At 42.6% G+C, this 102,704-nt stretch overlaps 1 protein-coding gene and 1 long non-coding RNA gene across 5 annotated transcripts; one reads left to right on the top strand and one right to left on the bottom strand.

Annotated features, from left to right (window-relative positions):
* Window positions 1-17,845: 17,845 nt before the first annotated feature.
* On the bottom strand, window positions 17,846-27,544 carry LOC130607969 (uncharacterized). 2 transcript variants are annotated; one of them, XR_008974404.1, is made up of 4 exons: window positions 27,171-27,544; window positions 25,950-26,231; window positions 24,763-24,817; window positions 17,846-17,957 (listed from the first exon to the last, which is right to left on the bottom strand). It is a non-coding gene; the product is annotated as an uncharacterized LOC130607969 (long non-coding RNA). The 2 variants fall into 2 exon arrangements; XR_008974403.1 differs by lacking the exon at window positions 25,950-26,231.
* Window positions 27,545-31,705: 4,161 nt separating this feature from the next.
* On the top strand, window positions 31,706-94,643 carry PRICKLE1 (prickle planar cell polarity protein 1). Of its 3 annotated transcripts, none has more exons than XM_057425506.1 (8): window positions 31,706-31,752; window positions 86,437-86,616; window positions 88,866-88,979; window positions 89,806-89,943; window positions 90,297-90,500; window positions 91,049-91,235; window positions 91,369-92,232; window positions 93,414-94,643. In XM_057425506.1, exons 2-8 carry the CDS (start codon window positions 86,485-86,487, stop codon window positions 94,268-94,270), a joined length of 2,496 nt encoding a protein of 831 aa, XP_057281489.1. In that variant the 5' UTR covers window positions 31,706-31,752; window positions 86,437-86,484; the 3' UTR covers window positions 94,271-94,643. The 3 variants fall into 3 exon arrangements, with proteins under 3 accessions (XP_057281489.1, XP_057281490.1, XP_057281488.1); XM_057425507.1 differs by lacking the exon at window positions 31,706-31,752 and adding an exon at window positions 80,602-80,739; XM_057425505.1 differs by lacking the exon at window positions 31,706-31,752 and adding an exon at window positions 81,019-81,175.
* Window positions 94,644-102,704: the final 8,061 nt, after the last annotated feature.

Consider the following 102,704-nt stretch of genomic DNA (forward strand, 5'->3'; position numbering starts at 1 on the left):
TTTCTTACAAGCTTAGTTTCATACAGCAGAACTTCAGCATCTCTTTTTGTTACAGTATTTTGTCTTCCACCATTGTGAACATGTCACTATATGTGTTACAGCTGCAGGTGTTGACCTGTTTAATAATAACCACTTAAAATACATATTCTGCAAGATCATTTTCTAATGGCTACAAATGCGTTACAGAAATATGGCTATAAAATGCCAGCCAGGGAAGGTCAGGGCAGCGTCTGCCACAGCTGTACCTTCCTCTTTCCTGCAGAGTCATGTACAGTGCCCATTTTTTCCACTATGCAGTTGAGCAGGTAATGAACATCATCAGTGGCACTGGAGCCTCCTGTTCTGATACAAGTGAGTTTCACTCTTTTCCCCTCGAGCACTCAAAATGTTTTAACCATGACTGAATAACTGAAATGCCCAAAATATTTTAATGACTAAAGAAAACATATTTCTATTGTTCCTCTAATCACATAGGGACCAATCTCTATCCTACATCACTTAGGAAGGATTTTGCTATGCACTTCACTAATTCTTGGTGTGAAAGATACAGAACATACTGTCATGCGTGTTTTGTGGGCACCTTTATAGCAAGAGTCAAATTCAATGACATTTACATGCTGATTGGTAAATGGTTCTATTCCAAGGAAAAAGAAACCAATTACTAAGATACAGCCACATTTCTTATGGTTTGCTGATTTTCTGCCTTCTGGTATACCTAAATCCTCTAAATATGAGCTACTGAATCAGCATTTTGTATGCTCAGATGTGATTAGAGCTATTCAGAGGACAAGGATTCCATTTTTCTGTAGATTTCGAGGTTTCAGAATTTGTTTTCACTATTCAGAGGAATGCAAACAACCCCCTCAAACATTTTTGCAAATGGAAATTGTTATGAAACGTCTGTTTCGGGATATAAAACTTGATCTTTTCAGCTCAAGTTCTTTCTCCTCTGGCCATAAGTGACAAGGGAACCCCAGACCAAAACTTTCTCAAGAAATGTTTGTCAAAACTGATATGTTGATACAACATTTTGGCTTTGATGAAGTGACATATTTCATTTCACTGAAAATATTCTGACCAGCTCCAGATGTGACTGACTTATTTAAGCTAAGAAAATGATTCATTGTGAGAGTCTGAATAACCCAATAAAATAATAGAGTAATGCAATGTTCTTCAATTCATCAGCATTGGATCTGAACTCTTGTCTTTATGTATGGGATAAATTCAAAAAATATAAACAAAGCCATACAACAGAAAGGATGTTTATGTCCATCCAATATAATCCCCTGGATAATATTAGCCAACCCCTTTAGAATCCTCAAGTCATAGGAAAGTAAGGTCTGAATCCAACTTTCTCCTCTGCTGAAGAACTTATATACATAGAACACATCAGAGAGAATTTTATGTAAAATGTTCCTAAAGTTTTCTAACAGAAGAGAGTCTAAAACTTTCCCAGATAGCAGTTCCTGTACTATCACGATATGCTGATCATTGTTTTCCTACTACGTAACCTACGCTTCGGATGAAACCTCAGATAATTACTTTAAGTCAAACTTTACAACTGATCCTTGCCCTCAGTTGTACCAGTTCCAGGTATATTTCAAATATAATCAAACTTTTCAAGGTCCCCACTTGTTATTCCTTTTTCTTAACTAAATAAGTCATTTCTTGAAGTGTTTCCCAGCTACCTGTGTTTTGTAAACATGTTTTTTTGAAGAGAAAAGCAAACGAATTTATTGTATGTAATGATTCCTGAATCATAGTCATATTTCCTGATTGGTTATGTCAATACTTATGTAACCATTTATTCTAATTTTTGGGTTGCATTTTCTACATCAGGTTCAACTACTACACCACCCTCAGTAAGGGCCCTCAACCTTTATTTCAGTCAGAGGAAGGCAGTCAAGTCCTCCACCAGTTTACCTCCTCCGACTGACGTGTCTGCTGTTAAGTGGAGCTCTGGCCACCAGCATGCGTCATGAAAGCCATAACACAGCCACCAGATGCAGAAAAGGTGGGGTGGCTAACTCTTGTGAACTTCACACTTATCAGGGATTGGAAATCCCTGCCTGAACTAGGGCTTTGAGTATCGGCTCTGGAATTTCCCAAGCCATCTGACAAAGTGCAGGCATCACATGAATAGCTCCTGCCAAGCCATAGCAGTGATCCACACGCTGTTTCCTTCCTAGTGTATCGATAAGTCTGGTGTGTTATCAGCCCAGGTCAGAATTAAACCACAGAGATGGTTTTGTCATGAACAGAAAAGTGAGGGCAAATAATTATTTGTTTTGTTTTCAAAACCAGCAAAGACCAAGACTTGCTGCACTGCTTTTATCTCAAAATCTATAAACAGAAAATGCTGCTGGGCCTTAACACGTCTTTACTGCAGAAGATAACTTTTGTAATTAATTATTTGGGATGCTTGCCTGATTAATATAATTGCAGTATCTCCTTGATCCAGAATTGATGCAATTTGGGTGGGGTTCGAGCACCAGTAGAAAATAAAGCCTGATTCCTAGTCATTTGTCTTGGGAACAGGCTGTCCAAGCCCACATAGATCAGAAAATCTGATTCTTACTGTTTTTCTTCAAGGGGACTCCTGGGGCCAATGGTAACATATGAGGTTTCATATCAGGTCATTAAATTGCCATGCTTTGTCCTTTGATTTAATTAAAATCTTCTTAGTTATTCAGACTTCTGTGCTGCAAGCTGAAATGTAAATGAATGATAAGATGAATGGTTTAATATAACAACCGCAATTCTATATTTCTTCTTACCTGAGAAGATAAAATTTGATAATGTATTATTTCTGACTGCATATAGTCATAAGTTCCCAGTTGTCAGAATAACTGCTTGCTTTAGAAAACTAGAAAACATAATTTATAGTTTCCTTAACACAAATATTCCCTAAAGAAATTATATTCTCTTTTTCTATCCACCAAATGTTGTTTGAAATGTTATGAAGTTTAAGGGACTGAACAACATCATACAGGTAATTTTGATGTTTTTGTGTTTCCCCTAAATAAACACAAAATCAGACTTATATTGTCCAAATTTTATATCCTCCTTCCTTACTTCTTTGGTGAACAGGAAGACACTTAGTCCCATGGCTATAAGCTACTTTTTAATATACCACTAATGATTTATTATAGATGTCTCTCAGGAAGAAGAAAAAGATCTTTCTGCATTATTCCTCTGCTGACTTCAGCAATATAATCAGACATTTTATTTTATTTCCACTGATACCACTAAGTTCTAAAATCTAAGAAAAACATGTGTATTCCTTGATACCACTGGAAACTAACATTCAACACAGATGTGTGCATTCTGCACATTTGCATTCTCCGTATGTATTCTGTTTTTAAAATCTCTGCTTAGTGTAGATGGAAACTTACTCAATTACTCTCAGAGTATTTTGCTCTTCTAGACATAACATCTGCAATTCAATTAAATTTTTCATCTATTTTCTTTCTATCATTCCAGGATATAAACCTTGATTCTGTTAATCCAGTGTTGATGCTCATTTCATTGTGAAAAGGGCATTTTGCAATTCTTTAAAACAATGCAGTACTACAGAAGTAAAAAGAAAACAAGAGTATTTTGGAAATATAGTATTTTAGGAAAAGCTACTATGGGATTAGATCAGTGATTTCTTCATAATCACAGCTTTTCCCTGGCAGACAATTAGAGACGATCATATATGCTGGGTTTCTCTGAGGGCACTGAAATGCTTAGTTTCTGTTCCAGTTTAGAGTAAGAAAAAAATTAACACTTCTGTAGCTTACAGTTCCATGAACAGCCTCTGTTTTTCCTCTGCTTTTTAGACCATTTGGTAATAATTTCTACAAGAACAAGTCATAGCTTTCAAGCAGTGGATTTGCAGAACGAGATCTCATATGAATTGTTGTGGAGTAGCCCAACTACTAGATGACCTGCAGAAATAGCCAGTATTTCTACAGATAGGCTAAGAAATGTCTACTTACACCACATAAATGCTCTTTCAGGTTATTCTACATTGCACTGGCTTTTATAAGACCTTGTCGTTATGGTATCTGAGAACAGACAGACATGAATTAAGGGACAGCATTGGTATCTACTGCATTTTCTTTCATTCTCTTTCAGTCCTCATCAGGATAGCACTGCACACAGCAGAGGACATTTTTCTTTCCAGGTCTGTTCACTTAATGTGTGTCCAGTGCCTGTATGAGTCCAGTGAGTCTGGAAAGTCAATGCACCATCTCCAGGGAGGTCCAAACGCCCCAGGAGAAGATACTTGTCTGTTGGACCGGGAGAAGCATGGCTGCTGCTCGCAGTCCTCCCTTGGGACATCCCTTGCAGGTGTCAGCCCCAGGCTGGTGGGAGCAAGGCAGCAAGAGCAGGGAAGAGCAAGAGAAAAGGCAACAGCCCCAGGAGCTCTCTCCTGGCAAAGGTTTCCCAACACTTCCCCGGTCACCAGCTCTGTGCTGCTGCCCACTGCCTTCCCTGGGAACCCTCTCCTGGTCCCTTCTTTTGAGGTGTCTCAACGAGTGGCTATAAAACCTGGGATCTGCCTTATATCAAGAAGATTGTTTTGGAACTCACTATCTGTACAGCTGCCCAGACCCAGACTCCCTCTCCAAACTAGGAGGAGTGGTTTAGACTTGAGTTCTGCACCCCAAAACTGTGTGTGCCCTTTGTCTGGAGTATGTGCTCACTTCCTTGCCTTATCTCTTTTCTTCTTGTTTCCATCATGCTTTTAGCTTGCTAGACCAATGCACTTTACACTCAGTCTGCAAAGGACAAATTATTCAAACCAAACAGTACACAGAGGAGACAGCTTGTGACAATAGCATCAAGTGTCAATACCAAGGGATTATTATTTTATAATAGAAGCTAGAACAAATTATTTTCTGTGAAAGAAAGTCTACTTTCTCGAATGCATAAAGTTTATGTAATAGTCAGAAACTGGCCAGTTCAGCAGATTTTATACACATAAATGTTATATGTAATATTTTATGTATAAATGTTCCAAGTTTACTCCAGTGTAAAGCTTTCCTTTAAAGAGTATTTCTCACCCCATAATTCACTTTTATGATTTTCTTAGGGCTTTAAGTGTAAAAGCTCAATCTGGTTTTGTTTTATTCCTAAAAAAAAAAAGAAGGAAAAGAGGCAGAGAGCAAGTTAATTTTTACATTGAATCTGCCAAAGGCACGTTGTCAGATCTGAAGTTAAACATGTCACTTCTGCAAACACATGCGCACACACACACGTGCACACCCAGACACACAAACAGCTTTTTAAGGCTTAATGACAATAGAAATAGCTTCACGTGAGTGGAAGAAGGGAGGCCCCGGCTGGAGCCGATGACTGCAGCAGGCTGTGCTCATTCTTGGGCTCCTCTCCAACCCTCCCTCAGGCCCTCCTGTTTCACATCTAGTGTAAAGATGTTTCTCTCCCCCAGACAGTTTCTCACAAATCTGAAACTTGGGCTTTCTGCCAGACGCTGGGTCTTAGGCTGAGTCCCTCGCCTGACCGCGAACCCTTCCATGTCTCGTCCCTTCTTTCTGCTCCCAGAGAGCTGAAACAGACAGCAACAGGCACGTTCTTCGTTTGTTCTTCCTCTTCTGCCCTGTACACACACTGGAGAGTGTTGACTCCTGTGCAGCCAAACCATGTGTGCGCTTTCTCAGGTACGTTATTACAACCCCAAAAGAGAGGAGCTGGTGAGTCTAACTGAGGAGATTACACATGCTTGGGCTGTAATGTTATTGGACTATAAGACAGATTTTGAGCTGTCCCTGGATCCATCAAAGCCAAGGACAAGGCTGCTGCTTTAGAGCTCTAAGAATGACTAACAGGGGTGTCTGCTTCTTCAATCCCCTTCTTTCTTCGATAGCTGCCTACCTTTCAGACATACTATGCAACCAATCCTTTTTTGCCCCCAAATTGTCTATTTTAGATAGAAATTACTTCCAGTATTTTCCAGTATCTAACCTATACCTGATCCCAGAATTGCAAAATCAAAGCCATACATGGGTTGCATTAGCGGAACTGCCTCTGCTAGGATCTCAAGTCCTAATACATTTTTCCCCCACGTACACTGAGCTGTACTTGGGAGCTGCAAGTATTCTTCTTGCATTCCATTTCATATTTAAAAATGCTTTAGCTCATGTACAGGCTTACCATTAGGATGACATATGAGTGTTTAAATCCCCTGCTCAGCCACACAGGGGTTACAGCACAAATAATGGCAGCATCCACTCCACTGCCACTACCTCCAGAGTCACTACCATCTTATTGCTGTGATAATTTCTTGGTGACAAATACAGCAACACTTTGGGATCAGCCAGTAATGTGGTCCCAAGGTTCATGGCACAGCGCAAATACAGAGCAATTTACAGGATTCCTGCTGCTCTTGAGCAGCTTGCAGTTTCCTATGTGAATATTCCTCAGTTATTTTACCATTTTTCTTGACAAGCACATTTATAGAGGTGGATCTAGTTGTGTAAAAGTCAGTTTTCTAGGAAAATAGAGAATTTTTCGTTAAAAGGAGATCTGCCCAACTCAACAGGGACAGCTGAGTTCAGCAGTCATTCAGACTGGTTATCAGAAATGGGAAATTAGCATTGGTCTCATGGGATTGCAGAGGATTCCTCAAATCACTTAGACCCACAATTATGCACACTGCTTATATGTTGGTTCACTTTTCAAGTGCAAAAAAATAGTGCTCCATAAAGCAAAAGCCAGGTGCAGCTCTGGGGATAGTTTATTCCAGGAACTGCTGCTTACTGTGATAGGTTTGGTTCCCAGCAAGCCACGTAGTACATGATCACATGTAAGCATACAGCTGACACCCTCAGTATCACCTTATAAGAACACGAGTCTGAAACACTGCCTTCACATTTCAGACTCCTTACACTGAAAGAGCATAGTAAAAATATATATTTGTGTATATGCACATGCATACACACATATGCATACACATCTCATGGTCACAGAGATGCCGTTGGTGCCTCTATGCACTTAGCAGAGCAACTGCCCCAGTAGCGTGTGACAGAGATCAGTCCACACTGTTTAGGCACTGTTCGGTACCTCCTTGCACTATTCTTGCTGTTCTACAAAAAAAAAAGACCTTTCCTTGGAACACTTCAGTTCCCATTCAGTGATTGCTGTACATCTGCTAAATGAGGTGTGTGATCGTGTAAAAAGAAACACACAAAGGGCACAGTAAAGGAAGTGAGATAACATTGCACAAGGATCTTAATTTTGGCATTTCATAGCTTATAAGTTACTTCAGTGTAAATTTTGTGTTTTATTTTATTGTGAGAATTCCCATCCCTATTGTAAAGATATTTCTCAGCTACAGCTCACAAAGTTTGATTTGAAGTGCTCCAAAATGGGAGCACACCTTCCTTACACCTTTAATTGCTTCTGGATCCAAACCAGAATGATCAGATAGTTTAATGTGTCACCATAACAACTTCTGAGCACTTTAGTTTAAGCAATTTTTCTCTATTCTTTTGTTCAAAGAACCAGTAGCTGAGTCATAGATTTCATACTCTTATTCTGAAACAGATTTAATCAGACCAAAATGACCATTTTAGTCTGTTTATCCTTGGTCCACAATAGACCACAAGCCAAAGGTTTCCTTGGTCCCCAGGGGTAAGCCCACTAAAGAAAATATTTTGAATGCATTATTGCTATTGTGTGATCAGCAGAAATGAACACTTCTGACAAAATCTTGGTGGCTTTTGAATTAGTTACCATTTTTAAAGGTTTCATTTCCATTCCTAGCAAATCTTGAAACAACACAAATAAATACACCTAAGGAACAGATTTCATATATCCATACTTACAGGGGGATTTGTTTTTTCTAGTGAATACACCCACATAGATTTTCAGATGAGGTTTAAAATCTTGGTTCCTTTACAAACAGTTCCCTTACTGGAAAATGTTTGATAAAAAACCTTTACCTAAATAACCTCATTGTATCTGAAGTCAGACAGGTTTCATCTCTGAAGACTTTAAACCAAGCAGGTTTCTTAGTTTTAGAAGTATTAAAATAATATCTTTGGTAACCAGGATTTATTCATATAAACAATATAAAATCAAACCCCCATCACAAATTCTCTAGAGGGCCCTCTTTTCATTACTCATATGGGTTTGCAGACAGCAGACACACTAAGACACACGTGGAGACCAAGCTTCTACTTTCTCTTACAATTCAGGTTCCAAACTACACAGATAATGTTGAAACACTGTGAAGAAATAAACCTCAAAGATGAATGATGCAATATAATTTGGAAGAGGCTTCCAGTTTTGTCAGATACAAACATCAGGATTAATGTAATGAAGGAGGCTGTTCTGCCATTGTCTATGAATAGCTGTATACACATCAGAAGGCTGGGATGCAAGACAAAATGTTGGCCAATATCAAACAAAAGTGAATGTGTATCATGCCCTTGTTTATCATGCCACTCCTTTTGAGTGGCTGCATAACATGAATAAATTTTAGTTTTCATGTTAGTGATGTCTCTGGTGATATAAAAAGCCAGCATAACATCCTGAGTGCTGGAATCTTAAACCATTGCTTATGCTTTTGAAAGCTCATTTACATTAGCCCAAGTATCAGGTGTGGTTATGAGTGAGTGAACTTCTTAAAGACATTATCTAGCACATTGTGAATGGGTAAGATGTACATGAGCTCAACACAAATCCTCCTTTGGTCTCTACACATGAGACCACAGTTGAACACCTGTAGAAGAGATTACGTACAGATGTCTTCAAAGATTCAAACAAAGAAGAGCATTAAGGAAAACAAGGTGCTGGGAATTCAGGAAACTATATTTGGATCACTACAGTTGCCAGAGCACTACAAAAGTCAGACTAATTTGTCATCTAGAAAGCCACAAAATCTAGATCTGTCAAATAAATGTGAACCTCCACCAGCCCCTATCCTCTTTCATGGCTGCAAATAGCATTTGACTAAGTAGCTGAGATGATAAATTAAAGTAATTAAATAGCTTGTAAGAACATAGCAGTGTTCTATCCCAAAACTGACTATGAAATTATTGACACACATAGGGATTATTCACTGCCATCTTTCAGGGGTAACAAACAAACTTTAAAACAGCACACAGCCACATATATACTCACAAGCATTTTCTCAGGCAGACCAATTTGTTTGGTTTTGAAACAGCAACTGGATCTCTAGAATACATTATACTCTTTTGAGGCTAGACCTAGGCCCACTTTCCATCCCAAAGTTACCTTATATCCACACTGCTCAGATATAGATCCCTAGTTTGTGCAAGTAACAGTCACTTTGAGGTGATTATGTTCTGACTCATTGAGAAGAATTCTCACAAGTTATTATTCTGAAACATTTATTGATTTAGGCAATTCATTAGAAATATTTCATCTCAAATATGGTTGCCTTGTTAAAGTCATTGAAAATATAGTACAAGCTTTTCTGGCTGAGCCAGAGATTAAATCACCAGAAACATATTGAAGTATGCTCTGCACGCCTTTGGAAATGGTAATATCTCCATGGATTTAATAGATTCTTATCTTCTTTAGAATTAGAAAGGATGAACAAATGCAGAGGAAAAGTCAACCAATTTTAAAAACTGATCCTCCAGATACTCTTCTCTGACAATGTAGCTACAAATTTCTGCTCTGCATCTGATTCCCTATTCATAAAATAGTTGCTCATATTGCACAGGACGTTATGAGGCTGTCCACACTGAACAGTGTGAGTGACTTCAGTAGTACAGTAACAGGGTCATCCAAACTCCAAAAATAAAAATAAAAATAAAAATAAAACAAAATAAAATAAATTAAAAAAAAAAAAAAGATGGAATCAGTGAACTCCATTCTTCTTCAGGAAACCCTTCTGAGGATGTCAGGCAAAGACTTTCCATGGGGCACATCAGTAAATATCTCAAATGCGACTGTAGGAGACTCATCATATGGTCTCAGTTTTTACTGATTTATGCTAGTAACTGCAACAGGACCAGGCTGAAATGCCTGCGCGTGGTTGTCCATTCTGTCTAGCTGTTAACAGATCTCTGTCCACTGCAGCTTACACTCTTCTCTCCCGGATGAGAGTCCTTATGAAGCATTCTTCTTAATTGGCAATGTAGGAGGAACCACTCTGTTCTGAGGGGAAAAACACCCTGGTTTGAGCTGTGCCATATTGTTTGCCCTCCAGCTGACAAGGGCCACTACTCAATACAGAGTCCACAGGCCACTTTATTCACTAGAATGGCCATAAATCACAATCACAGACCTAACACTTTCTTTATCTGCTGAAAGGAAAATTCAGCATCTTGGCTTTTGTTGTTGATGTTTCTGGTGCTGTTAGAATGTGGGGAAGCACAAGGCATAATTGGGAAATTTTTCCTATGATGTCCTATTCCCATAACCTTCTTTGCATTGTCTTTAAACCCCAGGCATGCATTTCTCTTCATTATGGAAAATGTATGCTTAATTTAAGGCTCAAAACAGAAATGCTGCTTACAGTAATGCTTTCTTGATTCCTATTAACTTATGAACTCTTGGTGGGTTGCCCAGCACTCAGAGCAGCTTTTCTGCTATTTTCCAAGCTACATCAAAGTGTTTGTCTCAAGAGCCTGAGGTTGTTTTTTCTTTAATTTTCAGTGAGAGAAAGCCTCAAGAATCATTTTCTAATGTTAGGCATGTGTGCTGTAACTGCATTTCTCTCCTTATGCTAAGCTTAGCAGTTCCTCATAGCACAGAGGGGAAACAGTACTCCCACAGTGGACACAAGTGATGTGCAGATTATGTAGCATATTACTCTTTCTAGCAACCTTGGGAAGAGGTCCTCCGCCATGCAGTGTGAATCTATACCCAAATCTGCTTCTGCTTCAGTGACTCAGGGTATCACACAAAGACCATGGTAGACTCCAGGTAAGCTTCAAGACACTGCAGCAGATATGACAAGAGCTTTTTCTAAGGCCCAGTTAGAATTCTAAGGCCCAGTCAGAATTAAACTTAGCTAGAGGTATTACAGATAACAGGAAGGGATTCTACAGGTACATAGCAAATAAAAAACAGAGTAGGGAGAATGTAGGCCCCCTCAGGAAGCTCTCAGGAGAACTGGCTACACAGAATTTGGAGAAGGCTGAGATTCTGAATGACTTCTTTGCTTCCGTCTTCACTGGCAAAGGCTCTGAACAAACCACCCAAGTCTTGGAAGGCAGATGCAGGGACTGTGAGAATGAAGACCTTGGGCCCACTGTAGGAGAGGAACTGGTTCGAGACCATCTTAAAAATCTGAATGTACACGAGCCCATGGGACCTGATGAGATCCATCCACGGGTCCTGAAGGAGCTGGTGAATGAAGTTGCTAAGCCACTGGCCATCATATTTGAAAAATCATGGCAGTCAGGTGAAGTTCCCGATAACTGGAAAAAGGGAAATATAACCCCCATTTTCAAGAAGGGGAAAATGGATGACCCGGGGAATTACAGACCAGTCAGTCTCACCTCTGTGCCTGGCAAAATCTTGGAGCAGATTCTCCTGGAAGGCATGCTAAGGCACACGAAAATCAACAAGGTGCTTGGTGACAGCCAGCATGGCTTCACTAAGGGCAAATCCTGCCTGACCAATTTGGTGGCCTTCTATGATGGGGCAACAGAACTGATGGACAGGGGTAGAGCAGTTGATGTCATCTACCTGGACTTGTGCAAAGCGTTCGACACTGTCCCACAGGACATCCTTGTCTCTAAATTGGAGAGACATCAATTTGATGGATGGACCACTCGGTGGGTAAAGAACTGGCTGGATGGCCGCACACAAAGAGTTGTGGTCAATGGCTCAATGTCCGGCTGGACACCAGTAACAAGTGGTGTCCCTCAGGGATGGGTGTTGGGACCAGTCTTGTTCAACACCTTTGTCGCTGACATGGACTGTGGGATTGAATGCGCCCTCAGCAAGTTTGCCAATGACACCAAGCTGTGTGGTTCGGTTGATACGCTGGAGGGAAGGAATGCCATCCAGAGGGACCTCGACACACTTGTGAGGTGGGCTGATGCCAACCTCATGAAGTTTAACCATGCCAAGTGCAAGGTCCTACACCTGGGTGGGAGCAATCCCAGGCACAGCTACAGGTTGGGCAGAGAAGAGATTCAGAGCAGCCCTGTGGAGAAGGACTTGGGGGTGTTGGTTGATGAGAAAATGAACATGAGCCGGCTTCAGTGTGCGCTTGCAGCCCAGAAAGCCAACCGTATCCTGGGCTGCAGCAAAAGGAGCGTGACCAGCAGGTTGAAGGAGGTGATGCTGCCCCTCTGCTCTGCTCTCCTGAGACCTCACCTGGAGTATTGTGTGCAGTTCTGGTGTCCTCAACATAAAAAGGACATGGAACTCTTGGAACAAGCCCAGAGAAGGGCCACGAGGATGATCAGGGGACTGGCGCACCTCCCGTATGAAGACAGGCTGAGGAAGTTGGGGCTGTTCAGCCTGGAGAAAAGAAGGCTGCATGGAGACCTCATAGCAGCCTTCCGGTATCTGAAGGGGGCTATAGGGATGCTGGGGATGGACTATTCATTAGGGACTGTAGTGACAGGACAAGGGGTAATGGGTTCAAACTTAAACAGGGGAAGTTTAGATTGGATATAAAAAGGAAATTCTTTCCTGTTAGGGTGGTGAGGCACTGGAATGGGTTGCCCAGGGAGGTTGTGAATGCTCCATCCCTGGCAGGGTTCAAGACCAGGTTGGATGAGGCCTTGGGTGATATGGTTTAGTGTGAGGTGTCCCTGCCCATGGCAGGGGGGTTGGAACTTGATGATCTTAAGGTCCTTTCCAACCCTAATTATTCTATGATTCTATGATTTTATTCTATGATTCTTGCAATAGCCTCTATCATTCCCACATACAGTAGAATTACATCCATGAGAAGTATGTGTAAATCCAAAGTTTGCTCTCTAGCTGGCAGCATTCACATCTGAAGATGAATCATGAAGAATATGGATTACTCAGGGGTGCCCACTTGGAACAGTGATGGACCTTCCTTTTCCTATGAAGCTAATATGTACAACCAGCCCTTTCACCCGCTGCACTACATGAAGCCACAGCTGTAGTGTAAACACATTGCTGATGAGATCTGGAAGGGTTAGAGATATACATGGAGATATACAGAACTGCATAGGGCAAAATTCACTTGATAACAGTCACTGTCCTGTAGGGAGGCTCATAAGCTTCCCCTGGTGCCTGAAGAAGTGGCTGCAGTGTCACTCAGTCAGGGATGCATGAGCACTGGAAAGCCCTTCTGCCCAGATGCAGATGAAGGAGGACCATGCACAACAAGACTGTCTGTACTCAGATTCAGATCCTGCTCACACCCAGAGCTAACAGTTGGCACAGACTTTGCCACTGTATTTTACCTCACCAGTTTCAGGAAAACTCAAGCAGGTTTTAATTCTTTCCACTATTTATCCTTGTCCTGGCTGGGAGCAAAGATTTTTTTTGTTAGCCTTTTCAGATGCATTCCATGGCTACTGATACAGTGAAAACTTCAACCAGCAGCACATAATAATGATGGCAGTTCTGAACATTTATTCCTTCAGCAGGATACTGCAAATCAAACACAGTGAACCAGCAGCTCTCCTTTCGGCAAACAAATGTCCTGCCTTCACTTTCCAAGGGATCAGAGCTTCTCAGCCACCAGCCTCTGCTTCTTACAGAAGAAGACTACTTACGTCTGTAAGCCCTAGAGATCTCTGACTGGAAGTGGTCCTTAAGAGCAACCTGGGATGGACCTAAGTCCTCAATGTGATTGCTTTGTGTTGATACGTAAGATAAAGAATTCACAGTGAAGTCATCAGCTCTCATTAAGGGCAGATTTGTGCAAGCAATAAGCACTACGGACATGGATCTGCAAACATTAGCAGGGCTTGCTCTCTAATGCATGCCATAGAACAGACACAGACACGCTGGACAGGAGCTTGGAGAGAACCATTTTATCATTTGTTGCTTGTTTTTTCCTGTGGAGCAATGGAATTTGGGGATTAATCAGTTTGTGCTGCAGTGTGGGTGATGAGAAGACGCCAGCTCCCATGGAACAAGGTGAGATCCAGACAGAACATGCAGCGTCCTATGCCTAGGGAAGCCACATGCCACTGCCCTGTGCTACCCCAGAGAGCTGCACAAGAAGGTGCCATCCCATGAGCCTTCCTCATGTAGCTGGGGATGTGCCGAGGGCAGGAGGACATGAGGTTAGCTGTTCCTGATCTCGCCCTGGGCTGAGCCTCAGTGCAGTGCTCCACAAGTTACACAACACCGGATCAGTCCTCTCAGCACTGACATTACCCAGATTGAGTGAACTTTGAGTCTCAGGCTGGGCTTTGCAGCTTACAGTCAGCTCTTTTAGTATGTGCTGGCTGATGTTATGCTATGTGTAGTGTATTGTAATCCACTATATATCCCCTTTTGCATTGCAGCTTCAAAGAAACACACTTATTTGAGTCACTCACCTGGAGCTACAGACAACCTGAAGTGACCCCAAAGGCAGAAGCAGGTAACAAAGACAAGACCTAATCCTGAAGCACATTAATGCCGAGTTTTGTTGGGAATGTTGTCTGAGCTAGGATGAGAGGATCTGGCCACAATGAGTTCATGGAAGCACAACTCCCTCAGAAAATGTAACCTACTGAACTCTTCCCAATTAGTAATCAGGCTCCTTTCATTCTTCCGAATTTCAAACACCAGCAAGAGAGGGAGGGAGAAATACACACCGATGCTTTACATCAATTAATTCCAACATAATGTCAGAATTTATCTATTATTAAACCTGCTATATAATTATAGCAAAATCTCTTGCATTGGTTTGGTAGATATCTTAAATAATGTCTTTTTCCCTACATTTCTTTCACAATTTCATCTGTCATTAAATAGTTATTTATTTTTTTTTTAATCTCACAGTTCTTTGGTACTGATGAGATGTCTTTCCTCGCTAACATTGCTCTAACATCAGCAGTAAGACATGACCACACTGTGCTCCCTTTACTCTCAATTGCCAATAGTTTTGTGAACTTCTGCTGACTTCACTGCAACCCCTTGTGTGAGCATCTCTTCACCAGTGGAACATGTTCATGATCTGGCATGTAGTGTTTTGTTGGTCACTGCCACACTGACACTTCTGATTTCAGAGAACTTTTGGGAAGATAATGGCTTATTGCTTATTCTGTCATTGATTTAAATCTTGTCAGTCTTGTAAATAAGCACAGGTGAAAGAAAAATATTTCTATTAGCCCCATTTTATTGATGAGAAAAGGTGGACAAAGGGATGATATACCACTCTAAGCCTTGCTTCATAGGTATTTTAAGAATAAGACAGAAAGTGACTGCAGCACTCAGTACTGTGGCTCACAGGCCACAAGGCAGATTGTCAAGAGACTACTGTCTGCAGCTCCTGGGTTCATGCCTTCTGAGGCCAGGATGAAATCCAGACCTAAGTTGTTCCTATCTATTATTTGTGTATTTATAGGGTGTCAGTCACTGAAGTACTGAAAGGCCAGACTAGCCCGAGGCCACAGACTCAGCATCCAAAAGGAGTCCAGACCTCAGGAATTCCACCGTCCCATTCCCATGCTCCGTCCCCTCCTCTGTGCGACACGAAAATAAAACTAAAGATCAGGCCACCATTATCCCTAGGACTTTTTGACTTGATATAATAGATACAAGTACGCCATCCCTGCTGCCAGTAAGTATTCACCCATTTTTTCCACATTTCTACAGGAATTTCATGATGCAAAAGAGCAGTGCTGCAGTCATATAAATCAGGAGACTTATTTCAGAATTGCCCTGATAAGTCAATTGCATTCCCCTTGCTTGGAGTGGACAAGAAGGAGTAAAAGAAACACTGGTGACAGAAAATATATGTTCACATTCAGCCACATCTCAAACTTGCTCAGCAAGTCTTGTTCACTGTCTTCATTCATTCTCACACTCTTTTTTCGCCCAGTTCAAGACAATTAAAAATGCATCTTGGGAAAAGCATGAGGCAGTGGAAGAAGAGAACACCTGGAATTTTTTTGGTACTCTCTTGTTGCCCTAAGTTATTATCTTTTTCTGGTAATAAAAATCATGTTATGAGCAGTGAAGGTGACCTTTTATACAAGTCCTGCAAACTAAAGGGACTTGGGAATCTCAAATCAAAACGTGCTGAGGAATCTACAACAGTTAACTTCTTTATTCTTCCCTTACCTAATCCACAGTTAGAAATTAAGAGAACAGGGCTCACTAAATGAAACATATTTAACTATATCTGGATTAGTTATCGATGTTCCCTTTACCATTAACAGAAAGAAATAGGCATCTCAGCTAATGAAGGCCAGGTAAATCTTACTCTCATGCTTCCTTCTCTCCAGTAGTTAAGTAGAGAGTTTGTTGGCTACCATAAACATAGCTATCTAAAGTCCTGTGAGACAAATCCTAACCTGAGTAACCACAGTTTAATCAGTTTTTATCCTTGTTGTTTCTGGATTATGAAGTTTAACACAAGTAATGATGTGTAAACCCTTTATTTCATTTGCTTGAAATAAATACCATAGTTTATAATTACCCTGTTTTCCCTGAATGGCTCCACCCTAAGTGCCCAACTGAGTAGGTATCGCTCAGCCACGCTTTCCCTTTGATGAGTAAGAAATGAGGGCCAAAGACCTGAAGAGCTTCTCTGCCCTCCTGTCTTTTAACTTCTCTCCATATTCTTCTCTCTCACCTAAGCTCTCATCACCATCCACAGCTTTTAGCAGCTGGTGGCCATGATAAAACAGGTCAGCTGCTGAAATTCTTCAGATAACTTTTGACAGCCAATTTGGATCAACAGCCTATAGGAATAGTGCATTTCTGAAAGCCACACTCAGTTTATACCCCAGTGCAAATGGCTAATGTTCAAATATGTCAAACAGCTCAGGATTAACTGCACTGGAAAGTATGAATTTAATTTCCTCTGTTTAAGAATTAGAAGAGAAGCTTGTTTTTAAACTTCACAGTTGCAGAATACTAATTTCATTTTAGGGTTGTTTTCTGTGGAGTGGTTGGTACCACATACAGCACTAATTGTTGTAGTACAACAACATGCTTAAGCACACATATAGGTTTAAGCAAGTAAGTAGCCCTAATGAAGTAATGAATATTTCACTATACTTCAGTAGGCAAGACCTGAAAGTCTGAAAAATCAATTCTACTTTTCCCTATGAAAAAGCAATAGGAAACATTAATTTTTTTAAACCTATTCACACAGTAACTACTGGCTTGACTTTGGACTGTGGTATTGTCTTGCACAATTTTCTTTCCAAGGTACTGTTTAGTTTCCTCCAGACCAGGAAGAAAGAGAGCAAGTGAGAAAGATTGACACAGGGTTGTGTTTGAGGCCAGATTACCCAGAGGCAGAAACTGGTGGGCAGCCTTCCTTGGGACCCTGTTCCAGTGACATAGTATGTCTTTTCATTAGAGAAAAACTGCTTTCAAAGGCATCATAGCAGCTCCTGAAGGACGCTCTGACTTTCAAAATGGGACAGAGAGTTACTGTTTAACACTGAAATACTATTTATTAGATAAACATTACATTTAAATAGCAAGAAAACACATGAGACCGTTGCAAAAGTTAATGTATTTTCTTTGCTGCAGCTTTGTCTTTCATGTTATTTTTCTTGAAGAAAGAGCTTGGTACAGGAGCAAAGGTTCAAAAAGCACCAGTAACATAAACTGCAATCTACTTGCTCAGTAATACTGTGTATTCTCCACACTGTTCCATCACTGATTTCGTATTTGCTCCTGAATGATTGTTTTCTTTTCCACAACTCATGGATCTTCTCATTGGTGCAGGAAGAAAGCAAAAACTTGTGTGTGACATCAGTGTGCTGCCGCAGCAATGCGTGTCATCTTACATACAACCTTTCAGGCTAAATTCTGCTCTTAATTATGCTTGATTCATGCTGTTGGCTTGCGTTCTTCTGCAGAAATTTAAGAGAGAAGAGAGATCTATTGCAAGACTATTATGGGTACAGCTCTGCTCCCATGTTAATCTTACTTCGCTGGTTACAACCAAGTTGCTCCTGATTTATATGAGTTTACCAGAGATCAGGTTCAAGCATGAAAATTATCAGGAAGCAATAGGCCTTTATGCAAAATAAAAATATTTTTCCTCATTAATCAGGAAAGGCCATGGAAAAAGTAAAGAAGTGACTTTACATTTCACTGATATGTGGGAACATTTGCCGAAGTACTAAATCCCCCTTTAAAGAAAAATAACATGTGCTAAAGCTTTAAAAGGAGTCCAAACAGAGGATTAATTGAGGAGATTGATTTCAGTTCTCCCCACCCTGGTTTAATAGGCTTTTTCCCTGGGTTTTGGGGAGTTTGGTCTTTCAAACCACTTGTTCTTAACAGCAGTAAGGAAGAAATCTGGGAATCGATTTATCGTGAGGATTTTCCATTGTACTCAATGGACATTCTGTACTGCCTTTTTTTTTTTTACATACTTTCTAGCTAATACGAATCTGTTAAAGTTTATACTTAGCATCTACCAGTATCATGTATCTTACTTAGACGTCAAACACAAAAGACCTGGAGCCTGTATTAAAACAAAAAGAAAGAAGAAAAGAACATTTCATGCCAATATTTTATTGCAACATATAGCTCTTATTTTCAGGTTGCTTGGGTCCATAAACTTGCTGATACACTACCGTGCTATAGAAGTGCCATGCATGAGCTGAAAGTCATAGACTTAGATTGAATCTGAGAACTGAAAAATCTCCCATAACAAATGTAGCATTTGACCAAAGACTAAGTCCTGGTTTGGTTTTGGGTCATAAAGGTGCAAGTCCCTCATCAATCAAGTTCTTTTTGAACTGATCTAATTCCAGGACATTAACTCTTAAGAGCCGCAGGAGCCAAAACAGAGAGGAAATTACTCCTTTTAACAGAGGATGCTCTTGTAACTGCAGCACCGTGACCCACCAACAAAGACAGCTCTGTCCCACACTGCAGGAGCAGGAGTTCAGGGCAGCTCTGCTCAGGGAGCTTCATCTACTCCTGGTCATACCACAGGTGGGGGACAAGCAGTTGGAGGCAGCTATTTCTCCACGTTGCTCTAACCTCCTGCTATTTAAAGCTCTGGCACAGAGCAGTCTGATCCAGCTTTACTGCAGCTCTGCTAGCGGATTTGGTCCTGCGCTGCATATGCCGGTGTAACTCGGACCAGAGTCAGACGCGCCAGGACAGATCCTTGGCTGCGTTTGCAGACCACACACCTAGCCTTACATCAGCTAGGAACAGCGAGAGCTGGTAAAAAACCAGAAGCGGAATACTCCTGGCTTTTTAACAGCGTAGTTTTTAATTGTGAAAATGTTCTTCCAGGTTTACTTAAGCCACAAGAGATCAGAACAGCAGGCAGGGGACCAGCTCCCCAAAAGAGTGTTCAAGGCCAGGCTGGACGGGGCTTTGAGCAACACGGTCTAGTGAAAGGTAACCTTGCCTGTGGCAGGGGGTTGGAACTGGATGAGCTTTAAGGTCCCTTCCAACCCAAACCATTCTGTGATTCTCTGATCCTATGAAGACTATCCCAGGCACACCCCTTTCTCTCTAGGAACAGATATGCCCATACTATGGCCAGAAACTGCTGACTCCCTGATGCAAAGCACATGATCTGGCCCCTATACCACATTTTCTGTCAAAGCTGTACCTAGAATTTATGAAACTCTGGTGATTTTTTTTTTTCCTTCTGTTCTGTTTTAGATCAGGCTGAGAATTCATCTGAGCATTCAGAGATTTTTAATATCATCCTTTTCTAGCTAAACAGGCATAATGTTTCATTATTTTCCCACATTGCAGGCTTTCCAAAATGTATTGCTTTTATAAGTCTGAATGTAAGAAGAGGGAAAGAAAATGGGTAATTATATGTCCTATCCTTTCTTATCAAAGCTGTGTATTGGAAAAGAGGGAGAAATTGAGAAAAATTGAGAATAAAATTTATTGCAGATATTATGTCTCAGCTGAATGTCTTCCAACAGAGCTTCCTCTCCCAAACCTTGTGATTTCAAGGACTGTGTATGGTACATCTCATACGCAAGGATTTACTTGGGTTTCTTTTGCAATGCCAAAAAACAACATTTCCAGTCTAACTCAAATAGCAGGGTAAAAAGTGTGTTCAGTGATATCTCCCAGAACTACAGCTGCATTATAATTGTACAGAGAATTTAAAATGCCTGGCCTGCCTATAGAAACCAGCCGGTAAGAAGAGAAAAAAAGAGAAAAAATAAAAGAAGACAAAACCCTATTCCTACAGGAACCTGAAGGAAAACACAATTAGTGGATGTTCCCACTTACTCTCCAAAACCTGTAGCATGTGCTCCTTTCCCCAGGACATATATTAATGATCTCAAAGGGTTGTTTGCCTGTCACATTACACCCTGGAGCTTTGAATCAATATTTGCCTACTCCCGTCAACCTCAAGCTCTTAAAAGTCATGACTCCTACCCCAGGCCAGTATGTGATGAGCTCCTAAATCCTTACACACTTTTCCCAGCTTTTTCATTTTTCATTAGAAAGTTTAAATCATATTTTTAGATCACATTTCCCCTTGCCAGCTATCCACACAGTATGTACAGTGCTGCCAGGTCTAAAATAGTGAGAACATTGAGAAATACTTTTAGAAGTTCTTTACAAGACCTCTACCTTGGAGTCCTACATGTGGTCAGGTCACAGTGGCTTTGTTTGGGTGTTACTTCTCCCTCACATCAATTCAGTGGCTTCAGCCCCACATCTACAACTTAACTTTGCAAGGAGCTCAGCCTAGAGAGCAAAAGCATGCACACACTCTCCAGCTATAGATCAGTTCATCCCTCAGCCTCACATCTGTTTCTTGACCTAGCATCACCCCTGCTCCTTCTGCAGCACTGGAGGCTCCATGTCTGATGGGGTCAGTCCAGGGAGGGTTCACTCTCTCCCCTCCTCCTTGTCCTGAAGGGGGCTCCTGCAGATGCCTTCTGATACAGATGAGAAGAGCAGATATGGGGCAGCAAGGACCACAGTCCTTCTGAACTTCTGGGTCTTTTCCTCATCCCCTCTTCTTCCCTCCTGTGGGATTAACATGGGGCTCTCCCTTCTCTACCTTCCTACATAAAATGTCATCAGCTCATGCACAAGAGGGAAGGAGCCCTGTGGGCTGCTCCCAGCAGCCTCACTGGATTCCCCATAGCTGCTTGGGACATGGCAGAGGCAGCTAGCCAGGACTGCAAAGCATGCAAGGGCTGCGACATCTTATGCCACTGGGACCTCGGTGTCTCTTTGACATGCTCTAAGTACCAAGAAGTCTTAAAATGGGGCGACAATGTTTCTTCTCACTGGTCCTGGGCAGCGCCTGTCAGGCTGGACATACTCAATCACCCTAGCAGGAGACGTGTTGTGTCTAGAGCTGCTTTCCAGTGACTTCTTTTATCTCTTCAACTAGAAATTCCGTGGCACTCCCTTTAATAAAACATCCACTTTATCACTGTTTCTCATTATTTCCAGTGACCAAGCTGTAGTTAAACATGCAGCTATCAATTACAGTTACAGTTCACTACTCAAGTAGTAAAATCAACTAATCAGTCTTTCACACTCGAGACAAGCTTGAAGTTTGGCCTTGATTTCTGAGACAGATTATCGTAGTTCTAAGTTGTAATTATACTATTCAGTTATAACCGGCTACTGGAGTTCCCCAGAACCAGTGAGAAAACGAGGAAATCTAAATGAAAACAATGCATTTTTAGGCACAGAGAATGGATCAAGTTCCTGGAATGAAAACTGCGCAGGATGACACGAGTGTTATGAGTTAAGGCATACCCAGTGGTTTATATGAAAGATCATGTACCGCATAGAAATTCAGTTTTGAGGTGAATGTGTGGTTTGGGTTTGAACTTTACATGGGATAGACTTGCACACTTTCCAATGCACTCAGCTCCTATACGTCTATTTTGTGGTAATCTACTGATTTTCTGATACTAAAGCCTTGCATAGGTAAAAAAGAGGAAGAATGGTTACTTGTTTATAAATCCTACCTAGTCAGCATTATGAAGCACAATTAATACTTCCACAGACTGTGTTTAAAATGAGGTCCAGCCTACTGAGTAAGGCTAAAGAAAGAATAGCAGGGGATAAGTGTTGCTGCATCCCAAATTGCGATGGCCTGTCCTATATTTTAGTATCTGGGAGATTATGAAGAACATCCAGGCAGCAGAGGTCCCCGTAAGATTCAGAGAAACAATGTGGAAGACCTACATGAAATCAGGATGAAACACTCAGGAGAGTTAGGAAACCTAAGAATCTAGAGACAGCTGCCTCAAATATGCTAGGGAGAGAATGGAGAAACAGGTTGTCTATGGAATAGTAACAGTTGAGAAGTTTGCTACTGCTGAGTGGAGTAGCAACAGAACAAGATAAGGTGATGGTGAGAAACCCAGCAGGCTCTGGGTGATTGTCAGATCCAAACTAATGTACCAACTGCACCCATTACTTCATATACATTTTGTACATACTCACATATTACCCTGCACCTCAAATTTCACTTTTGTTTGTCAAACACACACAAAAAGGAGCATGTTTCTCTTCCACCCCATTTCTGTAAACAGTAAATCAGACTTCAGAGAGCTCATAATTTTTGCTCATAGGAGTCAGACTAATAAAACCCATTCTGGATACAGTGCTGCATCCTTCCTTTTTGGATGCTCTTGTCCTGGAATGGAATCTGTTAAACGAGAGCCCTGGTCCCAGTGGGCACCTCCTGACAGTGATACACGCAGCAGCAGAGGTTCTAAGTGAGCAGGTGGTGTGGGAATGAATGGTATGTTGGGGAGGGAACCTAATAGAAAAATGTCATAGAACAAGGTAAAAATGAGAGCCCACCTCACTTCTAATCAGCTCCCAGATAGATGCCTAAGTGATTTAACGAGGACCGCCTGAAACCTCATCTGGATTTAAACACTTAAACTGTCCTTTTGGCTCTCAGTGGCCCACTTTTCATGATTTTAAAGATGTCCTGCAGTGATTATCCATTATTTACTTAATACCTTCTTGTTTAAAGCACTTGGCTAAGTGACAGGTCTAGGATGAAGGAATTTCTCTGAGTAGAGCAACAACGGAATAAGGGAGAGCAAAACTGTTCGCTGCTGCTGTCAAAGCTGTATCATCATCACAGCAAACAGAGAGAGACTTGTGATGCTGAGAGCAAAGCTAGGGGGCAAGGGCAGCCCCCAGCCAAAGGTAATCCTTTATTCCACGTCTCAAACTTCAGGATGCTCATACAGCAGGAATTAACAGTCACTACTAAAATAAGAAACAGTGCTGGGAAGGCAGATAATCCCAGATCTCCAGTTGGGTTTACTTATACCTCTATTTCCTTGCTTGTCCTCAATCCCACTCTCTCTTAACCTTCCCTGGTCAGATGAATGGTTACTTTCCTGCCCTGCACCCTGCGCCCTTTCTCCAGCATAGTTTTCAGGCTATTCCTCTGCAATATAAGGGATAATGAATTTTAGCCCTTAAGCTGTGGATGGAAGAGAAACAAGGCAGCCAAGCCTCAGGTTAGTGTTCTGGTGACCAGTATTGAAGATGGAAATCACATTCTCCACAATCAGCTATGTGGATCTGGGCCTTAACTTCTTCCAATTGGCATGCACCCCTTTGATTTTCTAAGCTGAGGCTGCCTTTTAGGAAGTACCAATGCAGACACAAATTTTCTGAAGAGACTGCTCTCCTCACCCTGTATTGTGTGCTATGTCTTTGACCAAGTCTTAACTTCAAAACTATATAGAATAGAAAATGAAATGAAAGACATTTCTTCCCTCTTTCCCCCCGTTAAAATCAGTTTTCATTTTGTGTGTGTGTGTTTAGCTACATTTGATAAACCACAAACTAGGGGTCAGTGAAATATCGCCATGGTTTGACATAGATTTGACAAGTACTAACCAATCCTGACAAATTTCCCACCAGTTACATTCTAAGATACAGTTTTGCTGCTGGATGAAAGAACAGGACTTTGTGGGTGAGCAGATTTCTCAGATCAGCACAATGAGAAGAATGAAAAGGATCCCAACTAACACATGCACAGAAAACACTGGATTTTAAGTACAAAAGAAATGTGCCAAAAGATTGTACAAAAAGTTGCGATTCTGCAATTCTTGTACCCAATTTTAAGTGCAATGACTCATGTGCTTTCCTTTGATGCGACTAAACAATGTACAGAATAAAACCATGCTGTATTGCAGAGAATCTCAAACCAATCTGAAGAGTACAGGCAGTCCTGAGAAATTGTCTTCCCAAATAGCTTAAACTGGCCAGATAATTCAGTGTGAGTTTACCAAATCTGGCTTCGCTGACTCCAGTGTTTTAACTTTCTGGATTTTCCATTATATCAAGCTTAACTACATTAAATGAAAACAAAGAAATATAAGGCATATTTAGCTGAGGTGACTTGACATATTTTCACATGTCAACCTTGACAGATAGGCAGTGCCTGAGAAGATGACACTTCCAAAGGAACGATGCCTTTTTACATCCAGTACCTCAGCTTACTTAATTGTTGACACTTCACAGAGGCAATTAATATACCATGAACCATACAGGATGGAGAATGAAAAACTACAACATTTGGCAACAGTCCTTTCTAACTAGACCTAGAAGAGGCTTAGTGCTAAAGGGAGCTGTCAGGGCTGTGGCAAATTATATAGTGACACTCAATGGAAGAGAAGAAACCTGAAAAATAGATCAGTATTTACTTACCAACTGTTCAGGTTCAGCTTCGGTGAAGTTACTCGATACCTGAATCTGGTAAATACTTGGGGAGGAAAACAATAAGCATTCAAATTCTGTCAACATTTCTGATTTTCAGAAATGCGGCCCACTCATCATCCTCCTCTGCTTCTGTTGGGTTTCTGGCTCTTTACTATCTCAAAAAAAAAACAACAAAACATCCTTTAGTTTATTTATTCATAACTTTTATGTTTCCATGAACTCCCATGTTCCCATGTTTTACGACTCAAATGTTTTCTGAAAATGTCTTTCAAAGTCATTTCGAACTGCTAAAGGAAGCAGAATTTTAAATTTGTCTGTGTGAACTAGCAGCATAGTGCCTTTACCCACTAAGATGCAGAAACAATATCATGCAGCCTCATACGTGGGAATACAAATAATTTGAATAATAAACATCAAATACTGAAAATATGATATGCATTTAAAACAAGGAAAGCAAATCTATTGCATGCTTTCAATACTACGAATGTGAGTGGGCTTTACTTTGGTTTGTGTCTCATTTTTTCATATTTATCTTCCAAAATTACTTTCAACAAATGTTGAAAATCGTTCATTTGTTGATACTCAATATAAAGACACAGTAAAATGTGTTTCATCTAGCAGAGAGAGAAAATACTTCTGATGACATTATCGTTTCTGTCGCACTTTAGAGGTCTATCTAAAATTCTATTTAAGTCTGATTGAATTCTGTTCCCCCTTTTCATTGTCAAAGTAATGGCTATTTAGGCAATGGAATACATTTTTCCATGTGTATGTTACCTGCAAGTTTTGCCTTTATGGCTTCTGAACTGATTGTCATAATGCATATTATTGAGGCAAAAAGACCTAGGAAACTGTGAGACAACTCATATTTAAATCATAGTCTTAATGATACCTGAAAGCATATTCCCAGTATATGAATTTTAAATCTACCTAAATATTTGTACTCTATTATCGCACCCATCCTATCAGCATCAAAACAATGTCATGCAAAGTTATTATTTGAAGCTAATAGCTGCATTCAGTTATATAGCTTGCATAGAGAATACTTCTAGAGAATAGTTCACCCCAAATGATAAGAAATATACTAATTTTATAAATCCTTCTGAAATATTTTTTTAATATGAAAACCAAACAAAATTTACTACATTAGTGACCTTCTTCAGGTGGAAGTTTACTTCTTCAGGTGGAAGACTATTTCATTCCTTTCACTCTTAGTGTGGTAGTCAAAAAATACTATTTCAAGACAGCATCTGCACATGTTGGGGACTGCTGTCAAGGTCAGACCTTACTTTCACCTGAGTCCAATTGACTGAGAAATTGTTTCATTAACAGTAGTTTTGATGAAGACCTAATGCTGATGTTTTTAGTGTTTCCTAGAGATACTTTTCCTAGGCATGTTACGTGGCTGAAGACAAAAGGAGAATTCCCATTGGTTCAAATGTCCAGAAGGCCAGGTCCTGTATTCGTGGAAATAATAAATATATTAATAAAGTCAAAACTCCATAAGATTTGCAAAACCAAATCATTACAGCAATGTAAATTTATCCATGTTCATTTTGAATCTAAATTCTGGGTGGCACAAACAAATTAGGCTAAAGATAAACCTAGCATGGGAATTAAATGTTTAATTTGTTTTTAAGAATGTGTTTTGCTTTTTGCAACTGGTGCATCGGTCACATAATAATGGAGGAGACTGAAATCTATAATCATAATAGCATCCTTGCATTAGACAGAAGTAATGCATGGGGAAAAATAGAAAATATTTCAGGCAGCAAATGTCATCTGCGTCCCCATACATGAATAGGCTCTAGCAGATTACACTTTTGTACAATCATTACTCAGTGCCTCAATCAGGCTACTCACATTTTAATTTCAATTTGATTTAATTGCAAGAATTGTAATTTCAAAAGAAATTATCAGTACAGAACCGAATAGTGTTTTATCTTAATTACAGCTTATTCTTCATGTCATCTATTCTTCTCTGAGGATGATGAATAATTGATTACATGATTTGCCACAATTATTTGATGAATAATCAATGGTATTCAATCAATTTGTTTAGCGATTGTACTTTGCAATTTACATTTAAGTAAAAGATTAAGATCTTCTGCACAGTTAAATAACGAACTATGTTTAAATAATGTTAAAACCGTAACACAGTGAAACAAAAGCTAATCAAGTTAGGGTTGTGATTTACACTTGTGCCACTATAGAGAAGGAAAAGGACAAATGGTATGGTGTATTATCCTTAACTTCTAACACCCTGGACTCTCAAAGTGTAATTTTTAAGTAAATTGGATTTAATAAGAACAAAAGATTCTTAAAAATTATCATGGATATTTACCCAAAATAATATTTATTGCCTTCATCAAGGTTTTTTTCTGTGCAGTACTTACAAATCTGGGTTGATCTTATGAAACGGCTAATCATCAAGTGTCTCGGTGGATGTGGGATCAGACATATGCTCTCAAAGCTGTTTCATCTCTCAAAGTGAGGACAACAGAAGGATGTTCAATCTCAGTATCTCCTGTCGAAACAGAAACACCTCCAGGCAATGAAATGGACACACTCCTGGGGAAAGCACTGTGAAAAATCCATAGTAGCATCATAAGCATACAGGTAGGAGTCTAATGCCTGCTGGGACTGGGAAATAGGTATGCAAAGGACCACTGGGTTTCTGAGTATTCGTTTGGAACTAGAGAAATGTTGGAGTTTTGCCACTGTTTCTAGAATACAACTAGATTTATCTGCGACCACTTGGAATGCAGAGTACAATCATCCATGGCAGGAAAATGTGGGGATGTTTTCCAAGAGCTGCTCCAAATGTCACTGAAGCTAGCAGGACTGACTCCAGCTCCAGTGGGAGGGAGTACAAGGCACAGCAGTGGATCTCAGAAACAGGACTGGGATTACTTACATGCATTGTAAACTAAATTAAACGTTGTTCTTTTCATCTCAGTCAAGTTGCTGATTTTATCCTAGTCCATAGGAGATAACTAGGCTAGAAGAACCCAATGGAGAAGTCTGTGTTCAAAAGCAGGGTGTGAATCCTACATATAAGGATAACATTTTAGCCCAGGTACAGAGGACAGAGGGAGCTAAACAGCTAGAGAAAATGCCTAGGAATTAAATCCATAAGAAACCTTTTTCAGGAGGCCATGCAAAGATTCAGCTAACTTTTAAACACAGATTAGGAAGGACCATATAGCTGAAAAGTTATGGAGCCTATGGATAAGGCCAAAACAAATCAAACAGGCAAAAATTAGCAGGTGAGCTCCCCAGAAGCAGCTGCTCTGTGCTTCACACCACAGAGAAAAGCTAAACCAAAATAGGACAGTACAAACTGACCTTGCAAAAACTTAAATCTTGCCCCTAATCTAACACAAATTTTGTTTTAAATACTCAGTAAAACCACCAGGCACCTGTGAGGTGGCCAATGTCAGTATAAAGACCGCTGTGGTTCATTCCAACTCTCCATCTCCTTTTTCTATTCCCCAATATTTAAACTGCTTTACTACTTAGACAGCATAGTCTGGCCTGTGTCTTCTGTATTAGCTGAATCCAACAGCTCTAGATCATAGGACCAGGGTTGGAAGTATCTCTAGGGTCCATCTGGTCCAGCCATCTCTTCCAAGCCAGGTTAGCCTCAAAGCTGTATCAGTGTTAGATCACATTTTTGCTGCCTAGCTGAGGAGCTATTTTTGTTCACGTCCCTGCATTGCAGTCACATCTCTGTGTGTAAGATTTTTAATATGAAAACATAGGATACTTTAAAGATAATAAGAAATAAAATATTTCCTGGGAGAGATAGGATTGGAAAAGAAGATCTGATGGATTGCTCTCGGCATTTTCTTCCAGGGTAACTGTGTGAATTTGCACGGTTGCTTTTCCCCCTTCTTCAAAATCACACAAAAACTTTTGATACTTCACATTTTTAAATTGCAAGTGTCTGCAACATAGGCCAAAAATTGCATTCCTCACATGAAATTCATAACTGTCAGCACTACTTTATAGAGAAAAATCCTAGAGTATATTTTAGATACATTTTTCATAAAATAGGTAACAGTCCCATGAAAGTTGCAGTTTTTGCTATGTTACAGTAACAAAGCTGGGACTCCAGCCCTTTTTAAACTTGCTTGTCAGTTGTTACTATGCTTTTTCTTGCATAAATATTTTGGAATATTTAATGGAAGTTTAAGATACATAAATAGATATTGTAATTCTGGGCCTTTTTAATGTGGAAGTTTTCCTTATACTCTCTCAGCCCACTCCAGTGGCAGAGTAGACCCTACCCTCCAGTTATCCAGATTTCAGGTGGATGAAAAGTGCATGCAACTAAAAACTGCGAGCAGTCCCCGAGGGTTGAATGCAACCAACCCACAGGAGAACTGAGTAGCTCCCACAGAAAGTGCAAAATAAATCAGGGAGAATATTATAGATCCTTCCCCAGAACCTGCATTTGTAGATTGTGATTTGTTACCTTATTTACTAGTGTTTGCAGGGTTACAGCTGTATTTGTTCTCTGGCACAAATAAAGTCCCCTAGGTTCAAAAAGAAAACTGTTTGTGCTGTTTCATCAGGACTATAGTTGGTAACTTGGACAGGCTTTATTTCTGTCCATGTTGTGAAAACCAGATCTGGTTATAACACTATTAAAGCAGTTATGCTGGATTTGCATTGCAGACATGGCTGTAGAATGGGTAAATTACATTACTGTAGCAAACTTCCCAGGCTGCCCATATGGTTAAGTAGAAACTAAGAGTTTATAGCTTAATTAGAGGCATTTGTAAGTGAGGATCAGATAAACAGATACACAACTTAAAAGAGTGCATTGGCCATAAATTTTTTCATTCCAGATTCAGATCTGCTAATATATGACTGTAATCACCTTTGACAAGGTTATTTACAAGCCAAGCAATCTTATTTCCTATGCCTTTGGAACCTGAAGTGGGAAGAAATAAATGATGAAAATCATGCAATGCTGCCAGCACAGTCTAAACATATTTAGATCTTGTTGATAAGTGCTAGCTACACCAAGGCTTGCATAGGTGGCAAGGGGGAAGACAGGGTGAGGGACAAACAGCTTTGTAGCAGCAGCAGTACAAGCAGCTCTTTTGACATCTTTGTTGTCTTCTTCTTCACTTTCCCTTTAGAATGGGTTCATTTTTTCACACTTCTGCTTCACTCTTCATGTTTTTTCTTGAATTACAGGAGAAATCCAAAATCATTCTGATGGAAAGAGTGACAAAGGCTGCCTCTTCTGAGGCTTCACCTGTCTGTACAAGTGGTTTTGCTTTCTCTCTGCAAACTTCCACACAGATGTAATCTGGAAGCGCCTATTTTCAGGCTTGGTTAAGATTTAAAAGGAGTCGTTCAGCGGTGTGACAGTGATACTACATCCAGGATGCAAGGAAACGGCAGAGCAGAGCACCCAGGGTTAGAATTGCAGCTGAAGCTTCTAAGGTGATAAGTAGGTTTAACACTCTTGCCTGTAATAAAGCTGTAGCCTAGGGTTGTAGCCTGAAGTTGTTTCCTGTGTGTTACATTTTTATTTTTTCGGATACAGAAAGCTGATTTTGACCAGATTGGACTCCAGATAACAAACTTAGGCTGCTAACACAGGAAAACCAAATGTGCTTCAAAGCACGAAGGGAAAATTGCCATTTCCTAACCTCAGACAATTCCTATTTAGAGAGTCAAGAGAGACACTGCTAAACTACAGACCAAATTTCATCTTTATATTAAGCTTTCTCAGTTCCAAACACATTTGTTTCACCAAGTAGGGAGTTTCAAATCGCTGAGAAGTCTCTCTGGTAACATTATCTCACCTTCTGATTTGCATCTATAGAAAAAAAACCAGCATTGAGTTAAATGTCTCCATTGTTACTCATCCTTCCCTTGGATTTTTTCACAGAGGATTAAAACACTATGAGACCACTAGAAAACCAGGAGCTCAGCTCACATTGCTTAAGGCGTGTGAGGTGTGAGCAACTGAAACAAGGGCTGCCAACTCCAACAGCTTGAACAGACACCAAAAAAAAAAGAGTGCCCAAAAGCGAAGGGATTTAAATGCATACTTGGCTACTTCACCATCCTCAGAATGCCCACCACATCCTTTAATGCCTACCAAGTGCGTTTTGCCATGTTTTTTACATTAACACTGTAACTGGGGCTGCTTGGCTTTGCGACATGCCCACCGTTGCCAGCCCTCCCAGAGAGCTCCGCACAGCCAGGAGGGCAAAGGCTGATGGCAAGGGCTAAGGTCTAATGGTGACGACGACCCTGCTCCCCGTTCTCTTTAGCAGCGCCCCGGGTGCGATAGATGGGGAAGTGCAGCCCGCCACCAACACCGTGGCCCGCATAGCCGGCCGGAGCGGGCTCCATCGCCCACCTTCGCACGGACTAGCAAGGCAAGTCTTTAATTAACTTCCCCTCCCCTGCTCCCTCGGGGAGGAGAAGCCAGCGACAGCCCCCATTGCTCATCCGAGCGGAGTAAAAGGAGGGGTCCCTGCCTGCCCCAAGCTGGGGGTCAATGGCATTGCCACAAGTCACCCCGCGCCCACCAGCACCACCGCACATCCCCACGGGCGCGGCCTGGCCGGGCCCCGCCCCGACGGGTTTTCAGGGCGGCCGGCCGGCCCCGGCCCGACGGCGATTGGCGGGCGCTGCGGGCGGCAGCCAATGGGCGCGGCGGGACGCGCATGTCGCCGTCCGGGCGCGGGGCGGTGGAGCCCCATTAGGGCGGGGAGCGGGCGCGGGGCTCGGCCACTCGCGGCGGGGCGGCGCAGCGCGAGGCCGCGCAGGAGGCTCCGGGCTGACCGTGCCCTCCGCGGCGCTGCCCGGGATGAGCGTCTCTCGCCGGCGCTGACTCCGTGGGGCCGAGCTGCGCACCCGCCTCCGCCGCTGTGGATGTGACGGACCCTGCCGCCTCCGCCGCCCCGGAGTGCATCGCTGTGGTTCGGACGCGCTGCGGGGAGGGTAAGTGGCGGCTCCCCAGGATGGGGGACACTGGCGGTCAGGCTGCAGCGGCGCTGCGGGAGCTCGGCGGGGTTTGACTGGGCGACGTCCGCAGCCGGGACCGGAGCCTTTCCTGCGGCATCCCGCTCTACGGCGGGGGTCCTGCGCCCCTGCCGCGGTTGCATCGCCGGCGCGGCTCTTTACCCAGCGTGGGCATTCCTCAGCGCCGTCCTGCGCGGAGTTGTTGGACGGGGGCTGTGGGCTCGGGGACGGGGAGGTCCTGCCGATCCCCGCGGCGGCTGTCGGGGGCGGATGGGGGGTGCAGCGCCGGCTCAGTGAGGCGGGCTGGTGCCGCCGGTCTGAGCGAGGTTCCAGATGCGGGAGCTCAGCTGTTGCCTGTCACTGGGGTGACAACTGGCCTCCCTCTGGCAGCCTTCGCTTTCTCCACTGTCCCCGTCGGAGTGTCCGCGCCTGGGCGCCGAGCCGGCGGAAGGGTGCGGGGAACGGGACGACCTCGGTCCTTCATCGCAGCGGTATCTTTTGGGCTCAGCGCTGTGAGCGCGTTGTGTTACTGGGGGGTGAGCATCGCTCGTGTCCTTCTCCCCCCCCCCCATCGGCTGAGAGGCAGCCGGACCCATCCCGAGTTTGTCTTTCTCCTGCCTCAGTGAAGAGAGCTCTGGAAGGGCGGCGGGCACTCCCTGAGCCCCTTCTCCCAGGGAATGTGTTTCCATCGAGGGGTTTCAAACTCCAGCCGCCACCATCTATCATCCGGGCCAGGTCCTGGGCGCCTTCGCTATGGTGCGAGCCGCGGGCGGCCGGGTCTGGCCCTGGACAGGGATCTGTCATTGCACCCCAGCGGGAGAACTGGGGAAAGCAAAATAAAGTACCCGCCGGTACTGGCGCTTCGAAATGCCATCCAGCCAGGAAACGCAGCGGGGGGTGTTTTACAGGCTCTCTGAGAAATGTTTATACAGAGGATTTGGAGGTTAACAATGCATATTCCATACAGGCTAAAACCTAAAAGGTGGCAAAAGTAAATGGTTGGAGAAGGCTTTCTGTTTCGGTTGTTTAGCTGGTGACTGAGGTCAAAAATGCATATTTTGCAAGGCAGAGTGGCTGCTGAGATTTTCTAGCAGGATGTGGTTTCACTGCTTTAGCTCAAGTTATTAATATTTCTAGGAGGGGTTGTCGTTATTTCTCTTATTTCTTTACAGCACAGGCATAGCACAGTGGCCAGGTTTCCATCCCAGAGTGTCAACTGGTCAGAGCAGCCTTGGGAAGGGAAGGAAGGGGAGAGGTGAGGAGGACAGCACTTAGTCTGCAGTGACAGATTCTTTCGTTTCTGACTGCAGAGCCCCGGATGAGCTGGGCTGGTGCAGTTCTGCCAAGAACACAGTTAATTGTGTCCTGTAAACCAAGGTCCACAGAGCTGCTCTCTTTCTATATAACAAAAGGTTTTGTAATGAGTAAGCCCAGATCAGTCATATAAAAATTTTAAGATCAACTAGGCAAGGTGTGTGTGCGGGGACCTTACAGGGTTAATAGCTAAACTATTAAGATTGGAGTCAGATGTGGGTAAAAGCAACAGGAGGGTCTGGTTTTTCCTAATATCCTGTAGTATGATAACTCTGAAGAAGGTAATTGTTCAAAAAAATCTGTTTCAATTTAAGATTTATTAAGCAAGAAGAACCTTGTGTAAACATCAGAATCCTTTTCTTGTTTGCAAAGGCAAGAAATGGCTAGAAATGTCATCTGAACTTAAAGACTACAAACTATATGTGGATTTTTGTGCATATGTGCAAGAATGTTATTAATCTCATTTTCAACTATGTGTTGGGGAACCGGGGTGTTTAACTCAGGCTTTTGGCAAAATGGCTTCTGTGGGGTTTTTTTTTTTTCTTTTCCCTAGCAAATTAGTTCTTTCTAACATTTAGGAAGATATTTAGAATACAGGAGAAGGAGATGGCAAGTGTCTCGCAAAGAGGGAGAAATGGAGGGGGTGGAAAGCCAGGTTTTACTTATATGTACAGTAAGTAGGGAATGTAAATTTGTATGTAAGGGAGAGATCTGAAGAATGACTTGGCACGTTAATGACCTGGCTTTTCAGAACTTCAAGAGTTTGGTCTGTCTCCCCCTATGGTTACAAGAAGAGATTAAATGCATTTGGCATATTTAATTAATTAGCTTATGAAAATCGGATGGCTTTTACTTCGTCATTGTTTTCCTGTGAAACTTTCCTATGCTAATGAATGTCTACATTTTACAGAGTAATTTAAATGGCTTTGGTTTGTGTGATGTCTTTGCAGGTTGCTTTAACCCTTTCTAGTGCTGCAGCTTCTGTACCCCAGCCTAAAAATCCTTTCCCTCTGTAGTATGGATCTTGCATAATATATTGTCAGTGGCTGTCATACAGCTTCTAAGAGTGTGGACTGAGAGTTGCACTGAAATGTAAAGCTTTTGTTTGCTTGGATGCTGTGTCTTGTGCATTCCAGAGTTAATTGTATGGGCAGTGGTGAAGTCCATTTAAAACAAACAAACAAATGAGCTGGGTTTTGTTTCTGTTTTCTACCACTGCCTTTTCCTAAAGTAAAGAGCTCTCTGTTTTGGGGGTATAAAAAATGCTTTAGCATATTACTTTTTATTTATTTATTTTAGTAATTAAAAATCATCATTTGTGTTTCTGGGAAAATTGTTATATGATTTAATATTGCATTAAGAATACTTGATTAGGAGATGGGTGCATAATAACCAAGTGGTTTCTGCCGATGTTCCATTTACCCCCTTTTATTAAAGCTTAAGCTTCAGCTTGGCCAGCACTGTTTTCTGCTTAGGCTGTTTAAACGGAGGTAAACTTGAGGTTAGCTCTAGTCATTAATATATCCTTGGTGTATGCCATGCATGCTTGGGTCCTGCTCCTGGAAATGTTTACAGAAATGAGTAGCTTTTACTTGTGTGCTTAAATTGTTTGGATTAGGAGTTGTATGATGGGAAGAACCAGCTTGGGAAGGATACAGCAGCAATCGCTCATCTTTCCCCCTTCCCACCTTATGGCTGAAGACTGATGGGAAGAAACATGTTTTGCAAGTAGTAGCACAACAAAGTCATGGCATTTCTGGTAGGAATTCCCAGACTGACTTATCAGATCACAATTTGCCAAAATCACGAGTTTTTTATAGAAACAGCTCTTTGGCTGCTGATTCATTGTCAAAGGATATTTCCAGTGACTGAAGGAAACTTCACAAGTGGTCTGCTGCAACTCTTCCTTTGTGTTTTGCTTGTTTGTATTGTGTGCTAAATACATTATACTTCTTTTGCAAAGCTACATGAATAAATGACTTCTCGGAACAAACTGACAGTACTTTTCAAGTATGTTCTTGTGTAAAGAGGGTGTTTTTTCTTAATGTAGAAAATGAGTGAAGTGCTCAGATACAAGAGGTATGAGCCAATACAAACATTTTTTAGTATTTTTAAAATATCTGTAAATGAGAGCTTTTTTGCTCATTTACCTTTTCTTGGAACTCTGCCTGGAAGGCTGACTCCTTAAAAGTTCTTAAATTGAACTGTAAGATTGGTGAGTTGCTTTTCCAAATCATTTTGAACCCATCAGAGTGTTTTGCTAGTTAATAAAACTGGGGTAGGCAGTCTCTTAGGCAGACCTTTCATTTCCAGGGTATCAACAAAAGCTGTAACTGTTGTTTCAGTTGTTCTGTACCAAAGTCATCTATTCCTGTCTAGGGTTTGTGTTTGAGATGTTGATTTATAGCACCTGATAGCTCTTGCTGTTCTGCCTTGTGTGCTTCTCTCCTTCATTTTCCTTCTTATCCCTCTTTCCTCAAGCCACTTGTTCCCTTGCTCTCTAGCTCTACTGAGTTGGCAATAAAGTGATAAGAATATTACAGAGTTTGCTTGTAGGTTTATATCTGTAACAGTTTTATTCAGTTGCCCCTCTTTTATCTAAGCACAGATCCCACAGCTTGCAATTAGTCTTTGACTTCAGTAACAATTCTGGTTTTTTGAAATGCTTCCAGTTACACACAATATTGGCTTTGTGGAGCAGCTGCATGCCAAAAAAGCATTTCCAACTACCATCCACATATTGAAATATGATTGCTTTACTTTTATTTTAAATAATATTTGTTTTCTGTGATGTTTTTATAACCACCTTTTTGAGCTTGTTGCTTTCTACTCTTGCATCGGGTAGCCCCAGTCTTAGTGTGACATGATTCCAGAACTAGGCTTCTCTGATGGCAACATGCCAAATTCCTGTTTCATGTTTGTGTTAATGTGGTGTATACAGAAACTGACTTCTCGGTGGATTTGATCACTGATTTGTATAATTGCAATAAGCATGATCAAAAGTCTGCATGTCAGTATCAAAATGCTTATTAATGAAATTCACAGAGTATTTTTTTTAAGCAGGGGGATGTTAGTCCCTTAAATTTTCTTAAAGGGAGTCTTCATTGTCCAAGCATCTTTATTTCTGAAAGTGTTAGTGTTTTAAAAAAGAAACGAAGAACACAGATGCAGCTATGAGTATAGCAACATAGGCTTCAGATGGCGCTGCGTGGTAGGACTCTTGGAGCTCTCCTACAGAACAAGAGGATGCGTCTTCTCTCACCAGTCTTAAAAAAGATTGAAATGGAAACCTGTGCAATTGAGTCTTTAAGCATATCTAGACAGGTGCTGTTATGCCACTCCTCAAAGCACACATTCCCATGCTTCTCGTTGGAGCTATGCAAACCAACTCTGAGACAAGCGCTGTAATTGTTCAGCTTTACCTGTTTTACCCTCCCCTAATCTCTTCATTAACAGGGTACTCCTGTGGCAGAGGTGGTTCTGCCTTGGCAAGAGGCTCTGTTGGGGCACCCAGGCACTCTTGCTCAACCTGTCCAATGCAGGGCCGAGTCGGACACTGCCCTCACCCACGGCCCATGTCTGTAGCAGCACAAAAGCACAATAACCATGGCACAAATTGAAAGCCACCTTGCGCTTTGAAGCATGGATCAACTTGTCTAGCTGCAGTAAAAGCTGACTTGTTTTCAAGCATGCTAAAAATTAGTGCATGATTAGTGAAGATGTTTTATTAAAGATCTCTTTTTGTAATCAAGTGTTGAAGTTAATCACCCAGAAGTTCAAAAGCATTTAGGTAAAGAAAATTGCATGTGTTTGTGTGCATACTGTAGGAATAATATATTTTTATTTTTTCAGTCTCCTTGCAGGAATTGCTATTTTTGTAGGAAAGTAAAAGCTTCACATGCTGAGATGACTACTCAAAGTGTGAATATTTATATACTTTAAAATGAATTTCATGAAAGCATTGAAGAATGTCTGAACCTAGCATATTTGCATCCATATATACAGACTGCTAAATTAATTATGCTAGGTTTAGAACCTCACTGGTGAATTGCAGATGTCTTTTGTAAAAGTATCCATGTGGCTCTGGGAGCTTTGAACTGTTTTCTTATGCTTTGCTCATCAGAAAGATCATATGGATAACTTCATTGTGAGAGGGTTTTTCAGTCTTGTTTGCAAAGCATGGTGGATCTGTGTGATAAATACTGAGTTCCCATTCATCCCAGGACTGAAATGAGTTTGCTCTGAGCATATGGAATATGGGAATAAGATACACAGAGGATATGTTTATATTTAAGAAAATTAATGGTATAGTATAAAGCGAGTGCAAAGGAACTTGCAAGCCTAAACAGCTTGGCAGGCCGGTAGCCAATGAGTGTCTTACAGTACTACCAAACATGTAGAAAGCAAACCAGGCTCTCATCTCTACTGAGGTACCAGGAAAAATATACAGCTTCCAGCCTGGTAAGGATGTTGTTACCCAGGATGCAGCTTCGTTCTGTCCTCTCAGCAGGTCATCTGAGGTTTGGATTTCAACAGATACCTACTAGGAGGTACCGCTGATATTCAGGACAGATGTAAGCTGTCTGAAAAGGAAGGAAGTGGTTGTGTTAAGACAGCTCTTCTCTGCAGCCATATCTCAGAGTGCAGGTTCCCTTTTCCAGGGCACTGGCCTGCCCTTAGGAGGCTCTGGAGAAGGAAGCCATGTACTGGGGAGAGGCTGGAGAGGGCATCTGCGTTGTAGGAGGAAGCCCAAGGTGTTGCTGTTGTGCTCAAGCTGCCAGAAAAGCTGTGGACACCGCTGAGTATCTTGATGAGCTGGATGGTTGATTTGACTGTTTGTGAATCCAGTAAGTGTCAAGCTTTACCCCCTGACCTTTCACACAGACAATCTGCTTGGGCAATCTTTGCAGGGTATTTTGGGGGGTGTGAAGCTGTAGTTCAGTGGTCCAGGCTAATAGCCTATTTTTTTGTCAATATATGATTTTCCAGTTACATAAAACTTCAGATTTCATGCAGGAACAGCTATTATGGTTTTAAGAGTAGCTGTTAACATATTGAATTTGAGCAGTGCAGGTATTTGAACTGAAGTGACCACACTGACAAGCAGGCATCTGTTTCATTGCTGCAGATGTATTGCTTTTCAGATTCCATTGCAAAATCTCCCCTGATGCTCAGACCTTTATCGTCTAGTTCTGGATCTGCCACATCTTGGGCTGTAATTTTGGTAGGTTGGTTCTTAATGTCTCCCTGTCTGTCTCATATTGTACAGTAGCTGTTTGTAAGCCTTTATGACCTATTAGTTGATGCATTATTAGCCTGGAGCTGGTGCTGTAAAGGGGTAGATACAATGAAGACTGTGACTGTGGTATAGTAGCACAAAGCTATGCTTGCTGACCTTATTTTAGAAATTGAGGTGATACCAGGCTCCTGTTCATTTGAGGCCTTTTTATTTTTGCTTTGATGTGTAAGTCAGTGTTGAGCATCTAAGTGCTAACTCCGAAACACTAAAAGTTGGGTATTCAAGGGCATATGTGTTTGTTCTTTCCACCTTCCCATGGCCTCTGGAAGGAGACTAACGCTTTGAAAGAACAGGTATCACGAAAACCAGCAGGTGTATCTTGAATTATGCAACATCATTTTCTGCAGGTAGAAGTCGCCCTCCTTTGTGCAGTTCTGTGCATTTATCTTCTTCCTGCTTTGTCTTGTACTGAATCAGCCAATATTTAATGCACTTGTGAGAAGAGACTCCAGACTTGTTTTTAACAGAAAACTGCTGCATGTCTTCCTGCTGGAGTGCAGGGGGGGGGGACTGAAAAACTAGTATGTGAGCTGGGATGCTAGTTGTGCACATGAATGAAAGGTGGGGGAGAGGAGGGAGGGGGAAGGCATTTCCAAACATTTAGTTACAGTAATATTCTGTCAGTGGTCTCTGAATGAATATGAATTACTTCAGTTTTGCATTGCTAAGGTATATAGACCTGATAAAACAAGTAAGTCTGATTCCCTCTGTAAAATACTTGAGCTATTTCCCTTTCACTGTTACTTAGCTGTGCTGGCACAGCTTGAGCAGGGGTGTAGAGATGGTTTGAAAACACTGGGGGTTTGGGGTTTTGTTGCTTTTTGTTTTAAGTGAGCTTCTCAAATCAGTACAGACCCATACAATGACTGTGTTAGTGCTCACTGGTGTGGTGAAAGAGGAGCTTCTTAATCATGTGCTGCTGCCCAGCACACCATAAAGCTGTAGCTTCTGTCATGTCATAGGTCCAAACCATGAAGTGGTTTTGTCATCTATAAATCATCTAGTACTTTGTGTGACTTAAGTTCCAGTCACAAGTGTTGCACTCTCTAACTACTGTAAAATTAGTTGTCCAGATGATCCTGAAGGGGTTTGGAAATCATCTGTTTGAGCTTGGGTGTGAGTAATGGTAACGCACCATTTCTCATGATGCAAATAGGTCAGACCTCTCCCCACTTCCCAGTTTCTCGGAATTGCAAAGAAAATGGCCTGCTATTCATTTTATAGAATAACTGTAGGTAAATATAAATCAGTTACCTCTGATAGAAAGAAAATGCAATATTTATTTCTAAAATTTTATTTTAAAGCCAGTTTAATGTCTGGGCTTCTGACTTCTTAATACCAATCCCAAGTCTTCAAAAAAAAGCCCTTGGATAAGCTGCAAGTTCCCCACCACCACCCCCAGCTAGAGCCTCTTTGCCTGCCTTTGCTTGTATACTCTATCGGTTTCACAGTTCATATACTTGTGTTTTTTTTAAATCTCCCCCAGCACTCTGGTGAGAAACATGTCTGCTGTTTCCTTTCAAACACACAAGGCTTGATTCTCCTCTCACAATGGCATAAATTGTGAAGAACTCCACATGAAATCAATGGAAGTAAAGACATGTAAAATGGGGTGAGAGAAGAGCCCAGCCTCTGGTTTCTATTTTTAAGTGAGTCTGGTTAACCTAAAAATGTTCAGTGTGCCACTGTGACTTTAGTTTGTAGATATTGGTTGCTATGCTTGTTTCTCTTCATACATAATTTTTCATTTTCATATATAATACATTACAGCTAGTACCCCTAATCATGGTGCATGTTTCTTTGATTTAATACTTCAGTAGTACTATATCAGTTTTGGTAGTTAATAAGCAATATGCATGGTAAAGTACTTGCTTTACTAGGGTCAGATCCAAAAAGTCTGGGGTGTAGCTGTATTCCTGTGCAAGTTCTGCAGGAAAGAAGGCTGGATTGGCTCTATCCATACAACTTAAACTTTCTTTGTGGTTTTTGGTTGCTTTAGTAGTTCTAATCTGTGAATCTTGTTCCTCATTATCCAGGTTCAAGATACTAATTCTACACAAACAAAACTTTCTTGTTGACTGCTGTTTTTCCTGTGCTTGTAAAGTGTTTGGCTCCGTTCTTGTGTTTTGTACGTACTCAAGAAGTTATTTCAACTTCAATTTTTCTCTTAACAGTGAGGTACTTGGCAATAAACCTGGAATATCCACACACAATTTCTGCCATTGCCTAAGTTTTGGTGGCTGCTCACACTTGTTTATTTTTTTGGCAATGGAATATGGTCCTTAATTACCATCAGTAGTCAAATAACTGAATGAGATTATACAGCAGCTCTGTAAAAACTTTTCATGCTAGCTATGATCTGTACATGTGTGGATATCTTTGAAAACAGTCGCCTCATTCATTAACCAGTGCAACAGACTCCAGCTTTACCACTATTTAGCTTTTTAAATTAATGCAGCATTCTCTACCTAACTGAAACGTTGCTTTGACTGCTTCTTTCTTTAGTTTTAAAAAATAACATGAAATAGTTGACTCTGGCGATGTATTTTAACTTGGAGTAGATCTATTGGCTCATTTGAATTCTTGTTTTCTGCTTGAGCAGCAAATAGCAGGTGTCCATAAAAGAGTCTCTCTTTAAACTTGAAGAATGTGGTAGGTTTAGTATGTCACTTAAAATCTATCTCTAACTTGATTATGATGAGAGTGAAAACCCTGTGGAGTTTAGCCCCTTTTGCTGTTCAGTCCTTGAGCTTTCGCCTTCAACTTGAATCCCCCACCCTACAAAAAAGCCAAGAAGCTGCTTGCTAATATGTAGTAACCTTATGTATCGGAGAAGTATCAGAGACAAAAGATGCCAGAGACATTTGTGCTGCACAGGGTTTTAGTGTTGCAGACCTCCCTCTTCAGTGTGGCTTCACAGCCACAGAGGTGGTGCACAACTGGCTTTAAACCTCTTGACTATGGCTATTAATTCTACTAGTGAGTTCTGCTTTGCCTGTGCTAAGTTTTGCATTACTTACTGTGGGAAAAATGAAGCATTTTAGATAGTTAATCTGTCATAGTGAGTTGATTGTAGCTTTAACTATGTCTTTTTGGAAGTATAGCTGTCAAACAGTGAGGTAGCGTGATGATGGAGACTAAATCAAGGTGTGGTGTTCACTGCTGCTATGAGCTGCTGTGATCATGTGCAGTTGTGCTTGCCTATAACTGGTATGAGAAATGGTGGGGGCAGAGAAGGGTGGACGATAGGGATACATATGCTAGTCAATCAAATATGCATTTCCTAGCTTTATTATGGTAGAGCTGTCTTTGTTGTGGAGTAGGGAACTAGCAGCCTTCTGAATGCAAAAGTGTGCAGGCGGTCTTCCTGGTGGCAGGCTTTACTCATTTTAAATCTGATGGGTATGAAACTCATTCTGTCATACCATTTTTTTGGAGCATTCTTCAGCTTTTCTGAGAGGTATTATTGTGTAGGCTGCAGTATGTATCTGCAAGAGAAAGTACTTTTGGTAGTATTTTCAAAGCATAACGTCTGGTGTGCAAAAGTCATCTTTGGGTACAAGAGAGACAAAAGGCTGCTGTGGCTAGAGTGTAAGAATTTGGGAAAATGACTCTCTAATGCAAACTGATGTGTACAGCAAGCTTGGAGAAAGACTGAAGTCTTTGCCAAGCAATACAACTTTCATGGACAAAGCAGCTTCCATTGAAAAAGATGTGGGAATTAAAAGAGCATGCTTTGGCTCTTTATTAGTTGGTGGTTGACAACTAGTCAGTCAATATTGTATAATGAAGCTGGTGACTGAAGTTTCTGAAGAAACTTCAGCTTTCTGCTTCTTGTGATACTGCTGCTGTTAAGACTTGATCTCAGCAAATGGACGTGTTATTTGGAAATCTAGAGCTTGTACGTGTTTATAGATAGTTTTGAGTAGTTCTTACCACAAAATATAGAGCTGATGGTACAACACTTCTGCAAGACATGAATCTGTTTTGGAAACAGCAGTAAACCCAAGGGAAATATTAGGAAGTAGTCCTTAGCCATTTGCTTGCAGTCTTGATTTGTATGTAGGTATCCTGAAAACTATGACTACTGAATATGTCACTATATGCCTATTCCAGGCATTGTCAAATGCTTTCTGACAAGAGGCCTCTGATAGATGCTTGGCACCCGTGTCTTCTGTGTCAGTATGTAAAAATGAACGGGATCAGGAGTGTGAATAGATTACACTTGAGTAAAGCTTCTGTTAGTTACAGGTCCAGGTCACGATGTACACTGTAAAAAGTGTTTAAAACTCTTAAGAATATGCATGTGTTAAGGACAAGAGGGGAAGGGCAAATAAATGTTTTAACTAATGCCAACAGGCTGTAAGCTTTTATCTGGCTTTGCATCCTGTTTAAGGAAGGTAAAAATGATTAAAAGTTGGTACACTGTTGAAGGGTACATAGAAAAGATACACCTCTTGACATCTTTCCAAAATTACTACTTAAAGGCAGTTCTGTTGATGTGTAACAGCTTTCTGCTAGCCTCAGTTTTCTTTCCGGTGGAACAGTTCCAGCCCTCACCTACAAATTAGTTTGTTCTGTGCTATTTTAATGGAATAAAGCTCAGGACACACTGCAAAACAATTATCCCTAAATTTCTGACCGAAGTACACACATAGCTTGGTATAGCTATGAACTTGGCCCTCAAGAACAGGTCAGAAGACGTGAGCTTGCATGCACACACACTGTGCCTGTAACACAATAGATGAGCATTGAGGATACTTCCATAAGAAAGTCTGAGATCCACAGCTCCAAAACTGAAGCGTTTCTGTAGCTGGGTCAGCACCGAAAGGTGTGTTGCCAGCATGGAGGGCAGAGCATTCTTGCCTGAGAAAGCACAGGTGGGTCTCAAGTCAGTGCTGTGTAAGCTGTCTGCAGGAGAAATGCTTGGGAACAGTCACCTTGAAACTGCATGGGTAAAAAATCTGCAAGATTAATGACAGATCTGGCCATTTTCACTTGAACAGTGAAATATGGGGCTTGTTCAGCCTGGAGAAGAGAAGGCTGCATGGAGACCTCATAGCAGCCTTCCAGTATCTGAAGGGGGCCTATAGGGATGCTGGGGATGGACTATTCATTAGGGACTGTAGTGACAGGACAAGGGGTAATGGGTTCAAACTTAAACAGGGGAAGTTCAGGTTGGATATAAGGAAGCTCTTTACTGTGAGGGTGGTGAGGCACTGGAATGGGTTGCCCCAGGGAAGCTGTGAATGCGCCATCCCTGGTGGTGTTCAAGGCCAGGTTGGACAGAGCCTTGGGTGATATAGTTAAGTGTGAGGTGTCCCTGCCCATGGCAGGTGGTTGGAACTAGATGATCTTAAGGTCCTTTCCAACCCTAACTATTCTATGACTGCTAACTGCACTTCAGGTTTTGCAGAGAAAACCGGGCTGGTGTCATAGTGCCTGCCTGGGCTCCCCTGCCGAGGGTGGCTCCAGCGGCGGGATGGGAAGTGCCACGGGGAGGGCAGCAGCCAGGTCTGGTCAGACAAACACTGCGCCCGGGCTCCAAGAGAGCAGATGTACTTGCTTGGCTTGTGGCGTACGGAAAACCCGTTGCCTGTGGTGGTAGGGCTCTGGCTGTTAGACTTTCCAGTAGGAGCTTTATGGCCCTGGTGGGAAGACTCGCATCTCCTCACCTGGGAGAGGTGCGGTGGAGCTGCAGCCGCGGGGCTGGTGTGACTTGTGACGGGGGATTAGTTTATACCCGAACGGGAGGGAGGTCGATGAGCAGCTCGCCTTCCTGCTCACCTCAGCGCGGGGAGCGGCGCTACCTCGCCGCCCCACGGCTCGGGGCACCGGCGGCCGCGTCCCGCTAGGTGGCGCCCGTGGGCTGGCGCTGGGCGCGCTCCAGCAGCGGCTCTGCAGGGAGCCGTGGGGCCGCCGCTGCTGCGGGAGCTGGCGTGGGAGCAGTGCGGGGCGCGAGGAAGGGAGCTCGGCTGTGCTTTCGGCGGTGAGCTTTGCGGCGCTCGGAGCGCGTCCGCCTCGTATCGCTCAGGGCTCATGTAAGACTTGTTTGCTGTGACACCGGGAGCGAAATCAGAAGTGTGCTTTTTCACTTCCCTCGAGTTGGGATAATTTGGGAGTGAAATAAATAGATGTGGAGGACAGGCGGCAACCTGCCAATGCAAAAAGCAGAGTCTGGTTTTTCCATTCCTCTGTTTGCTTTCTCTATTGATTTCCCCTGTCCAAAAATCATACTGAAACCCAAAGGAAAAGGGAACAAGCTTGAAGGTCCCAACCCGTATGTTCAGCTCAAAGATAGGTGTAGGTGTACATCTTTTGGGGTGACATCTCACTTTATTTTCTTCTGCTGGGAGAAGATGAACGTGGCTGCCCCATCCCTGGCAGTGTTCAAGGCCAGGTTGGATGGGCCTTTGAGCAACCTGTGCTAGTGGAAGGTGTCCAGGGAGTGTAACTGGATGAGCTTTAAGGTCCCTTCCAACCCAGCCCATTCTGTGACTTTGTGGATGGAGCTTGAGGACATGAAGAGAAAAGAAGCCTTCAGCCTCAGGCTGCCCCAGCTGACTGGAGGGGTACATCAGGAGCCTGGCGGGCTGTGGTGCTCCAGGCCCAGAGGGCAAGCCTTTCCTCACCAGGCTTTCAATCCCCAGAAGACTCTCTGACAGGACAAGGATGTGTGTTGCCTGTTGTGAGGTGGAGGCTCCATTAGGGTATGAGTGGTGCCAGTGTGTAGATGTAGGCAGAAGCCTGACAACAACCACTCCACAAATGCAGGAGACTAGAGGAAAACAAAGCACTTTGATGTCTTTCCGTAGGCCCCTGGTAAGCTGCCCAAACTAGTTTAACCAGGCATAGAGACAGCAAAGGGAGGAGGAAATGGGCTCTGCTGAATAGTTAAAGGGATGCTTCCTTATCACCCTCATTCCTGGGGAGCTTTTGTGCTGTAGTGAGCCCGTCCTGAAGGTGTGGGAGTGAGATAGGCTTGCCTTAGACTGCAGGAGAAACATGTTTAGTTAATAACTGTGTGGCAGAGGTAGACATTGGGGGTCAGTAACTGTTTGGCCTGTCTTTTGAAGGAAGGATGGGCAGGTGCAAAATTCAGGCCTGCAGTGTAATCCTGCTTGGCATGCAGGTAGCAGCTGCCACAGGTTCCCTCAAATGGCCTTGGAAGGAGTAGGGGCATCTCGAGAGGCTACTGAGACTTCAGGTGGTTTATACCTTCCAATACAGTGTCCGTCTCTTTCTGCGGATGCAGGTGATCATCAAGTAAGGGACAAACAAGAAAAAGGGTGACAGCCTGCGCAGCCTGCGGTGGGAAGATTTGTGGATCAGAGCCATCGAGCGCTGAACTCTGAGCTGTGTGCATAGTGAGCTCCTCCACCTGGACTGAACTAATCTAACTGCAGAAGAATTGCACTCGGGTGAAATGCTAAGTACTCAGAAAATCTCCTGCATACAAGAAACGGGGAGAAATTGCTGGCATTGCAGAGCTCGGGCATCCAGCCAACTTGACCAAAATAATGTTTAAAAATAAAACTGTGGTTTTCTCAGAATTTTAGGCATATGGTTTGAGAGGTTTTAGCTAAATCCTTGTGAGCATTATCTTGTTAATGTGAAAAGTGTTACTAGCTTTGTAGACTTTCTGATGGGGCTGTGAGACAGCGGTGCTGAAGTGAATCACCTGAATGGCAGGCATTGAAGCTGTTCTCAAATAGCCCAGAAGGCTTTTTTTATCTTCTACAAATACTGGATAGTGCTACACTAAACAAGACCTGTCTCCTCTTGTACCCGTCTTCCAACAAGAGAAAGAAAACATTCTTTCAGGGGGGTTTTTTGTTCTTTGAATTCAATCTTGGGAAAGGAAACCCTCAGTGGTAAATAATTAGGTTAGGAACTAGCAGGATGGGCTTAAATGAAAGTGCCTCCTTCAGCGATTCCTCTCCCTTCTTAATGGTACAATGGACTTTCTCAATGCTGTTTCCTGGTATTCATCCAAGTTCTCCAGCCCCGAGTACCTGTAAACAATTAACATTCTCTCACATGGCACACAAACCCTTGGTCAGTGTTTAACAGGGTATTTGTGTGTGGCAACAGTTTAATGTCCTTGAGGAATCCTATCCTCCTTTTGCCTTTCTCTTCCACATCCTTTCCTCGCAGCTATTTGTTGCTGATGTATTAAATTTATATTCAGACTCTAAGTACAGCTATTTCTAAGTGGTCTTGTCTGTTGTAAGTAGCTGTAATTGCGCAAAACTATCAGGTTCTGATTGCACATCTCTAGTAGTCCCTATCGTTCGCACCTGCTTTTCAGTTTGTTATAGCAATAAGCTGCTGATGGGAACATCCAGTTCCACTCTTTCGCATTGGTAAAAATGAAGCAATTTGTGGGCCTCCTGTAAGGTTTATTTTCTTGCTGTCATCCTGTTCTGCGTTTGAACAGAGTACACTGCTAGTTGCCTGTTGACTGGGCAAAAGCATAATACAGGGATGTGGAAGCAAGAGCTACTATGAAATGTAAATTTCCTGGTATGTAGCTTGACCATTGGGTAATAGAGTTGGACCTGTGGTGCTGAGCATCTTAAAGGTGTTAAAATGGATTGAAACTTAACATGGAATGAGAGACCCTGAAAAGCGTGTTTCTGAATCTCAGACCTTACTGGTGTGGAATATGTGGAGATGAGCACAGTGTGGGAAGTACTTATTAGCCAGTGGCAAAGGGTAAGTAAGTAAAGAGTAAACCACCACTACCCTCAGCTGAAAAGTAAAAATGGTTAACTCCTATGCACTTCTAGAAAACAGGAGGTCTCTTAGGCTTTTCTTTGCATGAAAGCTCAAATACTAGTTTTATCATGCAATCATGAGGCATCAAAATTACCATATAGAAGAGCTCAGTGCTGGAGTACTGAGGGACCAAAGCCCCAAATTTCTGAATATTATTCTGTTAACATTTGGTTTTCATCAGAGGATGCATGGCTTCATTCACCTGAATTGCAAGGTCTTGGGTTTTTTTTTTAAATCTTTTAGATGTGAGGAAGTAATAAAAACACAGTTGCATCAGAGATGCCAGTGCTTTGAACATCAACAGCAGTTGCAGCACTTCAGGATTCAGTGTATAATGAAAAACTGTGTAATGCCTGTGATTATCTTGGTCTTGAGTGACCTGGTCAGGTAACTGACTTCAGGGATCAAAGTTGCCTATATTTTACACCAAAAGAGTGTGGATAACAAATAGAAATAATTCTGCCCAGTAATGAGTATGTCTGACAAATAGACAAGAGACCTTCAGAACAAGGGAGGAATGGAACTGGCCTTAAACAGTTGGGTTGTTCTTGCAATAACTAAAGTTTCTTAACAAATACGCTTTGCAATTAAAAGTACAGATACTTTTTTTTTTTTGGAACTTAAAATGCATAATGTCTTACTGTAATGTTTTGTCTGACTGACCATTTCTTGTAATTACAAAGCTAGAAGTAGATTGGATTGATAAGGCATAAGCCCGAAACTGCTTCGTGTACATGATCTGTAGTGTTTTTTAAATTCTTATCACATTCTAATCATGTCTCGCAGTGTGACATATACCTTCAGGGGATGACAGACTGTGGTCATGTCATTTTTGGTTTTAAGTCTTTTAATGTAAATTCTAGGAAGTTTATATAGATTAGATAATGATTCTTTCACCTCTGAGTGGGTAGTGTGCTGTCTGTACCCTGATGTGTAAAGAGTGTGATACAGGAATACCAAAAATTGACAGTACAGGCAGCAGTCCACAGCAGACATGCTGTAGTTCAGTGTTTGTGCCATGGCAAGAGTAAGCTTTGGCAGGATTCTTAGCTCAAGGAAAACTTAGTGATGTAAATAAAATCATTCTCATCTCCATGTTGCTTCAGTCTTTAAAAGTCTCTTTAAAGGGTAGACAGCTCTTCACCTTCATTGAAGCTTGTACTAAATGTCAAGCATGTTTCTTGAAATAAGACAAAATGCATTGAAAAACAAGGACAGGGTAGTTTTGTTTCTTCTGGAAACTCAAAGTCACTGGAGGGCTGATGCTACATGGATGACTGCTGGTGATTGCTGTCTTCACACAACCTCTTTGCTTCATAAAACCATTTTTTTAACAAAAACTTAAAATATTCCCTGTTCTTTTGTGTAGAATGTCTAGCTCTGGTGCCACTGGCTGCCTTTTTTAATGGGACTGAATTCATAATGGATCTAGTTTGTGAGCTGCTTCTGTAAAGCCACCATGTGGTGCATCAGGGCAGCATCTGGACAAAATGCTTCAAGTAGTATGGAGTACTGCTGGGCCTCATAAAACACAACAAAGATCTAAACCACTGAGAAAGGCCATCTTCTGTATCATGTCCAACTCTGAAGAAGTTCTTAACTCCTCTAAGCTGGTGTTTCACGAAGGCAACTCTTGGGCAAATCCATCTTGCATAAAAATAATCAGACTTAACTTTGGACTATTCCTGGCAAAGTCTTTGGAAACTTCTCCCTTAAGAACAAATCCATCTTTAATCAAACATCTGTTCCCCAACAAAGGCAAAAAAAAAGTCACTTAAAAAAATAAGTTGTTTTTCTTGAAGTGTTCGTGCTCAATTTTTAGTCTGTGTTTAAGCTTCATCTGTTCATCTAACTTGCTTTTGGCTTGTTCTGTAAAATGTTACTGTACTTACTGCTATGGAATACGTTAAATTACCATTATAGAGTGACATCTGGCAAGTATTGGTTACTTTGGCAGATTTACACAAGATTGTGTTTATTCCACCAAAAGTACATTTTCCATCTGTACTTTTTTTTAAGAAAGCATCCATTAAAGAATTGAGGAATTCCAGGTGTGGATGTTCCTTCCTTCCCCCTTTCCCCCCACTCCCTCATCCTTTTTTCTTATCAGTCTGTCAGGTTGACATTCAGAAAATTAAATGTAAGTAACTAGTTTTATTTCCATCTAAAATACTGCATATTTTTTTTCATGCTGCTGGCTAATTTTGTCCAGACTCTAGGGTCTGCTCTTCTCCCACTCAAGGACTTGAGTCCTTGATGATGACAGTGGTAATGACAGAAGGAAAATGGTACTCATGGGAACACAGTAAAGATGTGGGAGGTAAGGACTGACCAACTCTGTCTTTCCAGATTCTCAGTCTTCACACCTATGGATCATTAGAAAACTGAGGTTTGGACCCTTAGACTTATTTTACCATTCACACCTGCCTGATACAACTCCTGTATGAGACCTAGCATGGCTACTGGCTGTGTTCCCCACAGGTGAAAGTACAAATGCTTTTGTAGAACTGTTGGAAACAACCTCAGTTTCTAACTGTAGAACAGTTGGAAACAACTAATACTGTAGAACTGTTGGAAACAACTAATACAAGCAGATAATTCCTATCTACAGTAAATTTATTTTTGTGCCTTCTTCCTCCCCTACCCCATGTGCAAATGCAAAAGAAGAGAAAGATTCAGGGTGTCATTCTGAATGTGAAAGCAGAATCATTTGGGGTAGATACAACAATAATTTTGAGAACTGCCAAGGGAAAAGCATGCTCACAGAGGGCCTGGTTCCACTGGCTTAGAGTTCTATTTAGATAAGTGCTGCTGCGGTCTGTCTTTCCCTTGCAGTGGTATTACTGCTTGTCTGACCTCATGGTGAACTTGTTCAAAGAATCAAATCAACAGGAAATTTCACTTTTTTTTAATCTGTCTTTCATTTGGCAAAGTTAACTTTCTGCTTGTTCAAATTCCCACAGAGTTCTACCATGCAATTAGCTGAGTGACAGGGCTGGCATAAGGAGGCTGCATGTGGTCAGCACAGAGGAAGAATCATAACTTAGAGTTGATTTGGTTAGAGTTGGAAGTGACTTTAAAGATCATCTAGCTCCAACCTCCCTGCCATGGACAGGGACACTTTCCTCTAGACCAGGCTACTGAGAGCCCTGTCCAACCATTCCAGGGATGGGGCAACCACAGCTTCTCTGGGCAACCTGTGACAGTGCTTCACCACCCTCTGATAGTAAAGAATTTCTTCCTAATGTCTAATCTAAATCTACTCTCTTACAGTTTAAAGCCATTCTCCCTTGTCCTGGTGCTACAGGCCCTTGTAAGAAGTCCCTTTCCAGCTTTCTTGTAGGCCCCCTTAGTATTGGAAGACTGTTAAGGTCTCCCCAGAGCATTCTCTTCTCCAGGCTGAACAAGCCAAACTCTCTCAGCCTGTCTTTGTAGGACAGCTGCTCCAGCTCTCTGATCATTAGCAGAGTCCTTGCAATGTCCCTGACATAGATGGATTTGAGTTGCGTCTTAAGAGTCCTTGTTTTCCAGTTCTTGTTCCTCTTGCTTTGTCTTGTTCTGCAGGTACGCTTTACTTCTGTTTCTGCTCTTTTTACTTGGCTCACTTCTGTGAATCTCCTAGTGGTGAAATGGTCCTCAGAGATAAGCTAGTCTGGGATGCTACATGTGGCTAGTGCTCTTGGTGGTGCAAAGATTACTAACCCTAACCCTAACCCTTTGCCTGCCTTGTCTGCATCAGCATGGCTGTCATCCTGGCTTCATGCCAAAACTTGCTGCCCCTCCCCAGTGGAGGGGATGAAGTGTGGGGTGGGTTGGGTAGGTCTCTGCCACCTCAGGGGAGGTTTCAGCCTACACCATGGTTAAAGATGGGTCTAAACCCAAATGGCATGTAAAGAGTACATACCCTGGGAAAAAAGCCGAATACTGAGATCTTTTAGATTTTGGATGAGGGAAGTAATTACTAAAGCTGAAGTCTCCTACATGACAGACCTTTTTTTTAGCATTCTTCCTGTAGATAAAATCTGAGAACTTTTGTCCCTAGTGCCTTTGTTTAATGTGTGAGAGGCAGGGAGACGAAGTTAATTCCAGTCTGAAATTTCTGGTTATTTTATTTTTTTTTCGGGGGTGGGGTGGTTTGGTGTGTTTTGGTTTTTTGGGGTTGGGACAGTGGCAAGGGATTTAGGAATGCTTCACAGTAGTCACCAGCCTCTAAAAATTGCTGGCACTTGCTAGATCTTGAATGCTAAAATTAGTTTCTCTTCAGTGTGATTGTGGTCTATGCTTTTGTAAACATCTTCTGTGTGTTCTGTCCTTAGTTTGATTGCTTGATGGGTATTGGGCCCGCAGATGCAAACTCAGGTCTGGTGTTTATAAACAGCTTTTTATGTACATCAGGTGTGCAAAAGCAGAAAAACAAGGCTTAAAGAAAGCTTAATGTATTCATACCATGTGTTCACCATTCTGCATCTGAGAGCTCGTAGGGAAGTGTGTTGCCAAATTGTGTGTTGCTTCCTTGTTCAGCTTTACCAAGTACTGGGGGTTTGTACTGACAGAGATGAGTTCTTTGAGGAAGAGGAGTGTTACAGAGTATTAAACTTAGCTGACTGTTATTTAAAGGATGATGCTCTAACATGAATTTGTATTTGTATAGATACCTGCGTAAAACATTTTGTTCAACTTTGTGATCTAGTGGTTAGAAACAAAACAAATCAAGCAGTAAGTTCAGCGTGTATTTAAATACTGTGAACATGATTTCTAAAATACTGGTGTATTGTTTCAGAGAGCAGACCTGTTGACTGCAGTGTGTATTATGAGTCCCAAAAACTGCTGATAGCAAACTTCATGAATTTTTGAACTAAACAGAGATTAAACCTGATCCACACAAGTTGTGGCTATGTAGTACTTGCCAGAAATTATTTCATTATATCCTAGGGAGGGGAGATCCCCACTGCAGCTGTGTAATAAGTAGGCCACACCATGCTTTAGCAAAGAAGCCAAGAATATAATAGGTGTAGAAATCAGTTCATTTGAGGTGATACCTATAGTTAAGTGATGATGAGCTGATATGGGAACTCTGCATTGCCAGAGATCTGTGCAGTTCTTGCTGTGTTTAAATTTTCCTGTGTATTTTCTTAAATATAAATCTTAAGAAGAAAAACCCAGGCACCAGATTTATTCATGCAATTAAAAAATGCAAAGCAGGCCATGTATCTTCCCATGTCCAGTTGAACTGTCACATGATCTCTTCTAGTGTTACACTGTGCAGAAAGTCTGATGTTAAAACAGCAATAATTAATTACGCAAATAGAGTAGGTAAGGACTGGAAAATAAAGTTGTCAGATTCTCCAGCTGCACTAAAAGCAAAGTCCAACACTAGTTGCTGAGGTTTCTACATCGCTTGGCTAGTAATGCATTATCTTGCTGTATTCTTGACTTTGAGCAGCTATTGTGCTAAAGTGTGGGTCCCGGCTGTCCAAGTCGTTCCCACTTTCTGTGTGCAGGAATGGCTGGAGCTCTGAGAGAACAGATTGTCTGGCTCTTTTTTTCTTCTTTTTTTTTTTTTAGCCAACCTTGTTTCCAATCTGGTCTGAATGCAATCAGTTATCTGTAGATAGCAAGCAGTGACTGGCTATGAATAATGTCTGTGTTACTTAAAAGTGACATCTGTGACTTGCCAGACTGCCTACGTGAAATGCTTCCAATGATAGAGCTGTTGCTCATGCACCCGTGTAGGAGGGGATGGCAGCCTTAGTGTAGGACCAGAGTGCTTGGCTTCACTTTGCTGACCTTGGTGGAGCACTGCTCTTGTCTGAGATCCCTAAATCCTGGTATATGTGATCCTCTTTGAAACAGCATCCAGGCTGGTGCAGGACCACAAGCAGCTCCTGTTGCTAATGGCTGTGCCTGCTCTTGCCATCATACAAATGGTGGTATGCAGGAAAACCAAGGCTCTGGAAAGCCTGTGTTTTGACACTTCTTCAGAACATTTCCTTTGCTGAAAGATTTTATGTATCAAGGTCAATTCATGAGGATTTCACAGAGAAAGTTGGATTTTTTGCTTCAAGGGTCAAAACTATCAATTTTTTTAAAGTGATAATATGGAGAGTAGATCACCCCAGTGGTGGCTGAAGAGTCTATTTTAAGAGACTTCTGAGCCTCATCTGCCTCTAAGAAGGGAACAGAAAGTTATTTGCTCAGCTGTAATTAAAGGATCTAAAGGCTTCTAGTCTTTCTGAGGTAAGGGCTTATGTAGTGCAATATAAAATAAAGCCTGATTCAAAGAGCTGCAGTTGTTTAGTGCTTGCACTCACAATCTGGAGAAGATACTGATGACGGATTGTACTCACTGCCATAGCAAGTTTTTTATTCCCCTATATTTCATTATGCTGCTGGGCTTCAGACTAGTGGTTGTGATATCTTGCCCTGCCTGCACTAATGTGAGTGTAGTGTTTGCACTGTTTACGTTTACAGGTGGGTTAATGTTTGCAGCCATTCAGAAGAGATGGAAATACTCCTTTTTTTTAGGAGGGAGAAAAACTAACAAAGACTGTTAAATGAACAAAATCCATTTATCTGTAACCTTTCCCATCTGTTAGCTGTCCTGAGTGTTGGTTTAACAAGGAATCTTAGAGATATGGTCAAGTACAGAAGGCAGCTTGTTGGCCATGCTCCCGTCTTTCTTCCAGGTCAATAGAAATATGAAAATGACCTTTGTGTATGGGTTGTGTAGAGAATTAGTTTTAGAAAGTGTTCTAATAGTGACTTCTGTCTAAGAAGCAATAATTACAGCTCTGAAAACCCACTGGAGCAAAAGGCTGAATACTGTCTAAGGATTTTATTTCTGAGCTTTTCTTAAAAAGCAAATCCACAGCATGAGGTATTCAGGAAGTTAAATAGGGTTAAACTCATTGTGTTAACTTAATCATATAGTCTGAACAAGATCCCTGAAACAGAGCTATTACTTGTTTTTATCAATTGTTGATGGAAAGTCAAGGTAACTGAGTTTAATTATCCCTGTGTTATGCCTAGAGGAAATCAAGCAGGTTGTGGGGTGGGATGACTCATAGTACTGACTAGGTTTGCATGCAATTTGTTTCCTGGACTATGGATGTTCTTCTGGGACTTCTGTTAAGGACAAATTGATAAAGTTTTACTGCTGTGTCAGTGCTTCTCAAGCCAGCAGGGTAGGTATATAGCTTGGGGTTTTTACTCCAGAGTTGCTGTTATCACCATGTCAATACCTCCCCAAAACCTAGTAGCAAGCAGGATTGGTTGTTCTCCATCATCCATGTAGTTACTAACTAGTTGATTTGAGGAGCTGTAGTATGCAGATATTAAGACCATCCTTTGAAACTGGCCCTTGCATGTGCGCAAAGGATTTCTCTTGCAATTGGTGGATAGCTTGTTCAGACATTCAGGTGTATATTCACAGAAGTTCTGTTTACTGTCTAGCCAGGAGATGGCTCTGTCTAGCCATTCCCAAAGGACAATCACATACCTGAAGCTGGACATAATTGGTATTCCTTGGGAGAAGTGTGTTTAAAACTGGTATTTTTAATGCATGTGTTCTGTGAGTTTCAGGCTACCTGTAGGAAGAAACTTGAACAGGAAGGCATTCTGAACAGAATTACAGTAAGAAAAATGGATGCATATGGACATGCTTGCTGTAATTGAAGACCTGTTTGTGGAAGGCCAAGATAAAGGCCTTACAGTAACCAGAGCCTGGCTACAGAAGTAGGGTAAGCACTCACAGGGTAGTCTTGCTGCTAGAAACAACAGATTTCGAGCTGCAGCATAAGCAGCTGCATAGCACGATTTCTTATTTCTCTACAAGTCTTGTTGCACCTAGTAGCTACTTCCACTGATCATAAAATAAAATACTAAACGGTGTATGCTGAGTGGTCTCATGTTGTTAAACCACTGATAACTTCAGTCCATGTCACTCACCTGGAGAAAGGAGGTCTACTGCTCCACTCTGTGGTACTTACTGGTCCAGTACAGGACTAGGGGACCCAAGAGGCAGGAGTAAACACAAGCTAATTTACCAGATTCAAGCAGCAAGAAGAATACTTGGGAAGAACCATCATCAAAGAGGAGTTGTTGACCACTGTTTGTTTGATATGCTGCAAAAAATGAAGAGAACATATGTTGAGTCTTACGTGCTGCAGAGTGAACTGTGATGTTAAGGAAGTGTTGGATGTACATAGATTTTATAGTTGAAGGACTCAGCTGAAAGAACAGATACAATCTGACCATGCAATACTAGTAATTTTGAAGTATTAATACAGATGCTGACGATCACAGTTCTTACTCCACCAGTGCTCTTGTGTCATCTAAATGTGTGCAAGTGACTCCTTGCTGCTTAGGTCAGGTAGAAGGTCTCATCTACTATTATAGCTTCTTAGGTCAAAGCAAGCTAGACTTTTTCTGATAAGCAGTAGGTTATTAACTGATACTTTTTTCAAAAGTCAAATTAAAGCCAGGTGATTGGCTAGTGTAAAACTTCTGACTGTTCTTGTCTTGTCTTCTCTGTTGCATTGCAGATGACTTGCTTAAAATTTAGACCCACAATAGATAGATCTGTAGAGTTTTTCCCAAATATGGGTCTCTTTCGGTAGAAGATTTCTGTCTAGTTGTACTCCTTACTGGTAACAAATGTTGTTAAGATTTTGCATGGGACTGAAAAAGGAGGAAATTACAACCGAAGTCTTTGTCAGAATTCTTAAGTTCTAGACACTATAGTTCTCTGTATGGTGAATTTTTTGTCAGTATTTAATGCTGAGAGATCAGCCTTCAATTTGTAAATTAAAGCCTGTACATTTATACTCAGGCAGTTTTTACTGAAAAGAGAAAAAGAAAGTATAATCATTTGAAGTTGTGATAAATATGGCAATGTGATGGGTAGCATCTGTTCTCCAGGGATGGGACTCAATTTAGGATTTCTGGAAGTTGCTTGGTTTCTGTTTTTCTTTATTTGTTGCTTCCTTTATAGACAAGATGGTTTGCATTTTTCTTGACACAGATGCCTATGTGTTCTTGAGATAAGAACTTCAAATTATTCGATACTTCTGGGAAACCCTGGCTAGTAAATGAGAGTCAGTTTGGAATTATTATTGTCCCAATTCTGAAAAGCTGGACTTCACAATGAGGTTTCATTATGGTTAGGGTCTTGGGTTTTTTTTTCCTATTGGGAGACATGTAAATTTAGTTGCTTTTTTCCCCCCAGGCGTTTCATGGAACGGGGTAGCTTTTGGGCACGCAAGGCTGACTTGTTTGGGTGCCTTTTTTTTTTTTCTCTACCTGCCCTGAGACTTGTTATTTAACTATTTATATAATAACACTCAAGTATTTCTGGCCTCCCATAAAATCTGTATGGCTGAACAGTCTTTTATGTTTTGCAATGTGACAAAGTTTGAAGATCTAATCAGTAGAGGGAGCTCTGTAGAAGACCAGTGTTTCCTTCCTTTGGTGGTCGAAGTTCTATGAGGCAGGACAAGGCTACTTGAAAAGCTTTTGAGAACTGGCTGACTTGCCATAAAATACCACTGGTGTAAACTAATCTAAATGCTTTAGGGAAGTGCATTCCTATACAAATAGGTATAACTGCAGTTATCCTTTTTAGATGTTCATGAAATCATAGGCTGATCATAGGAAAGTTAATTTTGAGACGTAGATCCAAACTTGGACTATACGTTTTTTGAGCAACAAGTTGCAAATGAAAGTGAAAAGTACCCATTTTAAAATCCCTTTGATATCTGTAAGATTCCTCAATAAGAGGCAAATCCTCGACTTAAATTTTCAGAGCTGATTTACAACTGAACAAACACCCACTTAGAAAAGTAATTGTACTTGATTTCCCCCCACCCTCTTTAATCCTTGTACTTTTTATAGCTCTGAAATAGGATGGTTTAGCAGCTGCCTCATGAGCAGCCGAGATCCTTATTACATTCATCTTAGAGAAGGGTGGGATGGGCAGGTAGGGAAAGAACATCTACAGTTATATAAAGATAAGTTATTCTAAACGTATGGCACATCTAAGCACAAGAAGGTCTAGAAAGCAGAATTAAGATTGGGTTTTTTTGGTGAATCTTTGGTTTATTTCTTCTGAGTCATCTAACTCTGAGACTCAATAAGTGTGGCTTATAGTGCAGCACAGTGATATGAAAGGTTTGCATTAGTAAGCTCTTCAGTTGAGATGCACAACAGCTGGGTGCTGAACATGTGATTTTGCCAAGGTTAAAATAAGACATTTAAGAAAGAAGCCTTTCCTCGTAACTTGTGCATGCATATAATTAGTAGGTTTAAACTTTTCCATCTGCATGATTGTTCTTTTGCATTACATAAGTCTTCAAGAACAGGTTTAATTACCTAATTAAGGCCGTGGTTATTATTTCCTGTGGAACATTGTAATTACAAATAAAATCTGAGGTGAAGTATCTAATGTTGAAGGAGAAGGTTTGTTCTGAGATTTTGCAGCTATTTATGCTGGTGTAACTTCGTAAATGTTTCCATATGAAACCCTGAGGAGCAGGAACTCTTATTTACGTATATCCACCCACAGGAACAATTCCTCTAAAGGTAGCCTGCAGAAGACATTTTCGAAGTTGCTCTCAAGCCACCTTTGCTTCATACCTCGCAGCAGGAGGCCTAAAAACAGTTGCACTCAAGTGGTATATATTTTTTAAATAACGGTTTCTTGCCTTAAGTACAAAAGGTGTTGGGTTAGAAACCTAGATCTTGATGGACTGGTGGTCAGGTTCTCCAAAGCATGTGTGTTTGAAGGTTTACCAAGGTATGGGACAAGAAAAGGAATTCCTTCAAAATTTACATCACTGAAGTACTAAAAGTTATTAGTTAGTTCTTTAATGATTAACTAAAATGATGTTCTCCTTTTAATACACTGTTTTTCCTCATGGTGAGAAGACATTTAATATATACTTATACTTTCTTCAAGTCTTAGATTCTCAGAAAAGAGATTGATCTTTCAAATGAAGTGCTGAAATGTGGAAGCAGTTTGGCTGAATTGCTTTTCTGATTCTTCAGAATTTAGACTTTTCAAGAGAGAAGAATCTTACCATTTTATGTGGGAAGATGCTCTTTTCTCCATCCTTCAAATCTGAAGAAAATCCAAGTCAAAAACCTTTCTTTTCCCAGCTGTTTTGTCAACAGCAACAACAAAAAGCAGATAATCCTGTTTATGACAATGATACATGAGCTAATGCTTACACAATCATCTGAGCTTTCTATTAGACAAGACCTGAAGCTTTAGTATGAAAATGATTTGAAAATAAGAAAAGGTTACTCAGAAAAGGACACTATAAATGCAAAGTCTGCAGACTGCTTTTGTGACATGGAGGAAGCCACGTTCTTCTTTGTGCAGTAAAGAAAGTGAAACACATGGACCAAGTGGCTTGGCAGAAGCAGAATGTTTAATTGTTGGAAAGGATTAAAGTTTAGGAATTTTGGTTTAGTGGCTTGCACACACCCTTCTGACTATGTACTTATTAATTTTTTTAATAAGGATGTGGTTTGAGATGCAGGATTTCTTGAGGGGGTTTTTGGAGATGTAGGGGAAGTAGTCTTGCTTGACAATTTATTTCATATGTGCTTAATGCTGTGCGCTGGAAATGCAGCACAAACAAAGCTCAAAAGATGAGCTCCAGAAATCTCTTCCCTTGCTAGGGAGAGGATTATCCATGTTTTATTTGCCCTGGTGAAGTAAAATGTGGTCACAGATACGTGCTTGCATTCAGTCTTTCCAGTGACTGGAAGAGTTGTGGTGGAAACAAAACAGATCTTTGTGCCACTTGCCAGAATGAGTGCGAGTCTGCTCACTCAGTTAAGCCTGTTTTGTGGTTGGCAGTGAGAGAGGTTAACCTTTTTCTTCTTTGTGGGTGAAGCATTATGAAATGTAAGTTCTGTAGATGGTTTTTGGTCCAAGTGGAAGAGGATTTGCTTCTTCTTAACTAGCCCATGTCTGGCTCGCAGGTCCAGAGTACAGTGAACCTGGTGGCTGGTGGAAGACCTGTGTCACCTGGCTAGCAGGCTAGTGCTTTAAGAAAAGCAGCCGTGGCTTTACACAAACTATAGCTGTCTGTGTTCTAGCCATAAAATAAAGAAAAAAAAAAACAACCCAGCAATTTAAGGTTTGTTAAGCTTGGCAGGGATTTCAAGTTAACTTAATTCAGGTTGAACTCATCTTGTACCCACACAAATAATTAAGAAAGTTATCAGAAGCCTAAAACAAATTTTACTGCAGACAAAATGAATTATTCCACCATAAAATAGATGGAGGTACTTCTCAGAATGAACTACTTTGCATCTTTCAGCTGTCAGCGTGCTCTTTTAAATTGTGTTATTACTTAACTTGTCTCAGCCTGTCTATTGTGGTGTCCTTAAGTACTCTGGAATCAGCTTGCCAGTGTACAGTCTTGCCTCTGTAAGTGTATACCTACATATACATGCATTTAGTGTATAACTTGTATGCATAGCAAAAGCATGAAGCTGAGCCTGTTTGTAAATCTCAGTCTGTGTACTCTGCTTCCCTGTTGTCCTAGCGCAAGATCTTTCCCTGTGCTTCTGAGTCCTGTCCTGAGAATAGTAACTGAACTGTTGAGATTACTTCATTTTACATCTTTTCAAATGAAGGAGAGGGAATATGTCTGGATCAGTATTGCAGTGAAGTTGTAAAAACTTGAGATGGCCTTGGAGAGTGAAATCCTAAGGCCTGTAGTGTCACTTTGAATAGTACATCTGATGATGGGGCAGGTCCTTCTTTTGCCATGCAGGCTGCCAGGGGTATTGTTGCCATCACAGAATAGTCAAGAGCTGATCCCCCATTAGATCTTAAGCAGAAAGAAATCTGATGCAAAACCTGGTGGTGGTGCTGTGCATCCCTAATTCTTGGGTAGAGGCGTGAGTAGAAGGTGCTGGTTGTGTGTGAAGCAGAGTATGTTCTCCACTGAGCAGCCCATCCTTTCTTACCACGGTGTATCACAGCTTTCTGGCTTGCTGTTCTGAAAGCTCTGCCTTTTGAGGGAAGGTGGCTCTGCCCAGGATTGTGTCCACTGCAAGGGCAACCTCTGGAAGTTCAGATGCTGTTACAAAGCCAGGCCCTGGAATCTCCCAGCACTGCTGCAGCCTGGGGACCAGGGTCTTCCAGAACAGCACAGCAGAGTGCAGGGAGCAGAAGTGGGAGGACACTTGGTGTTCCTCTGTCTCCTGCCTTCTGTGCTCAAAAAGAAAGCACTTCAAGTGGGCAAAACAAAGAAAATGTGGTTGAATTGCCTCAATATTAACTTTCTAATATGAAAGAAAGAGGAAGGAAATGGAAAGCAGTCTCAAACAGCCTCCAGTGTATGATCAGACCTCTCTTCCCAGTACTTTTCACTCCTATACATAGTTCCAGTAACTTACGTGTCTTAATGGAAGTTGTCTTCTTTTGCCCTTCCCTTCCCTGCTCTGTGCAGCAGTGCCTTGTGTTTTGGCCTAGGGCTACAGGCCTCCCTAAGAAGCTTTACTCCCAATTTCTGAAGTCCTGGCTCAATCTGCTGCGTTGGTGTTGGCTTTTCCCCAACACTGCCAGTGCTGACTGTGTTGATTATTTATCCCATTGGAAATAATTAAAATATAGCTTCAGCATAAGTTTTAAGCTGTTCGTTAGATCAGTGCTGTTTGCATCTAAAGCCACCATAGCCTCACCTGTATTCAAAGGTTTAACTGGAAGCAACAATTCTTCCTGTATTTTGTCAAGAACTGAAGTCCTATTTAAATTGACCTTTGGCCAGCTTTGGAGTTCCAACATTTTGTTTTTAATTTGGTAACTTTTTTCTTTGGTGAGCATGTGTTTCCAGATCCACGCTGTCCGCACTGGGTCTTCAGTTCACCTGAATCCTCCCTTCTGCTCCTGGCTATCCCAGCTGCTTGTTAGGATGGGGGATGGGGAAAGAGGTTGGTTAAATCTCTTCCATCCTTTAGCTGGCAGGAAGACGGTGATTCATCCTGTCAACTTTTTGACTGAACATTTCTAGACCCCAGATGTGTGTTCCCAGATTGGCTGCGCTTGGAAGCAGAAGCTGTTGGGGAATGCAGTAGAGACATCCAAGTTTAGCGTCACAAGAGCTATGTAAATGAAGCAATATCATTGCTGGCCCAGACTGAACATCCAGCTGCACTGCTTCATTGTGGTTTTATGCGTTTGAGTCTCCACTAGCTTATGAATCTCTCTTTCTGGTATGTTGCTTAGTGTAGGCACGCATGTCTTTTGCAGATGCATGCGCTCAGGGGTCCAGTCTGAGACGGTTGTAACTCTTTGTGCCTTACCATTTCAAGTACTGGTTCTTGAGCTGGGTGAGGAGCCTAGCCGCCATATGGCAAAAGGCATGTTGCCCGACGTCTTATTCCCTTCACCTGACTCCATTTAGAGTCATATGTAAGCTGTGGACGTTCCAAACTTCTGCATGGACTGGCCTGGTGTTCCACTTTGAAGCACTCTCCAGGAAACAAGTGGGCAGCTGTGAACCTTAAACTGCAGAAGAGGACATAAAGCTTTCTTCTTACTAACACCATGGAATGAACTCTCCAGCAAGACTTTTCTTAGGGAGACATGCTTAGGAGGTGATGAGCAATGTGAGAAAACCCAAATGTGTAATAATGGAGTAACTTAAGATAATGACATTAATGAGATCAGCTCTTCTAGATAAGTAGAAACTATTTTAGAAAACCTAATCCATCCGTTTCTGATAAACCTTTACATACCAAGTCTTGCTTTGTCCTGTTTCCAGTGTTATCCTGGCTTGCTTATATGTTATACTATAAAGTTAGGCACGTGGTGTTTTTAATAAACACTTACTGCTGTATCTTGGTCCCGTAAAGAGACGTTTCAAGATAAGTTGAACATTGCGAAATCTTTCTATGTTTTGTTTCTTTTTCCTCAAGTAAAGTTACAAGTGACAGGTTGTACTGAAGATAAAGCAGTGTTATCATCTAGATATTAGCTGATGAAATCTTAAGTAAGCTTTTTGTGATAGAGCTGTTTCGTCAGTCAGGTCCCCACTTATGTATGCATTGGAAGAGTGGCATAAATTAACTGTTCTCCCTAAGTTAGAAATCACTGCATCTTAGCCTGCTGGCCCATAGCTTTCTACTATAAAACTTGCCCAAACCAGTGCACAATGGCAAGGTGATTAAATGCCCTGAAAATGACTTGTTTTAAACAGATGTATGCAATATAGGTGGAAAACTCATGGCTCTGAAGAGCATGTAGTACTTCCTAAACTTGGAGTCTTAACACTAGCTTTTTTCTTCCTGTAAAACCAGCTAAACATTGCTGGATCCCTGGGGATTATGGATCACTTTTCAGTAATACTAGCTTAGAATTTCTTCTAAAGGGAGAAATTAATATGTTTCATCTAACTGCTAATGGAGGGAAATTGCTGCATGATCCCTGGCAAGTACTGGAGTAAAAAGCCTTTCCTTTGTCACAGGCTTAAAGAATCCTCTAGCAAAGCATGGTAGTGGGTGGCTGGGGAGGTACAGCTGATGGGGTCAAAGTACGTGTTTTTATATTGAAATGCTTTCTGTTTCAAAGTGTAAACAACATGTTTACAGAGGCACAAAAACTTCTCTGTACAGGGTGCCTTTGACACTCAAGTGTTGAGGGCTAAAGAAACTGGGCATCTGCAGAGGAGGAACTGCTGGTGTACACATTGGCTGTGTTAAAGCATAGCAGTACTCACGTGGTAGACTTACACATGATTTCTTGCCTTTAAGCTTTGAAAGAGTCCTTTCTGCATATTTTTGATGGAAACAAGGCTGGTGTTTTTTATTAGGAGTTGTTAGCGTGAATATTTATAATAATTCCTGCCTAATTTTGTTGCCTACTCCTCCAGTTTTGTTGCCTTCATTCTTCTTTGAAAAGCAGGTTCTTTCTGAAAAGATTGCTCCTGGAGAAAAAGGCAGGTATTACAGTTTATAGGTAAAAGATCATCTAAGGGATCAGAGAACTGTGCGTTTTGCTGTACTCCTGTGACTAATTGAAAGATAATGGAAAAGAAGGGAGGTGGGAGGGAGAGGACAAAAGAGAGGGAGAGAGACTACCTGTGTACAATTCACAACCACATATGCTTCTTCAGATGGACCTCTTTGCTGCCTGGGGCATGGAAGGAGAGGATATATAAATGTTAGATGAGATGGAATAAAGCCCTAAGACAAAACTGTTTCTAACTTGCATGCTATGTCCACATCAGCCTGTCAATAGCGTAGATTTGGGGTTTATTTTGCCCTGGTCAATTTTATTAAAACTACGGGTGCCTTGTGTTACTGGCATGCCCTGGGGAATACTTGTGTTCCCTGCTGGCTAAGGTAAGGGAACTGCAGTCTTTGCAAGATGTCATGTGTTGGCAAAAAGTGCTCTTACAGCTTTGCTGCTGGGATAGGCCCAAAGTATGTGGGGCTCTGCTGGTATGGTGTAACTTACTGGGATGCGATAACACAATAGCTTTCATTTCCATCCCGTGCCTTTCTTAACCATGCTTGCATAAACCAGGCATGGGAGGTCTGAGTGAAACTTTCATTTTCCCATCTGAAGGGAACTAGAATAACTAGAAAAGGGATAATTCCTTCAGTGAAGATTGAATCTAGCCTCTATCTGATTTTCAACTGCTTTCTAGAATTAAAGCTTAATTTAATCAGTGTGTCTGTGCTTTCAGCAGACATGCTTTAGAGTAGATGTACTTCGCTGTGGATTGTGTTTGTAAACTGTGGCCTGTTGATCAGACAGGAAACGTTTGGGATTGAAAAGCTTCCTGTCACATCCTCTTTCACATGAAAATGAAGCTTCTTACTGTTGCAGTCTTTTCTGGCACATCTTATTACTGGTGTCTCAGAGGTTGCAAGCTAACAGGTTGAAGGAACTGCACTGCAGACGTTCAAAAAAGATTGCAGAGCTCTTTCCAAAGGATGCTGCTCCATCCAAGCAGATGGCTGGCCTGAAAAAACAGGGCTGGGACTCCAGGACATTGCTCCAGAGAAAGTGGGGAAGAAAGCGAAGTGAAAAAGAATTTTAAAAGTTTAATGATGTGCAAATTTCTTGCTCTCGGGGCAGAGGAGTTTTACTTAAAACATGTGGTTTATGTGCAAGGAAAGGTCACAGATCAAATGCTGGGAGAGGTCTGAGGCTAGTCATCTAAGATGTAGATAAAGGTATATGCATCCAGCGCTGATGCAAACTGGCAGATGTTGGATGGTCGCGTATGCACCTTAACATGTGTGATCGATACCACATGATCCTGTGATAACTGGAGAATGACCATTTTGTCCACACTGACTGCGCCCAGTCTCTTCATCTTCATTCCACATAGTAAGATAACAAACAAGCCCTGTGTCCCTCTAATTATCTGCAGGAGTACCATCTCTCCTGTCTATGCTGCCAGCTTAAAATGAATCCAGGCTGGTGTCATCCAAGCAGCTAATCAATAAATCTCTTCTGAATGCCCATTCCTGCAGCTTCTCCTCAGCCATACTGCTCTCAGTGTGTTTTCTTCCACTGGAAGGAGGGTTGCAGGAGTGTGGGATATAAGCAAGTTCCAGGCCCTGGCTCCCTGCTACAGCAAGTTAGCTGAAGTTCATGCTGTAGTAGTCCCATTTCTCTCTTGATTAGGTATGGCCTTTTGTGTACCTAGGAAAACATGAGGACCTGTTTCAGGAACAGAGGTACGTGATAGATTTGCTGCATTTCACAGGACTTATTTTATTACCTGCTTTTCATTTGCCTAGTGAAGACTGACCTCTGCATGAAAAAGTCTGTTGGATACTGATGGCATAGGGAACTTGGCAAAATCAAAGCATTTACAGCATCTATATCTTTGAAGTGCCTGTTTAATAGTGCCATTGTCATGCCAGTTGGAAGCAACACTTCTCTTTGCAATTGAAAGGCTCAGCAGAGCTAGCTGATAAGCACTGGTGCCCTGCTGGGAAATTGACCCTTTGAACTGGGAAGAATCCCTCCAGATAAGCAAGTAATGGAATTTTTATCAGGTCTTGCTTTTTATTGTAGCATGTTTAGAGTTGTCAGTCTTCCTATGCAGCAGAAGTGTTTTCTCTCTAGTCTAGTAGGCGTGTGGGTAATGTAATATTCACACTTTAAAGATGCTGCTTCCAAGCTTGGAAGCCTGGAATAGCTGTGCCGTGCTCTCACAGAACAGAAAGGAAGCAATGACAATATAACTTAAGTAATAAACCTATGTTGATTTAAGAGCCGAACTTGCTGAGCATCCTAACTCCCAAGGGAAAGGAGTTGTGAGGATATACTTAGCATCTTCGTAGAATATATATAACATTTTTTCACTGTTACATTTCCTCGCTTTTTTAAAGTATTTCACAAATCTTTGTTTTGATTTCACTATAGAAATAAATATTCTACATTAAACCTCATAGATGTGTTTGTCTCTAAAAATGTAACATTTGTCTTAACAGCATAACAATGTTTGCAAGCAAAGCACTGTTAAGTACTAGGCTGCTTCTGTGCAAGTGAGAATCTGCTTTCATTTAAAGCAGAGATCAAGCTTTTCAAGGCTTTTCTTTCTAAGCCATAAAACTGAACCATTAGACTTCTTGTCTCAAATATCAGTGCCAAAAAAAGCAAAGAGAAAGAAACTAAAATTCAGATTTGACCTGGTTTTGAGCCTTACTATGTCCCTGTCCTGGACTATCGATATTGTCAGTGTGGCCATCCCAGGAAACCACAGCATGGGTCCTGTGGCAAAGCTGCTGTTTGTGGGAGCTGAGTTGGCTTCGCGTGTTCTGGACTCCAACATTGCATATTCATCCTGCACAATCTGTTTGGCAAAGAAGCCGTCTCTGGCAAGCTACACATAAGTGCAGATGGTTTGAGTTGGGAAGTATGGGACAATAACAGGGAAAACATGGCTCTATTAAATACATCAATCTGAACAGATCCATCTCATGGACAACCTGTGGAACAAAAGGAAACTGTAAGGAAGGGTATTGCGAAGTGATGTGGGAAGCTGCTGCCGTTGCAGTGGGGGACGGGCCACATTGCTCTGGGTACAAATTAATCAAGTTCAGGCTGACATTCTTTCGTGTCAGGTTTCCCCTTTGGTCTCCCTGAGACACTGCTGCAGTGGAAAACCTTTCCCTCCAAGTAGTTTTATCCCACTTAATTGCTCTTTAAAATGTGCTTTATTCTTGCAAACAATATAGCACCGCTGTGTTATATTAATGAATTTGTTATTTAAAGGAGGGGGGCAGGGGCTGACATATGGCAAATATATGCCTTAGTGCTGGTAAGCACATGATTTTGAAGATAAACAAAGCTGTTTCCTTATCCTCAGCATGTCCTTACTTTGTTTTGCTGATAATGAGGAAAAATTAACGCTGTTAAACATGATTGAAAACAGCACTATCCTCTGAAATTAATATCTGCGTGAATGACATTGAAAGTCTTTTTGCTTCTTTGCATTTACTGTAAACTAGAGTAAGTTTAAAGTGCGTTAAGAAAAAATGCATTGTAACTCCAAAAAGTATTTTCAAATCTAATTTAGTTTCCTTTTCAGTCTTGTAACAATGGTCTTTCTGCATTTGCTTCTCAAATGTGTATAGTTAAAAACTATTAAAAATTGGGTTCTATCAAAAAGTTTCCAAATGATGGATGAGCTTCTGAAACTATTTTAAAACGTAAATGTTTTGCATTGAAGTTTGCAACTACTCCCAGCACTTGGGTTGGAGTAAATCATGTTCCAAAATTTTGTTTTATAAGGAAACTTATGTAAGCCTAAAAAATTTGGGGAAGACAGCAGTTATTCTGCCATTCCATATTTTAAACGTGTTTATTAAGGTCAGTAGAAGACTCCTCAGAAGCCCAAGACTACATCTGCCTGGGCAGTGTTTCATTTAGCAGTAACTGGTCCGCTGCCCCTGAGACCAGGTGCCAGGCTGCCCAAATCCATGCTGCATAGCCCTTTCCAGTGGTTGCACTGTGCTGTGTGCCCCACCACACATATGCCCTTTGCAGAGACATTGCTGTTTGGTGGATTGCCTTTTTTTTCCCATTCAATGTGACTGAAATACTCATCAGGGAGCTGACAATGCGTGTTGTGTGTGTTGAGGTACTACATGAAAGGATGGGCAGAGTAGTTCAAAGCCTCTTTGAAATAGCACTGGAGCACTGTGATGAAATCCAAACTCAACTGTTTTCTGGCCCACCTGGTAGGAATGGTCCATGGCCTTTCCAATATCCCACACACTGTCCAGTAGTGCTGGTTACTCAAAATCACACCATTAGAGCATACCGCTAGTGAAATGGTGTCTTGAGCTTGTGCCCTGGCTCAGTTTAATTTACTAGTGCAGACATGGCTGGAGTGTTCTTCCCACTCAAGGAGGGTCGAGGTACTTGAAGTGCCTCTTGGCTGGCTGTATTTGGCACTGCGCAAGCTGCAACTGCACCAAAAGCTCATAGTTCATGTCTTGCTGGTTCTCTCAACCTGTGCTCCAGTGTGAGTGCTCTCTTGGGGTGGGGCTGAAGGGCTCTTAGCACTGTCCTCTAGTAAAAGTGCTCAGTGTGACCTGCACACTACAGCTGTCCACCCAGTCTGCTCTTAGGGGCTTCCTTCCTGGTGTCTCCAAAGGGGGCAGTGGGCCAGGAGTCCCCAGAACACCATTCCACACCTACAAGATAAATACGCATGTTATTATGCGTACATAGGACATGAGAAGTTAATCTAGGATTAAAAACCAAGAGCTAGGATGAGGCAGTGCTATAGTGGGTAACCCTTCATGAGACTCAACTGTGACGAGTGGTCTACCCAGAAATAACGTTAGGCACCACTGCCTTACAATAGTGTTGAAAGGTAGCATCATCTCTAACTCTTCACTGAAGCATTCTCACTGAGGGCATGGGAGGAAGGCTGAAGCCCCCAAAACCAGGAACATAGTTCATAAAGATCTCTGCTGTAACCTGAGTCTGTTTCTCAGGTTTAGGTCTGTTCTAAGTTTAAAATATAAGACCCTTTTTAATATAAAGCTTACCCTCTGAAGTGGTTTCTGTCTACCAAATCTGTCTTTGCACCCTAGAGTTGTAGGAGGAGAAAAAAAGAGAGCATACAATTTGGAGACCTTCTGTGATATCTTTTTTTTTTTTTCCCTTTATCTTCTTCATATCTCTTTTTAGCTGTTTCCATGGACGGAGTTGTAGATGTAACACTTTTTGACCCCTTGTTATTAATCATATGATGTTCTCCTGCAACATGACTGTATTGTGACCAGTAGAGAAAAGGGAGCGGGTTGTGTTACACTGCTTCATCATTCTTCTGATTAATGAAGTCTAATTTCTTCTAACCCCTCTCATATGAGGGTTCTAGCTCTGCTCTTTGAAACAGATGTATAACTATGACAGTAATCAGATCAACTCCAGTGACTGAACTTGGCTTGCTCTCCCCAGAGGCATTCCCCTGTTTTGCTTACATTGGTGCCTAGGAGCAAGAGAGCACCATGCAGGGCAAAACATGTTATTTGGCTGTAAAAGTGGATACTGTTGCTGCATTGCTCTCCTGGAGAAACCAAAACCTTTACTAATGAAGTTCGAGTCATTCAGAACAAACTAGGCTGATAGTTGTCAGTATTTTGTGGATGCTGCTTTGCAGATTACTTGAGGCAGCAGTGTTTTCAGCATTCTTGTGTCATTGCCTGTTATCATGAAACATGTTTTCTTGTTAAATAACTAGAATTTCTCCATAAATTTGAATGGTGTGACATTAATTTCTCCGCTGTGCTTTGCCTCCACTGAGTAATGACAAAGTAATGAAATGTTTATAATACAATGTTGCACTATTTCACACTATTATCAAAGTAGAGTTCAGATAAGTAATGCATCTTTATATGACAAGGTGCGTCTTTGCATACACTTTCAGATGAGGACAGCTGACAAAATATGTAAAGATTCTGCTGGGGATCTGTTGGTAGTTGCAGGAAGGTGATGCTAAACCTTGATCCGTGTTCAAGGACCTGAGTTTGTATTGTGCACTCTGTTTTCACAGCTGCTGTGTCTTTCCTTAAGTGTTCTGTATATGTCTACTGACACAGGAGCTTCATTCTGTTTCATTGATTAGAATTGCAAGGGTAAAGTACAAGTGTCTTGTTGAAAAAATGTGACTAGATTTGATTGTCAATGGGTGCGCTTGCTACTGCTTAGAATAACTAAGAGAATGTACAGCTCTGCCTCAGGTAGTCAGTGTTGTCCCAAGAACGGAATGCCCCCTGTCTGAGGGATTTAGTCTTTCCCAAGACAGACCATGTGCTTAATTATTGCCTTGCTGTTCAGAGCAGAAATTGGCTTTCTAAGCGACGGGATTTGCTTTGGGTTCTCATTAAATGTTGTATGTCGTAGTGTGACACACAATATGCCCTGCAGTGTGTCATGTGCTATGATGCTAATCAACATTCAATACCAAAGCAGGAGAGCAGCTGCTCCGCAGTCAGCATGTCTGAACAGTGCTGTGCCCAGCAGGGTATCGCTTAATTCACGCTAATGGATAAAGAAGTGGCCTCATAACACTTCTGTAAATGAGGCTAATGATCAGGGAAAAAAATGCAAACTAGTTTTCATTTATTCATAGAGGTAGGTATAATTAGTGGTAATAGCTGGATCCAAAAACTTGCTCTCCAGCATTTATTTGTTGATAGTACAAAATGTGAATGGCTTGTTCTACTATTTGTGTCTTGTGAAGTTATTAACTCCACACAGAAATTGAAGTATGTATGATCTTAAATCCTCACTGAGGAAGTTACAGGGCTTAATGGGGAAAAGTTACAGATAATTACATCTTCTAAACTTACCTCAGTTATTTCCACTGTGTGGTAACGGGGCTGTATTGAAAATCCACTGCTGGGAGGATCAGCATATTGATTCAGTTTGACTTTTTTACATTAGCTCCACTGGAGACTAGAGAGATCAAGATGAGGCAACCTGTCCATTGAAGTTGTGGCAGATGAGTAATAAGATGATAATTAGGTATGAAGGTCTTACTTTTGCATCTAAGCCGCGGGACTCTTTCATGTTACCCATCATTCTTCCTCATTCATCTGTTCCTCTCACAGGTGTGTCATCCCAGTGGCACAGCTGATGCCACTTGATCATTTATGTCTTGAAGAATCAATCATTTTATGGTGACATAGTCTAATAGTATCAAGCAGGAGTTGATCTAGCTGCAATTTTAGTAAGTCATCATCTTCTTGGGTACTTTAGGCTGTGCCGAGTGCATGTTTCTGATGCTGCACTAGCTGGTTTTGGCTATGCAGATTTCTCCAAGAGTGGTCTTCCTTGTATGGTGAGTAGTGAAGAAGTAAATTCAGCCTTAATCTCATTTACAAGAGGAAGCTGAGAAACACCTAAGGCTCTATGGTCCTGGCACAGAGCCAGGGGTTGGTACGGGCATTGCTTATTTTCTATAGTGTAATGTGCAAACTAGCTACATAAAATACTGTGAGAGCTGGTTTTACTTGTGCTGAGCAGGCACCCCTCTGGACCTTTGCATCTTAACTAAGTCCTGCCACATTTTAGATACTGTGTGATCAACACACCAAGAATTGATTGAGGAAGGACTTTCTAATCCAGCTGCATAATGGCACCAAGTTAGATGAGAAAGCAGTGGCAGTGCTCAAAAAGGTCAAGTTCTCCATTCTGTAACTGAAACCTTAACGAAACTGTAGCTAATTTAACTAGGTTATCTTTTCAAACCTTTTATTTTTTCCTCATTAATAAGCCCGTTAGTAATCTGTTCCAGTCCTCTTTCTGTGAATGGAACTTACACCAGTCTAGAAGCATGTGTGGGATATCTGTTGATGAAAGCCAGTTATCTGAACCGAAAAAGTGATTCTTGCCCAAATCCCCACCCTGGTTTTTGTTGGGAAAAGTGTTTCTTACATTAAAACTTGGCCAGTACAAGGTTCAGAATATATCATGTGTAAATAAAGTCCAGGCCAGCTGTCAATTGATTTCATTTACAAAACAATGTAATTGTTAGTGAATTATCATTGACTCATCACTTCTGCTTCTCAGAGAAAGAGAATTATGAAGGAGTACCACTGAAGAGAAAGTAGATGATGACTGAGGAGGGAGAGTTGTGTATGTAACATAGAAATCTGAAGATTACATCAAGCTGGAGAGTCATGTGTACATGGCTGTTGTGAAACATTTATTCTCATCTTTCCTCTGCTTACTAATTGTCTGAGAGTTAATCTTGTCTCAGCAATGATTGTTGTAGACAAGATAGCAAGTCAGGAAAATACGCAAGTGTAAAGGTACTGAATTGTTGAAAACCTAAACTAACGCAAACATACATGAATATTCCCAGGACTTTTTATACACTCTGTTTGTGACAGTTGCCATTTCTCAGATCTGTAAAAATACCGTGTCTTGACAAATCACCTGTCAGACATATCTGAAGTCATACCAAGCAGCTCTGATATTAACAGGTTTTACTTAACAAAACCTGATTTGTTGAAATGTAGGGTTTTGCCTTGAGTTCACATTGTTATCTCAAATATTTGCTTTGAAAACCTGTTTAAAAAATACCAAAGCATTATGTAGTGGAAAGGTTGGATGCTTTTCTGCTGCCTCTTCCTGAAAATGAATGAACTTTTTCTGTAAAAACGCAGAATTGCTGAAATTAATCTTGAACTACCTTTGTGAAAGTGCCCTGACCCCTGAGAAGATTCCCTCAACCTCTGATGTTGGATCTCACAGCAGTGGTGAAATGCTTCACTTCATAGTGGCTGGATGTAAATGCATTCTTAAAAATGGGGATGGAGGTTGTTTATTCCGGAAGCATGTGTTGTTTGTGGCCATAGATTGCATTAGCACTTGTTCACTTCTGTTAAACTCGGTTACTCTTTTAAAGCTAGGCATTATTACTTCAAGGGTCACATCCAAAGGAATCCATCCTCCTGAGCAAGCTGGTAGGAAAAGCTGGGACATGCTGGCAAGCCCATGTGGGTGTAGCTTAAAGCTTGGAGTCTTCCAGCTGAGAATTGTGTGTCGGGTATTGTCAAGCAGTTGCTGTTTCAGCAGCTGACGGTACTGTAAGGACTTGAGGATAAACGGATGCTTGTACAAAGGTCACTTGTGTCAAGGGTACTATTTGAGTATTCTTACAACAATCTTCATTTGTACTGTGCTTAATACGTAAAGTTTTTCATTACTATAAATAATCTAAAAGCTTTCACTTTGCAGACATTTCTGTGACTACAATTAAGGAAATACATGTGTATTAGAGGCTCCAGACTTGTCTATAGCAATGTCACATAGGTGATTAGGTGAAGCTTGCTTATTTAGGGGACTTAAACTGATTTTCCCTGTTGTAGTTACAATTAGGTATCTTGACAGTTGGTGTGAAAAGGGTAACGACTGCCAAGAAATGTAATTAACTGGATTTCTATTTGAATATTTAACCGAGGTCTTTGCTGTTATCCTACTGAAGACCAGGCATAACTTGCATCTTGAACAGACTCTGCCTGGCTCACCTGAACTTTAAATGCAGTGGAGATGTAGAGAATGAAAGGAGCAACTATTGTATCTCTAACCATTTGATCCTAAGCATCTAGCTCTGTGGTGAAGGAAATACTTGGAGGAGAAACTGGACCCTTTGGACTGTGACTTTACTAGGCCTAGGGTTTTTACTGATATACCACTTGTTGCCCAATCTTTCTCCTTGGTTCATGCCTGTGTGTCCATAATCCCAAGGACACTTGGCAGGCAACGGAGAGAAGCGCTTGCGAAGCCATCTTCCCTGGCTGCCTTTTGATGTGGTGTTGGTGTATCAGTGTATTTATAATTGCTAGCTACTGACCAGGAGTGGGACTGTCCCTCTGGGCTTTCCTCCCATCCCCTCCCTAACACTGACAATTGCACTCAACTCATCCTGCAACAAACCAGTTCTGGGAGCTAAACCAGCAGAGAAAACCTAATCATGCTTGGGGGGGAGCAAAAGAAGAAGAAAGGAAGGATGTAACCATTCAGATAGGCATTCCTGACTGTTGAGCAGAAAGCCTGCTTGGGTTTCTTAGAAAATGAGCCGAATCATAATCCTCTAGGAGAAGAGACAGCAAAGGTAAAACTTGCATGTTTACCCCACATTTTATTTGGTCATAGATAGATTAATGTTAGTAAGGTGAAATCTGTACAAAGGACGAAGCCCCTTTAACATAGATTTTTTTCCCCAGGCATGTAAATGGGTGTTGGTTTGGTGCCCATTTTGGGGTAATGGGTTACATTACAGCACTTCCATGGGCAAACACAGCAGTGGGAATATTTTTAGCAGGATGCCAGCTTACCGAGATTTCTAACTCATTCAAGAAGGACATGGGAGTGAGGAGGAAACCTGTGTGGCTCTCATAGCAGGAGCTTCAGTTAGGTGTTCAGGTAAGTGTTCAAGGCCAGGCTGGACAGGGCTTTGAGCACCCTGGTGTAGTGGAAGGTGTCCCTGCCCTTGGCATGGGGGTGGGATCTAGGTGATCTCTAAGGTGACTTTGAACTCAAGTCATTCTGTGACAGGTGGAAGACTCTCTTATTCCTCTTCTCTCCCCCCCCCCAGCATAGGAGAGAATAACAAGGGGAAGGAGATTTGGGTATCATTCCTGTTTTAAGGTGCCGACAAAACACAGAAACTCATCATAAAACTGCATTTGTGTATGGAGTCAGGGTGTCATCTGGATGCTGCCTAGCCCATGAGAAGCCTTCTTAAACATGAGAAAGAAACACTGTAAAAGTCAAGAACTCAGTAACAACATCAGCTGTCCAGATAGAAGAGCGATGAAACTGTTGAGGTAGAAACCTGCCCACCTTTAAGGCAGGGTTTTCTGTTTACTGAACAAGAAGTGAGAGGACTGTGCCCATGCTTACCTGGATAATTATTTAGCTATTGATCTTTCTATGCAAAAGACTGAAGCACTTACCTTTTTCTGGTGATGCCGTTTGGTAGGGTTTCATGGCCTTCAGTCTTGACAGTTCATAAGTCTGTTAGTCTCTCTTACAACTGCTGTGCTAAAGAAAGCTAATAAAGTTGTAATGCATCTCGTTATCCACCTGACATTTATTACATCCTCCTTGCATCACTGTCTGCCTTGAGGATGGCCTGTGAGATTAATTTGGTAAAATATACTACTAGTTAATCTAAGCATTGTTCTCTGCCTTGTGTCTGTAATGTGCTGTGGGTATGGCTTCTGGAAAGTGGCAATGTAGCACTGCTGGGTACCTATTTCAGTGACTGCTAGATTTCCTTCACCCTGCAGATTTTAAGCAAGAAGAAGTTACCTCAAACCTTTGAAAATCTCATCTTTGGTTTAAAACTGAGTTTTGTTTTCTCAGGATGTGATGCTGCAGCAGCAGTAGTAATCCTCCATGTCAAACACTGCCTTCGCTTGAAATCAGACACCTGGGTTTTCCTCCTAAATTTGAGCTGTTGAAAAGCATCACCAGTGATAGAGCAGACCGAGTGTCACTCAACTGACCTGTACTCACAAAGGGCTTGAAACACTAGTTTAAATGTTAGTTTCATTACGTGGATGCCCTGCTCCTGGGGTCAGTCTCCCTTTGTCTGTATATGTGTGTTGACCATAGTAGCAGAGCTACACAGTTTGCACGGTTTCCTTTTTTTAATCTAAATGAATTTCCCAACCAATTTAGATAAATTGCGAGAAGTCCTTCGGAGGCAAGGCCTGAGAACGGGGCTTGACACAGATAAGAGTGACATCATTCATCACCCGCACAGGCTTTGGCACAGTGCTTGGCTGCAAAGTCCCTCCATAAGCAAACAGCGCATTAGCACCATCCCCATTGCATAATGGGGCTTGCTCTGGTGTGTTATTAAAAACCCAGGCAGAGATTCCACCCTGCGTCAGCCCCCGCTACCAGCGCAGCGTTGCAGACGCGTGCTGTCGCAACGCGCTGTGTTGTGCCTCGCGCAGCCTGGGAAACGGGCGCTAATGAAGCGAGGGTGCCGGTGTGGGTAGGAGAGCGCCTCTGGCACCCGTCCGCCGGTGGTTGCGGCGGGTTGTGGGCACCCGGGTGGTTGCCTCTGCCCTGTGTGACTGTGGGCTGCGCGGAGCCAATTATGATAAAATCAAGGTTACTCCTTCAGAAAAGCCTGTGGGGTTAAGAGTTTCCAGAGACAGCAGCAGACCTGTCGGTTCAGGAGCAAGTCCTGGCCCGATCCAGCGAGGAAGGGCATTTTAATGAAACTTTAATTCTTTGCTGCTGAAGCAGAGGAGGATCCCGGGTTTAAAAGGTGTTGTTGGACTTCAGCTCTGAGAGCATTAAGAAAAGGAAATAAAGTAAACCTTAGACACGCATTCCCATCATGCCGTAGCTGATGCTGGCCAGTCCTCAGGGCAGCTGGCATAGCTATCTGCTGGAACCTGTTCAGGCACTGGTTCCCTCCTTGATGCCTGGTTACTGGATGCCTCTGAAGCTCCCTGTGCTGTGGTTTGGCAGGTAAAAATTAGCATTTTATTTTAAAGTATTATCTATTTTCTTAGTGCTACTTGGTTCTCTCCTCATTTGTCTGATGGTAATGTGTCCATTGGATGTTACCACTTATTTTCTGCAGTTGTCTGGGGCACTGTCGCTGGTCTGTCGACACTGAGGCAGGCAGAGGGCAGACTGTTAGGATCACAGGGAATACAGCAAAGAGCTGGAAACTGAGCACCCTGAATTGGTCACCTGTGGTGAGCAAAAGTCATCTTATCTGTATTTTTTTTAACCTGCTGCATTTCATATGCACACTTCCTTTTAATCCCTGTAACTCTTCTTCTCTGTTGCATATCATCTTCTCTTTTCCATGTCTCCTACAGAGCTGGTTTTCTTTAGATTTTAAAATGTTACTTTAAAACTGGCAAAGAGCCATCAGAACTCACAGGGTGCTGTCTCCATGCCCTTCCTTGCAGCCTTGAAAATGAATGCAGAAGGAGACACCAGTCAGTGACACAGCCGAGAGGCCCCGATATGTCAGTAGCAGCACTGCTCTGCCTCTGCTCCCACAGCATGTGATGATGTGCTGGTGGTGCTAGACTGCCCTGTTTGGAGGGGTAGAAAGCTGTGTTGAGCAGGGAGAGCATTAGGAGGTTTCTGAACACGCCAAGGTGAACACAGTTGAATTTCACTTGTATGAATTTCACATAGCTGAATTTCGTTTGAGTATTGTGGAGGTCAGGCTGTTTATGCACCATCTGAGCAAGACCCTCTTGCCCTTGTGTTTGCAAGGCCCATGAGTCCCAGTTTTCACAGAAGAGAGAGAGGGCAAGATTGACATCGGAGTTTGTAGCTCCACAAGAGTCCAGCCTCTCGGGAGTTGATCCTGGTTTTCCCTTGTGCCAACACTGGCAAATTCAAGGAACTAAAGCAGCCTTTTTCACTGGGTAGGGTTTTCCAGTAGATCAGCTTAGACCATGGTGGAACTACTTCCCTTGCTCATAGAATCACAGAATGGTTAGAGTTGAAAGGGGCCTTAAAGATCATCAAGTTCCAACCCCCTGCCATGGGCAGGGACACCTTCCACTAGAGCAGGTTGCTCAAAGCCCTGTCCCACCTGGCCTTAAATGCTGCCAGGGATGGGGCAGCCACAGCTTCTTCCTAATACCTAATCTGAATTTACCTTCTTTCAGCCTAAATCCCTTCTCCCTTGTCTTGGCACTACAAGCCCTTGTGAAAAGTCCCTCTCCATATTTCTTATAAGCCCCTTTAGGTTCTGGAAGCTGCTCTAAGGTCTCTCCTGAACCTTCTCTTATCCAAGCTGAACAAGCCCAACTCTCAGCCTGTCTTCATAGGATAGGTGCTCCAGCTCTATGAGCATCTTCCTGGCCCTTCTCAAGCATGTTGATGTTCTTATCGGGGCCACAGAGCTGGACACAGTACTGCAGGTGAGGTCTCACCAGAGCAGAGGGGGAGAATCATCTCCCTTGACCTGCTGGTCATGATTCTTTTGATGCAGCCCAGCATACTCTGGCCTCTACACTCCCTCAGGGCATAGTCTTGGGGCCAGTGAAGGTAGAAAGGACCTTGGTGCTATAAACACATCCTAGAGCTCCCTGTGCTGCAGCCTGCAGGCAGGACCATACATGGTCAAGTCGCTGTCCCTAAAATTCCTGAAGGGCCTACCCAGCTTGTCAGGCACAGGCTTTGATTTGTGCATAATGCCTTGGGGAGGGAGCAGTTGTAATTCCTACTCCACGGATGACTTCTGTGCTGTCAGAAACATGCAAAACCTTTCTTGGTTTGTTTTGTTTCAAAACACGAAACCTGCTTTATTTTGAGTAGTTTTCTCATTGACTTCTCTGAAAGAACCATTCCTCACAGGTTGTTTTCTTTTCTGTTGTTCCAGCTTCCATTCGCCTTACTGCATGCTTTCACCTTTCCTAGCTGACTCGCAACTTTTTACTTTAAATGAACAAGTGAGGTGATGCTCAATTAAAACTTTTGGAGTGGAGGTGGTGATCGTTAAAGGCTGATGATGTAGAGGGTGAGCTCCTCCGTTTATCCACAGAACTAATCAGGCTTGAGAGGTGGGTATAATGCCACTGTCCTGCCAGAGAAGCTGCCTCTGAAGCACAAGAGGTTAATTCGTTTTCTGCTCCTTGGTCTCTCTTCTGTGACTGCCAACAAGGTAGCAATTAACAGTGTTATCTGGGGGGATGTTTCCTGATGTGGATAATTGCAAAGTGGGAAGCCACACTGATACGCTTAGTGAATTCCTTACAGGCCACAGAACACCCCTGGCCTGGTCAGTGGTACAAGAAAGTTGTTACCCGGGCTAAATTTGTGCTAATACCTTAGGGCAAAAGGTTCCGTATCGATTACAGGTCCCTGGAAGCATCTGGTTGTTTGAAGGATCAGCTCTACCCAGCCGCAGTCAAGAATGTGGAACGTGCCTTAGAGGGCAAGTTGGTTTGTGCCTGTCTTTTTTTAGCTTTCATTTTTTTTTAAGGCAACTTCTGTAGCATAGTTTATGCTTCACATAACAAGTATGTATGTTGTGTATTTGTTGTGTGAGAATAAGAAACATCTCATAGCAACACATTTGTTCCTGTGGAAGCAGCCCGAATCAAAAGAGAGAGTTCAGGAATGACTTTCACAATTTGCAAATGCCTTAGGGGCATTATGACAGCTGGTTCTTTACCCTAACATTCAAGGGTACCTAGGATCCAGCGTTTGAGCGCTGAAACATGGCAATCCAGGAAAAAAGAAGTTTAAAACAACTGACTACTTGAAACACTTTAACAAAAGCTGTAGTGGATTTAGCAGGAGTTGTAGCAGGGTTCATTGCTGGCACTTTTAAATCAAAATCAAATGTGTTGTTCACGCAGACAGTAATTTTAGGAAAACCTTATGACCACGTTATTTTGGGATAGAAGATCACAATGGTTGGTTTTGGCCTGGTAATCTCTAAGTGCATTGCCCAGAACAATGTAGTAGTTTCTGTGCTCAAGCCAGAAAAGTCCAGGAAAAAAAGCAGTGCAGCCAACTGTCTGTGTGCACCCTCCAGCCCTTCAGCGTCAGGGAAGGTGTTCACAAGATCAGGGACAGTTTGACTGCGCAGTAAAGTAAGGGAATGGCTTGTCTCTGGCTTCGATAGGCTCTTGGTCAGGAAACATTGCAAACTTATCTGCAGCCACTGAGGTGGTTGTGCTGCAGAAAGTGCCCACGTGAGATATTCTCCTTTCTGCAATGTGCTGTGCAGACGCGATGAGCCCTCGCTGCGGGGATCTACCAAGAAAGGTCAAGCACCCCTGGAAAAAGAGTAGACAATATATGCAAATTGTTGGTATTTAATTCAGTTGTGTAGTGGGGAAGAATAAACATTATTCCTGACATTTCCATTTTTGATTAATGATGAATGGAGTTGGCAGATGTTCAGCTGGCCACCAGATGGGGTCTGCTCAGTCCAACAAATAGAATAGAAACAGTTGGGGTCTTGTAAAGTCAGCCTGACAAAAGCTCTGACAAAATCTCTAGTTCATCCGAGTGATACAACGACTTTGACCTCAAAACAACTTAGATGCTTAAGAATGGAGGTGGTACAACCAGAGCAACTGCTTATGGAAGTGAAATGGGGTGTGGAAGGATCAGAGACGGGTAATTTGCTGGAGTTCCAGCAGATTTTTTTTCTGCTGCAGGAGGCGCTGACTGTGGCTTTGATTTTTGTGGGGTTGGATCTGCCTAGGGCCTCCTCCGTTCACCTACTGTTCCAAGTGTAATTGCCAGGACTCTGGGCACACACACCTCCTGGCACAGTCGGTTTGTGTTGGGGATCGGCTGCTTTTGACATCGTTAACCTAGGAAAGGCTTTGCGACTTGGGATCAGATAGCCCAGTACTGGCGTGGTCCATCAGCCTGCCTGGCTGCGTCTGGCGATGGTTAATCAGCAGGCGGGAGCACGGCTAAGGCCTCTCCCCGGCACACCTTGGAGCTGGGTGGGCCCACGGGAGCAAGAGATGGGGACGAGGATGCAGCCGCCGCGCCTGTACCCATCGGGGCCGGCTCCCCGTAGTACCCTGCGGGCAAAGCCATTCAATTTAGAAGAGTGAATTTAAATGTATGTAAATTCCGTTCCCGGGGGAAGCGATAACCGTCTGCGAAGTGCCCCGTTGCTGTCCCGCACAGCGGGGTCTGACAGATAAGGGGCTCCCGGCCGCAGCACCTCGGGGGTGTATGGGGGGGGGGGGGGGGGGGGGGGGGCTGGGGTCCGGCCGCTGCTGCCTGATGCTGCCCACTGCCCCTCGCAGGGAGATGGGGTGAGAGTGGGGAGGGGCGGATTTGCCGCTTTGACCCCGAGATGCAATTCCCTTTGATAATGACTTCCCAAGGGAGACAAAGAGCGGGGTGGGGGGGGAAGAGGAAAGAGGAAATTTGACCGCGGTGTTCACGGTTACATTCACGGTGCTGGGGGGGGGGAAGCTGCCCGCCAGGCTTTGAAGCTTTGAAGCCAAACAACCACCCCCTGGGGCTTTTTAGGCCCGCGGGGGGTTGTGGGGGGTGTAAAGGTGAGGGCTGGCCGCTGTTTGTCAGCGGGCATACGGAAGATGCCCCAGTAGCGCGGAAGTTAGTTGTCTGTGTATGAGCGGGGGCTCGGGCACCTCTTTCTCTCTTGGGATATGCCAAGGGAGGCGGTGATGGACATCCGCTCGCAGTGGTCCCAGCTTCGCGCTGATCTTTGTTATCTTTATTCATCCACAGCGATCTGGAGCGAGTGTTTTCCCTCCCGTATCCGAGTCCTTAATTTCTGGGGGCCGGGCCGGGTCAGCCCGGAGCACGGCGACGGGTGCGGTGGGAAGTCTGTTTCGGGCGTGAACACGGGCAAAAGCGCTGTCGCTCACCCCACGTCCGTCGTGTCCCGAGCGCAGAAATTTATTGCTTCTGCAAACGCCGGCTCGGTGCCCCGGGTGGGCCGGCGGTGGGGTCGGCTCCCCCTGCGCTCCCTCCCTGCCTCCTCCCACCGCCCTGAGCAGCGCTTGGAAGGGAAGATCGCAGCTAGGAGGAATTCCTCCCGCCGCCTGACGGAGGAGCGGTGAGGGGCGCACGGCGCTGGGGATGCCGAGGGGCGGCGGGCGGTGTGGGTGCGGGTTCGGGTTCGGGGTGCGTTTGGGGAGGAGCGCTCGGGAGGCAGTTCCCTCCCGCCCCGGCCTGACTCCCCTGAGAGGGGCGGCGCAGGTACTCCCCGCCGCACTCCCAGCAGGCGGGACCCAGCACGGGCAGGAGGAGTACCCCCCTCTCCCCCTGCTCCTCTTTTCCTGGCTCTGGCCGCTCCCCAGACCCGCCCGGCGGGAGCCGCGCTCCGGCCCGACGTGAGCAGCACGCTTGTCCCGGAGCCGGCCGCTGCTGTCGGGTCTGTGGGGCTGCAGAGCCCCGGGGTTCGGTCCGAAGCAGCGGGGAACGCCCCTCCGCGCCTCCTCTCGCCGCCCCGCCGGCAGCAGCCTCAGCCGCTCCTTCGGTGCTGTACAGAGGTAATTTGCGGTTCCTTGCGTCCGCCCCCCTGTGCGGCTCCCCCGCCCGAGAGGCGCGGTGGGCGCCGATGCCTTCGCGGAGCCGGCTCCGGGGCGGGGTGTCCTGGGGGGGGCTGGGGAACCTCTGGCCCACCGCAGCGTCCTTGGAGCTTGGGCAGGACGGAAAGAGCCCACCTATCCCAGCGAGCGCTGCCTGCCGAGGACGGCATCGCCCCGGGTGCGCTGGGATGAGCGCGGCCGGCGCAGGGTGAATGTCAGAGCGACCTGGGCTATGCACGGAATTTTTTGGGGGTGATTTTTACAACTTCAGTCTTGTGGCTTATTGAACACTTTCTTGAAGTGTTTTCTCTGGAAACTTGTCTCAAATGAGGGCTGTGAGCCTTAACAAAGAAGGGTGTTGTTCGGGAGCCAACAGGTGACGGGGTGAAACCTGAGTCTGTGTGTACATTGGAGTAAAGTCTGGCTGCTGTTTAAAATAGAATTAAAAAATCAATGGGAGACTGTAAAAGGCAAGGTTTCTGTCTTTCTAAATCTGTACACCCCTCTCGTAAGGAGAGAGGGGGGAAGCATCCGTGAGAATACCGCTTCCTGGGCTAGAGGTTTGGTTCTTGCCCAACTGCAGCATGTGCTTGTATTTCCATCACTGCTACATCGTGCCAAGCATAATACACCCAAATCAGATGTGTTGGCGTGGGGCGATGCTTTGTCACGGCGCTTCCTCCTTTTGTTGATGCAGGTAGCCTGTCTGCGCAGTGTGGCTCCTCACCAGAAAATACCCTGAGAAGGATCCTCCAACCTCCAGTTGGGAAAGTGATCTTTGTGCTGAGATGCGAGAGGAGGAAGGCAGTTAACTCTTCTGTTGGTCCTTATAGGGCGGCTAAGGAAAGGGAAAGAAGTTCTTACTTCTAGGGTCAATCTAAAGGTCTGTTTGAATGAACAGGCTGTTTCTTTCCCCACTGCTCTGGGTAGTTCATTACTCAATACATTACTTGTACTGTAGCTAGGGAATGGGAATTTCTAATCGTTCAGGTGATACATACTGGAAATGGTCTTTAAATTATTAATAGTTATTTTATGGTGGTTCATTGTTGCTGTATTACACCCTTCCTCTTTTAATGTAGTGCACCAGGGATTAAATAAGCAGGTGAATGGGCTGGCCATGCTAATCTTAACTCGTTGAGCCTCCACTGTGAATGGATGCATGTGATATGCATCTTGTATCCCCTATAGCCTTGTTAACAAGGCTTCTAACAAAAAAGTTGTTAGAACAATTTGCCCTGCAGGACAGAGTATAACAGCAGGGGATGGGCGAGGAGATGTTTGTCTGACTGTGCTACAAATCCTGACCTCTTCTATCTGGTCAGGGGGGAACATCATCAGTTGAGCTGGAAATCTGAGCACAGGGAATAACCTTCCTATGGTCTTCAGCTTTGCTCTAAGTTTGATATCCTACTTTTTTGTGTACTAAGAGGTTTGTAACTAAGTAGGAGTGTAGTTTGCCTTCGCTTCTAAGAGCTCAATTGTAATATGGTTGTTTTAATACATTAGTGGAAAAATGTATTAATTGCTTTTCTTTTTAAATCGAATTTAGCTGCTTAATTCAATAATGTTATTCATAGTTGTCAAGATGCCAGTGAAATACCTCCTTGTAGGCTGTGAAGCTTTTTTTGAGAGGTAGTGTTTGATCAGAGCCGAAACCTCAAACTGTTCCACAGACTTTAAGAAAGCAAAACAAAACTTCCTTGCTGTGTTTGGTAGAAGTCATGGCAGGAGTAGAAAGACCACCTTTCTACTCATCCCTCGGAAAGCATTTATTTTTTCAGCTGTTGTTTATGTTCATTTGAATCCTCCTTAGGATGTAATCATTTTAAACAGATCACTTTGAAGGATAAGTGCGGCTGGGGGGCAGGGAGGAAGAACCCTGTCGTTTTAAAATGCAAACCAAATTACACTGGAGCAGGAGAGGAAGAACTCCTAAACAAGCAATTGCTAAAATAGTTGCGCAGATAGCCTGCTGTTAAGCTGGGCCAGTGCAGAAACCTCATGCTCAGTAACACTGCAATATTTGTGACGTGGCCATGCTGATAATATATGGTATACTGTCAGTTGCTTTATAGCTGGCTTAACATTAAGGGGATTGAACTAGATGACCTTTGAAGGTCCCTTCCAACCCAGACTATGCTTTGATTCTATGATTAGCTGTATGGTAATGTTTTGCTCTTAAAGTGAATGCTGTCCTTTGAGTAATCTTAGTTAACTGAGATTTATGAACCTCACTTTAAACATTTCCAATCGCTTTATCTGGGAATGAGCACCCTGACTGTAAAGTTACAGTTGGAGGTAAGGTATATTTTTCCTTTATTCTCTACCATCCATGTTTTCAACCTGCTTTGTATCATTGGGAAATGGGCCTGTGTTTTTCTCTTGTTGGAGCTGGAGCATGTGCTGTCTGAAATGGATGGCTTAAAGGTGGTCCAGGCAGGATCAGTCTCTTGAGGAAAAGCAGTGTCATCTCTTTTGTGCCAATGCCTTGCCTTCCTTTGGAATTGGCCAACGCTCTGGCACTCACGTACGTACCTTTGCTATGCTAGGAAATCCCAACATTACCCAGCCACACAGAAGTACTGTGTAGCTTTAGTGTTCAAAAGTCCTCAGAAAAGTTAGCAAGTCTTCACGCATTCAGATTTTGGTTTCCTTGTCTTTCAAGACAGGAAAGTGAGTCAGAAGTTAACCTTTGATCCTATGCAGAAAGGCTTTTGAACAATCAACATGAAGCAATAACTCAGTTACCGGTGTGCTTGTGAGTGTTGGGTGCCATGTGAGCGAGCTGGGGTACAGCCCTCTTGAGCACCTGGGGACTGGCAGAGCTGAACCTGTCTCTACCTAACTTATATTTCAGATCTGCTGCAGTTGAGGTCAGGCTGCCTGATGAAGTGTTGGCAAGGGTGTTTCACTGAGTGACTGTTCATTCCTGGGTTATTGGGCAGAGGTCAGTCCTTGAAAAGTGGCAGTTTGGTCAACACAAATCTTATAGCAGTGCTCTAAGAATTGGAAATACTAGTTTAGGTGTCAGTGATTGTAAACCAGGTATCTACCCCCTTCTGATGGGAAATTGTAAAACAGTTCATCTGCTGCTGAGATCATCTTGGAAGGACTTGGGCTCCTCAATGATACTCACAGTGATTTTATACTTAAGAATTATTTGGGTATATGTAGTGCAGAACACAAGCTGCCTACCTGAGCATCTACATCTATCTGCAACAGTGAGAACTCTTGCCTTTCTTTTCCCCCTACTCATTTCTTAACTGCATCACAGTATTCCTCTGTCCTTCCTTCTTCACACCCTAGTTTATACAAGCAGTAACAAAACCATACCTGACACTTGACTTCATTTCCAGTAGTATGTGGAGACAGGAAACAGTTTTGTGCCGCTTGTGTTATCATTTGTTTCTGAAGGGAACTAATTGTGGAGATCTAGTATGTACCAGGATGTCTGTCTATTTTAAATGCACAGGACTGAGCTTCTAGGACCGAGTTTGGGTTTATTCACCTTCCTTCACAGAGACTGCAATATGGTGTTCATAATATGGTAATATGGTGTTACTAATAACAGCTCGGAAGCTGTTTTGCTAACCTTAAGTTGTTCAGCTAGAGTGAGATTTCGGAAGTTTGCCTGACAGCTCACAAACGTTGTAGAAACAGCCTGTTGTCAGGTTTGCTTGCCCCATCAAATATTAAATGAATCTCCTGTTGCAGTGCAGCTATGCAGTGTAACAGTGTGTTGGCATCTTAGCAGTGCACCAAAAATGTTTTCAAACCAGAAGCTTCTGGAGTAAAGTTAACAAACCAGTTAATTTTTTTGAGCACTAGCCCAGTGGCAGAGTGAAGTAATCCCATCTCTTCTTATTGAGTGTGGGAATGTATAGATGTATTGAGAACAGGGGTAGATAAGAGTGCATAATAGTGAATATTGTCATTCCTCTGAGTTTGTAGCTTTGGATGCACGTGGCCACTTTTCATGGAGCTGGTTTGGGTTTATGTGCTGAATCAACATAGCCTGGCACTAACCAGTTCCTCACACTTGAAGGAGGAGAAACTCCTTTTGAGTAACAGGAGAATACTTGGGTACACAGTCTTAAATCTTTCTTTCACCTGTAGTCTAGCAGCAAGTTATTTCCTCTAAAATGGTGGTGATGAGACTGGAAATGTAATTTGGGACCCACTGGAAGATTCTAGATTGCTCTCCCCTTTAGACACACCAGCAAGTGTCAAAGAGAGAAAAATTTTCTTTACTGACAAAATTGCGTCTGTGTTTAGATGAATAGGTGAAAGAATTGCCTAAAACAGGGAAGGCACAGCTCATATGGAATGTTGGACTGTCAAAGCCAACTTGTTTCTAACCCCAGTGGTCAGGGTGCCTGTCATGGCAGGATACATCCCCCTTGCTTCTGGTTATCTGCATTTCACTGAAATTCCTGGTGTGAGTTTCCTAAGAACTTCTGCTAAAATTAGTGTAAAATATTTATCTTAATGAGCTTTTAAATGCAGAATGCTGCAGATGTTGTTGAGAGCTGCCTTTGCCAGTTGTGACTCAAAATGATCCCACTGATGCAAAGCTTTGCAGGCTTCATGAATCAAGAGAAGCATCTTTCTGTAGCATTTTACATTAGCAGAACAATTGTGATGTATTTTACAGAGCCTAATCTGGCATAGCTGGATTTCGGATACTTAACTGGACCACTGCCCTTCCGCTCAGATACAGCTAAACCGAAGTTCTCAGGAATCCAGCTGGATTGTCACAAACAGGATGCCACTTGCACAGCTGTCTTTCCCCAACAATTTCTTTAACTTTTGACAAGCGTTTGTTGTGTCTTTTGTGTTACTAGGCTGGTGGTAGTAATGACTTCAGGAAGAGCTCATGTCATTCCTTTTGTTATTATGTGCTCAATGAGTCTTCCTCGATATACCCGTGTATAACCTGTGATGTGAAATGAGCCAAAGTGTAAAAGAGGACAAGTGTTAATCTTGAAACACACTGTGTTTGCCAAACATGGTAGTGTGTGTCGAGTTTTCTTTTTGAGTACTTGTATTTTTATAACTCTAAGCACTTCTGAATTGCTTGTAGCAAGTTGTAATGATGCTTCAGTCATTTATTTGTCTGGGCAACACAAGGAATACTAAACTGTTGTAAGATCATTTACACTGATAAGTAGTTGTTGCATGTTCAGATTTATTAAAGCTCTGTCAATCTCTTCCTCCAGATCAATTGCTTGATGAGCTGCGGCTGAAATACTTAATACTTCACACTTATGCCATTGGAGATGGAGCCCAAAGCCAATAATCTCGTTTTTGGGTGTCAGCGAAGCTCAACATCTGACGATGACTCTGGCTGTGCTTTGGAAGAATATGCCTGGGTTCCCCCAGGCCTCAGACCAGAGCAGGTACCATTTGCTGCTGCAGTTTTGAAGTGACCCTAGTAAAGACTGTCTGAGGGAGGGATACGCTGCTCCTACATGTCCAGTTGAATTTTTACAAAGGTTAAAACTTAAATGTGTCTAGAACTCTTCACTCCTTGTTTTGCTTCCTGTTCCAATAAGGCTGTGTTTAGAGAGCCTAAAGTCCTCAACACTGGGGAGTTTTATGTTCCAAATAAAGTTCCCAGTCAAGATCTTTCAATAAATACAGGCCATAGAGGTACGTATTGTCAAGTCTAAAAGCAGCACAGAAATTTCTCTTTGAAGTAAGTTACTAGGTTAAATTAAAGCTCATGGCATACCTTATGGCATTGTGCTGCTTGGCTGGTGCTTCACTGCACTTGTACAAGTCTTCAAATAATTAGGCATTTGACATCTAGAACAGGTATGGTACTACAGTGCACATAAAGTGTCATTGTGACAAGTAGTACCGTATTTTATGCTTGTTTAAATAGTTATACGCCTGACATTTGTTCATGACAGGATTTCACTTGTACAGTCTCTGGAGCTGACACTCATGGCGTAGTTGGGCTGTTCCTTCCCCTCTCCCCTTTTTCTTTTATAATATCACAAACATTGTGGCAGTGGAAGTAAAAGTGAAATTGTTGATGGGAAGGTTGCTATGTGAGATTAAAATGGCCCTCTCATGGTATTCATTTCCTTGATATTGCCAACTGTGTTGAAGCTGTGCACTCAATAGTGTCCAGATCTCAGACTTCAGTGTGAAATGGACAGACTGTACCATCTGCTGACAGAGTCAGAGCAACCCTTCTTCAGCTGGCAAGCTAATACAGTCCTTAGCTGTAAAGGTGCAGAAGATGTCTCCTTTTTGCTATGCAGTGATTTTCTTATCATGAATAAAGTAATGAGTCAGCAGGCATTCCAAATTATGAGCTATTTTTAGGGAAACTCTAATCACTTACTTGAGCATCTATAAGAATCCTGGTGAATCAGACCTGAAGGCAAAGAGCAAGCTAACATTCTGCCAGAAGAATTAAATGCCCTAAAATAGCCTCATAATCCGGCTAGCTCAAACTCACTTAAAGACTTTTTCCCAAGAAGAGTGACTTGTTTTGAGAGTAGTGCAACAGACTTCAGAAAAGGCCATAAAGCATCTTTAAAGCTTCACTTCTTACTGCATGTTATCTTTTCCTGCAGCTTCTTGAAATAAGCTCAGTAGCAAGTGGGCTTACAGCAGACTTCTGATGTTTAAATTTTGGCTAAAGGAAGACCATGTCATGCTTCGTACAACCTGTCCCATGTCATTTTGATTGCTTCCTGAGTCAAGTGACTGATTACTGCTTCTTTTTCATCTGTCTTGAGCAGTAATAAGCTGTTGACCTGAGCATTATTTAAATCTGGATGGCAAGTAATATTTTTGCCTATAGTCGGCTCTTATTTACAGCCCCAGGCCTCGTGACAAGCTGGAAACCGCATAGGAAAAACAATAAATCTGTAACTGTTCCACAAAAATATGTTTTGCCATTGGGCTTTGTGATGGTGTTCATTACAGCTTTCCTGTCATCATTTTCTTCTGGGGAAAAAAGAAAAAGAGTGAAGATTGATAAATGTGTACCCCTAATATTAATTTCTTCATCAAAAGCCTGTGAAAATGTGGTGGTTAATTTGCATTTGATTGAAATGTGGCTGGATCCAGCCTCCTCCCCAGGGAAGGATGTTTCCACCTTCCTACTAAAGCCCACATGGAAGCAATGAAAGCTGATGCTTTGGGTTGAACCTGATCAGCAGGAGACTACAAAACAGCTTTTGTCTCAACAATGTGTAAAATGCAGAGAGCAAATTAAATCTGTTTATATAGTGGCTGTTTTCTGGAAAGCTTCATGCCTTGTGTGGTAAATTGCAGAGGGAAACTTGGAATTTCCACGGGATTGTTGACCAGCCCTGAAGGGGGTGGGAATAATGAGAACATTAAATGTGCATAATTTATGATCCCCCCCCCCCCCAGTTGTCACTGCAAATTGCATTCCAGAAAAGCAATTCAGCAGCTGGGTGCTAGTTTTATCAGAGACAATTCAGGTTTGCTGAGCTGGTTCATCTGGGCCTCGTATTTTCAGCACAAACCCTGTCAGAGGTCTAATGTAGCGTAACCTTCTTCCTTCTTAAATGAGACCTGAGATAAAACAGTAGCTGAAGGAGCTTGCAGTGCTTGGGTGATGTGTGTCCCTCAGTCCCAACTCTGTGTTCCTCCTGGTCAGGTCCAGCTGTATTTCGCCTGCTTGCCAGAGGAGAAGGTCCCTTACGTTAACAGCCCTGGAGAGAAACACCGAATTAAACAGCTTCTGTATCAGCTGCCACCCCATGATAATGAGGTAAATACAGAATTTAGGATGCACTGTCAGGGCTCAGGTCTCCCTGGTGGCTTTTATGTGGAGAATTACCTACCTGTGTATTTTATTACAAGCTTAAACTGTGGCTTGCAGTGGCATCTGACCTATAAAGCAGCACGGTGTGTACACTGAGCCCATTGTTTAGCTGTCCGGTTGGCTTGTGTGCAGATAAGAGCTGTCTGGAAGGACACTGCCTTTGCTTGTTAGGGAGGCTGGTGTCACTGCAATAAACTTAACACAAGTTGGTTTTATAGTGTTTGCAGCCACCCACCAATTACCAGGAACCTACAAATTCCTGGAATTGCATTGTAGCACACAAAAAGGATGCTTTGTGATAGTAAAAGGTCTGCATCTCAGATATGCAGTGCAATTTGGAGTAGAAGTGGAAATAACAAACAAGCTCTTTGTAGGGAAAAGGGGCGGGGGTGTCAATACTTAAGATCTTGTGTATACTGCGGTACTTAGTTGCGGGCACTTAACCATAAATCTAAAGGACAATGTTGTGGCTGATTTAGGTTCATTCCATGATTTTAGGGTAGCAGCAGGTTTTGGGTTGGCTTTTTAAAATCTTACTTCCTGCCTGGGCCACTTCTTAGCTCAATATGGGAGTTTTTTAGTACAAAATATCTCTCCGTACTTTGTGTTGTGCCGTATTAGCTGAACACTAAGAAGGTAGAGAAGACAAGTTGCAGAAGTTTAGTGATGATTGTCAGCATGCCTGATGAATTTCTTGCATATATGCACTTACTGATCTGTTACTTTAAAAGCTCAGTGTCTAAAACAAGTTCTCCTGTGTTTTCACTGGAAGGTGAGATACTGCCAGTCTTTAAGTGAAGAAGAAAAGAAGGAACTGCAGATGTTCAGTTCTCAGCGCAAAAAGGAGGCACTCGGCCGAGGCACTATTAAACTACTCTCAAGAGCAGTGATGCATGCAGTGTGTGAACAGGTAATACTGCTGGTGCCACAAGCCAACTAGCGGGCTGAATAATGTAAAACTACAGTTTCTCAATATTAAATGTATGCTTCTCTCTCTCTGAACACCAGAACGCTGCCTCATACTAATGACACGTGAAAAACTGGCATATGCTTAAAAATGTTATTCCGTATGAAATTCCTATGCACAAGAGGTTTGTTGGTGCACAGTTTGGCTAGACCAAAATTGAAAATATTTTTCACCCCTCTTGTCAGAATTTTCAGATTAAACCTGCATTATTGGGTTTGGTGTTTTAACTTGGTTTAAATGTTAAAAGCTGGTAGCGTGGGATGGGAAGTATGTTCACTTTCTGGTTTTGTTCCTAGTGTGGTACAAAAGTAAATGGCGGTGAAGTTGCAGTTTTTGCCTCGAGAGCTGGGCCTGGTGTGTGCTGGCATCCCTCGTGTTTTGTGTGCTTCACGTGTAATGAGCTGCTTGTTGACCTTATCTACTTCTACCAAGATGGCAAAATTCACTGCGGCAGACACCACGCTGAACTCCTCAAACCTCGATGTTCAGCCTGCGATGAGGTAAAGAATTAACAGTTTATGGCCAATCTATGCTCCTGTTGTTCAGTCAACAGACTGCGTCACTTGGGCAATTACTGACTTCAGATCCATTCATTAAGTCAGGACTGTTGCATAGATGTGCTTGAAGGCTGAGAGGTGTTAAATTTCTTGTCAAATAGGCAATATTACAAGTGATGGGATGGTATTTAGTAAGCATGTATCTATTTGTATTTAGAACTCCATGCAGTAGATACAATTGGAAGAAGGATCTGTACAAATACTCCCAAATACCATCCTGATAGAAACTTCTCTTGAAGATCTTATGTTCTGTTTGTTTGATTTTGCTTTAAAAAGTAAAGTTGGGTTGTTTTTTTTGTTTCGATTATAGAAAAGGTCAGAATGCCATACTTGCTATGGGAGATTGTTGCTTCTATCCTTGTATTCAAAAGACAGCTAAATAAAACTAAATTTAGCATATGAATTGCACAATTAGGATGTTTTTCATGCACTAACTCCCAAGGTGAGGTTTTGGCCACTCAACTAAAAGTTTACCTTTTATTTCTGAAAAGATCATATTTGCTGATGAGTGCACAGAGGCTGAAGGTCGTCACTGGCACATGAAGCACTTCTGTTGCCTCGAGTGCGAAACAATCCTTGGTGGACAGAGGTACATCATGAAGGATGGGCGACCATTCTGCTGTAACTGTTTTGAATCTCTCTACGCTGAATACTGTGAGACGTGTGGGGAGCACATTGGTAAGTATGTCCTTTCTGAACATTAGACTTACAAATTAAGGGAAAGCCAATTTCTGAAATTGTTTCACATTCCAGAAGCGGGGATTCATGTTTTTTAGAGAAACCCAAAGGATTGTTTTTATTCCTTTTCCAGGTGTCGATCATGCTCAGATGACCTATGATGGACAGCACTGGCACGCCACAGAGGCTTGCTTTTCTTGTGCTCAGTGCAAGACCTCTTTGCTTGGCTGCCCGTTCCTTCCAAAGCAAGGGCAGATTTACTGTTCAAAAACCTGCAGCTTGGGAGAGGATGTTCATGCCTCCGACTCTTCAGATTCTGCGTTTCAGTCTGCTCGATCCAGAGATTCCAGGAGGAGTGTCCGCATGGGAAAAAGCAGCCGTTCAGCCGACCAGTGCCGCCAGTCTCTTCTCCTGTCGCCAGCCCTCAATTACAAGTTCCCTGGCCTTTCAGACAACGCTGATGATACGCTTTCTCGCAAGCTGGATGATTTAAGTCTTTCAAGGGAAGAGGCAAGCTTTGTTAATGAAGACTTCTGGAAAGGAAGAGTAGAGCAGGAAATGCCTGAAGACCCTGAAGAATGGGCTGAACATGAAGACTACATGACTCAACTTCTCCTGAAGTTTGGTGATAAAGGCCTCTTCCAGCAGCCCGCTGAAGTAGACATTAGATCAAGTGAACATTGGATTTCTGATAGCATGGTCAAGAGCAAGCTGGACTTGAAAAAAAATAATCCAAGCCTGGCAAGTAAGAAGTATCAGTCAGACATGTACTGGGCCCAGTCACAAGATGGCTTGGGTGACTCTGCATATGGCAGCCACCCAGGCCCTGCCAGCAGCAGGAAAATCCAGGAGCTAGACATGGAACACGGGGCGTCGGGATACAAACACGACCAAACGCCGTGGTACGAAGGTTCACTCGAATGTTTGTCTGACCTGAAACAGCAAGAACAAAGTGTTCGAGACTCAATGGATTCTTTGGCTTTGTCCAATATAACAGGTAATGGGGGGAAACGGTTTTGAGGGAGAGGTCAGCCAAAGCAGAGTATTTTGAGCTAAGACTTTTCAGATCTGTGATTTATAAAAAGCCTTACATGCCTTACTTTACATGTAAGAGATGCATGTAAAGCAGGCGATTGCTTTTATCCTTCTACAAGATACATTTCTGCTACGTACATTCTATTTAAATTCTTCTCCTTTTCTTTTGAATTCTCTTTGCTTATGAAAAGAAATCCATAATGTTAAACGGATAGGAATGATCTTGAACTATGCATTTGTTATATACAAATCACACTTTAAGCAAATGAATTTTTTTTTTCCATACCTTAAGTGCAAGAAGTTGCATTATAATACTAGGATAATATTAATCTGCAAAACACTTCAGGTAATTTCCTTGCTTGTAAAACTATGGAGAAAATCAGAAAGGATGGTAAACTTCTTAGCTGTAGGAAATGAGGTTTATGAGATTATCTTTCTCCATTGGCTAAAGAGAAACTGCTAATCCACTTTTGTGAACCTCCCTGTCAAATGTGATTGAAATTAGCCGAAGGAATAAAAGTCAGATATGCAAGTGTGTGTGTGTAGGTATGCGTGAGTGTGTATATTAACTTCCCTTTCCTATTGCCCTACAAAAAGCCCTGGGAGTTAGGTTTGAGGGACCCATTTAAAAGTTGTCCTGTCCTCTTCTCCATTCCTGTCCTCCTACAACCTGAAGTATTGTAGCTACTTGTGTAGCTCATGCCCGACCACATTGCCCAAGTGGTAACAGAGGAACTGACATGGGGAGTTTGGTTCAGGGGGCACAGGAGGAGGAGGAACTAGAGGTGTTGCAAAGCAATTTAGCAGTACAGGAAACATGAAATATTTTAGCCTTAAAAATGGCAAGCATGGACTGTAAAGTAATTCTTTCTTCTCAGAGGCTTAGCTGTATATGTGTTAGAGCTGTTTAAACTCATTAAACTTCTTCCACTCTTGATATCCTAATGTTAGTGAATTCTTTAGTAATCAGAGCTAATACTTAAATGTTTTAAGGCAAAACAAAGCTTACTGCTTTATGAAGCTAATCCTTTTGGTAATAGTTTCAAAACCCACTAATAAGATCTCCTTAGTGATAATATTTTGTTATAATATTTATCTCTTCAATAGTGTTTTCATTTTCCCTTTTCTCCATTTCCACCGCAGGGGCTTCAATGGATGGAGAAGGCAAACCACGGCCATCTTTGTACTCTTTGCAAACATTCCAAGAACTGGAGGTAGAGGACTGTGAGAAGATGAGCAACATGGGAACTCTGAATTCTTCAATGCTCCACCGGAGCACAGAGTCCTTGAAGAGCCTGAGCTCAGAGCTGTGTCAGGAAAAGGTCTTGCCAGAGGAAAAGCCAGTGCATATGCCCGTACTGAGAAGATCTAAATCCCAGTCTAGACCTCAGCAAGTCAAGTTTTCAGATGATGTTATTGATAATGGAAGTTACGAGAACCTTGAAATACGTCAGCCTCCAATGAGTGAAAGGACTCGTAGGCGCGTTTACCACTTTGAAGAGCGTGGAAATCGACCTTCTCATCATCGTAGAAGAAGTAGGAAGTCTCGTTCAGACAATGCACTTAACTTGGCCGCAGAAAGAAGATGCTCTCCGAGAGAGAGATTTCGTTATTACTCCCCTCAGGATCATGAAAAATTCATTCAGAATAGAAGCTCTCGTGAGCTTCGGGCATATATCCAGAATGCGGAGCTGTATGGGCAGTATGCACATAGTAGGTCTGATTATGCACTGCGGAATAAGGTGGTGGATAAATTCTTTGGATTGTACGGTGAGGAAGATGACTCCTGGTGCTCAACTTCATCATCCTCATCTGATTCTGAAGAGGAAGGATATTTTCTAGGACAGCCAATTCCACAGCCACGATCACTGAGGTATCCATACTATACAGATGACCTTTCTGGTCCAACTACTGCGTTATCTAGTTCTCAGTTTGGACAAAGGACAACCAAATCAAAGAAGAAGAGGGGACACAAAGGAAAAAATTGCATCATCTCTTAATTTAACAGTTGAAGACCAGTCAGCTCTGTAACTACAGTTTGAACCACGTCTTTTTATATTCATAATTGTTCTTAGGCAAGTTGCTAAGGTAATTAATGCTTTGCCAGTGTAAATGATAACCCTGCCAGAGTTTACATTGTACAAGTAACGTTCAGAAATGTCACCACACCAAATGATGATCTGCTCAGATACTGCTAGGTTTACATACTATGTTTCAGATGTCAAAATACTGTTACTGCAGTTCTCAATACAGACTTTTTGTAGGCATTTTATTTTATGCTTGCTGTTCACTTATGTTGGATTATCAGAGAGGGGGAATTCAGCAAAGATCAGTCAATAAAGTTGTCAGTCCTGTGCTGTAGCTATACCCGCACAGGGTGATCTTTGACTTCTTCTTCTCACTGCCAAGAAAAAGAAGGCTCTGTACTGTGCCCTTTCCTTATTGATAAAGCTCACTGTTCCTCCTTTGGGTTCCATTACAAAAACTGGATTTTATGGTTGATTTTCATCTGGGAAAATTCTCCTTTTCCAAAGAGTCCACTATTAGGGAGGCAAAACCAGAATCTGGGAGCGGAAATGCTTGAGGCCTTGATATATCCTAAAGCAGCAGTAAATGGTTTATACGTTTAACTTCCATGTTTTCCTTCCACGGTTGTTTAAGAATTCCATCCCTCTGTAAGGGTTTGGTGGGGGGGTTGTGCCTGTAGAAGGGAAGATGTTAATTCAGCTGCTGGAATTGGACTTAGCTGCCAATGAGTAGTAATGTCTTTATGCTGTGCCCCCCCTAACTCACAGTAGTGAAGGAGAGAGGTACAACCGCTGGAGTCCTTTGCTCAGGCATGGAACCCCATTTAAGTCAATGAATCTACTTACGTAACAAATATTTTCATAAGGGCTTAAAGGATTAGGCTCCAGAATTGTGTCTTTTCAAACACATCATCCAGGTTTTAAAATGTATTAGCTGCAATTCTAAATCAAAAACATTGATATTTATAATGTAGTATTTCATAGGCTTAAATGTATTCATAATTTAATAGTGCAAATACTAATGTACATATTGTACAGTTAAGATTTTAAAAGCTGAATATTTTTATATCCCTGAATTTGAAGAAGTTTGTAACAATATCAAACTAGATTTGTTAGGGGTTTAACAGCAGCATTACGGATGAAATATTGCTTGTATTTTAGTCAGGGGTTCTAAGTTGAAAAATATGGAAAAATGTTTAGTGCAAAACAGCTTAATTTTGTCTACTAGGTATTAAAAGCTCTGTATGCATGGTGGGGCTATGTAAATACTCTCTATGGCCCTCTTAATCTTGCAAGTGTTATTTATGGGTCAAGCAAAATGTAAACTATATAAATGTAAAAACCACACAAGCCTGGAATATATCAGTACAACAAATATGCACCTCCTGTGGATGTGGATTTTTTTTATTGTTACGGTTTCCTTCCTTTCCTCAAAATAGTTCCTGAAGTTCCCCTACATAAAGGAGGACAAATGCTGGGTGGTTCTAGAAGGCAGGCTGGCAAAAAACTGTGAGGAGGTACCCTATGGAGTAGGAGCTATTTAAAGTTCTAATGCACTTCCAGTGTTTTAAATGAAGGACAGAGATTTGTTAGTTGAATTCATAGAGATACCTACCAGTTAAGGTAGTAAGTGCTAAGACCATTGGCTTTCTGACCACCTGAAGAAAGGCAATTAATGAAATAATAGATTTTTTTACCAAAAAAGCCTGGCAAATTTAACTAAGCCTGCCCTTCTTGAGGACGTGGAAGTTTGGAAATAAAAGCAGCTACAAGTAAGGGAGGGAATGGCCACATGAGTATTGGCTTACACCAGAGAAAATGAAGTTAACTAGCAGTTTCTTGCTTGTATTTCTCAGCATAAAATAAGCAAAGGTCTTTTACTCCCAGAGGTGGTATTCACCATGTACGTCACTTTGCTAGCACAAACAAGTCTTGTGTGTATGAAGGCTGATCAAAGTAGTATCATACTCCCTCGCATGGGCCAGTGCGTGGCTCATGGGATGCTTCCAGCCGGCAGGCTGCTGTGGTGGTTTGGGCAGTGTTTGCTTTCCTTGCAGCCAAACGCCTATTGTGCTTAGACAAGCATCTGTCAAGCTTATGGGCAGGAGCACCTTCCACTGGACCAGGTTGCTCAAAGCCCTGTACAACCATTGCAGGGATGGGGCAGCCACAGCTTCTCTGGGCAACCTGTGACAGTGTCTCGTGATCCTCATAATAAAGAATTTCTTAACAATGTCTAATCTAAATCTCCCTTCTGTCAGTTTAAAGCCTTTTCCTGTCACTACAAGCCCTTGTCAAACGTCCCTCTCCAGTTTTCTTATAGTCCCCCTCTAGGTAGTGGAAGGAGGTGCAAACAATGCCTGGGACCTTCCATTCTTTCCTGCATTTCCAAATACAGGGAACCAGGATCCTCAGAAACAAAATACAGTGCCCCTACTGCTGTGTCCTTTTCACAGCATATAGTCTCATGGAGAAATACCTCTACCAGTAGTTATTACACCTAATCCTGAGATACAGCGTATGTAACCTCCCAAAGCGCACTGTTTTATTAAATGGTATAAGTTCTCCATGGATGTTTAGCTTCTTCTTAATACTTTCTGCTTAAAACAAAACAGACTGTCCAACACAGACCTCTTAAGTGTGTCTGAACTAGCTTCGGGGTTAACTTTCAGGTTCCCTCCCTCTAAACCTCAAAATAGATGAGCTGAAAGATGTATCTCTCGGCCATGACCTTACACAAAACCCAGACTTAAGGCTAGAGGTGTTACGGCTGGGGTGCTGTGAACTCTGCTCCTGAAAGGGCTCTGGGTACTTCAAAATGAGTGATGTAAACAGCGATGCCTCCCACCACCACTGTTTATTGTTAGCTCTCAGCTGGAAGCTTCGGCAGTGGGTAAGGGCCTCTCCTCCTCCTCTAGTGAGGGGCACGTTTGTCTGTGCAAGGGGTGATAAATCCCTGTGCCTGGTGCTGCTCTGCCTTACACAGCGGCAATGCCTCCAGCCCGAGGCATGAGCTCCAACCAGACCCAGCCAAGTGAGTACGCTTACAGTGCAGCGCCCTGGGGAGCAGTGTGCTGGTGGTGTTGGGTTTTAGCGGTTAAGCAGCTTGGTCGGAGCCAGTTCAGGTACCGCTACAGGGTGGCACGTCCATCTCCCTTATGTAGGCTGGGCTGCAGGACCACAAGCCACTAAGTGCACTGGAAAACATTCAGACAGCTTTGTTTTGCTGAGGAATGGACTTGGACACACTGAGGTGCAGGGGAAGACTAACAGGTAGTTGTAACCACGTGTAATGAACCAGGGGCAAACATGTATTTTTATCCACTGTAAAAGTTACACTAAGTTTAAAGCTGCCTATGTGACTTGGCTTCGTTTTTTCAGCTTGACATAAACGATTTCTACTTCATTATTTTTGACCACTTCTCATGAGAAATGTTTCTAGTTGATTCTTCCACTTCAAATACACACACAGTGGTATGGGATATAGGGTCTGCTACCAGCAGACTCATTTACAGTCACCAAAGCTGTAAGTAAGTTCCGTTTTGTATTATTAGAAGTAGTATCTGTGTTCCAAGTGGAGCTAACACCCTTATAGGCACCTAAGCACCGCACAGCTGCTCACTCAGTACCCTGCAGTGGGATGGGGGAGAGAATTGGAAGAGTAAAAGTGAGAAAACTCTTGGATTGAGGTAAACACGGTTTTATAGGGAAAGCAAAAAACCCAAAACAACAACAAAACATACACACAAAAAAAAAACACAAAACCCAAAATGCTAAAAAAAAAAAACCCCTCAGCCAACTGATACCCAACCAGTCCCTGAACAGCAGCCCCAGCAAACTCCCACATCCCTTCCCCCAGCTTTTTATGCTGAGGATGATGTCATATATATTTAGGGGCCTATAAGGATGCTGGGGATATACTGATCATTAGGGACTGTAGTGATAGGACAAGGGGTAACGGGTTAAAACTTAAACAGGGGAAGTTCAGATTGGATATAAGGAAGAAGTTCTTTACTGTGAGGGTGGTGAGGCACTGGAATGGGTTGCCCAGGGAAGCTGTAAATGCTCCATCCCTGGTGGTGTTCAAGACCAGGTTGGACAAAGCCTTGGGTGATATGGTTTAGTGTGAGGTGTCCTGCCCATGGCAGGGTTGGAACTTGATGAGCTTAAGGTCCTTTCCAACCCTAACTATTCTATGATTCTGTATGGTCTGGAACATCCCTTTGGTCAGTCAGGATCAGCTGTCCCAGCTGTACCCCCTCCCAACTCCTTGTGCACCTCAGCCTACTTCCTGCTGGGGTGAGGAACAGAAAAGGCCTTGACTCTGTGTAAGCCCTGCTCAGCAACAGCTGAAACATCCCTGTGTTATCAATTCAGTTTTCAGCACAAATCCAAAACACAGCTCCATACTTGCTACTAAGGCAAAAATTAACTTTACCCCAGCCAACACCGTACAACCTTTATGAAGTGAGCGATATTAGAGCAATGCATTATCCTCATCCTCACCGAAGGAGGAAACCTTACACAGACAGCAGGGTCACAAGGAACTGCTCCTTCTCTGATACATGGCATTAGCTCCTTTCATGTCATAGTGGTTTATCGCTGATTTTTCACCCTAACTGCTCACCTTGCCACTCAAAGCTGCCAACTTACCCGGTGAGGTTACAGACCTGCTCAGAACCGCTCCAGCCTCAGCAGGCAGCACCGAGTTTCCACACTCCTTTCCTTTCTCTCCCTTTTCCCTTTGTATTTTAAGGGTATCTGCACATTAATGAGCACTGGGAATAAGTTTTGTTTTCAGGAGCACTTAAGGTGGGAATAAACTCCCCCCGCGCAGCCTCTGGTTCTTTCCACTGATGCTCTTCCTACCCCTTTCCAGAAGCCCCATCGAGGCTGCCCACGAGACCAAGGACAGGTTTTTACACTGATATGAAATTAATCCAAAGTATGTGTTTGTTTCTACAGGAAGCAAGGCTAGAAGCCACGTTCCTTGCTCAAGTTAAGGGACCGGCATAATACCCACATCAACAGAAAGCATACATCATGAAAGGTTAAGGAAAAGCAGTCACCTGTCACCCATGAAACCTTTCACAGAAACAGGGCTTACAGAAAATCCAAATGACTCCTTAGGTCATGAGTAAAATTTAATCCATTAAGTGCCCCCCAAAAGTCAGCTTAAGGTAAGGACAACCTGACAAACCTTTGAAAGCCCTTACCGACCTGCTAGCTAGCTTTAAAACCCCAAGAATATTGGCTGAGAGGTCGGGCTCAGACAGTAAATGGGGTTACATCCGGCTCAGCGGCCAGTCACCAGTTGAGCTCAGGAGAAACCCGAGTTTCAGGGCTCAGTTCTAAGGCATGTTCTCTTTAATGTTCTAACAAATGATATAAATGAGACACAGGAGTCAAATGTACAGTAGGTTTGCTGACAACACTCAACAAGGAGGAGCTGTGGACTCCCTCAAAGGCAGGGGGGCCTTACAGAGAGATCTGGATTAGAGCTGGGCAATCACCAACCATATGAAATTTGACAAGAGCATCCTGGGATGGGATGATCCTGTGGTACATACAAGTTTGGGGTCGAGAGGCTGGAGAGCAGCCCCGTGGAAAAAGACCTGGGGGTTTGGGTTGAGGACAAGGTGACTGTAAGTCATTAGTGTGCCCCGGCAACCAAAAGGGCCAACCACGTCCTGGGGTGTACCAAGCACAGCATGGCTGGGCAGTCAAGGGAGGTGACTGTGCCACGTCACACTGCCCCTGTGCAGCCCCACCTTGCGTACTGTGTGCAGTTTTGGGTGCCCCAGGATAAGGACATCAGACTCTCATAGTGTGTCCAGAGGAGGGTGACTGAGTTGGTAAGAAGCCTCAAGGGCAAGACTTACAAGAAGAGGCTGAGGTTACTTCATTGCTCAGCCTGGAGAAGAGAAGGCTGAGGGGTGCCCTCATTGCAGTCTACAGCTCCCTCAAGGGGGGCAGCGGAGGGGAGGTGCTGATCTCCTCTCTGGAGGCCAGCTGTAGGATACAAGGAAATGGAATGTAGCTGCATCAGGGGAGGTTCAGGTAGGACATTAGGAAAAGGCTCTTCAGTGGGAGGGTGGCTGTCCACTGGAACTGGCCCCCCAGGGAAGTGGTCACAGCCCCAAGGCTGTCGGAGCTCAAGGGGTGTCTGGATGACAGACTCAGTCATACAGTTTAGTTTTAGGTAGTCCTGTGAGGAGCAGGGAGTTGGACTTGGTGATCCTTATGGCACCCCTCCAATTTGAGACATCATTTGATTCTGTGATTGTAAACGTAGGTCTTTACAGAAGGACACTTGAAAATCAAACACTTTTATCATAGTAAATTTAATCAGGCTTCTAACAAAGGAGACTCCTAACAAACTGTACAGTTATAATGAACACTTTTAATAAAAAATATATTAAACATAATTTCAGGATTTTCCCACTAGCATTTCCAACCCAAAGCAGAAAGTTTGATGCAGCACCCTGGAGGCTCTCAGTCCTGTAACAAGCAGTGAAGTGCTTCTGCCTCAGAGAAGGCTTTGCCTGTGGTTTCATGACAGATCTTGGCAAACTGGGTTGTTGCCAGAAGGGGCGGGTCAGATCTGACTACTGTGCCACAGCAGGTTGCCTCTCTTCCCTTCTCTCCCTCCCCAGATTAGCATCCTGTAGGATGTGGGAGCTGATTCCCACTTACTGTGCAGCCCACACAATGCCGGGTGCCAACAAGGTAAGTTGTAGGTCATCTCCTTCGAGCAATGTGAACTCTTGTTGTAGAAACCAACAAAAGCCAACTGGAAAACCACGCCCTGCCGACATTAAAGCTAATTGGGCACCTCAGGAATCTGATGCAATACACTTTTAATATACCCTATCAAGATTTGCATGTGTAAGATGCTGTGATACAAACAGTACCTTGTACACGCAAAACCATTGCTATTTCCCTTACTTTTCTGCACACCATTCTGGTGAAACCTTGGAAGCTCTCTTGATAAAGGGGCTGAATTCAATGACTTTTTCATTTCAAAATAATGTGCACTTTGGAAGTTTGTTTACAGAGTTTCACGTTTCTAAATGCAAATGTATACAAAACAATCATGCTTATACTTACCTTTGTGTTTATGACTCAAATTATCCCCTTCCTAAAACATTCATAAAAAACAGAACGTTATTACATGTAAAGAGAATTCAACAGTCAGGATATCACCAATGAGTCCTAAGTATTTTTCACCTCTGAAAAGTAATCATGCAGCACTGGCAGCCTCCCCAACCACTCAACCAACTCTAATCACTCTACCAGGTCAATAGGGATGCCAGACATTATCCAGAACCACCTAGGTGTGAAATGATGATGAATCTGGGGCCTTACAGTTCAACTTGACATTATACCTAATCCAAAGCAACTTGGGAGTTCCTAAAGAGACGATCCTGCTCACTTTCCTTGTCCCCCTGAATTGCTGCTCCTTCTTGATGCCAGAAATGAAGATTAAGCACAGCCTCCTGATTGTGAAAACTGCTGCATGAGAAGTGGTGAGAAGGCTTAAGGGGGGAGACAGAGAGAGTAGGAGAAGGGACCTTTCCCTGCTCAGTGGTTACCTGCAGTTATACTCTGTAAGGTGCAGACAAAAACATAACAAAGGACACATTTAGTAGCAAATAGTAACAAAAAATGGAATTCATCCTACATAAAACTCAAACACAAGCAGGAGATACACAGGAGGTGGAAGCAGCGACAGGCCACCTGGGAAGAATACAGGGATGTTGTCAGAGTATGCAGAAATGCGACAAGGAGAGCCAAGGCTCTTTTGGAATAATATCTAGCTAAGGACGTCAAGGACAACAAGAAAGGCTTCTTCAAATACATCAATAATAAAGGAAAACTAGGGAAAACGTAAGCCTGCTACTGAATGGAGCAGGGATGCCCCTGGTGACAGAGGACACAGAGACACTGAATGCCTTCTTTGCTTCAGTTTTCAATGCCAAGGTCAGCCCCCAGGAGTCCTTGACCCAGAAGACGACAGGGAAGGTCTGGAGAAAGCAAGTCCGTCCCTTGATTGAGAAGGATTGGATTAGAGATCATGTAGACAAACATGACATCTGTAAGTCCATGAGCTCTGACAGGATGCACCCATGAGTGCTGAAGGAGCTGGCAAACCTTATTGCTAGGCCACTCTTGATCATCTTTGAAAGGTCATGGCAAGCAGGAGAGGTGCCTGAGGACTGGAAGAAGGCAAGTGTCACCCCAGTCTTCAGTAATGGCAAGAAGGAGAAGCCTTGGAGCTACAGACTGGTCAACCTCACCTCAATCCCTGGTCAGGTGATGGAATGGCTCATCCTGGAGACCATACGGAAGGCATGTGGAAGACGAGGCAGCTATCAGGAGTAGTCAGCATGGATTCACCAAAGGG

Source organism: Pezoporus wallicus, unplaced genomic scaffold, assembly GCF_028554395.1.
Source record: "Pezoporus wallicus isolate ANWC-B61680 ecotype Strahan unplaced genomic scaffold, APGP_CSIRO_Pwel_v1 contig_4722, whole genome shotgun sequence".
Taxonomy (NCBI): domain Eukaryota; kingdom Metazoa; phylum Chordata; class Aves; order Psittaciformes; family Psittacidae; genus Pezoporus; species Pezoporus wallicus.

Excerpts from the sequence above, each read along its gene's own strand:
- PRICKLE1 (XM_057425506.1), top strand. The coding sequence starts at position 86,485 with ATGCCATTGGAGATGGAGCCCAAAGCCAATAATCTCGTTTTTGGGTGT. Across the intron at positions 86,617-88,865 it reads CAGGCCTCAGACCAGAGCAG|GTCCAGCTGTATTTCGCCTG; the intron begins GTACCATTTGCT and ends CCTCCTGGTCAG. Across the intron at positions 91,236-91,368 it reads GACGTGTGGGGAGCACATTG|GTGTCGATCATGCTCAGATG; the intron begins GTAAGTATGTCC and ends TTCCTTTTCCAG.